Source organism: Phocoena phocoena, chromosome 16, assembly GCF_963924675.1.
Source record: "Phocoena phocoena chromosome 16, mPhoPho1.1, whole genome shotgun sequence".
In the NCBI taxonomy this organism is placed as follows: Eukaryota; Metazoa; Chordata; class Mammalia; order Artiodactyla; family Phocoenidae; genus Phocoena; species Phocoena phocoena.
In genome coordinates, this window is record NC_089234.1 from 45,574,326 (window position 1) to 45,678,609 (window position 104,284).

The following is a 104,284-nucleotide window of genomic DNA, read 5'->3' on the forward strand; positions in this document are numbered from 1 at the left end:
TTTAGAATGAGCGACTCCATCTTGGGCCTAATCTGGTTACTTCAGCAGGTATAAACAGATTTTTTATATGCTCATAACTCAGCTGGTGGGAGCAGACATGTACATACTGCTGAGAGTAGCTTACTAAATGTGACCATTCTGTATGTTCTGAGCATTAGCTAATATATTTTAGGAAGGGAATGGATAGCATCAATCCACTTCTAAAATTTCCTGTTTCCCTGTAGGGGCCTGGTATTTATAGGTGCTCAGAAAACATTAGATGAGCTATTTCAGTGTCTGCAGGTCATGCTGGCTTTCTTATCCCTATGAAAATAGATGCCTGTCCATTTCTTTGGTTCAGATATGTTATGTGTCTTCTCAAAGAGACGGGATTTATAATGAGGTAAAAATCTCTGAGAAGCGATAGTTAACTTTAAAAACAAATAACTGTTTCCTGATTTACACTTATATCACTTTTAAATTAGGTCTTGGGTTACTATTTTGATGACTGACTGAAACATGTTTTTCTAACTATAGTTTTTGTCACTGGAAAGTGCTATCTAGAGGAAGAAAACTAAAAAGAATAGGTTTCAGGATCACAGAACAAACAGTAAACCTAAGATTTTTACATTCTACCACCTGTGTGCAAATTAATATTAAAATTGAAATCCTCCTATAGGGTGGCAAAATTTTAAAAAAATACAGACGTACCAGGTATTAAATACAGTACTATCTGTAATAGCAAGAGACTAAAGACAACCAAAATGTCTATTAATATGCGACTGGTTGAATAAACTACAGCACATTCACACAGTGGAATATGATATAGCTGCAAAAAGGCATAAAGAATGTCTCTACATACTTGTGGTGAGTGATATCCAGGAAACAGCAGAAGGAGTAAAAAGCAAGGAAAGAAAATTGTATAGTGTGCTGCCATTCATCTAAGCCGGTGTTGGGAGGCAGAAACAAATGTGTACATGTGTGCATTCGTGCACACACACTTGCTTATATATTTCAAATGGAGTGTGGGAGAGAGAGGCATAGACCGGAGGGGACAAGGGTCGAAGCTAGACGTTTTGATTCTGCCTTGTTCTGCAGATTTGGCTCTGGGACCATCTACGTGTTTTCCATAATTATTAACAACAACGACAAAATCAAAAAAAATTCAAAAGCGAATGAAACAAAGCTAAATATTTATTGAACTGCTGGTGTAACCAAGCAAAAAGGAATTATTTCAAATAATGTAAAACACAATTTCACAGTACATCCCTAGAGGAAACTATCCTAAGAATAAAAAGGATGGGAGAAAATGTTTTTGAATTCTTAAATGGTTTTCAGTAATCATATTGTTAGTATAATACTGATAACTAAGTACCATTACTTATTATCAATAAGTCTCAATATTATTATGGACCAAGATTTTCAGCAAATATAAAATCAAATAAGTTGAGTAGAATCCTCTATTTCTAAATTTAAGTTTGAAAAATCAGTATGAAACTCATGAAGTACTTTCTCTGAAAGCCTAGAAGCAACAACTGACCTGTGGTATCCAAACTGCGGTCTCTAAATACAACTTCCCATTAAAAGGAACCACAGCTCATTGAAGAAAGGGCTTATTCCAGAGCTACAGCTTGAAATATACAAGCTGAGCATGGACATCTTGTCACACCAGGAAGCAAGAAGCTATCAAAGCCATTCATATCAAAAGGACCCAGGAGCCAACCTGAAGGTGCTCTCACTGGCCAAAGAAGGGACAACTTGATCATCCATAAGAAAACAACTTGAGGGACTTCCCTGGTGGTGCAGTGGTTGAGAATCTGCCTGCCAATGCAGGGGACACGGGTTTGAGCCCTGGTCCAGGAAGATCCCACATGCCGCGGAGCAACTAAGCCCATGCACCACAACTACTGAGCCTGCGCTCTAGAGCCCGTAAGCCACAACTACGGAGCCCGCGTGCCACAACTTCTGAAGCCTGCGCGCCTAGAGCCCAAGCTCTGCAACAAGAGAAGCCACGCAATGAAAAAAATAACCCGCGCACCACAATGAAGAGTAGCCCCCGCTCACCACAATTGGAGAAAGCCCACGCGCAGCAACTAAGACCCAACAACGAAGACCCAATGCAGCCAAAAATAAATAAATACATAAATTTATTTTTTTTAAATTTTTGATTATTAAAAAATAATCAAATGTGTAAAATTCATGTGTTCCTAACAATATTTTTAAAAATAAAGAAAAAAATCATTTGGCCATCTTTGGAGATATTAAGGTCCTTCCAAGAGTTATAAACAAAGGAAAAGAATCAGTCATTTAACCTGTTTTCCCTGTATGGACTGTACCTCCAGGTAACCAAATAGTTGATAAAGAGAAACTTCTCTATGGAAGTAAACTAAAAGCTAATAAATGAAGAGGGAATGATGAAACTAGAACAGCAACATCGTGCAAACCCCAATTAAATAATGCAAATTATAAGTGGCCACTAATATCACAAAGAAAAAACAACAATCAGACATTATGTGCTGTTGGAAACCACTGTCTATGAAACATTCTTGCAAAAAAGAAAAAAAGAACTTAAATCTCTAAAACTAACGGTGGGGTAGGAGGATGAACATGTTAAATGACACCACTGGGATGCATTCAGCAAAGTTCACAGTATGGGCAGTTCTACAAGATAAATGACAAGATTTATTCAGCAGACACATTTCAAGAACAAAGAAAATAAATAAGAAGGGGAAGCTATAGATTAAAAGATAATTTTAAGAAAACACATCAACTGAATGTAATGTATGGATGGACTATGATCAGATCCTGATTCAAACAAGTCAACTGAAAAAAAAATAGTATGAAATAACTTTGGAGTGACAGCAGTTCTACGGTCAATTCTAAGAAAACAGCCCTTACCTTTCAGTGAAAGTACTGAAATATTTAGATAAAATTATATGATAACTAGAATTTGCTTGAAATATGTAGTGGGAGAAGGAATACAAGGAAACAAAAGAGGCTGTGAGTGGATGCCAGCTGGGGGATGGACAAACAGTAGCTCATCATATTATTCCTCTACTTTTGTATATAACTGAAATTTTCCATAGTTAGGTTTTGAAAATTTGATGAATGACTGTATATCTATATGCTTTAAGTTACTGATAAAATGTTCATGGTATGCATAACTTTCCCCTTCTACAATTCTTTCAGCATAAGTGGCAATACTTGTACTCTTTCACTTGTCTCTCCTCTGCGGCACATGCCCCTTACTTCTCTGAACTATAAACTAAAAGCACAGAGCCTGCTATATAGGAGCTGCTCAATAAATGTTAAATGAATAAATTTCAGTTTGCTGTACATCTCCTCTGCTCTAGTAAACCCTCCAATAACTCTAATCTGTTAATTCAAGTTGTGGTAAAGGATGAGAAAATAGAACCAAGTACAAATAAATAAGGTAAAAAAATCCAAAACCCTGCCCTTAACCTTTTAAATGTATATCCCACAAAAGATGCTCACTTTTTTTATTATAGTAAAAAACATGTAACAAAATTTATCAAATTAGCCATTTTTAGATGTACAGTTCAGTAGTGTTAAATATATTCACATTGTTGGGAAAAGATCTCCAGAGCGTTTTCAATTTGCAAAACTGAAACTCTGTATCCATTAAACAAAAAATGCAGTAAATTCACCAAACTTACTGTAGTAAGCATTTCACGATGTATGTAGGTCAATCATTTTGCTGTACACCTTAAACTTACACAGTGCTGTATGTCAATCATATCTCAATAAAACTGGAAGGAAAAAATAAGTCAATAGCAAATAAAAGATGCTTATTCTTAACACTTCCTACCCATTGCCTATTTTATCCTATATGTGTCTCTAGCTACCACAACAGCTTTTAAAGTATAATTCTTTTCACAATAAACTTTATGGATCACCAGCACAATAACAGCAGATTAAAAAAAAAAAGTCCTTAAAGGAAATGAGAGAGGTCAGAAGTACGACTATGAACAGAAGATCCATATGAGCCTCTGTGCAGAGGACAGGGCTGGAATGTGGCTTCACAGTCACTCTGAATGGGAGTGAGGGGCCAGAAGAGGCAGGCCCACAGCTAAAGGAGGTCAAATGAGGCAGCACCAACTATGGAAGCAGTAGTCCTTTTGTGGCTGCAGTCATTAGGGGCTTACCACTCCTCTGGCTGCCCCATAATAATGATGGCAAGACCGCTGGTAAGTACACAGTGCCAATCTAACAGATGCCTTAGATCAGGTAGTTAGGAAAGCACGGTGCCAAGCCTCATTCCACAGACTTTTAGTTAAATATGCCAATTCAGGCCTACAAAATAATAATAATGATTTAGCAATAAATCTAGTAAGAATAACCATAGTATAAGTGTTTAACAAATAAGAGAAAGTATCACTGATACTTTTCTGCCTGTTACTATAGTTTCAATTAACTTTGGTGGTTTTATTTTAGAAAGATGAACCCTGAGTAAATCACTACTTTGAAAATCACTTACATACAACATTATTCTTCCTAAGCATGACTCCCAGCTGAGCCTGCACTGGGACCACTCCAGGAAAGAAAGATAAGAGAGATTTTGCACATGACTGGGGTTACGGGCAGGGTCAGTCCTGCTTAAGGCCAGTTTACAAAAAAGTCTGGGAACTCTCAAAAAGGTGGGAGGACAGGGGGCAGGGCACGATTCATTCTAAAGCAACAGCCTGAGTTTAATCCAAAGAAAGCCATAGAGCATGAGAACACAATGTGGATTGGAGAACACGGTATCTGTCATTCACACTACACTGCATAAAACAAGGGAGTTGTAAATAGAGTTAAAGACACTTCTCAAAAAGACTCTGTAGCACAATGAAAGTTCAAGGATTTGGAAGCACAGGAAGCCAGCTGTTAGTCACAAAACTGAGAGTGGCATGGGTGATAATGACACTGCAGAACTCCTGCAAAAGGCTGAGGAATTGACAACATTGGATAGCTCCAGAAGGACTGAGAAGTGAAGGTAAAGTTAGAACCAGGAGGATAACAGATAATCAAGAAATTACTAGAACCCCTTTCCCCTCACAAGGCCAGGTGAATAAAATGTGCCTGTAATGAGTACTTAAGTACTGGTACTCTGAAAAGTGGATAATGTTATCCAGGACAAAAGTGCACCCTATTTCCTGGCAGAATTCATATTCAAATGGCCTCATGAGGAAACTATCTTCAACTGAGGTCCTGTGGACTCTCACAGATTAAATCTGAAAAAAAAAAAAAAACAAAGCTCAGATCAAAATTTACCATATACACGAAGAAATATATCTCTAAGAGTGACAATCACCAGAAATAACCAATAACAGAAACAATATTTGAAGAGATAAGAGCTGAGAATTTTCAAAAATGGACAAAAAATTTGGATCAAGATTCAAGAAACACAATGTATACCAACTAGTATAAACAAAAAGAACTGAACACCTAGACGCATTGTAGTAAACTGCAAAATAAAGCCAAAGAAGAGATTTCAAAACAGCCAAAGAGAAAAAGAACAGATTACAATTAGATTTGACTAGAGAATTCTCACCAGTAACAACAAAAGCCAGAAGACAGTAGAATATTATCTTCAAAATACAGAGAAAATGTAGCTGTCATCTAGTATTGTATGTCCAGCAAAACTATACTTCAAGAATGAAGATGAAATAAAGAATAAAAAGTAGCAGAAAGAGTTTATTGCCAGCATTCTTTCAATAAAGACACTCTGAGAAACTATGTCACAGAAAAGTAAAAAAAATCTCAAAAATGAGATCCGAGATGACAGAAGAAATGATATACAAGTACTGGTAAACATGGAAGTAAATAAATGTAAACAAACAATTCTCATGCTAAAAATAATATTAGCTTGCAATTCGTGGGTTTAAACGAAAAAAATTGAAATCTGAAAAACCAAAATGCTTAAGCGAGGGAGGAGTGGTCACTAGAGTTAAAACATTTTTAAGTATTTGTATTTCTTGGGGGGCAATTAAGATATTGATAACTTTCAGTTTTGTTAACTTAAAAGTCTATGGTATATGACCCAGCAATCCCATTACTGGGCATAAACCCAGAGAAAACCATAATTCAAAAAGACACATGCACCCCAATATTCACTGCAGCACTATTTACAATAGCAGGTCACGGAAGCAACCTAAATGCCCATCGACAGACGAATGGATAAAGAAGATGTGGTACATATATACAACGGAATATTACTCAGCCATAAAAAGCAACAAAATTGGATCATTTGTAGAGATGTGGATGGACCTAGAGACTGTCATACAGAGTGAAGAAAGTCAGAAAGAGAAAAACAAATATCGTATATTAATTCATATATGTGGAATCTAGAAAAATGGTACAGATGAACCAGTTTGCAAGGCAGAAACAGACACAGATGTAGAGAACAAACGTATGGACACCAAGGGGGGAAAGTCGGGGGTGGGGAGTGGGGTGGGGGGGTGGGATGAATTGGGAGATTGGGATTGACATCTATACACTAATATGTATAAAATAGATAACTAATAAGAACCTGCTGTATAAAAAAAACTCACTAAAATTAAAAAAATAATAATTAAAAAAGAAGTCTATGGTAGTATCTCAAGAATAAACCATGAAAAAACTCCCAAATTAATACAGAGGGAAAGCATCATAAGAAAAAAATAACTGCAAAAACCTTATTTTTTTTTAAAGGAGAACAAACAAGAAAAGAGAAAAAAAGGGGCACAGAAAAGTACAAACAGAAAATACAAAGAAAATGAACAGGCATCACTGCAAATACATCAATAATCATAATATACATAAATTAATTAAAATTGCCAAGTAAAAGACAGATTATAAGATTATTTTATAAAATATAAACAGCTCCAGTTATATACTGCTTAAGACATATGCAATGAATAATAACACAAAAAGTTGAAAATGAAAGGATTAAAAATATTAAGTATTAACCAAAAGAAAACAGGAATAGCTCTAATAATAATAATAATAAATAGGCCCATATCATCTGTTACCCACTGTGAGACAAAGTTGAGAAAACATGGTCTTAATGAATGGAAATCTCAACTGAGAAATGAAAATTATGAAACAGAACTAAACAGAAATCCTAGAACTGAAAAGAATGAAAACTTAATGGATGATCTTAATAGTAGATTGGAGATGATGAAAGAGTTAGAGAACTGGAAAACAGACCAATATAAATTATCCAGGCTGAAAAATAGAGGAAAAAAAAGACTGTAGAAGAATGAACACACTCTCACAAACCTGTGAGATAATACCAAGCAGTGTAACATATATATAATTGGAGATATAGATGGGGAAGAGAGTGAAATTGGAGCAGAAAAAGTATTTGAAGGTACAATAGCCAAAAACCTCCCAAATCTGATGAAAAACACTGACTTATAAAACCAAGAAACTCAGTGAACCGTAAGTAGGATCAATATAAACAGAACTGCACCTGAGCATCATAAACTGCTGAAAACCAAAAATGAAGAGAGAAATCTTGAGAGCACCTAGAAAGAAATAATAACAATGACAACAATAACAGTAACAACAATATGAATGACCACTTTCTGTCAGAAAAAAGGAGCCAAAAAGCAATGAAATGACATCTATAATGCTGAAAGAATTCCATATGCAGCAAAAATATTCTCCAAAAATTAAGCAAAATAAAGATGTCCAGATAAACAAAAACTAAGGAAATTAATTCCCAGCAAATGACACCTGATAAAAACTAGAATCTACAAAAAGAAATGAAGGGTACCAGAGATGGAAAATATGCGGGTAAAAGAAGAACTATCATTTTCTCCTCAATTTCTTTAGAAGGTGCCGACTGTTTAATGCAGGAAGTGTAACATTAGGGTACAATTGCCAGCTGTTTAATGCAGGAAGTGTAACATTAGGGTACAATGAAGGGTTATGTAAAATATATGAAAACAATAGCACAATGAACGTGATGGGAATGGAATTATATTGTTGCAAGGTGCTTCTTTTTTAAAAGAATCGGTAAAATATTAACTCTAAGAGTAGGAAAGACTGGAAATAAGTTAAGGATGCACGCTGCAATTGCAAATGCAACCACTAAAAAAAAGTTATTAAATGGAACATGATAAAAGTCAATAGAGTAATGGAATAAAAGAGTAACAGATAAAGAAAAAAAGAAAGATCTAAACCTAACTACAGCCAGTTCTCAATGTGCACAGTTATGTTCTATAAAGTTGCCACGAGCGTGGAATTAGTGAATAAAGAACCATTGCTCCTAGGGGAAATACAAGGTTAGGTTCCTGGGAGCCTCTGGTCACAACACTTTAGTCAACCATCAATACATAACGTTGTTTTATGTTTGTTTCTGTTTAAAGACACCTTATTTAGCAAATATATTTTGTCCATCCATTAACACTGAACTCATGACCAACAGCACTTTTACTCCTGCCTGAAGGAGGTTTAGCTAATAACATGCCTATTTTCTCTGTAAGGCATATTACAGCCTTCTTTACTTAGAAACACTAGACAGCACCTCAGCACTACACTTAGGGGTAGTTTTAAACAGTGATATAATACACAAAAAAGCACAAAAATGTGAAAAACATGGCACTGAATAGATCACAAAAAGGACACATGTTTACAGTATGAAAAATGAAACGAGAAGGCAGAGTTCGACTTTTCAACCTGTTGGGAGCCTGCATACTAGATGACTCAAAATCTCACTGTTCTGTGCATGTCCGTGAATGACCTTAAGAGCATTGTGAGCACTGACATTAGGATCAGAATTAAGTTTTAGTGAGTAGGCAAATTTGCAGATATATAATCCATGAATAATGAGAATCAACTGTGTATCAGTAAGTATTCAACATATTACATATAAAAGGACTAAATATTCCAATTAAAAAGTAGAGCTTGTCAGAATGGGGAGAAAGAAAAACAAAAAACACAAAAACCAAGACCCAACCATACCCTACAAGAGATACACTTTGAATATAAAGACACAGGTCTAAAGTAAAGAGAATGGAAAAAGAGAAACACAACTTTCCACAACTGACACAAGCTGAAATTTTAAAAACCTGAATAGCCATATATCTATTAAACAAATTGAACTGGTTAGTATACCCTTCTGGGAAAAGAAAACTCAAAGCTCAGATGGTTTCATTGGTGAATTCTATCAAACAATAAGGAAGAGAACAATTCCCAGCTCATTTTAGATGCTCTGCATAAACCTATAAACAAAATCAAAAAAAATTACAAAAAACTACAAATCATGAACATAGTTCATGAACCCAGATGAAAACATCCTTGGCGAACTAACGGAAAAATTGGCAACTTAAAAAAGAGTAATATATCATGACCAAGTGGGGTTTATCCCAGGAATATAAAGTTGGATTAACATCTCAAAGTCAGTGTCATGTAACATAATAACAGATGCAACAAAAGCACTTGCCAAAAATCAACATCCATTCTGAGCCTAAAAAATAAAAACCCTCAGCACACTAGAAACAGAGAAATTTCCTCAATCATATAAATCTACAGCAAATAACATACTTAATAGTGAAATCTTGAGGCCCTCCCCACTTGATTGGCAGCAAGACAAGAATGCCCACTCTTACCACTCGTATTCAACAACTGGACAGAAGGTCCTAGCCAGTGTAATATGGCAAGGAAAAGAAACATAAGGCCTAAAAATTGGAAAGGAAGGTATAAAACTGTTTCTTTTCACAGAGTACATAATTACTAACATAGAAATTTCTAGGAAATCTAAATTAGTCTAGCCAGATTAAGTCAATTTAGCAAGGCTGCAGGATGCAAGGTCATTTCACAAAATCCAAATGTATTTCTACATAATAGCAACAAAATGAAAGTGAAATTTTAAAAATTTATCTTAATGTCAAAGAGAAGATTAATTATGAATAATCTTAATGAAAGACACGCATGTCTCATATACTGAAACCTACAAAACACTGCTGAGAGAAATTAAATATCTAACTGTACAGAGACGTACACCTTGTTTGTAATTTGGAAAATTCACTACTATAAAGATGTTGATTCTGCCCAAATGAGAAGTCCATTCATATTCCTACCAGATGTTTTTGTAGAAATTGGCCATTTGATTCTAAAATGTATAGGAAAATGCGAAGGATCTAAAACAGCCAAAACAATTTTCAAAAAAAATAAGTTGAAGGACTTACTTACACTTCAAGACTTATTATAAAGCCACAGTAATCATCAAAGTATGGTCCTGGCCTAAGGACAGACAAACATATCACAACAGAGAGTCCAGGAATAGACTCACACTTACATGGTCAACCGACCTTCACAAGAGGCACCAAAGCAATTCAATAAGGAATGGAAATCCTTTTCAACAAATAGTGCTGGAACAACTGGATATCCATGTAGAGAAAAAGATAAACTTTAACCCTTAATCTGACATCATGAACAAAAAATAATTTGAGATGGATCATAGATCTTTTTTTAAATTTTCTGATGCATTTATTTTGAAGAACAGTCTTCTGACTTCAAAACAGAAAAAGTTCCATGCTCTGACTTTTATTTTTAATATGTTATTTTTCCAAGCCAGTTTCAAAGCAGCAAATTTTCATGAGACAGTAAACTTCAAAAGTTTAGTTCAGTACACACATCTATTTTTTCCTTCCAGTCTTATTGAGATATAATTGACATACAGCACTGTGTAAGTTTAAGGTGTACAACATAATGATCTGACTTACGTACATCATAAAATGATGACAATAAGTTTAGTGAACATCCACCATCTCACACAGATAACAACATTAAAGAAATAGAAAAATATATTTTTCCCGTGTGATGAGAACTCTTAGGATTTACTCTCTTAACAACTTTCATATATGACACAGAGGAGTGTTAATTGTATTTATCATGTTGTACATCACATCCCTAGTACTTATTTATCTTATACATGAGTGTTTGTACCTTTTGACTATCTTCATCCAATTTTTCCCCCACCCCCGCCTCCAATAGCAACAAATCTCATCTCTTTTTCTATGAGTTTGTTTTCTACGAGTTTTTCTATGAACTTGTTTTTGAAGTATAATTGACCTACAACCCTATGTTGGCTCCTGGTACCCAACACAGTGATTCAGTATTTCTATACATTTCAAAATGATCACCATGGTAAGTGTAGTTGTCATCTGTCACCACGCAAAGATATTATATAATTACTGATTATATTCCCCACACTGTATATTTCATACCTGTGAGTCATTTATTTCGCAATTGAAAGTTTGTACCTCTTAATTTTTTTTCCTTTTTTTTTTTTTTTTTTTTCCGGTATGCGGGCCTCTCACTGTTGTGGCCTCTCCCATTGCGCAGCACAGGCTCCGGACGTGCAGGCTCAGCGGCCATGGCTCACGGGTCCAGCCGCTCTGCCGCATGTGGGATCTTCCCGGACCGGGGCACGAACCCGTGTCCCCTGCATCGGCAGGCGGACTCTCAACCACTGCGCCACCAGGGAAGCCCTGTACCTCTTAATTTTAACCTAAAAGCCCAAACTATAAAACTCCTAGAAATAAACATAGGAGAATACCTTTACACCCTGTGTGTAAGCAAGATGCAAAAGCACATGACAAAATTCAACATAAGGAGGGACACCAGAATGTCTCCCCGTGGTGTTGGATTAACATTAGTAGTATCAATACAAAATCACAGTTTTTAATATATATAAGTAAAAAATGCAGATATATCTGTGCATGTGCATGTGTGTCTTACATACACACACAAACATATCTTAGCTCTGTCCACAGAAAGGGAGTAGAAGTAATGACACGCTAGTTGTACCCAACATGCACCCAGATCTTGTTCCCCACTAACAGGAACAAGGCTCCCTGGAGAAAAGCTGATTTGAGGGCTGAGGCACATAAAATGAGCCCAGAGCACCTTGTTGCATCAGAAAGCAAAAAAATGTTCAAAGAATTATGGTGACATGTAAAAAGGAGACAGAAGCCAGCTTGAAAGGATTCACACTGACTAAGTCTGGGACAATTATCAAAATAATTAGAGTAATGAATCATAGGCCACTAAATAAGAACAGATCTATGAATAATTCAAATAAATAATCAAATAAATAAAGGGTGTGGAGCTCTTCTTTACAGCAGAACACCAACTAATAAATACAGAAGGAAGTATGGAGTTGGAAAATCATCACTGGATACTAAAACGTGTGGGTGAATATTCGATGAGGAACAGGATATTTATATAGTGTTAATAGTTATTAACTTCAAAGGGAAAATCTGTATCTTGGCAGTAGAGAAATCTGGCAAATATCAACTTCTCCAAGGGTCCAAAGTTATCACCAATACTGGAAGAAACTAATGTCAGGTGGCTCTAAACTGTCTTGCACTGAGAACAATAAAAATCACTTTTGTGTTATTCCATCTACAATGTATAACCTGACTCTAACCATGCGGAAACTTCAGACAAATGCAAATTGAGGGATATTCTAGGAAAAAAACCAAAAAAAAACTGGTCCACAGTCTTCAAAAATGTTAATATCAAGAATGACAAAGACAGGTTGAGGAACTATTCCAAATCAAAAGAGACTAAATAAACATGACAACCAAATTCAGCATGATTCTGGATTGGACACTGGACAGAGAAAACACAAGAGCAATAAAGGACATTATAGGGACAACTGTTGAAAATGCTATATGAACTGTGAGTTAGACAACAGTACTGTATTAATTATTAAATTTTACTATGCTCATATAACAGAACGCCCCAGGTCTTAGGCTATACACAACGTAGACTCAAATGAATCAGAAAAAAATGCATTTATATATGCATAGAGAGAGAGTGATAAAGCTAATGGGGTAAATTTATAACAATTGATGAATCTTAGTAAAGGATATATGGTAACTCTTTGTACTCTTACACTCCTTCTCTAAATTTGAAATCATATCAAAATTAAAAGTCACACATAAAGCAAAAGACGTAATCATAAAATTGGAACAGTGTTTCGCCAAACACGACAGAAAAGGTCACTTCCTTCAACATATAAATAAATTTTATAAAGGAATCAGAAGAAAAGGAGTAACACCCCAAAAGATTAATGGGAAAACAACATGTACAGCCAATTCGCAAAAGAGCCTAATGTACTTTTAAAGGAAAAAGAAAAACAGCAACAACAAAAAATAAACTTCATTAATAATTTAAACAGGCAAAGGAAGATAACAATGAGATGTCTTCCACCTGTTAAGTCAGTTATTTTCTTTTTTAAAACACTCAACATTGGCAAGAATGCCCTAAAATGGCCACTCAACACCCTGCTAGTGGGAATGTTAATTAGGAACTTTCAGCAATGCAGTTCAGCAATATAAGCCAAGAGCCTTAAAAATATCCATACCACTTCACCCAGGTTCATGACACTGTCCTAAAGAAATCATCTGGGGCTTCCCTGGTGGCGCAGTGGTTGGGAGTCCGCCTGCCGATGCAGGGGACACGGGTTCGTGCTCCGGTCCGGGAGGATTCCACGTGCCGCGGAGCAGCTGGGCCCGTGAGCCATGGCCGCTGAGCCTGTGCGTCCGGAGGCTGTGCTCCGCAACGGGAGAGGCCACAACAGTGAGAGGCCCGCGTACCGCAAGGAAAAAAAAAAGAAATCATCTGAACTGTGGATTCAAACATATGCCCAAAGTTACTCATCAAAGGATATTTACAGTAGCAAAGTTCTTTAAAATAAGCTATATGTTAAGCAACAGGGAAATGGTTAAATAAATTGGGATATAACCATAAAATGCAACATGCAGTCCTTAAGAGTTGCTAAAAATGGAAAATGTCATGCAATGAATGTTGAGAATAAAACTTATAAAAATGGGCATTCAGGATGACCTTGATTAGATAAAAAACCATCAGTAAAGCCTAGAAAAAAGTACTAATAATGAAAATTGATTGTTTGAAAATGAATAAAACAAGGACTGTGAACACCTGTTCCAGTCTCGAGTTTATCTGTGAGATCTCTCCTTGCCCACCCCTCACCACCTGCCCCCACCCAAGACAGAGCCACCATTCCTTACATGGTGGTATCATTTGCAATTACCTTGTCTCACTCCCTCGGCACTCTGAGCATTTCTTGAGGTCGTGGCACCACCCCCCCAGATGCACTCATTAAACACTTGATGCTTCATATTTACAAATTCCTCCACCTCATTTCATACATGTAAAAAAATTATTGACTCTAGCTACTAAAGTCACCTCAAAATGGAAATCTAAATTGAATAAGGAAGTTCACCAAGATGCAGTTTCTCTTTTCTTTGCTTCTTTCAAATAAAAACATTGAGGGGAAAAGAGCTTTCTTTTGAAACTCCAGACTCCCAAGGCAGGCTTCAGACAACATGAAGACATCACATACCTGATTAGTGTTGTACGCTAGGACCACCGGTGTCATTGTCAGCTCAGTTTCATGTCAAAGAACATTTGTTTTTAAGTCTAATCATTAGCTGCCACCAAAAAACACACCCATCTGCATGTTGCAGTGCTCAGCCACTACCCAGGGCCACACCTGACTCCAGCCCTATTCCCCACTGATTCCACCTTCCACTTGGCAACTTTCCACCTAACTACCTGAGCAGAGCACAATTAGGAGGAAGAGGCTGTGACCAAGGCTGGCAACATGGAGAAACCAGATGGGAGTAGGATGGTCACAACTGTGGCAGGGGGCTGGCTGAGAGGCATTCGTAAGTCAGTGGTTTTCAACCAGGGTGATTTTGCCCCCCAGGAGACTTTTGGCAATGTCTTAGAGGTATTTCTCGTTGCCAGAACTGTCGGGAGGCTACTGGCATCTAGTGTGAAGAGGCCAAGAAAGCTGCTGAACATTCTAAACTGCACCAGACAGCTCCCACGACAAACTACCCACACACAAATGTCAGCAGCGCTGCAGACCAGGACACAGAGTGCGTAAAGGAGACCTGAAGTATTTTAGGAAATAAACACACACACACACACACACACACACACACACACACACAACCTCCTCAACCAGATGCTAAGGCAGGATGAGATAGTTGTTCCTTTGGACCAAAATTCTACCGCAGGAGCTGGGAACAAGAACATTATAATTTAATAAAAGTAATAAGAATACCTTTTTCTCCCCAACGGCTTGCTCTGCCACATATCATATATTTCTTCAAAGACTGCCTCACAGCAGCAACTGTAAGAAGATAATACTATCAAAGTTGCCCAGACTGGTAAACATCTCCAGAGAAGTTGGCAATGCACCCACATAGCTGATGACAAATTTAGCTGCATATCTCAAGGACCTAAGAACCCAAACTCACAGTTCCCAGCTTAGCTTAAAAGAAAAGTGGCACGCATTCAAACACCGTATGCTAACACATATATATGGAATCTAAAAATAAAAATGGTTCTGAAGAACCTAGGGGCAGGACAGGAATAAAGACGCAGACGTAGAGAATGGACTTGAGGACACGGGGAGGGGGAAGGGTAAGCTGGGACGAAGTGAGAGAGAGGCATGGACATATATACACTACCAAACGTAAAATAGATAGCTAGTGGGAAACAGCTGCATAGCACAGGGAGATCAGCTCGGTGCTTTGTGACCACCTAGAGGGGTGGGATAAGGAGGGTGGGAGGCAGACGCAGGAGGAAGAGATGTGGGGATACATGTATATGTATAGCTGATTCACTGTGTCATACAGCAGAAACTAACACAACATTGTAAAGCAATTATACTCCAACAAAGACATTAAAAAAAAATCAAAGGTCATTCAAAAAGAAGAAAGTAATAGTGCTCCTTTCCCCACATGAATCATCAAAAACCACGTAAGAGAAGCAACATTTTCAAAACTGAGAACAAAAAGTACTCAGTCTGCACTTCAACCAAAAACAAACTGCAAATAAAAAGGAATTTATTATATGAATTGTCATTATTATAATTCAGTTAAAGTTAGTGACCTCTGTGTCACATTACAATATGTTTTTTCTTGATTATTTTAACAACTTTATCATGTCATGATTTCTACCCATGGGAGGCCAGAAAGTTAGAGAAGTCATCCAGCACCATCCCTGGCTGAGATTTAAATAACCTCGACCTGACTCTATCATTTGTCAGTCTGACCTTGACTTTTGTCCTTTCAGTGTTAGGAAGCATCCAGCACTTAAGGTGGACCATTTCGATGAGCCACCTTATCCGGTTCCTCATCGAATATTCACCCACACGTTTTAGCATCCAGTGATGATTTTCCAAGAGCGCCACCCTTCCATCCACAGGCATTAGTTTTGCCCTCGATTAGAATTGAGTGAAACAAACTTAATTATTCTCAATATATCAGCACTTAAAAGTTTCTGTAAAATTATCCTGCCCTCCCCACCCGAATCCTTTTTCTTCTCCTGGTTGTAAAATGTGTTCTCCTCATGAACTGTGTTATAACTAGCTCAATTATGATTCAGTGAGACAAAAAATGAATGGAAGAAAAAGAAGGAATCTTAGAGATCAACCAGTTCAAACTCAACCCTACTTTTATAAATGAGTAAAATAAGGCAGAAAGGGATGAAGCAAGGCTGCTTGGCAAAAGTCAAGCAGCTATTCAGGAAAGATGGGGGTGGAACTCAGGTTTCCTAACTCTTAAGTCTAATCTCTTAAGTCTAATCTCAAAGTTGTATTAGATGCTGTTACTAATAGAATTGACATTTTTAAAGTTTTATGATAAAATAGAAAAATATTTTTAGTTTTAATAAGTTAAAAACGACTCACATCATCACCATCACTTTATGAAGTAGTGTAACTGTGATCATCCACACTTTATGGATGAAGAGATCCAGGCCCAAGGTCATCATTAAGCACTGAAGCTGGCTCCAGAGCCATATCCTTAACTGCTATGCAATCTGGGTAAGCACTAGAACATTCCTAACACTATCACAACTGAATTAACAAACTTAAGACTTTCAGTGATTCTTTAAATTTTTAATGCTTTGATATAATCTAATATAAAGATATCTTTCCTGAGAACATATTTAAAGTAATTTTTAACAAATCAAGTTAAATTTAAAGATTTACAGTATGTAGCCTTCCTGGCATAAAATAAAAAGGTAATTTAAAATTAAAAATTAGGTTACAGTATTAAAGTATCATCTTCTACATCAACTACCCTAAAGAAATTCACCAAGAAGCAAACTAATCTTTCTGGGAGCAACACAGAAGGAACTCATTATGGCTTGGAGCTTTTTGAGAAACCTTAGCCAAGCAAAGCTTCATGCTCTCAATTATTTCCAAAGGCTCTTCCACGTGATTGTGTGCCATGAACAATACAAGCACTGAGCAAATAACATATTCAATCTGCCTAACTCATACAAATGAAATAAAATATTAAAAAGTAATAAAGGTGTGGACTGAATACTTAGGTTTAGTTCCTCTTCCACCAAGACTCTATTAAAATGATAATAAAAGGATTTTTTAAAAAGAAGCAGCTTACACTTCTGGGAAGTTAATGTACTTTTCCCTATTTTTCCACTAAGGACAAGTAAAAACTCTGCACATTATAAGTAAAAATAATACAAGACTCTGAAAGGCAGAAAGGAGGAGGCATACCAGCTAGGGACCTCAGGATTCAAGGAAAGACATGGTGTTCAATTTCCTGGGTTTTCTTTTTGCCTCATATAATCCAAACTTGGAGCTGAAGAACTGGTAAATCCAGAAACACCAAGAAGTGTAAACAAACAAACAAAAAAGCCCCAAGAAAAGCCTGCTCTTTCTAATAACCAAAGGAGTAGGAAAGGGTCAGCCTAGAAAGACAAAAAAAAAAAAAAAAAAAGGAGAAAACAATCACCCTACTCCAGCCAAATACCACAGAAAAAAAAACCTGTGGCCACACCCCTACCCATGCCAGCAAAGACCAAGGGTAGACTAGACATCTTCTCTCACCAAGATGTAACAAAGCATCCCAACATCCCCATCAGGACGGTATCAAAGGAGGCTGAGTAGGTAGCTGGGACTTTCATCCCCACCACTGCTGTGTCTTGGTTAAAAAAAAAAAAGTCTCGGGTCTTCCCTGGTGGTGCAGTGGTTGAGAGTCCGCCTGCTGATGCAGGGGACACGGATTCGTGCCCCGGTCTGGGAAGATCCCACATGGCGCGGAGCGGCTGGGCCCGTGAGCCATGGCCGCTGAGCCTGCGCGTCCGGAGCCTGTGCTCCGCAACAGGAGAGGCCACAACAGTGAGAGGCCCGCGTAACGCAAAAAAAAAAAAAAAAAAAAAAAAAAAAGTCTCGGCAAAGGTATAAAGAAGAGCCAAAAGGAAATTTCAGAACTGAAAAATACAATTACCAAAATACAAAAACCAAGAGGGGCTCACCAGAATGGTGGGGACAGAAAAAAACAGTGAACCAGAAGACAGACCAATAGAAACTACCCAATCTGAATGTCAAAGAGAAAAATAAACTGAAAAAGAAAAATAAACAGAACCTCAGGCACCTGTGGGTCTATAACTAAAGATTTAACATTCGTGTCATCAGAGAGAGCTGAGCTGAAAATGTACTTGAAATAATGGCTGAAGATTCCCAAATTTGGCAAAAGATGTATTTACAGACTCAAGATTCTGAGCAAACCTCAAACACGATAAACTCAAAGAAATCCTCAGCAAGATATGGAACAGTCAAACTTTTGAAAACTAAAGAAAAACATATATATCTTGAAAGCAGTGAGAGAGAAATAACACCTTACCTACAGGGGAAACATCATTTAAATGGCAGCAAATATTTCATGAAAAATCAGGGAGGCCAGAAGGAAAGACACAACACCTTTCAAGGACTGAAAGAAAAGAACTGTCAACTCAGAACCTTATATCCGAAAAAAAGAATGCTTCAAAAAGGAAGGGGACATCAAGACATTTGAGACAAAAGTAAACTAAGAGACGGTGTCACCAGTAGATGTACCCCCAAAGGGTGAAACAGCTACAGGAAGTTCTCTAAACAGAAAAAAGAATACTTAAAATATTAGCAAACAGAATTCAGCAAATATAAAAGGAATTATAAACTATGACCAAGTGAGGCTTATTCCAAGGATGTAAGAATTTTTTCAATTTTTGAAAATTAATCAGGGGGAGGGATAAATTGGGAGATTGGGACTGACATATACACACTATAATATATAAAATAAATAACTAATAAGGACCTACTGTATATCACAGGGAACTCTACTCAGTACTCTGTAATGACCTATATGGACAAAGAATCTAAAAAAGAGTGGATATATGTATATGTATAACTGATTCACTTTGCTGTACAGCAGAAAGTAACACAACATTATAAATCAACTATACTCCAATAAAATTTTTTTTAAAAAAGGAAAGTAATCAATGTAATCTACTATGTTGAGACTAATGAATAAAATCATATGATTCCAATGAACAAAGAAAAAGCATATGACAGAATTCAACACCCATTCACAATTTAAGAAAAAAAACTCTCAGAAAAATAGGAATAAAAAAGAACATCCTTAACTTGAAAAACAGCACCTACAAAAAAAAAACCCTACACCTAATATTATACTTAATGATAAGAAAACAAATGCTTTGCCCCTAAGACTGGGAAAAAGGCAACTCTTATTTACAACATAGTGCTGGAAGTTCTAGCCAATGCAGTAAGGCAAGAAAAGAAACAAAAGGCATGCAGCTTAGAAAGAAAGAAAACTGTACCTATTTTCAGATGACACAGAAAGTCCCAAGGAAACTACAAAAAATACTCGCAGAATAAGTGAATTCAGCAAAGTTGTAGTATATAAGATAAACATACAAAAATTAGTCATACTTCTAATACAAACAATGAAAACAAGGACAAGGAAATTAAAAATACAACACCATTTACAATCATGAAAAAATACGGCATACTTAGGTGTAAATGTAACAAAGATCTTTTATGCTGAAAACTATAAAATGCTCATGAAAGAAATTAGAGAATAAACTAATAAATTAAGATGCATATACCTGCGTTCATGGACTGGAAGAGTCAACAAAGTAAAAATGTCTATTATTCCCTAATTAATACACAAGCTTAACGAGATTCTTGTCAAGGGCTTCCCTGGTGGCGCAGTGGTTGAGAGTCCGCCTGCCAATGCAGGGGACACGGGTTTGTGCCCTAGTCCGGGAAGATCCCACATGCCGCGGAGCCGCTAGGCCCGAGAGCCATGGCCGCTGAGCCTGCACGTCCGGAGCCTGTGCTCCGCAACAGGAGAGGCCACAACAGTGAGAGGCCCACGTACCGCAAAAAAAAAAAAAAAAAAGAGTGTTTTAGCTTTTCGCATATGCATTTAAAAATAGTCTTGTCTATGTCTACAAAAGTCTTTAAAAGATTTTGACAAGAACCTTTTTTTTTTTTCGGCATGCGGGCCTCTCACTGCCGTGGCCTCTCCCGTTGCGGAGCACAGGCTCCGGACGCGCAGGCTCAGCGGCCATGGCTCACGGGCCCAGCCGCTCCGTGGCATGTGGGATCTTCCCGGACCGGGGCACGAACCCGCGTCCCCTGCATCGGCAGGCGGACTCTCAACCACTGCGCCACCAGGGAAGCCCCTAAAACACTCAAAAGAGAAGAGAATGGGAAGAATCACTCTACTGATTTCAAGACTTATTATAGAGCTACTATCAAGACTGCATAATACTGGCAGAGAGACAGACATATAATTCAGTGGAAAAGAACAGAGAACCCATGAATAGACCCACACAAATATGCCAAAATGATTTTTAATTAAGCAATTCAGTGAAGGAAAGAGAACTTTTAAACAAATGGTGCCAGAGCAATAAGGGGAAAAGAATGAACCTCAAATGAAGTTTCAACACCTTACACAAAAATTAACTCAAAATAGTTCATGAACTTAAATGTATAACCTAAAAGCTTTCAGGGGAGAAAAAGCATTAAAAAAAAAAAGCTTTAGGATTTAGAGTTAGACAGAGTTCTTAAACTTGACACCAAAGCCTTGATTCCCAATTGGAAAAGTTTATAAATTGAACTTCATAAATATAAAAAACTTTTGTTCTTCAAAGGGTGAAAAGATCAGCCACAGAATGGGAGAAAATATTTGCAAACCACATATCTGACAAAGGACTAGTATCTAAAATATATAAAGAACTCTTAGAAGTCAACAACAACAAAAATCCAATTAGTAAATGGGCAAAAGACATGAAGAGACTTTTGCTGAGAGAATATACAAGTGGCAAATAAACACATGAAAATACGTTCAACCTTACCAGCCATTAGGGAAATGCAAATTAAAATCACAATGAAGTTATCACTACATATCTACTAGAATGACTAAAATTAAAAATGGTGCCAATAGCAAAATGTGGGCAAGGATAAGGAGAAATTGAACCATCCTTTCCATACTGGTAGGAATGTAAAATGGTACTCTGGAAAACACTTGGGCAATTTCCTAAAACATATCATGTGAATATCATACAGCCCAGCAACTCCAGGAGTTTTATAACCAGAGAAATGAAGTAATATGATTACAGGAAAACATGCACACAAATGTTTGTAATAGCTTTATTCAACTAGATGTCCTTTGGCAGGTAAGTGATTAAACAAATTATGGTACATTCATACCATAGAATACTATTCAGCAATATAAAAGGAATAAAAAAAGAACCATTTGGACATGAAACAAAAATGATGAATCTCCAGAGAATTATGCTCAGTGAGAAAAGCCAATCCAAAAAGATCACATAATGTATAATTCCATTTATATAATATCCTTGAAAAGACAAAATTATAGAAATGGGAGAACAGATTAGTGGTTGCCAGGGGTTAAGAAGGCAGTGGGAGCAGGGAGAAGTGGGGTTAGTTATAAAAGAACAACATGAGGGGGACTTCCCTGGTGGCGCAATGGTTAAGAATCCGCCTGCCAAAATGCAGGGGACATGGGTTTGAGCCTTGGCCCAGGAAGATCCCACATGCCGCAGAGCAACTACGGCCGTGCGCCACAACTACCGAGCCTGCGCTCTGGAGCCCACGAGCCACAACTACTGAGCCCGCATGCCACAACTACTGAAGTCTAGAGTCCTTGCTCCACAACAAGAGAAGCCACTGCAATGAGAAGCCCGTGCACAGCAATGAAGAGCAGCTCCCACTCGCCGCAACTAGAGAAAGCCCGCGCGCAGCAACAAAGACCCAACGCAGCCCAAAATTAATTAATTAATTATTTTTAAAAAAGAACATGAGGGATCCTTGTGGTGACAGACATATTCTGCATCTTAACTATAAAGATGTCAATATCCTAGTTGTGATATTGTACTAAAATTTTGCAAGCTGTTAACTTTGGAGAAAACTGTATAAAGGTTAAATGGGATCCCTCTACATTATTTCTTACAACTGCATATGAACCTACAGTTATCTCAAAATGAAAAATTAAATTTAAGAAAAAGGGAAAAAAAAGACATAAATCACAAGGCCACAAGTGAGGAGAGATGGCACCCAAGCAGACAAAAAAGATTTCAACTGTTTTTTAAAGACAGAAAATATGGGAATACTAATTAATTTAGCGAAGTGGAGAAAGCCACAATAAAATGTGAAATAATAAATATACAAAATGAGCTAATTTGCCTATAGGATGCCAAAGAGCTCAGGTCTCAGGTTTTGAGTAGTAGTAAAATACTGGCTAAAAATAGAGAGAAACTTCTACAAATAAAACAACTAGTTCCTTGGCCACCTCTCCAACAGAAACCGCTACCAGAAGTGGGATGCTATCATAACAAAAACCTCAACAAGTTGCATTTTTCTTAGTCACCACTCTGTACGCAATGAGGAATTTCATATCAGAGAAGGGAAAGATGATGATTCACCTTATGCAGTAGAAAAATGGTTACAAAACCTGTTGATGGCTGTAACTCAGAAGGCAAATCACACACATGATGACTTTAAAACTGTATGGGGAAAAACTGGAAAATGAAACTTTACAGTGTAGGCTGGTTATTATTGGCTGTTTCTAGCAAAAATCAAAAATTTATTTGGTTATTGGTACTCTGAATTGACTGAAAGCATATGGATTAAGAGTCTGCTAAGTTTCTGTAGGAAATGTATTGGCAGAAAAACAACAGGCCCAGATTTGGAATGTCTGTTCAAGACTTAAAAACAACCTCTGGGAGTCCAACCTTCTACAAACAGGCAAACTGCATGATACCCAGGACAGCATCAATTCTGGACACAGGGTGTGAGCAAACAAAATAATGGAAAAAGAAGAACCCTAAGGATGTTCCCTGGAGCCATGGAGAAAAAAGGATGTGAGTGTTTCTCCCAGGGAACAAAATCAGAGTCCAATCAAGAAACATCCTTCCCTTCCAGGGAAGGGAACCTTCCTTTATATCTGTCCATAAACATTAAAGAACTGCTACAGAAGAGTAAATACTGTGTGTCTATGCTTCACCTTCCAAATGCTACTGTTTACTAGTCATGTTCTGCCCTTATTATAATACTTTGGTGAGGAGGGTAATAAATAGTGTCTTGTTAATTCATTTGAACAAGAAAGGCTTATCTGGACCTGATAAGATAGCCTGGCACCACTCAGAGATCCCATACAGGCATACCTCATTTTATTGTTCTTCATTTTACTGGAACTTAGCAGATATTGCATTTTTTACGAATTAAAGGTTTGTGGCAACCCTGCATTGAGCAAGTCTATCGGCGCCATTTTTCCAACAGCATTTGCTCACTCTGTGTCCTCTGTGCCTCTGTGTCACACTTTGGTAATTCTTAAAATAGTTCAAACTTTTTCACTATTCTTGTATTTTTACAGTGATCTGTGATCAGTGTAATCTCTGATGTTACTATTTTAATTGTTTTAGATGCCATGAACCATGCCCATGTGAGATGGCAAACTTAATCAATAAAAGTTGTGTATGTTCTGACTGCTCTACAAACCAGCTGTTCCTGTCTCTCTCCCTCTCTTCAAGCCTCCCTATTCCCTGAGATACACAATAGTGAAAGTAGTCCAGTTAATAATCCTCAAGAGAAGGGATGGTTTAAATGAAACAAAGAGTCCTCTCACTTTAAATTAAAAGCTAGAAATGATTAAGCTTAAGAAGGAAGGCATGTTGAAAGCCAAGGCTGGCTGAAAACTAGGCCTCTTGCACCAGTTAGCCAAGTTATGAACGCAAAGGAAAAGTTCTTGAAGAATATTAAAAATGCCGCTCCAGTGAACACATGAATGATAAGAAAGTGAAATATCCTTATTGCTGATATGGAGAAAGTTTTAGTGGTCTAGATAGAAGATCAAACCAGTCACAACATTTTCTTAAGCCAAAGCCTAATCCAGAGGAAGGCCCTAACTCTTTTCAATTTGATAAAGGCTGAGAAAGATCAGGAAGCTGTAGAAGAAAAGTCGGGATCTAGCAGAGGCTGGTTCATGAGGTTTAAGGAAGGAAGCCATCTCCATAACATCAAAGTGCAAGGGGAAGCAGCAAGTGCTGATGTAGAAGCTGCAGCAAGTTACCCAAAAGGTCAAGCTAAAATGATTAATGAGGTTGTTACACTGAACAACAGACTTTCAATGAAGACGAAACTGTGTTATACTGGAAGAAGATACCATCTAGGACTTTCATACCTAGAGAGAAGTCAACGCCTGGTTTCAAAACTTCAAAGGATAGGCTCACTCTCTTATTAGGGACTAATGCAGCTGGTGACTTTAAGTTGAAGCCAATGGTCATTTACGAAATTCCTAGGGTCCCTAAGAATTATGCTAAGTCTACTCTGCCTGCACTCTATAAATGGACCAACAAAGCCTGGGTGACAGCATATCTTTTCACAACATGTCACTAAATATTTTAAGCCCACTGTTGAGACCCAATGCCCAGAAAAAAAGATTCCTTTCAAAATATTACTGCTCACTGAAAATGCACTTGGTTACCCAAGAGCACTGAGTGAGATATACAATGAGATTATTGTATGGGTGTTTTCATGACCATTAACACATCCATTCTGCAGCTCATGGATCAAGGAGTAATTTTGACTTTCAAGTCTTATTATTTAAGAAATACATCTCAGAAGGCTGTAGCTGTATTCCTCTGATACAGCTGGGTAAAACTGAAAACCTTCTGGAAAGGATCTCATCATTCTAGATATCACTAAGAACATTCATGATTCATGGGAAGAGTTCCAAATATCAAAATTAAGTGTAGTTTGGAAGTTGATTCCAACCTTATGGATGAGTTCTTAAGGGGTTCAAGACTTCAGTGGAAGAAGTCACTGCAGATGTGGTGGAAACAGCAAAAGAACAAGAATTAGAAGTAGAGCCTGAATATGTGATTGAATTGCTGCAGTCTCTTGATAAAACTTTAGTGGATGAGTTGCTTTTACGGATGAGCAAAGAAAGTGGTTTCTTGAGATGCAATCTACTCCTGATGAAGATGCTGTTGAAGACTGCTGAAATGACAACAAAGGATTTAATATGTTACATACACTTAGTTGATGAAGCAGTGGCAAGGTTTGAGAGGACTGACTCCAACTTTGAAAGAAGTTCTACTGTGCATGAAATTTATCAAACTGCACTGCATGCTACCAGAGAAATGGCTCATGGAAGGAAGAATCAATCAATATGGCAAATTTCACTGCTGGCTTACTTTAAGAAATTCCAACAGCCACCCCAACCTTCACCCCACCCTGATCAGTTAGCAGCCATCAACATCAAGGCAAGACCCTCCATCAGGAAAAAGATGAGGATTCACTGAGGGCTCAGATGATGATAAGCACATTTTAACGGTAGAGTATTTTAAAATTAAGGTATGTACATTGTCTTTTTTAGACATAGTGTTACTGCACACTTACCAGATTACAGTATAGCATAAACATAACTTTTATGTGCACTGGGAAACCAAAAAAAAATTGTGACTTGCTTTATCTCAATATTTGCTTTATTGCGTTGGTCTAGAACTGAACCCGCAATATCTCCAAGGTATGCCTGTACTTTGAACTGAAGGCAATGGCTGGTTGTACAGGGGGTTAGCATGCCCTACATGTGGGAGGGAGAATGAAACAGTCTGGGGACCAGAATGGCCAACTGAAGCAGAGTCAATGCTACTTATCCACTACACTGGTCCCTGTTCCCGGGCAAATTAGAAGAATACATTTTCCAGCCTCCTTTGCAATTATGTTAGAGGTAAGGTGACTAATTCCTTACCAATATAATATGGTGAGAGTAATGTTAGCCACTTCCAGGCCTGGCCTTTAAAACCATTCACTGAGATCCTCCAGCTCTTCCACTGCCATCTTGGAAGCCAGATGGCATAGCTACAGATGGAGGAGTTACATCCAACTTGTGTTAGACTTTTCATGACAAAAATATTTTGTTGTTGCTATTGTGCTGTTGCCATAGCACAGCACAGTCCGGTGCTTTCAACATTTCTTGTGCGTATAAACCATCTTGTTCCGAGGCACACCTGGGATGTGGCCTGAGATTCTACATCTCTCACAAGCACCAAGATGATACCAACGTGAACAGTCTACGGAATACAACTTGAAAAGCAAGACTAATACACAGGGGGAGAACAGATGATTCTCTGGAGAAACCGAATGGCCCAGAGAAAAGGTCTCCCGTAGGAACTGAGCAGCAAGACTAGAGAATTCAGGCTCGCATTCACAGTGAATTAAAAACTACATGTAAACAATATTGTCAACTATTTTCAATCCAACGAAGTATATGCTTTGTAGAACTGAGAAGATGGCTTCCCCTGCCCTTTCCTGCATCTTCCCACCTGTCTTTAAGCCTGCCTTCCTAACCCCAACTTAACCCCCATGACCTGGATTAAATACCACCCCCTCCATGAAGTTCTGCCATTCAATCTAATGACCAGATGGGCACTAATTCTCCTCTCAATTTCCGTAGCACTTCTATCACTTCAAGACCCTCAACACATTATTCCCTGATTGCATGTGATTTAACTCCTCTATCAGAATAAGCACCTGAAAAACTACAACACTGATCACATCAGCCTGGCTCAAAGGCGGCGCTCAGATTTTTTGTTTCTGTTGACTGTTAAATGAATCCATGAATTAGAAAATTCAGGGATTTCAGAGTGAGTTGAGCAAAGAAACTAAATCAGGCCTAATTTTTTTAAAAAATCCTCAAAAATGAAGAATTAAAAATTACACTCCCTGAAAAAAATTTCAACATTGAAAATCTTCAAAATATAGCAAAGACAAAACTGATAGTTAAAACTAAATGTTTATAGTGCATACACTGGTCATTTCCATACTCACAGGTGGCCAAAGCAAAAGGCCTAAGATCTTCCTGTAGGATTATTTACCATCAGAACAGTCCACTGCTTTAGAAAATGTCTTGAGTCAATCAGATAACTAAAGAATAAGTTTAGTTTGTTAAGTATCTTTTCTAGAAAAAAAAATAGTATATGCCATTTCATGACTCAAATTTGGTACTTTTAGAAATTTTGGCCACTTTTTTTTCTTTCAGTTATTTAAATTGTTTACCACCAAGAGTATAAACCTAAACATTATGTGATTATAGCAAAAAAGAACTGCTACATGGAGCGGGGGCAGGAGGGACCAAAGTGAAACAGAGCTGTTCTTCAAGAACTAGACACTGCTACTGATAACAAACAAAGGGTCTTGACTGGTTTAATGAATTCACTCCCATCTATGCATCTATAATATCTTCCTGGAACTAATTTAAAGAAGACAAAAATGTTGGAGCTAGGGTTGCCAGATTTAGCAAATAAAAATGCAGTCGGCCCAGTTAAATTTCGGATAAACAATGACTTTTTTTTGTTTGTTTTGTTTTGTTTGCAGTACGCAGGCCTCTCGCTGTTGTGGCCTCTCCCGTTGCGGAGCACAGGCTCAGCGGCCATGGCTCATGGGCCCAGCCGCTCCGCCACATGTAGGATCTTCCCGGACCAGGGCACGAACCCGTGTTCCCTGCATCGGCAGGCGGACTCTCAACCACTGCGCCACCAGGGAAGCCCAACAATGACTTTTTAGTAAAGCATGCCCTACGCTTTATACTAAAAACTTATTCACTGTTTACTAAAATTCATATTTAACTGGGTGTCCTGTATTTTATCTGGCAACCCTAAGGGAAGCCAAAATCAATCCAATTTCCTCACTTTGTAGCAGAAACCGTGACCCCAAGAAGGAAGTGACTTACCTAAACCAAAGATCAAGGAAGTCAGTTTGCTTTCAAAAGAGAAAACATATTTCACTAGGTCACCTTGGGTTCCACTCATGGTCCATTCGACCTCTGATTTTCACACACCTCACAGAAGCACCAAGCAGACAAGCTGTCAAAGGATATGGTTTTCCTCTTTTAATATCAAACTGTGAGTTCTAGTAAATTTACCAACTCTAGTCTTCAAAAACAACAAATGAGGAAACTATGTATTTCTCTTAACTTAAAAAAAAAAAATCCTCCTGATAATCTTTTTGCCTACACACCATCACCTCAGATTCTGTTTATGTTCACTCACTACATAAAACAGGACCTCCTTTTCTCCCAAACCTAGTTCTCTCAGGGGTATGGGAGCCGGGGAGGGGGGAGGAAGACAGTATGGCAGATAAAGATTCTGATTTTGACAAATTCGGCTTCCAAACAAGGTTTTAAGAAAAAAGGTTCCGTTGCATTTTTAAAAGCCTGGGGGGAGAAAAAAAAGTAACATAAACCGTTATGACTTTCTCTAAGTTTTCTATTAAAAACTTCACCGTAGTGAACAAGAATCCAAATCGTGTCAGGTGAAAAACTGAAAGTCAAACAGAAACTCAGCAATTAGAAGACAAAATATCTACCTATGCTTTCCCTCTGGCAGCTTCCAATGTATACAGGCCTCTCTCGAGATCACACACGTCGGAAGAGTAAGATCCTCAGAAATCACCTAGTCCATCCTTTCATTTTACAGATGTGGAAACTCAGGCCAAGGGGAGGGCTGACTTGCCCAAGGTCTCACAGCCCGTCGGGGGCAGGACTTCAACTGGGACTCCACGCTGGCAGCCCCAGGCCCTCAGCGCCCGATGGCTCCTGCGGCCCCCGGCTCAGCCCGGCCCAAGGGCAGCCTCGAAAACCGGGGCGGAAGAGCCCACGGCCCGGGGTCGCTGCCGCCTTTCGGCCGGATAGGCGCCTGGGCCCCGGCCCAGGGCGGTGCGAGGCCCGGGCCTCGACGGCCGCCCCCGACCCGCCCACCTGTCGCGGACCGCACAACGGGCAGCCACACCCCCTGCCAGGGCCGGGGGCTCGGCCGGCCTCGACGGCGGCCAGCAGCGGCGGCTCCGCGCGGCGCGGGGTACGCCGGACCCGAGGCCGCAGGAGTTACCTCAGGTGGGCGCTGAGCTCGCGGCGGGGAAACCCCCGCCCGCCTCGGGCATGCCGGAGACGCGGACGCAGCAGGGCTGCAGCTCGGCCACCGCTAAGCCTGTTTACAACCCTCCGCGGGAGGACGCCGACTGGTCTGTCACGTGATGCACACGTCACGTGCTCGACCGGGGTGGGGCAGAGGCGTTGCCCAGCGACGACGGTGATCTGGGGGCGGGCGTCGGCGTCGGCGCGGTCTTTCTGTTCTCCCAGGTCATGGGCTGCAGCCGGCGCGCCCTGATCAACCCGGGCGAGGAAGAGGAAAGACCCACCACCGGCTTCGTCCTTTAGTGACCCCTGAGCCTAACCGCATGTATCATTCTTGTTTTGGAAGGGGGAGGGAATTCGGTCCGGCATTATGATGTTGAACTTGAAAAGAAAAATGGAAAATACTTCTTTACCCAAAGCTAGAAAACAAAGGGAGAGCAGAGGAATAAGCAATAATGGTTTGATTTGCCTTAATGAACACTTTTGTTTACTTTTGCTCCCTAATGTGAATGAAGGTCCACAGCCTACCATCTCCCCCATCATAGAAAGGCTGTGAAGAGGGCTCATGGGACTTCCAGTTTTTATTTTAAATTATATTTTATTATCATTTCCATGATTAGTCTTTGTATATGTAAATACAAACACATCTAAGTAAATATTTGATTTGGCATTAAGCTTTTGTCCACATCAAACTTTCCTGATTATAGCTCTGTCACTTTGTTTGTAGTGACTACTTCTACCAAGTGTAGTTTTCCTAGATCAAACTTTGTAGAAGTAAAGTCTCAGCCACTGACAATTTCTCCCATAATATTCATTATAAGCTGTGTAATAAATAATTTGTATTATTTCTTACTAAATTCATGAGTGAATTGGGAGCAAATACCTGCAGATATGCCAGTTTTTAGGTTGTCCTGGTGTGATCTATTGGGTAATCACACTCCACCATACATTTCCAATCACTTTGCATACTTAGCTATCCATGAGCACATTGACAGGGTCAAAACAGTGGACTCAAAATATCCTCCACGTCAATAGGACAAGGTCAAATATCCTCTTCATTTCTATAACACACCTAGAATGCAGCACTACAAAGAGTACAAAATATAGTGATGGATCTTCGGCAACATTCATCTTTTACTATGGAAAATAGGTTACAAGGCCAGTTGCCACAACCTGGTTAACCTTTTCTGCTGCCTCTGGCAACAGATGTTCCACGAAGGCAGGAACAGTATCCTCCATTGGTGTTCCTTATCTGGGAAGCAAAGAAAGTTGGCTGATCCGTGCATGTGGAATCCGCCATCCTTCAGTAGGAAGTGGCAAAGAACTTTTGTAGATCCAGAAGGATCTGTGGGTTAGGCAGTACTCTGGAGGCAATGCTAGGGTGAGCCAGGACTCACTGGAATTCTGGGGAGACATACAGAGATAAAAATTGATTGGTCAGTGGTCAGTGTATTAAAAGCCACAGGATTGGATGAGCTCACACAGAGCACTAACTCTGATACCTTCTGACCTCAACCCAGAATACAAAATACATTTTCCATACTGACCAAATACATGTATTGATCAATATATAGCTTAAAAGTTTCAAGAAGCAAATTTACCTTCCCTTTCTCTTCCACTTTATTCTGTTCAGTTTTTTAAAACTTCTGCTCCCAACTCAACTGATTTTTTTAACTGAATACTGGTTCTGTCCTACAGTTTGAAAATCACTGGAAGTCGCTGACCTAGGACATTAATTGCACAATTGCTGGGGAATAAAAGAGAGATCCAAAGGCTAGTCATATGGAGATTAGACTTCAGAGATTAGAAGATAAGCAAAGGAAATTTAGGAGCAGCCAGAGGTAAGAGGAGAAACAAAACCGAGGAGTCCTAAAGACGAAAGGAAGAAAATGTTTCAGGGAGAAGAAAATGCATGTGTCATTGGTCCTGAGAAGTTGAGTAAAATGAAAATTGACCTTTGGATTTGGCAGTTTACAGATCATTGAGAGCTTGAGAACAGAGCAATTAAGACAAAGTGGTGGGGATACAAGCTTGATTTTTTTAATTTATTTTTTTCAAGCTTGATTTTAGAGATAGTAAATGGTGACAGCAAGTAGATGTATTTCTTTTTGCTGTAAAGAGGAGCAGGGGAATGGGACAACAGCAGGTAAGAGATGTGGGCGTTAAGGTTCTCTGTTTAAATATTTATACGCTAATAGAAATGGGTGAACAAGGATTGCGAGCAGGCAGATACAGATAGCTTGGTAGACTTGTTTGATGCAGGTGGAATTTCTTTTCCAGTTATTCATAGTTTAATAAAATAAGCTGAGAGTGAGGAGGGGGAGAGATGTTGCTGGTGGTTTGGCGGCGGCGGGGGGTGGGGGTGTGTGTGTGAAAATCATCCAAGAGAGTGCAACATCCCAGCCCAGTTCCAGCCCCAGCCCGGTGATTCCCCACATGGACGACTGCTACACCTTTCTGTTTCCTGACTTCCATCCTGCCACTTAAATCCCATTATAGAAACCCCCAATATTTTCCCAGTTCAGAATAAAGTCCAAAGTTCTTGCCTATAAAGTCCTCCATGACATAGCCCTTTATTTCCTGTCATCTCCCTCACTTGCTTTGCTCCAGCCAGCAGGCTTCTCTGCTATTTCTTCATTACCTCGGGCAAAGAACACTTTCCCCCATTTCTTCACTGCCTTTGTGACTTTACTTAAATGTTAACTTTCTCATAGTGGCTGTATTTGACCGCCCTTTTTAAAACAACACTCATATCTGTCACCCTACTCTGCTTGGTTTTTGTTTTAGCACTTATTACCAGCTGTGGCAGAGACATTTACAGCTCATGAAATATCCATTCCCCACCCCAATAACTCTTGCAATTAGGTAGGGCCATATGCCCAGCTCTGACCAATGGGTTGTGAGCAGAAGGGTGCTTCTACACTTCTAGGCAAGAGCATATTGGAGCCACCATGCAACCCTCCAGCTCTCTCTTCCCCTGATGCAGCAATCTCACAGACCACACGTGGCACTGGCAAACCACACAACAGAAACAGACTGAATCACTGAGTTACCTTATCAGGCAGTTGCCCTGAAGTTGCCTGGCTCACTGAATTTTGCAAGGGTGGAGAATAAACTTCGTGTTAAACCACTGAGCTTTGGGGGTTACCACATTGTAACATAACATCTGTTATAGTCTGAATTATGTCTCTTTAAAATTTATATGTTTTAAGTCCTAAGTCCCAGTACCTCAGAATGTGACTGTATTGAAGATAGGCCCTTTAAAAAGGTAGTTAAGGTAAAATAAGGTCATTCAGGTGGGCCCTAATCCATTATGACCAGTGTCCTCATAAGGAGAGATTAGGACACAGATACCCATAGAGGGAAGATCATGTGAAGACACAGGGAGAAGGCAGCTCTCTGCAAGCCAAGGAGAGAGGCCTCAGAGGAAACCAACCTGCCAACTCTTTGATCTCAGACTTCTAGCTTTCTAGAACTGTTAGAAAATAAACTTGTTTAAGCCACCCAGTCTATGGTACTTTGTTATGGCAGCCCTAGTAAACGAATACATCCTAACACCAATACTCCATCTGGCATATTTATTTTTATTGTTTCCCTTCTCTAGAATATAAGCACATAATGAAAGCAGGGATATTTAGTTCAACACTATGTCCACAGCATTTAGAATAGTGCCTGACACCTAGTAGACGCTCAGTTAATACTTATTGAATGACTGAATACTGTATTTAAATGAAATTTTTTCCAAGAAAATCTCTGGGGCTCTACTCATGTTGCTAACTTTCCATAATATTTTTTAGATTCTTCTGAATTAAACTTCCCTTTTCATTTCTAATTTTACTAATTTACTTTTCTTTCTTAAGGTAATGTTGATATAAATTTGGCTGAAATATTGTGGAATAAGTGCAATTTTATTCAATTTCCAGTATTCACTTTCTTTTCTTTTCCTGATTTCCATTTTCTCTTTTCCTTTGGTTCTCTCAGTTCTTTTCCCAAGTTTTAGATTAGTTATAGTTTTTCTCTTTCTTTGTAACATAGACATTTCTACCTTATTCCTGGAATAAAGAATATAGCACTATTTTCTGGTAAGTTACAGCTTTGACTGTGTTGTGCAAATTTTAATAAGTACTATTTATAAAAGTTGGTGTATAAAATAATACTTTCTAGGATTTTTAAATGTGTGAAGAATTTTTTAGTTTTCCATTATTGTTAAACACTTTAATGACAGCATTTTACAACAGACTACTTCTATGAATGTACTGTTTAAAATGTTTACTTTTTATATTTTACATGGGTTTTCTTGCCCCCAAAGGAATCAAATACTTGAGAAAACATATATTCTCTATTTGTCCCATTTTATTGTCTACAAAAATGTTAAATTCATCTTGTTTTTCACTGTTGACTTGTCCTGTTATTTCCACAATGGATGTTAAGGCACATACTAGCTAGTCTAGTCCACTTCTTTTTGGACATATTTTTTTAAAGTTTTTTAATAAACTATTTTTTAGAATAGTTTGATTTACATAAAATTTTCAAGAGTTCCCATATATCCCACACCCAATTTCCCCTGTTAATACTTTATATTAGTATGGTATATTAAAGTCTATGCTTGATTCAAATTTCCTTAAGTTTTTTTTCTTTTTTTAAATTTTTGGCCACAGTGTGTGGCATGTGGGATCTTAGTTCCCTGACCAGAGATCAAACCCGCGCCCCCCTGCAGTGCAAGCACTGAGTCTTAACCACTGGACAGCCAGGGACGTCCCGAATTAAATATTATTAAGCAATAAGAAGAAATGAGCTAAAAGTTAAAAAGTAAACTAGGGCTTCCCTGGTGGCGCAGTGGTTGAGAGTCCGCCTGCCGATGCAGGGGACATGGGTTCGTGCCCCGGTCCGGGAAGATCCCACGTGCCGTGAAGCGGCTGGGCCCGTGAGCCATGGCCGCTGAGCCTGTGCATCCGGAGCCTGTGCTCTGCAACGGGAGAGGCCACAACAGTGAGAGGCCCGCGTACCGCAAAAAAAAAAAAAAAAAAAGTAGACTAAAATTTGCCTGTATCTTTCTACTTCATTCAGGTATTTCCTCTACAGCAAGGTGTTGGACTTTATTTTTTTATCTTACCTGTAACTTTTTCTTTTTATGACTTATGTCTATTAGCACTCTTTCCATCCTTTATGAACTTTTCTTCCCTTAATGTCTTTGTTTTAAATGTCTACTTTAAGTATTTCTATTGGTAAACATTGGTTTTTGAAAAATAAGACTGAATATGTTTATATATTAAGGATGTGATTAAAACGAAGGAATACTATATAGACTAAAATCTCAACCTTATTCTTTTTTCTTTTTCTTCGTATATAATAAAATGTTTGATTCTCTTCTTGAGCAGATTGGATATAAGCTTGGGGCTGATCTAGTGTCCCTGAATTCTTTTCATTATGATTTTGTCCTTTATGTTTTGCTTCTACCCCCAGCAAACCTTAAATTCTCATCCCTTTTGGAATCTAATCATTCTTTTGTAACAGAAACCGTAGGTAGCTGACCCAGTCTCCATTTCCAGTCTCTTTCTTCCTTGCTTGAAACTGCTATAATGGAAAAGCTAAAACTTTGATCTCCTAGCTGCCCTTATAATAGTCAATTACATATAGGATAAAGTCTCTGATCAGGGCATCACTTCCTGAATAAAGGGGTAAAGCCCAACTAGGAAAAAAGTCTTTATGAGTTTTTTTTTTTCTTTTCTTTTCTCCTAGGTCTCTCCCTCATCATTAACCCCTTTTCCTAGCTAATTATCACTTGTTACTCTTTGAGAGGTTTCAACTTAAAGAGCACTGGACTAGATCAGATGCTTCTGTTGCATATTTGCATATGTCCACATTTTTTCCTTTATAATATTTATAGTATTTATCAAAATTATAATTAAATAATGACATGGTTAGTTGTTTAAAGTCTGTCTGTATTGCAATGTAAACTCCACCTGTCAAGTTCACCTATATTCCAAATAACTAATTATAATTACTTGCACGTGGGAGGCACTCAATAAATATTTGAATGAAGGAGTTTCCAAAAGAGGATTACCTGACAAGCGCAATCACCAAGCACACGTAAATTAAGCAATACTTCCACTTTTATCCTTGGCCCCTACCCACACTAAGCAGTCACATTCTTCATAGCCATGTACAAAATCATCAAGTATTTGAAAAAGATCAGTAACACAAAAGAAAGAGATTAACACTGCGAAATAATCCGAGAAAATGAATTGAAAAACTTCAACTAAAAGTTTCAGTTTCCAGAAATAAAGCTGACTAGGTTATTGGAGCCACTCCTCCGGCTGAAACTGCTGGACAAAAATTTTAAATGTATATATTCTTAAAGAATCAAAGAACTGGCAAGAGTCTTGAGAATCACTGGGCTGAAATCTAAGTGAAAGCATGCATCCAAAGAGGTAGGCAGAGCACTGAAATCCTGTCTATACTAAGTGTATACGCCAAACCATGACTCACAGGGCCAGGGAGACAGAAGTCAAGGCTCAATATCATTCAAGGGAGACGCTCTCCCCTCCAAAGCTGGGGTCATACTCCACCCCTCACCCCTAAAGCTGTAAAGAAAGGTAACTTGGAGCTGGCTGAGACAAGCAGGAACATGTGAGAAGTAAACAAAAACCAATCACTGGAATGACTAGAGATAGTAAGTACTGGTAAGGATGTGAAACAGAGTACTCTCAAACTGCTATGAGTAGAGATAAGCTGGTAAAATCCATTTTGGAAAATTCATTGATATCATCTAATAGGTTGAACGAACACAATAATCATCCATGATCCAGCAATTATGCTCTTAGGTGTAGACTCAAGAGAAATGTGTATACATGTGCTCCAGGAGACATGTGCACAAATGTTCATAGCAGCATTGTATATAATACTCAAGGCTAGAAACAACCCAAATATGCATCAGCGGTAAATGGAAGCATAAACTGTGGCACAGTCATATAGAAGAATACTTTGATAAAAATTAAGTACAACTACATGCGACACAAATAAGTCTCATAATCAACACTGAATGAAAAAAGCCAGATAAAGAATACATGCCATACAATTCCACTAGGTAAAGGTTTTTGTTTTTGTAAAGCAAAACTGCAGGGATACATGCTTAGATGGTAAAACCATTAAAAAATGCAAGAAAATGACTATCACAGTATGGAAGGATGGTGGGAGTGATTGGGAAAGGGTAGGAGGCAGGAATGAGTTCTGGGGTACTGACAATGTTTCTTATTTCTTAACGTGGGCAATAGTTACACAGAGGTTTGCTTCCTTCATGAAGTAAAGATGGAGTTGGCATCTGAATAAAGAGTGGGTGTTAACAAGGGAAAACAGGCTGGGAAAAGTAAAAGTTAGTGTGGGCAAATCCCAGAAAGCATGGATAAACAGTACAATATGAGGCTGGAGAAGTAGATGGGGACCAGACCACAGGAGCCTTATTAGTAAGAAGGGTTAAGGATTTGGGTCTTTATTCTAAGAACACAAGAAGTCACTGATACACTGCGAGCATCGATGTGCTCAATTTTTTGGTTCTGCAAGCACACTACAGTTAAGAGTAGACAGTGGGTTATCAAGGACATAGAACTAATTTAAGCAGCCCAGTTAGGAAGCTATTGCAATAGCTCAAGTGAAAGCTACGGTAACATGGACTAGGGTAACTGCAGAGGAGTGAGTGAATTTGAAATAACTACTGTAACTAAAAATAACATCATTTTGGACTAAATATGTGTCTCCTCCAAATTCATATGTTGAAGCCCTAACCCCCAGCATGGCTGTATTTGGAGTAAGGAAGTAATTAAGGTTAAATGAGATCATTAGAGAGAGGCCCTGATCCCATGGTATTAATGTCTTTGTAAGAAGAGACATCAAAGTTCCGTGTATGCACACTGAGGGAAGACCATGCGAGGACGGAAAGAGAGCAGCTCTCTGAAAGCCAGGAAGAAAGATCTTACCAGAAATCCACCCTGCTGGATCCCCTGAACTGGGACTTCAAGCCTCCAGAACTGTGAGAAAATTAATTTCTGTTGTTTAATTTCTGTTCTCACAGTTTTCTCTGTTTAAGCCACCCAGTCTGTGGTATTTTGTGTTATGGCAGCAATGAGCAGACTAACGCACTAAAAAATTGGGAAGTACAGTCTTGAAGTAATGTGTTATCATGCTAAATTCCTTACCTGTAATAATGGGGCATCAAAAAATAATGTTTATATTGGCTACTGTTATGACGGTAACTACCAGAAAAACTAAAATAGAAATTATTAAAAGAGATTGGGGGAGGTATACGGTGACATTTTTACTTTCATTTTGCATCTTTATATAGTTTTTCTAAAACTATGTAATTTACTTTCATCAATCACTTTGAAAGTTTAACATAATTTTCAAAGAAAAATGAACATCAAACCTTCTTTCCTAAATTTCAGTCATTCGCGTCAACTTTTATGATTTTTGTTGTATGTACCCTTGCTTGGCAATTTTCAATCAGTTTTTTTTAACCTATATCAACTTATTTTATTTTCAACTTAAGTTACTTAGAGTTACATTTTTTTTCTGATACAATATATAATTATTAAAAAATGTTGGGCTTCCCTGGTGGCACAGTGGTTGAGAGTCCACCTGCCGATGCAGGGGACACGGGTTCGTGCCCCGGTCCGAGAAGATCCCACATGCCGCGGAGCGGCTGGGCCTGTGAGCCATGGCTGTTGAGGCTGTGCGTCCGGAGCCTGTGCTCCACAACGGGAGAGACCACAGCAGTGAGAGGCCCGCGTACCGCAAAAAAAAAAAAAAAAAAAAAAAAAAATGTTCATCCATGTATCACTTAAAATCATCTCATGTTCCAGTAGTGGTATAGCGGTCATAATTTGGGAAACACTGCTACATACAGGACTGAATTATCTATCATGATGGCATAAAACCATATGAAACATATATCAGAAAATTAATTCCCTTCTTTTTAAAATTAAATACCTCCACAAGTTAACAACACTGATAAAATTTTAAAACATCTTAGTATTTAAGGTTCCCATATTAGAATGATTAAAGTTCACTAAACTTGAAAATATTTCATGTAGGTAAAAGTTAAAAATTTTCAGACTTTTAGTGTTGCTAAAACCAAATGCTTACTGTTTAAAAAAATCCAGAAACTAGATTTTATTATATAAAGTTAGTTTAGTTATATAAAACAATATAAATGCCTTAATTTTTTGTCATGGTAAGCTGTCCAATAAAATTAATTCATTTAACTAATGTTTAACCAGTGCCTATATGCAAGGCATTCTGCTAATTATTATCAATGCAAGGATAGATCTGAAGTCTCTAAAAATTATGATCATTTCCCCGTAAGAATTTAAGGCATAAAGAAATGCCTCCCAGGGGATATATGTATGTATATAGCTGATTCCCTTTGTTATACAGCAGAAACTAACACACCATTGTAAAGCAATTACATTCCAATAAAGATGTTTAAATATATATATATATATATATATATATATATATAATTTCTTGAATTAAACTGGTTTATTTCTCAGTGACTTAGAAGTTAGAAAAAATGACTCAACTTTGACCAAAATCTTTGGTAAACTTAAAACAAGACTTATTTCTACATGGTCTTGGTTTATAAAGCATAGTGCACTAAGCATATACCAAACATGTCGTAAGCATCCATATTTATCTATAGAATAAATACGTCTTGGCCCATTTTTCAGCAGCCTATCCATGTAATAGAGTAAAAGCTGAACTGCTCAACACAGATGGAAATATTTTTCATTAGCCTATATAGCCCCCCTTAAAAAGTATGCTATCAACCCCTAATTGCATCACTACTCCACTAATTTCTCACCTTTCCCTTTTGTAAATGTATTTCCTTCTTGCTCTGAAGTAATCTTTCTCCACTCAACATTTAACCTCTTATAGGAAGCAGAGGAAGGGTAACGGAACTCTTCATTTCATTCAGCCTTGCATGGAGAAAGAGGCCCTGTGGCCCTGTGGAGCACCTAAATTAGCCTTCTGGTACCAGTGCAGATCCCACTTGGGTTGGACCAGAGCTGCAGAGTCTACTTGGGTTGCCTGCCAGCTATTTACCAGGGTTCAGCATCAGATTCAACTAAGCTTCCATAAAGCAAGTGGCCTCCCAAAAGCTGGTATATTAGCTACATCTGGGGAGCAGGGCCCTTACACCTTAAAAGCGTTCTTTTATACTGACAGTCATTTTTTCCAAGTACAATAAATTACTGATTTATTTAATTAAACTGTTTTATTTTAAAGTATTTATAAAAGAAAAATTATTGTAAATAATCAAAATCATAATGAAATTGAATATTTATTTGAATTTCTCCTGGTAATAGCACTCAACATAAGAAAAACAAACCAAGCTGTGAGATTTTGTTTTCTGTATAGCCATTTTTCAAAAAGTGAAAAGTTGGGTTCTGTATTTAATGGCAACAAGTGGGACATCATCTATTTTAAAACTACCATTCAAAAAGTAGTATTTTAAGAAATATATACTATGATTAACATGATGTGTTTTATAGAATGGATACATATCTGAATGCCAGTCTGAATATGGAAGAAATATATGTGTTAAAACCACACTGGAAAACCAAATGTTCTTTTTTTACAAGAAGCTTGAAATAAAAAGGAACTTGCCAGTAAACTCAATAAACTTTCACGTATGGGATATTTGTTTTAAATCCCCACCCACCCCACCCCCACAAAAAAAATTGTAGATTTGAGTAGAGCCATTACATGAAGGCTTATTTCTGTACAACATGGAAGCTGGTTACATAGTCAATGTTAACTTCCTAAAGTGCATCTTTTGAAGACTTGTCTAGTAAAACTGCAGTATCAAATATAAAATACTTAACACATGACATGCAATAACAAAGCTAAATCATTATAGTTTAAAGTTTTTAAAACTATTTTTAAAACTTTTGATCCACCAAAGAATGAAGATGTCAAATACAGTAGCATTCTCATTCTCCAACAGTATGCATTATATGCTTTTGTTATTTGGCAAATCTTTTGGAGTCGAACAAAAATAATGCAGTCTAAACAATATTTCTTCTGTCATTGTAATACGATTCCTCGGGCAGAACATTTAGGTGCAGAGCAAGAGTTAGATTTTTGGAAGTTTTGGTGCATTAACCACAGGATTTGCCTCCTGTAAGTATCTCCTCCCTGCACTCTTGTAATCATAGGTGCAGCTGTGAGTTTCTGCATAGCGATGAGATGCACAGAAGTTGTTTCCACATCTAAAGCACAAAAAAAGTTTATGTGAATAGTCACATTTCTACAAGAACCTCATCTCTCTGGGAGATCAAAGCTTGATTTCACGTAGTCCATCACGAGCCCTTTAGTTCTCTTTAGAATTGCAGGGCTGACATTTCCCTTCTACTCATAAACAAGCACAAGCACCCCAAAAAAAGAACCGGTTAATTGTCTATGAATATGAGACTTTATAATAAAGAATCTCTTCTGGAGTGAAACAGGCTGTTGACCTCTAGGAAGTAGTAAAACTGCAAAAAGCAAAAAATATATCTACCACTTCCTCTTATATCTAGTAAACCTGGGAGAACTCTGAATTTCTGAGAAATTCAGTCTCATAAGAAAATTAAATTATGTAAAACCTAACTATGCCATGAAAGGATTTTAAAGTACTTCTAGCAACAAGATAAGCTGTTTCCATTTGAACAGAATACACTCTAAAAAGCAGCAGCTTTGTTTAATGCCTGGCCTCAACCTAAGGGCAGACACCATCCTCGGAGCATATTAGCAATGCTAATGAAAGAAATAGTTATGGGTAGGAAAAAATTATTTTTATAAACATATTATTCATCTGTTTTGAAAAGTGTACCATATAATCATAATTTATAGTACATTAATGTTAAATTTAGTCCTTTTTTGTTTAATTTAAAATAGAATCGAGAATTCCCTGGTGGTCCAGTGGTTAGAACTCCACACTTCCACTGCAGGGGGCAAGGGTTCAATCCCTGGTTGGGGAATTAAGATCCTGCATCCTGCATGCCACTCAGAGTGGCCAAATAAATAAATAAAATAAAATAGAATCTTGAAGGAGGGGTTCTTCCAGGCCACAGTCAAAGAGAAACCAAGTATATCTATCATAAGACAAAGAAAGTACACTTCCATTGGTTTATATATCCTACTTTAAAGGGCAGGGGAGGATCTCATGACTGGAAACACATAAGCTATCTACTTGCTCTTTACTTCAGCCAATAAGGAGTTCAGCTGGGTCTGCTATTTGAACATCATCTTAATGATGTTATGAATAGGCAATTTAAAGAACATTTTGTATTGTATCCCCACACTGGGTCACCACAAAAAAAGCATCCCAGCTTTTCAGCTAGCCAACCTGCCTGCATTCGTAGCTAGTAGCCAGTCCAGTTTTCTTTCCACAAAGAAAACAATGCTTTGTTGTTTTCTTCTTTGTTTGAATAGGGGCTTTCACGGGTGGGAGGTGATGAGTACATTCTCCTGTTAGAGAAAGCACACCTTGATTAATACAGACATAAAATTCTAGATGTGAAATACTATTAAAACATTAAACACATCCCTGCCACAGCAAACCTCTAAGCCATAAGAAATTAATTAGTGCTTTTTTTATATCTAAAATTATTTACAGAATTGCAAGTAAAGATGCACTAGAACTGTTATATTTTTTAAGATGTGGTAGGTTTCTACTGACTAAGACATATTTTTAGGACTTATATTTTTTACATACCAACACCTTTCTAATTATTTCTGAGGACACTCAGTACATTTAAAGTATACTGAACTTTGGCGGAGAATCAAGAAGAATATCTGGTTCAAAATCATATTTATGAGGCCTCTGAGGAACAATATAATATGTATTATAATCACCCTGTCCTTTCACACCAAGAAGGAGCACAAGAATATCATGAAACTGGTCTTTTAGACCTAATTATACCATAGAAACTAAATTCATCAAACCACAAGCAAGTTATTCTTTCAAAACTTCAATTTGTTCATTTTTATGATAACAGGACATGTATTTTTCTCCCTAAGTTTCTAAGTGTTTAAAGTCAACTCAGTTCTCACATACAAAAAGCATTCTGAAAAATTTAAATGTTATATTTATATAAAATATCATATTATCAATAGTGACTCACAGGTACACTGCTCGATTTCACAGTACTACTACCTTTTCAGAAAATATTTACTAAATTCTGGGCTATTGTAACAACTTGATTTTTTACCTTAAAAATAAGAGCACACCTGCTATTATATGAGAAAGAATTAAATCAATTTCTTTAAATACTAAGTGAAATGCTTTTAGAACTGAGTAGAATTCCAACAAACCCCACTCGTAAGCAGAGAGACTCAATGTCACTACCCATACTTGTTACACTAACAGTATAAGTACACAGTGCGTGGTGGCACCCAAAGGCCAAGAAACAAGAGGCAAACAAAGAAAGCAAAAACAAAGGGAAGAAGTGAGAAGAAAAATGGTAGAGTGTCAATACAGATGATACCTATTCTCTACTACTGAAAAAGGTTTGAGAGGTCTGGGCTTAATGTTTATCTGGCAGCTAAAAGTCTCTGAAAATCCTTCAAGGGTTCGAAAAGTTGGAATTACAATTAATTGGCACTATGCCTTTTGCCACAACCCAAACTGGGTGCTGGATATACAAGCCCAATAAAATTAAGTATGCTTTATTACTAGGCTAAAATACAGTCCAAGATCTCGCCCAAAACTGGAAAAAAAAATTGCCTAAAACTGGAAACTAACTTATGACTCCTAATGGTGGCCAGGCACCAACTCAAGTTAATAATAAGCACTTTCTTCTTCAAGTGCACTTAGAGTTATCAAGAACATTTCACAAAGGTGATGGGACACTTTCCTCTTCTTAAATAATAAAAATAAGACAAGCATTTGCACAGGACACAGAGGAAAGGCATATACTACCAGATATCCTCTGAAGCTCATCTAATTGCAATTATCTGTGAAATTCAGGCTTAGGATATTCTTCCTTAAACAACAGTAGAAGAAAAATCTGTTGACGAAAATTTAGTTCAGTGTAGTCATATTTTCATGTTTTTCTTTGCTTGGGGGTGCTTAATTCAATGTTTCCCAAGCTTTTTTTTTTTATTCAAGAACTCTTGTGAATGTGCAGAAACAGAGAACATAGTAGTGACCAAAATAAGGTGGCACAGAAACATAACCACAGTCTTCTCCTATGAGAATGGTTTCCATATATCCTTCTACCAACCAGAGAAATATAAAATTATTAGTCATATACTCCATGCTAGGAACCAGCCCTAATATATAGGTTCCCTACTACCAACAGGAAAAAATTCAACTTCCATGGATTGACATTCAAGGTCACATGTCCAATATGATACCTTTCTAACTTTCCAGAGTCATTTTCTGTCATTTGCCACATCATACCCACCCTGAATGATGCGCCAGACCCATTCACATGTGCAATCTCTTCTTCTAAAATGCTCCAGTAACCTTGTCAATCTAGTAAAACTCTACTCATCCTGTAAGAAGATATCATCAATCATCAACTCCTCTCTGAAGCCTTCTCTCAAATGTGTAATGAACATATGAATAAAGAAAAAGTCAATAAAATAATGCCAATGCGAACAGCTGCTTTTCAGAATGAAAGTAAAGATATTTGGATTAACTCACTTGTTTGGCATTTCCTAAATATTGGTCTAATTGGTCTAATTAGACCAATATTTAGGAAATATGGTCTGATATTTGATCTAACACAATAACTATAAAAATTCACCCAACAGAATAAGGCAGCAAAGTATTAAACGGTGTTCAAGATGCAAGTTTGGTAATCATCTGCCTAAAAATGATAACTAAAGCTATGAAGATGGATAAGATTTCCAAGGGAGACCCTACAGTGAAAAGTAAAGAGGACCAATGGAGGAACTCGATTAAGTCAATTAAACAAAACTTATGCCAAAACTTTCACAGACTCTTCTAGGTAATTCAGAATGATACAGTTATTAATGAAAGAAAACAGCAGCAAGTTACATGGCTGTAGTTTGGAGAATCATCACTGCAGGTAGCAGTTGATGACTTGACCTAAATGAAATCAATCAAAAGAGTATACACCTGGGGACAAGCAGAGGGACTGGTAAAACAAGTTAAAAAGAAAACTGAGGCTTAAAAAAACCAAAAACAAACAAAACCAAAAATCTACAAAAATCTAATAGCCCAGAATAAAAAAAGAAATAAAAAGGGAGAAAGAAAGGAAAAGAAAAAAAAAACTATTTCAAGAAGAAGGCCATAACAATCAAGTAAGATAAGGATACAGAAGTATCCACTGGATTTGAAATTATGTAGATCTTTGGTGACCTCAGCAATGGCAGTTTCAGAGAAGCAGCGAGAAGAGAAGAAAGCACTGCAGGCTGAATTAGAGTTGAGAGAGATGCGACAAGTACAACACAAACTTCCAAGAGGCTGAGCTGTGGGTTAGGACTGGACAGATTTAAATAGGTGTCAAAGAAAAATAATTATAACATTAAAAGTAGATACATTATAATAATCAAAACTGTGGCACTGGCATAAAGACAGACATACTGATCAATGGAATACAATTAAGGACCCAGAAATAAACCCTCACATATATAATCAAATGATTTTGACAAGGGTGCCAAGACCATTTGATGGGGAAAAGGACAGTCTTTTTAACAAATGGTGCCTCGAAAACTGGATATCCACATGGAAAAGAATAACGTTGGGCCCTTACATTACACCATATATAAACATTAATTCAAATGTATGCAAGACCTAATGTAAGACCTAAAACTATAAGACTCCTAAAATAAAATATATGGGAAAAGCTTCATGTCACTGGATATGGCAACAATTTATTGAACACAACACCAGACACAGGCAACAAAGGAAAAAATAGACAAACTGAACTTCATGAAAATTAAAATCTATTGTGCATCAAGACATTATCAACAAAGTAAAAAGGCAACCTACAGAATGGGATAAAATATTTGCAAATCATATATAAGGAATTAACATCCAATATATAGAGTCACCTAAAACTCAACAACAAAAAACAATCAAATTCAAAAATGGGCAAGCGATTTGAACACATATTTCTCCAAAGATATGCAAATGGTTAAGCACATTAAGAGATACTCAACTTCACTAATCATCAGGGAAATGCAAATCAAAACCACAATAAGATACTACCTCACACCTGTTAGGATGCCCACTATCAAACAAAACAAAACAAAACAAAACAGAAAATACCAAGTATTGGTGAGAATGTAGAAAAATTGGAAACCTTGTACACTGCTGGTGGGAATGTGACATGGTACAGCTACTACGGAAAACAGTATGGCAGTTCCTCAAAAAATTAAAAATAGAATTACCATATGAACCAGCAATTCCACTTCTGGGTATATACCCAAAAGAATTGTAATCAGAGTCTCAAAGAGATATTTGTATACTCGTGTCTGTAATAACATTATTCACAAAAGGTAAAATGTGGAAGCAACACAAGTCTCCATCCATAGATGCAGAGGTATGCAGAGTGTTGTATATACATACAATGGAATATTATTCAGCTTTAAAAAGTATGGGAATTTTGACACATGCTAAAACATAGATGAACCTTGAGAACACTATGCTAAGTAAGCCAGGCATGAAAAGACAAACACTGAATGATTTCACTTATATGAGGTACTTAGAGTAGTTAAAATTATAGAGACAGAAAATAGAACAGTGGTTGCCAAGGCCTGGGGAGAGGGAGGCATGCGGAGTTAATGTTTAATGGGTACAGAGTTTCTGTTTTTCAAGATGAAAAGAGTTCTGGACATGTATGGTGGTGTTGGTTGGCCAAAAATGTTAATTACTTAATGTCATTCAATTGTACACTTAAAAATGGTTACGATATTAAATTTTGTTATGTGGGTTTTATCACAATAAAAAAATTTAAAAGTGGATATATTAAGACTTTAGAACCTTGGGCCTTATACAGTAGTGGAAACAAACCCTAGGTATCTCTTTAAAGTAACATGGCAACCACAATATATAATGTATTCTTTAGAACTTCGGGCCTACAAAGGTGGTACATCTTCGGTAGAGTTTCCATCTCTAGTCTGGGTATTAAAACACAAAAAATGATGATAGTAATGGCTTCTTAGGAAATTATGGCTGGCCAGTGCACCTTTAAGGTGTTATTGATATAAGTGAGTGCTAAGAATATAGTCATTTCTGCGACTATGCCTTGGAAAGGGCTAGTCAAAGAGACTGTCCCTTTCTTTCATCCAGAAAAAAACAGTTCATCAAATGGAGCTCTTACTACTGTCCTTGATATTGGACGATGACTTCAAGAAACATCTTTCTAGGGTACTTCCTCAAAACCCGTCCAGCACCCAGCATGGCTCTAGAGTGGCCAGGGACTGGGAGGGCTGCGAGCTACATGTCAATTGTTCATGCAGCTTACCTTTTCGCATAGACCGTATCTTCTCCCAGACAACAGAGACCTCAATTTCAATTTTTGTTTGATTCTTCAAATATGTCCTACAGTCAGTTCTCATAATCATTTTCTTAAGCGGAACAAAGTTGAGGGAAAATTTACTCTGTACATGCCACAGAGAATGTTCTAATTTCTCTTTGAAAATTCAAATTCATAGTATGCATAATACTATGATCATTAGCCTTATATTGTTTTCAAAATTATCTGTTGCTTACCTACTCTTTTCCCTGCTGCTGTATTATTTCCATTCATTCCAATACCACGGGCAGACTACAATTAAAACACAAAACATCTATAGAGGTGAGTTAATGGAAAATAGAAGGAAAGATCACCAAACATGAAATAATTATATTTTATTATAAAAATGCTGCTGAGCTTTCATTTAAAATTATTTAATCTGTTTTTAATTAAATTAACTTGGAACCTGATTGTCCCATCCATCAATATTGTACTTACTCTTTATCTATAAGAAAGTAAAATTCGATGGCTCAAATAAAAGTTCTTATTGAGGAAAAACATTAATAAAAATATTTAGTATTTAAAAATACATGATAAACTGTTTACACAAAGCTACTTTCAAATTATAGTTCTCAATTTAGGACCAAAACATTATTAAAAATTCAACTGTCAAAAAAATTTTCTACAAACTAGATAAACATTTTAGGAGAAAGTTATGAAAAGAATTCAACCTTAGGCCTCTTTATTTAATGTGTAAACAGAAAACAAACTATATGTTGAATCACTACATGGATAACTAGTAGAACATATTGAAAGGCAAATACTTACTAAAAAAAATTCTGTAGGTTCTAACTGGGGAGAACTTTTCCTAAGGCTTTCTTCCTGAAAATGCTGGAGGTTTGTAAACAGCCCAATTCCAGAGGTTCGAAGCCTGCCTGCCCCACGTGTGCTCTGCAAGCTGTCTCTGCTTGCGCTCCGGGCCAGCGAAGCAAGAAAACCTATATTATTTACACAACCAACAGGCTCTTTGGATGCCTTGTTAGCCATTTCTGTGATATCCCGAGCCTCAACTTTAGAAATAATATCAGATCTTTTCCCAGGTGAATCGACTTTAACAGCTCGAAAGCAAGTAGTCCTAGGGAAAGAAGAATCAGTTATATTTCGAATGTCCAGCGACCGAAGCACATTTTGTGAAGCAGAAGACTGGAGGTTCCCAGACTCAAAACATTTGGACTGTCTCTGTGGTTTCACCAGAGAGTTATGTAGTGACATTGGTGCAGAACAGTGAAGAGGTGATAAGAGTCTATTCTTGTGAGGACTTAATTCACGGTGGTCGAGAACTGCAGTTTCTACTGATTCACCACTCAACACTCTTGCAACATGTTTAAGATGCTGCTCTGTAGCTTTCAACCCTTTATCACCATTAGTGAGTGAGAATTCTGGATTTATCTTCTGTGTGCCTTCTAAGCCACTGCTCTGTTCATCAGCATTTCCTTCGGTAAAGGAAGCAAACGAACCCACTTCAGGTAGAAGCGATTCTTCAGTTACACACTCTTCTGAAGTTGGAAATAAAACAGTGTCATCCTCATTATTAGATGACAAATTTCCTGAAAAGTTTTTTGTCTGCCTAGGTAGGGATGATCCAAGATGGAGAACAGAATCAGCAAGCTCTTTGTCATTTTCAAACTCCATAGGGGGTATCTGAGGTGGTAGTTTGAAGCCACTATGGGAATGAGACTGTGTGTTACTCTCCCAGTTATTGTCTTCCTTAATAAAATCACTAGCGATAGATGATATGGATATATCAGCAGGGGGCAGAGCTGGCAAACTTGAAATGGCATTGCTGGCCGAGTCAGGCAGATATGTGTTCCCAGAAGAAGGTAAACAAGACTGCCCAATGTGGGGGAGAACCCTTAACAATCTGTGGCAAGCAGCTGGCGTGGAACTACTGGAAGGTCGAGGAACTACAGGTGGACGAGGTTTTACCTTGACAGGCTTCTTAGGCTAAAAGAAAAGAGAGAATATATAATTCTTTACACGGTCATTTTCTCTGCCCATTAACAAAAATTAATAAAGGAAGAAAAGGTTACTTCTGTTAACATACTGGCATTTGGATTACCTCAATCTAAAATGTTTAAAAAGGTTAAAATCTGGGGCTTCCCTGGTGGCGCAGTGGTTGAGAGTCCGCCTGCCGATGCAGGGGACACGGGTTCGTGCCCCGGTCCGGGAAAATCCCACATGCCGCGGAGCGGTTAGGCCCACGAGCCGTGGCCACTGAGCCTGCGTGTCCGGAGCTTGTGCTCCGCAGCGGGAGAGGCCACAACAGTGAGAGGCCCGCGTACCGCAAAAAAAAAAAAAAAAAGAAGCAGCAGCACGGGTAAACTTCAGTAAAAAGACTGATAGTAAGCATGTAATATATTTAATTAAAGACCTAAAACTAAGAGTGGGGACAAGATTAGAAAAATGATTTGTAAATGTTATACTATCTTAAAAAACAGAAATAATGCAAATATTAAAAATGGAAGAAGAAAGATGAGAGAAAGTAAAATAAGTTCATTGATTATAACTTAATAAGTAGGAGTCAAAAGATATCTTTTAAAAATAAAAGAGAAGACAATTAAGTATGGAAAAGGCAGAATAAGGACATGATAAAAGATATTACTATAAAGTTAAACAGTAGAACAAAAAATAAAAGCCTTCTGAAGTACCAAAAAACACATACTCACATACCCATACACACACAAAACAGGCCATAAAAAAACTGTAAATATAACAAAATAATAAGACATTAAGGACCAAATATGGGGATGTCCCCGGTGGCTGTTGTTAAGAATCTGCCTGCCAATGCAGGGGACACGGGTTCGAGTCCTGGCCCGGAAAGATCCCACATGCCTCAGAGCAGCTAAGACCGTGAGCCATAACTACTGAGCCTGTGCTCTAGAGCCCACGTGCCACAACTACTGAGCCCACGTGCCACAGCTACTGAAGCCCACACACCTAGAGCCCGTGCTCCACAACGAGAGAAGCCACCGCGATGAGAAGCCCGCGCACCACAATGAGAAGCCCGTGCACCGCAACGAAGAGTAGCACCCACTTGCCACAACTAGAGAAAGCCCACACGCAGCAACGAAGACCCGACACAGCCGTAAGTAAATAAATATATATTTTTTAAAAAGACCAAATATAAAAGTCATACCAATAAATGTGAATGTGATTAAGTGGTATATTTTTTTAATTTCAAATTGGTTCACAAAGCAAAAAACAACTCTATGCTATATATAAAACATCTTCCTAAAACAAAGTAAATCAAAAGTTAATAAAAAAAAGACATGAGAAAGAGTACACAAAGCAAATTAAAACAATAAGATATCAAGGGTTATGGGCCTGATATCAGGCAAGGAAAATTCAAGCTGAAGGTCAGAGATGAAACATTTTATAACGTCTAGAATTAGCAGTATAATGAAAATACAACAGTTATTAATATTTATGCACTAAATCACACAACCACCTTCTTAAAGCAAAAACTATGGGAGATGAAAAGAAAAATACACAGAAACCCACTAATAATTACAGATTTTCACGTATCACTATTCTCATTCTAAGAGAGAGCAGGCTGACAAAAAATAAGGAAATAGAGGACGATTTAATAATGTCAAATCTTTCAGACAGCTATCAAACTTTTACCCTGATAACAGAGAATGAGCCATTTTCTTAAGTATACACAGGACAGTCATAAAGAGTGACATTAAATCACAAATAATCAAATTCTATTAAGCAGATGTGGAAATAACGTTCTCTGATTTCTATGCAATAAAAAGAGAAATTTTAAAAAATTAAAAAGCCTCTCTCACCAGGAGTTTTTCAAACTCAAACTAGTCTTGGATAAACTATCAACTAAAAATGCAAAATTTCTTTTAAAAATTAATGAAAATACTACAAATTGACATTAAGTTCTCCCTGATGAGCTGAACTGAAAAGAATATGTCGTCTACATAATATCCTGCCAAAAATGTTTGACCTGCATCTAATCATGATGAAGCAATAAGACAAACTCAAACTGAGGATATTCTACAAAATTGGCCTACACTTCAAAAATATCTGACATGAATGTCCAAAAAAGGCTAAGAAATAGTTCTGTATAAAAGCAGACCAAGAAAACATTACAACTAAATACAACAATGCATGATTCTTGATTGGATCCCAGATTGAAGACAGAAAGAAAAATCAAAATAAAACAAAATGCTATCGAATACATTATTGAGACATGGAGAAATGTGAATATGGATGAAGTAATGTGTATCAGTGATAAATTATGTGTGTGATAACTACATTGTGGTTATGTAGGAGAAGGCTCTGTTCTTAGGAGTTATATACTGAATTAAATATTTAGGGGTAAATGTTACTATATCTGCAACTAACTCCCAAATAGATCAGGTAAAAGAAATAGGGAAAGAAAACAAATGTGGGAAAATGTTAACTGGTGAATCTAGGTAAAATTTTCATGGTTGTTCACAGGTATAACATTTCTGAAGGACTGAACATTTTTCAAAGTAAAAAAGGTAAAATAAGTGTTCAGACAAAATCTAAGAGACTTAATTGCCAGGAGACCTAAATTAAAAGAAACACTAAAAGATTCAGATGGGAGGTAAAAAATCTTTAAAGGAAGCAAGTAATTGCAGGAAAGAATAAAGAGCAACAGAAAAGGTAAATATATGGGTAAATATAAATAATATTAGCAATATAAAACAATTTGAGGGGCTCAAAATATATGTGAAATTAAAATGCATGACAATGACTCAAAAGGTGTTTGGATGTATAAATGGAGTTAGTGTTCTAAGATTCTGGCATTAAAAGCAAAGTGGTAAAAATCATTTTTATTAGACTATAAGTAGTCAAGAATGTACAAATAATCTCTAGAGTAACCACTTGTAAATTGCTAACAAAGTAGTAGAGGATAAAAACTGAATAACAGGGCTTCCCTGATGGCGCAGCGGTTGAGAGTCCACCTGCCGATGCAGGGGACACGGGTTCGTGCCCCAGTCTGGGAAGATCCCACATGCCGCAGAGCGGCTGGGCCCGTGAGCCATGGCTGCTGAGCCTGTGCATCCAGAGCCTGTGCTCCGCAACGGGAGAGGCCACAACAGTGAGAGGCCCACGTACCGAAAAAAAAAAAAAAAAACAACTGAATAACAAAAAATAGACTAATCTAAAAAAGGAGAGAAAAAGAAACATAAAACAGGTGGTTAAATAGAAAATAGTAAGATGATAAAAATCCACATGTATTGGTAATTATACTAAATGTAATAGATGAAAATCTTAAGCTTGTCAGTTTAAATTAAAAAATAATAAAAGTAACCATGAAAAAAAAGAAAAAAGAAAAAACTAACCATGTACTGAATACAAGAGACAATTCTTAAATATAGGAACATAGAGTGAAAGTAACAGAGTGGAAATATAATAGAAACATAAACCAAAATAAAGCTAGCTCAGCTATACCAATAACAAAGTAGCTTATACTAATAAGACAAGTGCATTACAAGACATAAATAAAAACGTTTTTATAATGATAATAAATAATAATTTTTATAATAATATAAACTACAAGAAAGATATCACAATTCCTTGGATATCATAAAATCTGTACTAGATCATTTGATCTAGTTTGACAGAGTTTCAAAATACATAAAGCAAAAATAAACTTCTTAAAAGGAGAAACACACAAATCCACTACCAGAAAGGGAGATTTTTAATACACTTCTCTGAATAACTGATGGAAAACAGACACACACAAAAATTAGAAAACCAGAACACCACAAATAACTTATCTAATTGATATATACAGAACACTATATATATGGACAGATTACACAGTCTTTCCAAGTGTGTAAGTGGCATTTATTAATATGCTTAGTCACAAGTCAAACCTCAACTAATTTCAAAGGCTTGAAATCATTTAGAGTATGTTCCCTGACCACAGTGATATTAAACTACAAATCAGTAATAAAAAGGTACATAATAGGACTTCCTTGGTGGCGCAGTGGTTAAGAATCTGCCTGCCAATGCCGGGGACACAGGTTCAAGCCCTGGTCTGGGAAGATCCCACATGCCACGGAACAACTAAGCCCATGCGCCCCAACTACTGAGCCTGTGCTCTAGAGCCCGAGAGCCATAACTACCGAGCCCACGTGCCACAACTACTGAAGCCCTCAAGTCTAGAGCCTGTGCTCTACAACAAGAGAAGCCACCGCAATAAGAAGACTGCGTGGCGCAGCGAAGAGTAACCCCCGCTCGCCACAACTAGAGAAAGCCTGCAGGCAGCAATGAAGACCGAATGCAGCCAAAAATAAATAAATAAACAAATTTATATCTTAAAAAAAGGTACCTAATATTCCACGTTTGTAAACTAGAGGTTTGCTTCTAAGTAAGCCATGAGTCACACTGATATAAAGATTTAATGTAATCCCTGTGAAAATCCCAATAGCATTTTTGAAGAAATAGAATAATCCATCCTAAAGTTCGTAAGTGATCTCAAGGGACCCCAAATACTCAAAATAATATTGACACATAAGAACAAAGTTTCAGGTCTCACACTTCCTGATTTCAAAACTTACTGCAAAGCTAAAACTTATTGTAAAGCTTATTACAAAGCTGTTGGTGTGGTACTGTCTTTATGTCAGTACCACACTAATCAAAATAGTGTGGTACTGACATAAAGACAAACATATTGATCAATGGACTACAACAGAGAACCCAGAAATAAACCCTCACATATATAGTCAAATGACTTTCAACAAGATGCCAAGACTACTCAATGGGGAAAGAACAATTTCTTCAACAAATGGAGTTGGGAAAATTGGATATCTTCATACAAAAGAACGAAGTTGGACACTTACCTTGCACCATATACAAAAATTAACTTAAAAATGTATCAAAGACCTAAAACTATAAAATTCTCAGAAGAAAACAGGAGGAAAAGCTTCATGACATTGGATTTGGCAATGGTTTCTTGGATATGACATCAAAAGCAGGGGCAACATAAGAGAAAACAGATAAACTGGACTACATCAAAATTTAAAGCTTCTGTGTATCAAAGGATACTACCATCAGAGTAAAAAGGCAACATACAGAATAAGAGAAAATATTTGATAATCATATATATCATAAAGGGCTAATATCCAGAATATATAAAGAATTCTTAAACCTCAACAACAAAAACAATAACCTGATTCAAAAATGGGCAAAGCACTTGAATGGATATTTCTCCAAATAAGATATACAAATGGCCAACTAGAACATGAAAAGATGCTCAACATCATTAATTATTAGGAAACTGTAAATCAAAAGTACAACTACGACCTCATGTCCATTAGGATGACTACTATTAAAAAAAAAAAAACAGGGGCTTCCCTGGTGGTGCAGTGGTTGAGAGTCCGCCTGCCAATGCAGGGAACACGGGTTCGTGCTCCGGTCCGGGAGGATTCCACGTGCCGCGGAGCAGCTGGGCCCGTGAGCCATGGCCGCTGAGCCTGCGCGTCCGGAGCCCGTGCTCCGCAACGGGAGAGGCCACAATGGTGAGAGGCCCGCGTACCGCAAAAAAACAACAAAAAAACCCAAGTATTGGTGAGGATATGAAGAAATTGGAAGCTATGGAAAACAGTATGGCAGTTCCCCCCAAAATTAAAAATAGAATTACCATATGATCTTAAAATTCTGGGTAAATTTCAGAAAGAATTTAAAGTGGGGTCTCAAAGAGATATTTGCATACCCTTGTTCATAACAGCATTATTCACAATAGCTAAAAGGTGTAAGCAACACATGTCTCCATTGACAGATGCACGGTTAAGTAAAATGTTGTATATACATATTTACTCAACCTTAAAAAGTATTGAAATTGTGACATAAGCTACAACATGGATGAACCTTGAGGACATCGCTAAGTGAAATAAGTCACAAAAAGACAAATACTGTAGGATTTCACTCATATGAGGTTCAAGAAAGTCAAATTCATAGAAAACAGAGAGTAGAATTGTGGTTGCCAGGGGCTGGGGGAGTAGAGAAGTAGGGAATTGTTTAATGAGTATAGAGTTTCCATTTGCAAGATGAAAAAGTCTGGAGATTGGTTGCTCAACAGTGTGAATGTACTTAACACTACTGAACTGTATGTACACTTAAAAATTATTAAGATGGTAAATTTTGTTATATTTATTTTACTATAATTAAAAATTTAGTAATGTTAATTATAGAATCTAGGTGGTGGATAAACAGGTGTTCACTGTAAAATTCTTTCAACCTTGCTGTATGTTGGAAAAGAAAGGAAAATTAAAGACCAATTTCTCTGATGAACAAAAATCCTAAATAAAATATTAGGAAATTTAATCTAAAGACATAAAAAGTAAAATTCACCACAACCAAGAATGGTTCATTCTAAGACTGATTTCATATTTAAAAAAAATAAATTCACCACATTATCAGAATAATTTTATTCAGTGTAAAATACTTTTTAACTTCCCTTTGGATTTCTTCTTCGACCCATCAGTTACTTAGAAGTGTGTTATTTCCAAAATAGTAGATTTTCCAGATATCTTTGTTGACTCCTAATTTTATCCATAGTAATAAGAGAGCATTTTTTTCCACACACACACACACACACACACACACACACACTGTATTTTATTTTTACAAGAGATAAATAAACTGACACCAAGCACTGTAAATGGATGACCACAACAAAAGCAACAATGATTGCAATTACCAAACACGAAACACACTCATACTATGAAGAGAGCATTTTTTGTATGATTTGAGTCTTTTAAAACTTATTGGGACTTGTTTGATAGCATACAATACACTTTATCTTAGTAAATGCTCTGGGTGCACTTAAAAAGAATGTATATTCTGCTGTTGTTAGGTGGAGCTTTCTTTAAACGTCAATAGGGACAAATAGGTTTACAGTTGATCGAGTCTTCTTATATCCTTTCTGATTTTCTGTCTATCTTTCCTATCAATTTTTGACAATGCGAGTTATATTAGAAATCTAATATAACTATGAATTTAACTATTTCTCTTTGTAGCTTTTGCTTCATGAATTTTGATGTTCTGTTATTAGGTATATAAACATTTAAGATTGTGGGGAAAGGATTTTATTTTTAATAGAGTTAGGTCAACTGTACTCCATCTGGAAAAAACTTGTCTTCATCCTACTTTACATTATATATGTTTTTTAAAGTTGTGAGGTTTTTCTTTTTTTCAGATGGATTGTAAATCTAAATGAGAAAGAAAAATCATACAGCTTTTGGATAAAAAACACAGGCATGTGTCTTCAAAACCGTGTGGTAGGAAAAAACTTCATTAAAAGTTTATAAAAACTAGTAATCATAAAAGGAATACTATTAAGTTAAAATACATTAAAATAAAGAATATTTATTCATTAAAAAAATAAGAAAGTGAAATAGCAGCTGCTAGAATATCTATAAATCATGTATCTGTCAAAGAACTTGTATCCATAGTATATAAAAATTCCTTCAAATCAGTAAGCAAAAGGCAGACAACCCAATTTTAAAAATGAGCAAAATATTTGAACAAGCACTAGACAAAAGTCAGTATCTTAAAAAAGAAAACGGATGTATTTAGACAGTGAGATTCACATGATATAAAGACTGTTGGTACAAAAGTCAATATCTTAATGGTGAATAAGCATATGAAAAGCTTAACATTATTCTCCATCAGAGAAATGTAAATTAAAACCACTACACATCCACCAGAATGGATAAAATAAAAAAGACTCACAATGTCAAGTGTTGGTGAGGATGTGACACAAACGGGAACTCTCCTGTTTCTGATGCGAGTGTAAACTGGTTCAGACACTTCACAAAACTGTTTAGCAAAACAATTAAAGCTACACATATACCTACCCTATGACTCTACAAGTCTATTCCTAGCTATATGCCCCAAAGAAAAGAGTGCATGGGTCCACCAAAGTCATGTATAAGAATGTTCAAAGCAGCTTTGTTGATGAAAGCCAAAAACTAGAAACAACCTAAAGGTCAAAAGAAGAAGGAAGAAAGGAAGTACAGGCATACCTCGTTTTATTGCACTTTGCAGATAACCGCATTTTTTACAAATTGAAAGTTTGTTGCAACCCTGTGTTGAGCAAGTCTATATTGATGCCATTTTTCCAACAGCATTTGCTCACTTTGGGTCTCTGGGTCACATGTTGGTAATTCTTGCAATACTTCAGACTTTTTCATTATTATTTTATTTGTATGGTGATCCGTGATCAGTGATCTTTGATGTTACTACTACAACTCACGGAAGGCTCAGATTATGGTTAACGTTTTTTAGCAATAAAGCATTTTTAATTAAGGTATGCACATTGTTTTTTAGACATAATGCTATTGCACACTTAATGGACTACAGTATAGTGTAAACATAAATTTTATATGCACTGGGAAACCAAAAAAATTCGTGTGACTCACTTTATTGTGATATTCGCTTTACTGTGGTGGTCTGGAACTGAATCTGCAATATCTCCGAGGTATGCCTGTATAGTCATACAATGGATTAGTACACAGCAGTAAAAGAGAATGAAATGATACATGCAACAACATGGATGAACTGCAAAAGTATTTTGCTGAGCAAAAGAAACCAGACCAAAAAAAAGGTATATTATATATGATATAATTTATACAAAGCTCAAGAACAGTAAAAACTAATTCATGGTGACACATGTAAGAATAGTAGTTATTTCTGGGAGTAGGAAAAGGCAGGTATTGATGGGAAAGGTTACAAGGAAATCTGGAGAGAAATTTTAATTTTGAGTTATACCTATTTTAATTTGAGTTATACCTAACATGACTGTATAGAAATGTAAAAATTCATCAAGCTCTATTAAAGACTTGTGAATTTTATTTTATATACATATTACATTTCAATAAATAAAAAGTTATTAATGGAGTGAAAAGCAAAATAATAGAGTGGTGGTACATATATATGACAAAAAACATATCCAGAATATTAAAGATCTCCAAAAAAGTCAATAAGCAAAACACATACAGCCCAATTTTTAAAATGGGCCAAAGATCTGAACAGGCATTTTACAAAAAAGGATATCCAAATACCCAATAAATACATGAAAGGTGCTCAACTTCATTGATCAGAGAAATGCAAATTAAAGCCATAATGTAGGGCTTCCCTGGTGGCGCAGTGGTTAAGAATCTGCCTGCCAATGCAGGGGACACGGGTTGGAGCCCTGGTCCAGGAAGATCCCACATGCCGCAGAGCAACTAAGCCCGTGCGCCATAACTACTGAGCCTGTGCTCTAGAGCCCACGAGCCACAACTACTGAGCCTGCATGTCACAACTACTGAAGCCTGCACGCCTAGAGCCTGTGCTCCGCAGCAAGAGAAGCCATGCAACAAGAAGCCCACACACCTCAATGACGAGTAGCCCCCGCTCGCCACAACTAGAGAAAGCCCGCGTGCAACAACGAAGACCCAACGCAGCCAAAAATAAATAAATTTATTTATTTATTTATTAAGAAAAAAAACCATAATGTAATGCCACTACACACCAACCAGAAGGACAAAAATAAAAAAGAAGGACCATATCAAATACTGGTAAGAATGCATGAAAACTGCAACTCTCATTCACTATTGGACAGAATTCATTCAATTACTTTGGAAAACTGACTACCTAGTAAAGCTAAACATTCCTTATCAACATCCAGGTAGTAGAGATATCCATAATAAGTAAATATTAACAGCATTTTAAAAAGTAACTATTGCAAAATTAAGGTTAGGCTATCTTTTATTATCTTTCTTAGCTCTAGAACTATGACATTTTTTTAAATCATGAATTATTCTGAGTGCAGTATTATCACATTAAATACATTGCTGGCCTAAAAAAATCAATTCACTACATTTAATATCTCAATAAATAACTGAGGCCAGAAACTTGAAATGAATAATAGTTTATAAATCTTCTTTTTTCCACAATTACCAACAGACTCAATGCTGTGAGCCCTGCAAGGATATACTAGAGAAAGACCTGGCCAAGCTTCACCTTTTTGCTGAGATTCATGTTCTCCATCTTAGCCTTCAGCAGTTTCATCTTATTCATAGTTATTGAATTTTCAATTATCTGTTGCCCAGAAGGAGAAGGCTCAATTTCCTCATCTTCATCAGTATGCAAATTATACACAGAACCACCACTGCAAAGAAAATAATAATTACTATTGAAATGTACCTTATACCTGCCCAATGACTAAAAATATTTTAAATGCAATATAAACTATAGATGTTGCTAATGATAAAACGATAAATCCATCTTGTCAATGTAAATTCAAGGCAAATGTATTTCAAAAATATATTTTTTATGAGGAAAAAAAGTAAATGGGATAAATATTATGATCTAGCATTACTGAAAATCTAGTACAGCTGAGCTTTTCTGAAGTCAGTATACCATAAGTGAAGATCTTTTATGTTTGGAAATGTAACCAGACAGAATAGCACAGATTTTAAAATGACACCTTGGTCAAGTCATGACACAAATTATTAAACATGTAAAACATTCCAATTACTGATCAATCACAATAACATTTATTCATAACGTAACATTTATTATTTGGAGCCCCTTCTCTTTGACTACATAATGCCACAATATAATGCCATAATATAATGGCACTATCATATTATCCTCATATCTATTCTTATATGTCTATCTTTCCCCCTTATTCCCCCATATGTAAGCAAGTTGAAAGCAGATATTAATATTAGGCCTGGGACTTCCCTGATGGCTCAGTGGTTAAGAATCCGCCTGCCAATGCAGGGGACACAGGTTCGATCCCTGATCTGGGAAGATCCCACATGCTGCGGAGCAACTAAACCTGTGCACCACAACTACTGAGGCTGCATGCCACAACTACTGAAGCCCATGCTCCTAGAGCCCATGCTCCACAACAAGATAAGCCACTGCAATGAGAAGCCTGCGCACTGCAGTGAAGAGTAGCCCCTGCTCACCACAACTAGAGAAAGCCCGCAGGCAGCAGTGAAGACCTAACACAGCCAAAAATAAATTTAAAAAATATGTATTAGGCTGTGTTCATCTTCCTAGTCTTAGCACCTGGCACAATGCTTGGCACACATTTAACAAACGTTTGCTGAACTGAACACAAACATAACTAAAATTTCATTCAGCTTTTTCAGTAATGGGAAAATTAAAATGGTACACAACCTCAGCATATTTGAAGAATGACTGAAATTTTCAATTGAGCATAAGAAACATGTGCACTGGTCACCGTGCCCAATTTACTGTATCTATGCTAAAGTAGTATGAGAATTAATAAGATTTCCTGTTCTATATGGTTGTAAGAAATGGAAACAATTTAAGATAACTTTAATAGGGCATATTCCATAACACTTCTGAAGGACATACTACCACCACACAAAGGTAAAGTAGAGAGTGGATAGCCCCATTCCTAAACTTTACATGGTGAAACTGGTGACATTCTGAAATCATGCGTTAATTACATCGCACAGCAGCCACAGGTATCAGGAGGAAGAATGGCGGAAATCGGTCTCCATAGCCAATTCAGTCCCTAGTGTTTGACTCGTGACTATCATTTCGATCTATTATAGATGCCTAGTATAATATGAAAATTGACACAATGGACACAACACTAAACTGACACTGCTACCATTTACTGAATGCCTACTCTGCCAGGCACTTTCCGCATATTATTTCTAATCCTCACAAAAACTACATAAGATGATATTATATCCCATTTTATAAATGAAGAACCTGCAGTTGAGAGAGGTTAAATGATTTTGTTCAAGACCAGAGAGCTAGTAAATGGTGCATCTAAGATTCAAATCCTCTGTCTGGTTCCAAAGTCTATTCTTTATACTACTTCCTGTTGCTTCCCTAGGCACCAAACAATAGACCTTACTGCGTCATACTTATGTATCCAAATTAATTAACAGAATTTATAGTATGTGAAGGCTCTCATCTTGAACTTAACTATACCTGAAAAGGAAGGTTGAGGTGAACATTTTTGCCAGTTCACCCTTGGAGTTGGAAGGAATGACTCAAGTATATTCTATTCTTGGTCACCTTATAATACTTTAACTTCAACTACTTCTCTGTTATGTCCCGTGGAATTTTAAATTTATCCATATTGAATACTAAAAGAGGTTTCTGACTCAACCTTCCTGTCATAAAAAACTGGTCCTTTACTATTTTCCCATAGATACCAGTGTGTGTGTGTGTGTGTGTGTGTGTGTGTGTGTGTGTGTGTGTGTGTGTGTGTGTATTTGTACGTTAAAAAGTACAATCATGATAAATATTTCATGGGCTGCATTTTAGAGGATAAAAAAACATTTTTAAATTCACCTAATTTGGGGACTTCCCTGGTGGCACAGTGGTTAAGACTCTGTGCTCCCAATGCAGGGGGCCCAGGTTCAATCCCTGGTCAGGGAACTAAATCCCACATGCATGCCACAACTAAGAGTTCCCATGCCACAACTAAGACTCAGTGCAACCAAATAAATAAACATTAAAAATATATATGTTTAAAAAAAATTCACCTAATTTTTTCAAAATACCACATTATTCTGTTTCCTCTCACAAAGCATAGATTCATGGGATCAGTTAGAAGCCAATCCCAATTTTTTTCTAAATGGAAAAATGTAACTAGACCAGGATAACACAGTAATTTATAAACTTAATCCAAGAATACCTTTATTTTTAAATATTCTAAATATTTTCTTGAATGCTATATTTAACTTTTCCTAAATCTTTTAACCTAATAATAGGATTAAAGAATAAGAGGTGGGGGGCTTCCCTGGTGGCACAGTGGTTGAGAGTCCACCTGCCAATGCAGGGGACACGGGTTCGTGCCCCGGTCTGGGAAGATCCCACATACCGCGAAGTGGCTAGGCCCGTGAGCCGTGGCCACTGAGCCTGCGTGTCCAGAGCCTGTGCTCCACAACGGGAGAGGCCACACAGTGAGAGGCCCGCGTACCACAAAAAAAAAAAAAAAAAGAATAAGAGATGGGTAAATGTAATATTTATTCCAACAAGAATATTATTCACCCTGAAGCCAACTCCTTATGTAACTTTCACAGATAAGTTACCATTTAATTAAGTGTTGCAATGCCTCTTTTTATTTCTTCCCACTTAAAAAAGCAGTAAGGTAGCACAATTAACTAAAAAGATTTGAGACTAAAAATGATGACTGATACTAGATTTTGTATCAGAATGAATCAAATAATTCTGTTTCTTCTTAGAGCAAGAGTCAGCAAATTATGACCAAGGTCAAATTCAGTCCATCACTATTTTTTCTTAATAAATTTATTTATTTTATTTATTTATTTTTGACTGCATAGGGTTTTTGTTGCTGTGCACAGCCTTTCTCTAGTTGTAGCGAGCGGGGGCTACTCTTCGTTGTGGTGCGCGGGCTTCTCATTGTGGTGGCTTCTCTTGTTGCAGAGCACGGGCTCTGGGCGTGCACACTTCAGTAGTTGTGGCTCGCAGGCTCAGTAGTTGTGGCTCGTGGGCTCTAGAGCGCAGGCTCAGGAGTTGTGGCGCACGGGCTTAGTTGCTCCACAGCATGTGGAATCTTCCCGGACCAGGGCTCGAACCCGTGTCCCCTGCATTGGCAGGCGGGTTCTTAACCACTGTGCCACCAGGGAAGCCCCCACCACTTATTTTTGATTGGCCACAAGCTAAGAATTGTTTTTACACTTTCAGATAGTTGAAAAAATCAAAATAATAATATTTCATAATGTGAAAATTATGTGAAATTCACATTTGTGTCCAATAAAGTTTTGCTGGAACACAGCCACACTCACTTGATCACATATTGCATGCACTGCATACTGCTCTTACACTACAATGGCAGAGTTGAATAGATGCAAAAGAAATTGTATGTGGCTCTCTCATTGCTTTGTACTGTGGTTTAGCACACTATAAATCACAGTGGCACAGTCATAATCAACAACACTTCGATTACCATGTGTATCACTGTACAACGACATTTTATTACCAGTATGTACCCAACATGTCAAAATGAAGAGAAGAGTGGACTTCAAATGCTGCAGTATTAAAACACAGTACAGACTGGATCATTTTGCTATCAACTAAATAGCAAAATATGGTGTTTATTATACAATGACACTATAGCTATGCTAAAGAAAAACAACATATTTGGACATTATCAGACTAAGGACTCATCACAACATTCCCAACTTGCAGGAAAGCAATGGTCAGAAAAAGCAGAAAATTTTAAATGGAATATCTCATCGCAGTATAATTTCTTCACAAAAATAAATGAAAATGAGAGTGCAACCAAAAGAAGTTTCCGAGTGGCTTATTTACTAGCCAAACAAGGAAATGTTTACCAATTGTGAATTAATTAAGCCATTTTTGATCACAGCAGATGAAAAAATGTATCCAAAGAAAATAAACTTGTTTAAAGACTACTTCTTTGGCAAGAACAATTTCCAGAAAAGTTGAAAACACTGAAAGCAACATCAAGAGTTAATTTAAAAATCAGGCAAATGATTTGGAGTCATTTTCCTTGGCTTTTGACAAGTCAAGACAAGCTAGATACTATTCAGTTGTTTTTGCTTATTCAGGGTATCAAAACCAAATTTGAAGTGACTGAAGAACTAGCCCCCATGTATTGTCTGCATGAAACAACTACATTTAAGAATATTTTCAAAGAAATTGCTAAAACACTAACAGTACAACTTGAAGTAAAATCTACAAGTGGGGGGCTTCCCTGGTGGCGCAGTGGTTGAGAGTCTGCCTGCCGATGAAGGGGACACGGGTTCGTGCCCTGGTCCGGGAAGATCCCACGTGCCGCGGAGTGGCTGGGCCCGTGAGCCATGGGCGCTGAACCTGCGCGTCCGGAGCCTGTGCTCCGCAACGGGAGAGGCCACAACAGTGAGAGGCCCGCGTACCGCAAAAAAAAAAAAAAAACTACAAGTGATGAAGCAAAAATATGTGTGGAACAGAAAAAACAAGCTTTTTAGGACAAATTTACAAAGCTAATGAAATGTAAGGTGTTTAAAACCTATGGTTACTCATTGTGCTATTCATCAGCAGGTAATCCTGCAGTAAATGTTTCAATCTATCATGTATTACTGAACTAACAGTGTCAATGGTAGACTTCATTTGTCTCATGGACTTAACCATTAGTTCAATGGCTTGGCAGTAGCAGCTTTATTGTGATTTTTTTCAGCTCAGGGCTGACACTGAATTTTTCTGAATGAGAAGAACCACTCGCAACTGCAAACATCTAATGCAGAATGCCTTTGGAAATTAGTTTGTGCTGTGTACTTGATAATGTTTCTTAGTGAATTCCACCTAAAATTACAAGGCAAAACAGTACTTACATGAGAAACTTACACTGCAGTAATGTCATACTGACAACTAGCATTACTTGGAATCACATGTAATATCATGCTTTCAAAAGTTAAAAACAAAGCGAGATCTCCATTCCCACACAAATTTGCAGCAGTCATACTTTCCAAATTCAAATTACACTCCCAGCAGCGTTTTCATACCTCACTGCAAGTTAAATGAAATCTGCGTATTTCAAAATCTATTTAAATGTGCAATTGAGAAGCTCCACCTATGTTCAATTGGAAGTGACTGATCTGCCACATAATGAAATGCTAAAGGCAAACAGCAAGGGAAGACTCTAACAGAATTCTATAAATGCCTTCCAAGTGATGAATATGCTCAATTAAAATCATATGCTCATGAACTGCTCTCATTATTTGGCAAGTACTTATCTGTGTGAAATGAAATTTTCAAAGATAACGTACATAAAATCTCATTCCAGATCAATATTAACAAGTGAACTTTTACAACTGATTCTGCAAATTTGATAGGCAACACTAGCTTTCAACACCTTAACTAAACTATTACTCCCACACAAAAGAATTCCATTCTTCTCGTCAGTAGACCTGAATTACATACACACGCATACGCACACACACACACACACACACACACTATTCTTCTTATATTTTGAATTTTGTCTGTAAAAATTTTGTGAAAATTTGTTTTCTCTTGTTATATAAGTACTTACATGGTATCCTTAGTTGTATCTCTTGGCCTGGAAACCCTGAAATAGTTACTATCTGGCCCTTTACAGAAAAAGTTTGCTGCCCTCTATTGTGGAGTAAGAAAGCCTCTCCTAGAATAGGCAAGATAAGGAATGACCAGAAAAGGTTTTCTTCTCTGCTTCCTCATCCACCCTATCCCTTCTCCAATTCTGGTAAGAGAATAGAAAGGAAAAGAAAAATAAAAAATATCTTAAGAGGAACAATAATAATACAATTTTAACTGAAATCCATAACAACATTTGCATTATGTCTTAAACACAAATAGAAGTTGACTGGGGAAAAACTGGGGTAAAAGGAGTAAATGATGTTTTAAGCAAAGGAAAAAAGATGTAAAAACACATGGCATAATTAAAGAGACCTGTAAAAATGATGATAACAGGTTTTGAAGGGCCTTCCATGCTAAGCTACGGAGCTTAGATTTTCTCCTTTAGGAAAGGAGAGCTAAAAGAGGATTTCCTAAGGAAGAAAACCAAAACAACAGCTAACTGGCACATGGAGAGACTGGTATAAAGAAATTCTACTCATGGTCTAAGTGAGAGACCCTGGATTAAAGCTGCAGCCCTCACTGGTCCCTCTTCTCTACTTCTAGCCCATATGTTTAAGGCATGTTAGCAATGCTAACCAGAGCCTGACACGTAGAGTCAACAGTCAACGCCCATTTGTCACATCTGCTCTCTGGCCCCAAAGAATGAGTATAATCTCTCTTCCACATAACACTCTGAGGTGAGGCAGAATCCTAAAGGAATCCCCAGGATTCCCAATTCCTGGTGCTCACTCCCTGTATACTCTCCTAGCCTTGAATTTGGGCATGACCTATGACTTGCTTCTATCCAACAGAATATGGCAAAAGTAAAGGGATTTTCAGATGTAAATTAGGCCCCAAATCAGTTGATTTTGAGTTAATCAAAAGAGAACTGAGGGAAGCTTCTACCCAATAGCCAGTAAAAGAACCAGGGCCCTCAGTCATATGACTGTCAGGAAATGAATTATGCCAGCAAAGTGAATGAGCTTAAAAGTAGTTTCTCTTCCCCAATCAAGCCTCCAGGTAAGAGTACAACTTTGCCAACACCTTGACTGCAGCTCTGTGGGAACCTGAGCAGAGCACCTGGCTAAACTGTGCCTAGACTCCCAATGCATAGAAACTGATTTCCAGACTACAAGTTACTTTTTGTATGAACAGTATTGCAACTAGGTTTTTATGCTGTGGAATTAAATTTAGTTACCTGTAATACCTTTCCTTCCTTTGTCTGCCTGTCCTACTCCTCTTTTAAGGTCACTTTTTCTCAGAGGTTGTCCCTAACTCCCCGCCTTTCATGCAAAATGAAGGCCTTCTTATCTGCTTTTCCAGAGATGTTGATGTCTTTTTATAACAACTGCCAAAATTATATTATAGATACTATTTATAGCAGATTGCATGCTCCATGAAGGGAGGGAATATAATCTTTATAACCTAGTGCCTAGTATAAAGACTGACTATAAAAGTTCAGTAAATTTTTAGTAAATGTTTTAAAGTGAAAGGAGGTAAAGAATCATAGTAAGGCAGAGTGCACAGAAACTTGAAGGTTACCTTGTCCAATTTACTAAGTGTTCTATTGCCTAGCTAAGTACCTTTAAGTTGTTTCCTTCTGATTTTAGAATATAACAACTCCTCTTCCTCTTTTCTTTTAAGGATTATATGTCTTGTTATTTTTTAGTTATTTATTTGGGGGGGGGCCTCACTGTGCAGCTTGTGGGATCTTAGTTTCTCGACCAGGGACTGAATCCAGGCCCTTGGCAGTGAGAGCGCGGAGTCCTAACCACTGGACAGCCAGGGAATTTCCCCTCCTCCTTTTATACAGTAGGAAAACAAGACTAGAGAAGTAAAGAGATTTATCCATCTTTAAGCAGCAGAGTTAAATTTTGGAAAAAAAGAGCAACTTTAGGCTTAACCCTTTCTATTATGCCACAGTTGTATAATAACACACTATTGTAACAAGACTCTATAATCTAGTAGGCATCTTAGACTTTCATAAAGTGACAGAAATAAATATTTTTGACAAAAAATCCTACTCCATAGAGAAATTTCAGTTTTAGAAATTACTCATATCAATCATACGAAGGACAATTTCAGAATTATATAATTGAGGTGGGGTGGTGGAAAAGGGGAGAATGAATAAAATTTAGTTAGTCTTGTGAATATCATAAGATTATTTTGACAACACAAGGTAAACATAAGGTTTATGGGTGTATCATACAATGTTCTCCTTTTCTTAGTGAGACATGCAAATGAAAACCTATTTACCTTAAAGATTCAGATAATGGTGTTAAAGTGCCATCTCCCCTGTCTACTACACGAAAGAAGTTCAACTGATCTCCTTCTCGGTATACCAGAAATGTAACTTGTTTGTTGCAGGAGGTCTTCTCCCAGACCTCATCTCGACTGGAATCCATGTACTCAGCCATCTCCCTAAGTGGATCTTCCATAGGAACTACAAATGGAAAAATTGATAAACAAGCTTTCAATTTATATCAAGTTTAATGCATCTTGGTACACTGTCAGGATATAAGGTGCTGAATTTGAACAACAACCCTATGCATACAATACATATACATTACATTCTTCAAATAAGTTTCTGGTCTTTTTATAGTTAATACAGCATTTTCTATGTTGTATTAATATGAAAGAAATGAAATGATTATGTTGTTATGTACAAAAACAGGGTTTAACCAAATACATGAGGTTTTTCCTGTGTCACTGGAGAGAATATTTGTTGACTGTATGACATAATTATCTATAACTATTTTCACTTTACACCTTCCACTCCCTCTATTTTCCAATATTGGTTCCAACAATCAATAATTAAAAAGCAATGTAAATTCCACTTACTTTAGATTAAAAAAACAAACACACACACAATTGGGGAACATATATTAGAAATTAGAAGTGAATCCCTTTTTTTTTTCTGGTTTTATATAAAGGCTGATTCTTCTTAGAATTGTTTCTTGACATGAAGATAGGCAATTAAAAGTACACGGTAGGGCTTCCCTGGTGGCGCAGTGGTTGAGAGTCCGCCTGCTGATGCAGGGGACATGGGTTCGTGCCCCGGTCTGGGAAGCTCCCACATGCCGCGGAGCGGCTGGGCCCATGAGCCATGGCCGCTGAGCCTGCACGTCCGGAGCCTGTGCTCCGCAACAGGAGAGGCCACAGCAGTGAGAGGCCCGCATACCGCAAAAAAAAAAAAAAGTACACGGTAACCCAGGACACAAGGGGGTCCCTTAGTGTGCTAAAACTGCTAGGTGTGTAATGATCAGTATGTTGTTTCTTGAAAGCATCCTCCCAGGACCCCACTTGTCCTGGTATGTATCTATGTGTCTAGTCAGAGCACGTGGCTCTCTAGCGGCCTGGCGCTGTCGTCAGGTTTGAATGACACTGCACAGCCATCACCTCAACCCACTCTCATCCATAGCAGCCACAGACAGATTCTGCTCCTGTGGTGGGGACAAGCCTCAAGAGACTGTTAGCTCACAGCCTGAATGTTCTAAACGCCCCTGAACCTCAGATCAGGGAGTCTAAGCAATGGCTAAGGGAAAAAATGTTCGCTCCCAAAGACGTTTTCATGTCAAGCTGCAGAAACATTTGTTCTTTCTTAAAAGAGGCAACAATTTCTCAGACTCTATAACTTTCATTCAAGTAGCTCATTTATTAACAGAATAACAGTGCTGAACTGTTATCTGAACCTGTCAAAAAGTTACAGCAATAATAAATATTAAACTCTGAAAGTAATGAGGTAAAAACACTGAAGATGTTCCCATATCCTAAATTCAATTCCATCTCTACTAAAACACAAAAACTTCAGAAACATAATAAGATTTACCTTGTTTTACAAAAATAGTTGGATGTTTTGATAGGCTCTTTCATAGGCACAAGATGTGTAAATATTAAAGGACATTTTAAAAACAGGTCCTTGCCATTTTAAGTTTATGCTACATTTTCCAAATTACATTAATAAGAAGCAAAAACTATGCTACCAGCATTACTAAAACCACATGAAAGTCTTGTTTAAACCAAGAGAGTGTGCCTTAATTAGGGAGGCACTGGCATTGAATATGTGTATGCACCTATGTGTATGTATGCAACACCCCTTTTCATAATAGAACAATCATTCAGATTTCATCAGGTATAAAGCATTATGTATATAGTTTAGGATAAAATTTAATTTTAGAAAGGAAAGCTTTTTTTTTTCTTTTTGGTCACGCCACACAGCTTGCGGGATCTTAGTTCCCTGGCCAGGGATGGAACTTGTGCCTGATGCAGTCGAAGTGCAGAGTCCTAAACACTGGACCACCAGGGAATTCCCAGGAAAGTATTTTCCATGTTGTTCTGATAATGATTAATTCAAAAACAATTTTAAAAGCTAAATATTACTGGAGTTCACACAATAAAGATATTTTCTAAACCATAATTTTCAAGTAAGACTAAATATTGGGTTGGCCAAAAAGTTCATTCGTATTTTTCTGTGAAACGAACTTTTTGGCCAACCCGATAGCTAAAAAATAAGGTTTCTGAAATACATTATGGAGAATTTCTAGATCTGGGTACAGTTTTTCTTTTTCACAAAGTTTTCATTGATGTAAGGTAGACAACAGCTACATTTTCATTTTAAAAGTTGATTCAATAAAGGCATAATTATTAAGAACTTAGTCTAAAATATTAAAAAAAGACAAGTTTTAGGTACTGATTCTTCAATTTACAAACGAGGCACAGGAAGTTGTAGGGAAAAAAGTATTACAAAGCTTCAACTACCGAAGGGTAATGATGCCTTCCACTTTCATTTTGTTTTAAGTTAAAAAAATACATGTATTTTTAACTCAGAATCTGTGTACTTATCCTCATAAACATATTTTTAGTCCTAGTAAAAGAAGTAGGTGCCTGATAAAACATTCTGTTTAAAGACAATACTATACACAAATAACAAACTTTGAAAACTATAATACAATGGAATTCACATGTCATTAAATTAGCATCTTATAACGGCTCAGTAAACACATTAGGGTTCTTCTACTACCCTCAGAATGGCTACTATAAACATCATTTAATATTACATGGGACAATTTCATAGGTCCAACTAATAGAAAGTCCCTGATATTACGAATCTAGTTAATCAGCTCTAACATTATTATCTTTGTTTTTTTCTAACTTATCCAAAACAGTTCAACAGCCAAAGTAACATATCTCACAAAATCCTCTTGAAATAGCTAGGAAATAGATGGTGATAACCCTATTTTCTAATCAAAATTATGAAGCACGGAGATGAAATCTGACTTGTGGAAGAAGTATAAGCCATGAGTGGAATCAGTACTCAACATTCAATTTTCTGGTTAGTGAAGGATCAAACAAATACAAAGGCCTTCCCCCAGACGAGGCCCACAGAGCAGGACTACTCTGAGAAATCTAAGCATGCCACTACTCTGTGGGGATCCATCTGATATACCTGAATCAGGGACAAACGTGAACACTCCCAGTTCTTCCCATGCTTAGAACTTTCTTGTTAATCAAGTCTCTGTTCACATCATCATCTCCAAGGGCTCTTCCACAATTGTCCTCCTACTACCCTACTTCTACGGACTCTGTCATGCTACCCTATTCCCTCCAGCACTTACAGCTGCTTGAAGTAACATCAATTCTTCACATGTTTATTGTGGACACTGTGATGAAGCAGGAACTTCTTCTCCCATGAAATACTGCATTGAACATCTAGTAGATGTTCAAAATGTGTTTGCTGAATGTCTCTTTCAGAGACCACCCACATTCTGAAAAAAAGGCTTCAACAGGACTATGATAATACCTATAAAACCCAAATGCATCACAAACCAGGCTAAGAGGTATCTTTGGAATTTCCTACAGCAATGATTACCCCAGGAGTTGAAGACTCAGTGGATTAAAAAAGCAACAAGACCAGTAAAATGAACCTAAACACAATGATAACAACGTAATACTTGTACTATGCCATCCCACTGCCCTTCCCTATACTGGTGAGGTTTATATTTAAATCTCTTTGGACTGAATCAGGAATCATGAGATATTCTGGAATATGAGCTCCTGCCCCTCATTTAGGCTTTAAAAAACAATGCTAGGGCTTCCCTGGTGGCGCAGTGGTTGAGAGTCCGCCTGCCGATGAGATGAAGGGGACAAGGGTTCGTGCCCTGGTACGGGAAGATCCCACATGCCGCGGAGCGGCTGGGCCCGTGAGCCATGGCCGCTGAGCCTGTGCGTCCGGAGCCTGTGCTCTGCAACGGGAGAGGCCACGACACTGACAGGCCCGCGTACCGCAAAAACAAAACAAAACAACAAAAAAAAAAATGCTGAAGGACCTACTATATAGCACAGGGAGCTATACTCAATATTTTATAATAACCTATAAGGGAAAAGAATCTGAAATAAATATATATATTCATATATATGTATAACTGAATCACTTTACTGTAAACCTGAAACTAACACAACATTGTAAATCAACTATACTTCAATAAAAATAAAATAAAATTTTTAAAAATAAAATAAAAAAAGAACAATGCTGAGAGAAACAACAAGGTTCTTCTAAGACCTAATAGCAGAAAGAGAACCTGGATAAAACCTGAGGCTATAAAAACACCACCTGGCTTGAAGATTATTATTGTCAAATTTCTTTAATATACATAATTTTAACACATGCCTACCTCTTCTAGTATTTATAGGTCCACCACGCATAGCCAAAACCAGCTTCAAGGTACAACCTTCTGAAATGCTGTGGATAATTAACACAAAAATAAACCACAATCATCAAAATACATTCAGTGTTAAATATACACATAATTATGTGCTGGTTTATCACAGTGCCTACTCTCTAAAAGATAAAAAAAAAAGATATAGCAATGTGCATAAATATAAAATGTTAACTTATTTACTTGCATAAATAATGAAAACATGAAGAAGTTCTCATAAGCCTTAAATATGACATGAATAAAAGTATGAAAAGGACCTCTGTGGTTTAGCCTCTTCATTTCACATGTCAGGCCCTAAGAAGAAAAGAAGCTTGTTCAAGACCCAAAGTGTTAGAAATATCAGATCTATTTAATAAAATAAAACAATAGAAGAATAACAAATCTACAAGATCTCCCAACTCCCAGTGTGCTCCCAGCTATTCCACATGGCCTCTGACCCTTTATTTTAAGGAAAGAATGAAGAACTATGTGAGAGAAGGGAGAAAGACAAAAGGTCTGATGGTGTATCTACAATCGCTGATGCACACAGTGTCACTTAGTATCGCATTAGGAGGGCCTAAGAAAAATGAAAGTCTTGGTGAAGAGCAATACTCTCTGACCCAGTACTCTTGTGAAAATGGAAAGAAAAGGAAGGTAGCCAGATGGGAATGAGTCAATATTCAAAGAAAGGAGCAAAGAAGGCAAGATAAGAAGAGGAAGTCTAAAAAGGCAGGGGTAAGTAGCTTGGCGTGAATAATGAAAAGGTAAAACAAAGAATCAGAGGACAAAGATCAGGTAGCATGGGTACTGAGCCAACACATCTTAAAGTTCAGGATTTACACTAAAATCTAGGGATAAAAATTATTCAGAAGAAGAAGAGACATGATTCAAGGATTCAGGAGAAAAACACTGGTATATGGATCATAATTCTGAGCGTCTGTAAGATATCTGATACGCAGTTACACTCACTTGTAATCATTCAAGCAATAATCATCTTCAAGTTCCATGTTATTCCAAATTAAGTGCTGCTGACAGATGGGAATACCTTAGGGGAAGGTTATAAAAAAATTGGTTAAAAATTCAATAGTATCTTGGAAAGAGTATGATACAAACCAATTTTATCAAAGAAATAATAATAAATTAAACACAATTCTAAATTGAATGCTAGATGCTTAACTAAACTATACAGAATCATAGGTAAAAGGCGTAGCTAAAAGTAGATATGATCCAATCCACTCACTAGAAAAGAACAGTATGTTTCAGTAACTCTCTGGCTTTGAAACAAAGTATAAAATTAGGCAGCCCTTTAAAAAGATACCTTGAAATGAGCCCTGAAGAGTTTAAGATCTAACACCTAGAAGACAGTTCTCAATACTGCAAAGTACAGCCTTCATTCAGTTATATTCAGCATTAAAAGTGTATTATGAGTGGAGGGTGAGCAAAATGGGTGAAAGGGATTAAAAATGTACAAACTCCCAGCTATAAAATAAGCAAGTCATGGGGATATAATGTACAACATGGAGACTATGGTTAATAATATTGTGTTGTAAAAAAAATAATAATAATAATAATATTGTGTTGTATATCTGAAAGTTGCTAAAAGAGATCTTAAAAGTTTTCATCATAAGAAAACAAAATTTTGTAACTATGTATGGTGATGGATGTTGACTATTAACTAGACTTACTGCATTGATCATTTTGCAATACAGTAGTCCCTTGGTATCCGAGGGGTATTGGTTCCAGGTCCCCTGCAAATACCAAAATCCACGGATGCTCAAGTACCTTATACAAAATGACATAGCATTTATTTGCACATAACCTATACTCACCCTCCTGTATACTTTAAATCATCTCTAGATTACTTGTAATACTTAATACAAAGTAAACACTATGTAAATATTTGCCAGCGTGATGTAAATTCAAGTTTTGCTTTTTGGAACTTTCTGGATTTTTTTTTCCCCAATAATTTCGATCTACAGTTGGTTAAATCCTCAGATGCAGAACCAGAGGATACATAGGGCCAACTTTATATACAAATATCAAATCATTATGTTGTACCCCAGAATTAATATGTCAATTAAATCTAAATTTAAAAATATATGGAACATTTAATTTAGCTTATTTGCCCCTAAAATTTTGTATTCTAAAAGTCTGTTCCCAGAATAACATGTCCACAAGGAATAATGACTGTTTACATGTGAGTTTATCCAGTGATTCAGATAGCATCTTTCATATTCTTCCAAATGGAAAAGTCAATAATCCTGAAACAGGGCACAGAATATAATTTCCCATAAAACATTAATATATTAGAAAATTCCTCCCACCCTAATGTTTGAATGTGATTATAGTCCATAACTGCATATTGACATACTTTTTTGCAGAGTCTGAACACAAAAGAATAATTCAATCTTTAATAAAAAGTATATTATGGGCAATTTTCAATACTGAAAATTATGGTCTACAAGACAGTTTCTTTGCATTTCTGTGATGTTAAAGGAATGTTAAGGCAGATTCCATACTGCAGCATAAACTTTTTTTTTTTTTTTTTTTTGCAAACTGCACATTTGAATGCCCAAAGACTACTAGCCAGAGAGTGAGCATTATCTACTCAATAGAACATTTAATGGCTACAGATACTGATGTTGATGAATATCTTTTTCAGGTATCTCACATACTGCCTTCTCAAATTACTTTTGCTTGTGATACTATAAAATAAGTTAACTAGAATAATAGCAGTAAGTGCTGTATGTGTTAGCGTTTATTATTATAAGCCAGGCACTGTTATAAATGCTTGACATGTATTACCATAATTTAACTGCAACAATAGTAATCTTGTGAAGCAGGCGTCACCATCATGCTTATTTCACAGATAAAACTGAAGCACTGAGAGATTAAGTGACATCCAGAGAGTATGTGGATTAGAAATGTAAAGCCCCAGCAGGCTAACTCCAGAGACTGCACTCAACCTTTATGCTAATCAGTCTCTAGAAAATTAGTCTCCATAAAGCAAAAGTAGCTGTCTAGGTGTATGTTTAAGTAGTGTTGCCTGTTAGTAGACCTGAATGTCTACTAAACGTTCACCAAATATTCCAAAAGATCATCATGGAAGACAGCCCACATGGGCTGAGGAGGTGGATATACATATATCTCCCAAATAGGAACAGTTCACTTTTTTTTCTTCCAGTTAAAAAAGAATGCCAGTAAGGAAAGGCTTTTAACCTAGAAATTATTTCACACTAAAAGTATTTTAATATTAAAAAAATTTTAATACGCTCTGGTCATATTTTCAATCAAAATTACAGGATTTCACCAGGATAACTAAATAAAGCAATTTGGGTAGGTAATACCATTATTTACATTCAACCAATATTGTACAGTCTTATTGCATTAAAAAAAACCTTTAGAACTGGATTAAAGACAACATAACAACACTGCTGAGATTAACTCCTGTAATCACTTTTAATAGACTTAGCTATCAGTTAGCAGGCTAAAACAATAGAAGGTTGACAGGCAAAACAGGGTGGCAAGAATCATCCAAGGATGAGCTGTGGTCCTGATGCCCACCTGAGTTGCTGGATGACCTTAAGGAAGTCATCACCTCTGTGAGCCTTAGCATCCTCACTTGCACAATAGAAAAGACTAGGGTTCTTTCTACCAAGAATACTTTTGGAATCTCAAATATACAAAGCAAATCAACTTTCCTTTAAGATAGGGTTGCCAGATTTAGCAAATAGAAATCTGGCAACCCTATTTAAGAATGGTCCTTTGCCTTTAAACCTCAATGCTTATTTCTTACAACTACATCCAGAAAAATTAATTCCTATTAAACAAACATGTCTTCCCAAAGGATATATTACATATATACAGATTTTTCTATTAAATGTTTTAAAAACTTTTTAAAAATTCAAATATTATAAAAATAGCAACTTATGAAAAAAGACAACACAGAAATATACAAAAGAAAATTAAAACTACATGTAATCCTAAGTCCAGTAAAATCTATTTTCAATATTTGGGGTACACTTCCTTTAAAAACTTATTTTTTTAATAAAATGGGAACATACTTTAAGCTGTTTTATAAACTATTTCACTTAATATATTGTATACATCTTTCACATCAATAAATGAAAATATACATTGTATGCAATGACTGGATGGTGCTCCAATATATGTTTCTGTCATAATTTATTTACCCAGTCCCCTACTAAGATATATTTTCAGCTATCCAATTTTTTACTACTACAAACAAAGCCGTGATAAGTGATATATGAGTGTACATGTATTTGCAAATATACGTGTGTGTGTGTGTGTGTGTGTGTGTGTGTGTGTGTGTGTGTCTGTGTATCTTAGTCTGCCTGGGCTGCCATAACAAAAACACCACAGACTGGGTGGCTTAAACAACAGAAATTTATTTTTTCACAGTTCTGGAGGCTGGGAAATCCAAGATCAAAGCACCAGTTTCATTCTGAGACCTCTTCTCTTAGCTTATAGATGACCAACATTTTCCTGTGTGCTCACATGATTTTTTCTTTATGAGTGTGCAGAGAAAAGAGAAGAATTCCCAGGTGTCTCTTCTTCAAAGGGCACTTACAACCTCATCTAATCCTAATAATGACTCAAACATGTTTCCTGTGTCTTTTTTTAGAATTTTCACACAGATACATGTATGTTTGAGACCATGTTCATATCTACATTTAGAAAATAAAACAGAATCAACAGGACTGATGGATAATTAAAGACAATGGTGGGCCATAGCTCCCATCTCCCAATATTTCCTCCCAAAACAATACAGAACAGTAAGAAGGGAAATGAATCTACACAGAAACTATGTCCTTAGCCCTCATAACTTGAAGACAGAGAATGTCTAAACTTCAAAAGAACTGGAAATAAAAAGGGGCAATTGCTCTATCCTAGCGTGGGAAATCTCATGCTCCTGTCCCTGCAGGGCTGATCAAGAAAAACTTTGGAGAAGTTTGGAGAGGGAAGGTAGTGCAGTATACAAGTTCAATATAAAACCATCACAAGGAAGAAGGCAATTCTAAGTCTCAAAAGTCTACAAAAAGGACTCAGACCAGAATACTGACTGCAAGTAATGGACTTTAAAGCCAAGCAATTTGAAGGAACTTCTGTAGGAGGCAAAAAGCAAAAGAGGAAGAGCATCCGTAGTAATTCAGTGTTCAGGGGGAAAAGGAACAAGGGGTAAAAAGTTAAGAGTCCTGCAAGACAAAAGATAACAACAAAATTGGAGGAATCACGACTGCCCCACCCCCACCATCACCACAAAACAGACATAAAACATATGTGAAAATATCTGGACATTACTAAACTGGCATAGCAGCATTAAACAGAATCCATAAAACACCCGAACACCACAAAAATCAACAGGAGGAAAAAAAATAACAAACCCATAGAGAGTTAATAGCAAAAATTTAAAAACAAAATTCCACACCTATCAACCAAGGCAAATTTTACCCAGAAAAATAACCATGAAGCAAAAGAAAACTATAAGGTCACACCCTAAACAGAGTTAAACATACTTAAAGCATTTGAAGTATTCAACAGTCTGACTCAGAAATTTAAAAATTAAGAACAAAAAAAGTCCAAAAAGGTGGGGGGGGGGGATGAAAAAGACTGCTGACTGAACTCAGAAAAGAAATGGAGGAAAAAGACAAAATTACCACAAAAATAAAGAATAAACTGCAAGATACCAAGAGATAATATACTCAACCACATACTCAGTAAAGGACAAGCCAGGAAAATAAGCAAGAGTATGAAAATGACATAAAGAAAGAAGTAAGAAGGGTTAGAGTGAAAGTAGTGGAAATGGAAGACAGGCCAAGAATAATATTCATATTATCAAAGCCCCTAAAAAATGGAACAGAACTAATTCTTAGAAATATAATCCTGGAAAACTTCCAGAAATCGAAGACCTGAATCTATACATTGAAAGGACCTGCTAGGTACCTGGGAAAATTAACCCAGAACTATTGTGCCCAAGACATATCTGAGTAATAAATTTATTTCAATGACAAAGATAAAATCCCCAACAGTTACCTGAAAAAATAAATCAAATAACTTATAAGGCAAAATAATTAGACCAGACTCAACAACAAGAAAACAATCTGATTTTTAAATGTCTTTTGAATAGACATTTCCCCAAAGAAGACATACAGATGACCAATAAGAATATGAAAAGATGGTCAACATCACTAATCATCAGCGAAATGCAAATCAAAACCACCATAAGATACCACACCCAAGAGGTTGTCCACTATCAAACTCAGAAAATAACAAGTGTTGGTGAGGATGTAGAGCAACTGGAACGCTGTGCCCTATTGGTGGGAATATAAAACTGTGCAGCCAAAATGGAAAACAGCATGAAGTCTCCTCAAAACATTAAAAATAGTATTACCATATGATCCAGTAATTCTACTTCTGGGTGTTTATTCAAAAGAAATCAGGATCTGGAAGAGATATCTGCATGTTCATGTTCATTACAGCTTTATTCATAATAGCCAAGAAATGGAAGTAACCTAAAATATTTATTGACAGATGAATGGTTAAAGAAAATGTGTCATAAACATGTAATGGAGTATTATTCAACATTAAAAAAGAAGGAAATCCTGCCACATGCTACAACATGAATGAACCTTGAAGACACTATGCTAAGTGAAATAAACCAGAAAAGGAGAGAGTGTGGCGATCCTGATTACCAAAGTATAATTCACAACCCAAAGCATCAAATGTGACAATGAGGGATATTTTTTAATGTTAAAGTTCATAATGAAGATGTAACAGTTATGGATATTCTTATGTATCAAATAACACAAGTAACCACCTTTATAAAACAAAAACTATAGAAGATGCAGAGGGACATAAAGAAAAACACAATAATAAGAGACGTTAATATACCTTTTAGTACAAGACAGATCAAGCATGAAAAAATACATAAAGATAAGCCAACTGAACAAAATAATCAGTGAGACATGTTTATTGTTCCTAGATGATAATAATACACATACTCAAAGGTCCACGGCACATACACAAAAACTGATCATATATTAGGTCAAAAAGAAAACAATGCTTTCCATAAAATGGAAATATTACAAACAACACTCTTTGCAATGCAATAAAACTAAAGACTACTAAAAAAACCAAAAAAAAAGGCAATTAATAAATCAAAATCCTAGTTTTTAAAAAATGTTGACAAAGTAGACAAACTACAAGCTAAACGTATTAAAAGGAAAAAAAGGGAAGGGAATCACAAATATACAAAAATAAGAAATAGCAAGGGGATAACTTCCTAAGGAACAACAGATTAACAAAATTGATGCCATGAAAGTTAGAAAGCTTGAACAGATCAATTTCCATAGAAGAACTAGAGAATGCTGTTCAGGAATCCCCCACCACACACACACACAATAAAAAGCACCAAGCCAAATGGATTTACAGGAATTTATGAAACCTTTAAAGGCAAAATAAACCCTATGATCCACATATTTTTCCAGAGCACTGAAAGGAATAAAAACATCCTAATTTCTTAAAATAAATGAAAATATGCTAATTTCTTTTAGGAAGTAAGGATAGGACTTCCCTGGTGGCGCAGTGGTTAAGAATCTGCCTGCCAACGTAGGGGACACAGGTTCGAGCCCTGGTCCGGGAAGATCCCACATGCCACAGAGCAACTAAGCCCGTGCACCACAACTACTGAGCCTGCACTCTAGAGCCCGCGTGCCACAACTACTGAAGCCCGCACACCTACAGCCCGTGCTCCGCAACAAGAGAAGCCACCGCAATGAGAAGCCCATGCACCGCAACGAGAGAAATCCTGCGCACAGCAAACGAAGACCCAATGCAGCCAAAAATAAGTAAATAATTTTTTTTTAAAAAGAAGGATAGCATCAACTCCTAAACCTAATAAAGACATTACAAAAAACGAAAACTACAGACCAATATCATTCACTCAAACTGATATAAAAATCTAAATACAGGCAAACAGAATCCTCTAGTACACCAAGAAAAGAATTTGCTGTAACCAAGAGGAATGTGTTCCAGGATTGTAGATTGGTTCAATACTAAGGAATCTATTATTAGTAGTATTTAGTAGTATTATTATCCAACACATTAACAGCTCTAAGGAAAAAAAAATCTCCATAGGTGCTAAGAAAATCTTTGACAAAATTCAACATCCATTCATGATATTTTAAAAGTCTCAAGAAAATAGGAATTGAGAGATATTCTCTTAATATGTTAAAATACTACTAGTCTTAAAACACTATCTTATTTAATGAGGAAATACTAGAAACATTATCCAGTAAGATCAGGAACAAGGCAAGATGTCCACCAACTCTGCCACTATCTGACATAGTAAGCGAGGTATTAGTCAATTTAATTAGACAAGAGAAATCAATTAAAGGCCAAAGAATGGTTAAAGAAGTAGTGAAACTATCTCTGTTGCAGATGATATGACAAATATACCTGAAAAACCCTGGAGAATTTATGAGAAGACCAAAAGAAAGACAATTGAGTAAATTAGCAGTATATAAAATTAACATACAAATATCCATAGCCTTCAAATAAGCAAGCAATAAACCATTATAGGATATACCAGTAGAGAAAACTTCATTTATAATAACAATAAATATTTAAATATTATTAACTACTGTACTTAGAAATATACTTAACAAGAAAGGTGTAAACCTCTACAAAGAAAATTTTAAAACACTCCTAAAAGCTGTAAAAGTGGATAAACAAAACCAAAAAACAACTCTGTTTTTGGATAGAATGATTCAACCTTATAAGATGTTTGTTCTACTTATGTTAATTTATAAATTCGATGCAATCACTCTAAAAATACTAATCTTTTTAAAAGAGTGAGACAAGGCAATAAAGTTAAATCAAATATGCAAAAATAGCTAGAAAAACACCAAAAAAGAGAATTGATGAGTACTAGCCCTACCAGACATGAAAAACATACTATTAAAGCCTCTATAATTAAAAGTGTGATACTGACATATAAAAAGTCCAGAAATAGACAGATGATAAAGGTGGGATCTCAAACTACTGAGCCAAAAATGGACTTTAAAAATAAACAGTGCAGGAATAAATGGGTAGTCACTTGGGAAAAGATAAAATTAGATTCATACCTAGTGCCATACATAAGAATAAACTCCAAATGGATTAAAGATCTAAATGTGAAAAAATGAAACTAAGTACTAAAAGAAAACATGGATGAATTCATCTTTAACTCTGGTGCAAAAAATGGCTTATTCTAACTATGACTCAAAATGCAGAGACAGTAAAATTGATAAATTTCCTTTTTTAAAAAAATTTTTTTACATGAGAAAAAAATTTTAATTGCATAAGAAAGAAACCCCTATGGACAAAGTCAAAAGACAACCTGGAGAAAATACGTGTAACATATACCAGAGACAAAAGACTAATGTCCCTAATGTATAATGACCTATTAAAAATTGAGACAAAGACCAAAAACCCAATAGAAAAATAAGCAAAAGACATGAACAAGCATTCCAAAAGAAAGATGGAAAAATAGCCCTTAAACAAATGAATAAAATGTTCCAATTCACTCATAATAAAACAGCAAATTAAAACAACACATTAGGACTTCCCTGGTGGCACAGTGGTTAAGAATCCGCCTGCCAATGCAGGGGACATGGGTTCAATCCCTGGTCCGGGACGATCCCACATGCTGCAGAGCAACTAAGCCTGTGCACTACAACTACTGAGCCTGTGCTCCAGAGCCTGCAAGCCACAACTACTGAGCCACTTGCCACAACTACTGAAGTCCTCACGCCTAGAGCCTGTGCTCCACAACAAGAGAAGTCACTGCAATGAGAAGCCCTCGCACCAAATGGAAGAGTAGCCCCTGCTCGCCGCAGCTAGAGAAAGCCCGTGCACAGCAACGAAGACCCAATGCACCCAAATAAATAAATACATTAAAAAAACATATTATATTGGCAAAAATTTTAAAGTATTACAACACTTTTGTTGGGAGGTCATGGGTGTACATATGTTGCAGTGGGAATACGAACTAGTTCAACCACCTGAAGTGAAATTTGATGGTACCTAACAAAACTACATATGCACTTAAACCTTTTCGACCAGCAATCACAATTTTAGTACTCCACCTTGAAGATATGTCTACAACATACAAAAATATATATGCACAAGGTTATCCACTGTTGCACCATGTAAATATGCAAAATACTGGAAACAACCTAAGTGCCATATACAAAAAAGTGGTTGAATAAATTGATATATTTTTTTCACACAATGGAATACTATAAAACTGAAAAGAAAAAAATATGAAAACTGCATGAGAAAGTTCTCTATGAACTGATTTAGAGTGACATCCAGGATATATTATTAAGTATAAAAAGCACAGGGGCTTGGGCACCAGGGATGGGTTTCATGGAAGACAATTCTTCCACGGACCGGGGGCGGTGCGGGGGGAGATGGTTCAGGTGGTAATGCGAGCTATTGGAAGCAGCAGATGAAGCTTTTTTTTTTTTACATCTTTATTGGGGTATAATTGCTTTACAATGGTGTGTTAGTTTCTGCTTTATATCAAAGTGGATCAGTTATACATATACATATGTTCCCATATCTCTTCCCTCTTGTGTCTCCCTCCCTCCCTTCCTCCCACCCCTCCAGGTGGTCCACAAAGATGAAGCTTTGTTTGCTCACTCACCTGCTGCTCACCTCTTGCTGTGCGGCCTGGTTCCTAACAGGCTGCGGACTGGTATCAGTCTGTAGCCCATGGGATGGGGACCCCTGATTTAAAGGACTAACATAATCTTTCACAAACTCTTACAAAAAGTAAAAGAGGACAGAAAACTTACCAACTCCTTCTGTCAGGGCAGTATTACTGGGTTACTAGTAAACACCAAAGATATTACAAGAAAATAAAACTATAGACTAATATCCCTTGTGAATATAGTTGCAAATATCCTCAACAAAATACTAGCAAACAGAATCTAGCTGCACATCAGAAGGATTATGTACCACGACCAGGTGGGATTCATCCCAGGAGTGCACAAAAACCACATGACCATCTCAATAGATACAGAAAGTGCATGTGACAAAATCCAATTATTTCATGAGAAAACATTGAACAAATAGGAATTGAAGGAAATTTCCTCAAGCTGGTATACAGTCTCTATAAAACAACAATCAGTAACCACCATATCTAACCGTAAAAGGATGAAAGCCGTCCCCCTAAGATCAGAAATAAGACACGGATGTTCACTTTCACCATTTCTATTTAACATTTTACTGACGGTTCTAGTCAGGACAATTAGGCAAGAAACAAAAATAAAAAGTATTGAGATTGGAAAGGAAGAAGTAAAACTATATTCACAGATGACATGATCTAAGAACATGGAAAACCCTATAGAATGCACCAAAAAAACCCAATCTCAGGGCTTCCCTGGTGGTACAGTGGTTGAGAGTCTGCCTGCCAATGCAGGGGACATGGGTTCGTGCCCCGGTCCGGGAAGATCCCACATGCCGCGGAGCAGCTGGGCCCGTGAGCCATGGCCGCTGAGCCTGAGCGTCCGGAGCCTGTGCTCCTCAACGGGAGAGGCCACAACAGTCAGAGGCCCGCGTACCACAAAAAGAAAAACAACCAAAACTGTACATGAAAGTTAAAATGGGTTATTCAAAATCACCAAAAACTGAAGTGTCCTCAACTTGGGAATGAGTAAGTGTAGTATATCCATACAATGGAAAACTACTCAACCATAAACAGAATGAACTATTGATATATGGAACAATATGAATAAATCTCAAATGCATGTGTATTACATATAAGCAAAAGGAAGCTCAATAAAGCTGGGGAAAAAAGAAGTAAAGGGATGGAGAAAGATATGCCTTTGACAGGCTCACTCATCAGCAGACTGGGTAAGGCAAGGAAAGAATCAGTGAACTGAAAGAAATGTCAACAGGAACTTCTCAAATCAAAATGTAAAGAGAAAAAAGAATTTTTTAAAAAAGGAACATCAAAGAACTATTGAAATTTTTCAAAACGTGTAACTGGAATACTAGAAGAAAGAGAAAATTGAAACAGAAGAAATAGTTTAAGTAATAATGACCCAGAATTTTCCAAAATTAATGAGATACACCAAAGCACAGATTATGAAGCTCAAAGAACACCAAATAGGATAGCTGCACATCAGAAGGATTGTGATGGATAAATAGGATAAAAATTTTTAAATCTACACCTAGGCATGTTATATCAAACTGCAGAAAAGCAAAGACAAAGTCTTCAAAGAAGACAGAGGAAAAACCATATGGATAATAATTACAGGAACCTTCTTATCCAAAATCCTATAATCAAGAAGAGAGTGGAGTAAAATATTTAAAATGTTGAAAGAAAAAGACCACCAACCTAGAATTCTGTACCCTATGAAATTATCCTTCAAAAGTGAAGGAGAAATAGAGTTTCTCAGATAAACAAAATTTGAGATAATTTGTTGCTAGTACAACTGCCTTGCAGGAAATGAAGTTCTTCAGAGAAAAGGAAAATGATATAGATCTACATAAAGAAAGAAAGAGCATTAAAGAAGGAACAAAGAATAAGGGCAATGAGTAGAAAACAGAAACAGATATGGTAGTTATTAATTCAACTATATCAGTAACCATTTTAAACATCAATTGCCTCAATAAACCAATTAAAAGACAGATTGTCAGAGGGGATCAAAAAACAAGACCCAACTATATGTTGTCTATAAGAAATCCACTTTAAATATAAAGATATATATAGATTAAAAGTAGAGGGATGTATATATGTCCATGCCACTCTCTCACTTTGTCCCAGCTTACCCTTCCCCCTCCCCATGTCCTCAAGTCTATTCTCTAGTAGGTCTGCGTCTTTATTCCTGTCCTGTCGCTAGGTTCTTCATGACCATTTTTTTTTTTTTGGATTCCATATATATGTGTTAGCATACGGTATTTGCTTTTCTCTTTCTGACTTACTTCACTCTGTATGACAGACTCTAGGTCCATCCACCTCACTACAAATAACTCAATTTCATTTCTTTTTATGGCTGAGTAATATTCCATTGTATATATGTGCCACATCGGATATATATATAATACCAAATGTAAAACCAATAGCTAGTGGGAAGCAGCCGCATAGCACAGGGAGATCAGCTCGGTGCTTTGTGACCACCTAGAGGGGTGGGATAGGGAGGGTGGGAGGGAGGGAGATGCAAGAGGGACGAGATATGGGGATATATGTATATGTATAGCTGATTCACTTTGTTATAGAGCAGAAACTAACACACCATTGTGAAGCAATTATACTGCAATAAAGATGTTAAAAAATAAAATAAAATAAATAAATAGTAATATAGCTGGATATAAAAAAAAGTACAGGGATGGATACAATTTTATTTGTCAATTATACCTCAATAAAACTGAGGGAAAAAGAAGTAAAGGGATGGAAAACGATATATTATGGTAATGCTAATCAAAAAAAAAAACGCTAGAGTAGCTATATTAATTGCAGACAGAACAGGCTACAGGGCAAGGAAAAATATCCAGATAAAGAGGGGCATTACCTAGTGATAAAGGGGTCTGTTCTCCGAGACGACATAATCCTTAATATGTATGGATACAATCAGCTATCAAAACTTATAAATTGTATTACAATAAGTAAGACAGTATAATTTTGGCACGGGGGGACACATCAGGTGATTAAGAGTTGTGTGCATATAAAAATGTAAAACATGACAGGTATGAAATTACTTTAGTGAGAAAAGACTAGACTAATTCAATAAGTGGTATTTATATAGCCAATTATTTATAAAGTGAAAAAAATGGATCCCTAGTTGATACTGTATCAGGCAAAATAAAGTAGGTTATATTGAACTTACCCCAAACCATCCCCAAAACATCAATGGCTTAAGACAAAGATTTATTTTTTGCTCAAGTTACATGTCTAATGCATGTCAGGAGGGCTCTGCTCACTATAGTCACTCAGGGACCCAGGCTGATGGATACTTCCATTCATAGCTCACTGGCCAGAACTATTAACATGGTCCCACCAACTCATAAAGTTGGCCAGGGAAACAATCCTATCCCATGTACGGAAGAGAAGTCTTTATTAGGGAGCAGTAATGCCAATGATTTGATGGTAAGTCCAGGGAATCCGCTGCCCACGGCAATAAAAAACCAGCTGACAATAATCCCTTACATTTCTTGGCACATTTTTTCTTTCCAAATCCCTATCCTCTGAGTACCATGTACTCTTCTTTGCAGAACACTACTTTAGGTAATGATAAGATCCAAAGAATTTTCCTTCTCTGGAAACTCAAGAGAACTAAATTACATCTCCTCCCAAGGGCATAGCTCTTATATCCTTTGGTACATATTGCACTGTCTCCACAGACTAACCATTTTCCCCTCATAAAGAGCACAGATGCTCTGCTAAATGCTTTTCATTGAATTCATTTAATCCTGAGGACAACTCGGAACTAGGTACTATTATTAGTCCCATTTTAAATTAGCACAACTGAGGTAAAGAGAGGTTAAGTAATTTACTCAGTTCGTAATCTGAAACCAGGCAGTCTGGCTTCAGTTGCTCCTGTCCCTTCAAGACCCATTTAAAGTCCCCTTGTAGGTACTACAGCCTCATCATTCCTAATCCAGCACACTCCTTCAACCCTTTCTCTGCAGTCCCCTCCATCTACCCTCCTATCTCCCACTATGCTCTAGTTCCCAGCTTCCCAAAAGTTGCCCAAAAGGAAAAGCAGTCTGGCGGGGCGACCATTTCCCTGAAGGATTAAACTGAACAGTGTCACCTCTGCCTTCCTATGCTACCTACTCCATATCCTTTTATCTTGGAGAGTCTTACCCACCATGTTATCCTCAAATGTCATCCTGGGTAGGAATAGAAATATCACCTAGAAAAGGATTAAAATTAATTTTACATGAAGGATGCCCTCTTAAAGCCTCCTGAAGAGCAGAGTGACTATCCCTGCCCACGGGCTGCAAGAAGTTACAAAAGTTTAGAGAATAGGAGGGAAAGAAGGGGTGAGGGCTAGAAGGATGGGGATTGGGAACAGGAATTAAGATCTATTGACCACTAGTGGTAAGTGCTATGGACTGAACTGTATCCCCCCAAAGTTTATATCTTGAAGTCCTAACCCTCAAAGTGATGGTATTCGGAGATGGGGCCTTTGGGAGATAATTAGGTTTAGGTGAGGTCATGAGGGTAAGGCCCTTATGGTTGGATCCAAGCCCTTATAAGAAGAGATGCCCATGTGAGGACACAGTGAAAACAAACCTGTCTACAAGTCAGGAAGAAAGCCTCACCAGAATCTGATCATGCTGGTAGCCTGATCTCAGAGTTTCAGGCTCTGGAACTGTGAGAAAATAAATTTCTGTTGTTTAAGCCTCCCAGTCTATGCTATTTTATTGTGACAGCCCAAGCAGACAAAGACTGTAGAGATTCTACATATTACCTCATTTAATCTCCCAATAAGTATATTCATTTTATAAATGTCTAAACTAGGTTTCAACTGTCTAATAACTACAAAGTCATTGCTCTTACCCTATGTCTCCTCCTACAGGGGACAAGTAGCCTAGATCTTGGCTCTGGTCCAACTCTGTCAGTAAATATTTCCCTGGGATTAGCCCCTAATCTTTCCTAAGCCCAAATCTACTCTTCTGCCATTAAGAGAACTAAACAGGATGCCCTCTAGAGTGCTTCTGCTGCACGGAGATTATTCAAAATGCCTGAAAGCAGGAAAAAATGCAGAGATTACTTAGAACACAAGAGGGTTTTTTTTTTAAATCTTACCACTCCTAAAAAGATATCATTACACCATCATATAAATAAAAGAGCAGGAAAAGTCAAAATAAACTATTCTGACTCTGTATTTCACCAAATCATTTGGGGACAGAAAAGCTTCATGTGCCATTAATGGGTGTACTGATGTGGTCATTGGACTCAGCTGGTCACTAACTTCAATAGAACTTAGTTACTAGAGGAATACCAAATTTCAGAAACTCAGATACCAGGATCCTTGACTTTACAAAGATAAAAAATTCCAATCCTTCTCATCCTTCTATAATTCTGAACTTAAACTGAGCTAGAGGGCATGCTAGTTTCTACCTTTATTACAAGCAAGTTCCAGCTGGCTCAAAAAGCAAAGATCCATTTAGTGTTATATGGAAAATTTTCTAGTCTTTACTGGATTTTAACAACTATAAATGGCAAATACCACTTATTTCAGAAATCTGCCAAGTACAAAGAAAAAGACTAATTTTAACACAAAGTAATTTATAACACTTTTCACAAATACGCTAACCACAAAAGAGACATTATACAATATTCAGTATCCCTGCTATACTGAGGAAACTTCAAATCTATGTAAATGTAAACCAAAAACTCTTCCCAGAAAATCTCCACATTGAAAAAGGAAAAGTAGGGCTTCCCTGGTGGCGCAGTGGTTGGGAGTCCGCCTGTCGTTGCAGGGGACACTAGTTCGTGCCCCAGTCCGGGAAGATCCCGCATGCCACGGAGTGGCTGGGCCCGTGAGTCGTAGCCGCTGAGCCTGCGCGTCCAGAGCCTGTGCTCCACAACGGGAGAGGCCATAACAGTGAGAGGCCCGCTTACCGCAAAAAAAAAAAAGAATTCACAAAGCACTCTAAAAAAGTAAACAGGGTCAATAAAAGGGAATTCAATTATCACTGTAAGGTAGTTATTGCAGAATCTTCACATCATCATAACCTGTTGAAAAACTATTTTAAAATATTATTTCACACCATTAACATAATGCCAGGGATTTGCTTTGATTCAAAAGAATCTGGTAGAAAGGGAACAGAGTGGGGGAAATGCAGGAATGGAAAAAAGACAGTTCATGAATTGATAACTGTTGAAGCTGAGTAGGGCGTATATAAGGATTCATTCTCCATTTCTTTCTAATTCCATGTATGTTTGACATTTCTCCATAACAAAAGCTAAAAAGTTATTATACACTCTTGAACAAATTTAATCCTCATATCCTACAAAACAAGGAAGACTAGTACCTTCCAATCTTCGAATTTTTGCTTTCACAGAAATAACAGCTTCAAAGCGTGAAACTCTCAGCTCAAAACATGTTCCAGTCAGTGTTTCAATGAAGAGCTCCATGGTATCATAGAAAGGAAGTCTGTAGTAAAATGGTCCCACGTTATCTTCATTGAAGAAAGGAGGATCTTTTCTGTTATCCATTACTTTGACTTTTCTAATTCCTCTGGAATATGTTGTAGGCAACTGTATTCCAGTTCTAACCAAATCAGCTTTGAACATTGGTAACGTATATCGTTGTTCATGTTTTGAGTTTTGTACCTGAAAAACAAGAATAATGTTTTTTTAACAAGCCTATGTGAAAGTCTCATTCCTCCACAAAGATTTTCTCAACTCTGGCCCATATCAGCCTTCCAGAGAGCCCGGAATTCATTTTAGTGCTTACTAGGCCTAATCCTGAGCTTTACACAATTGTCTTTGAACTCACTCTCCCAATTAGAGTGTAAGGTTATTAAGAACAGGTATATTTGCTACACTTTATCTTACTAGAGCTCAGCAGTTACTTACACTACATGCTCAACAAATATGTTTTGTCGTTAATGATATTTAAACCAATGAACTCCACATGTAGGTATATATTTGCAAGACTTTGAATAAGTTATGCACATCCTTTCCTAAAACACATAAGTTACATTTTATAACCCATACAAAGTATAATGTTATAGCCATTGTACATCTGAATCACACTGAATAAAAGGAATAGTAACCATCTTAAAAGTAGGATTTACTAAATAATCAATAAGCATTTGGGTTTCCAGAGGTTATCCACCAGTATAGCACTGAGATGAGGTTAATACTGGTAACAGACATTAGACATAATCTCTACACACAAACATACAATGGCTAATGAATATGAGAGGCAAACACAACCAACAGAATACTAAAATAAATTATAAGTGTATAATTAGGAGAATAGGAATAATCAAATTGATAAATTGCTATTAATCAGTGAAAACTTTGAAAAGGTGGAGGGGGCTTGAACTTAAACTAAAAGGACAAATGATACATATTCTTTCTGGAGAAGTAGGTAAATCTTTTCAGTACCTTTATGGCGATATAATTTATATACCATAAAATTCACCCATTTAAAGCCTAAAGTTTACTGGGCTTTAGTATGGTTACAAAATTGTACAACCATCACCATAATCATTTTTAGAACATTCTCATCAACCCTAAAAGGAACCTCTTATTCTTTAGACACACTCCTAAATTCTGTCTCTCTCAGCCCTAGGCAATCACTAATCTACTTTGTTTTTAAAATTTTGCCTATTCTGGACATTTCACATAAATAGAATCATACAATATGTAAACTTTTGTGACTGGCTTCTTTCACTTAGCATAATGTTTTCAAAGTTCATCCATGTTCTAAGATGTATCAGTATTTCATTCTTTTTTATTTCTGAATAATAGTCCATTATAAGGATGTACCACATGTTACTTATCCAGCCATCAGTTGATGGGCATTCTGGGTTGTTTCCAATTTTTGCCTATTATGAATAATGCTATGAGAACACTCAATTACAAGTCTGTGATAGACATGTTTTTTCCTTTCTCTTCCATATATATCTAGAAGTGGAACTGATGGGTTGTGTGGTAACCCTGTGTTTAGCAATTTGTAGGACTACCAAACTGTTTTCAAAAGTGGTCTAAACCATTTTACATTCCCACCAACAATGAACAAGGGTTTGGATTTCTTCACATCCTTGCCAATACATTTTATTGTCTTTTGATTAAAGCCATCCTAGTGTGTATGAAGTAGTGTCTCACTGTGGTTGTGATTTGCCTTAATGACTAATGATGTTAAGAATCTTTTTACGTGCTTAGTACCCATTTGCACATATTCTTTACAGAAATGTCTATTCAGAAAGTCCATTCAGATCCTGTCCATTGAGTTATTTATGTCTAACACTTTCCAGATACAAGCTGTTTAACGGATATATGATTCACAAATATTTTCTCCAATTTCATGGGTTGTCTTTTAACTTTCTTGATAGTTTCCTTTGAAGCACAAAAGTTTTTAATTTTAATGAAGCCCAATTTGACTATGTTTCTTCTGTTGCTTATACTTTGGGTGTCATATTTTAAAAGCTTTGCCTAATGCAAGGTAATAACAATTGACCAGTACATATTTTTCTAAGAATTGTATAGTGTAGCCCTTACATTTAGGTCTATAGTCCATTTTGAATTTATTTTTGTGGTTGTTGTACAATAGGGGTACAGATCTATTCTTTTGCAGACAAATAACCAGTTGTCTCACCATTTGTTAGAAAGACTATTCTAAATTCATTGAATTGTCTTGGCACCCTTGTTGAAAACCAGCTGACCATAACCTCAATTCTGTTCCATTGATCTATATGTCTATCCTTATGCCAGTAGCATACTGTCTTTGTAGCTTTGTAGTAAGTTTTGAGATCAGGAAGTGTGAGTCTTCTAACTTGTTCTTCTCTTTCAAGATTGTTGGCTATTCTGGGTCATCTGAATTTCCATAGGAATTATAGGATCAGCTTGTGTATTTTGCAGAAACACCAGTTGGGATTTTGATAAGGAGTGTGTTCAGTCTACAGATTAATTTGGATAGTATTACCATCTTGACAATATTAAGTCTTATAATCCATCAACATGCAATATCTTTCAGTTTATTTATAACTTCTTTAATTGTTTTCAACAATGTTTTATAGTTTTCAGATTATACGTTTTGTATTTTAAAAACGTGTTTCTAAGAATTTTGTTCTTTTTGATGTCACTATCAATGAAATTGTTCTTAGTTCCATTGTCAGACTGCTCATTGCTAGTGTATAAAAATACAATTGATTTTAATATATTGGTCTTGTTCACTGCAACCTTGCTGAACTCAGTAGTTCTAGTATTTTTCTAAGTGGATTCCTTAGGATTTTCTACATACAAGATAATGTCAACTACAAACAGAAATTTTAACTTCTTCCTTTCCCATCTAGATGATCTTTATTTCCTTTTCTTACCTAATTGCCCTGCCTGGAATCTCCAATACAGGTTGAATAGAAGTGGTAAGAGCAAACATTCTTGTCTTTTTCCTGTTGTAGGGAAAATCATTCAGCCTCTCACCACGAGTTATGATTTTAGCTGTGGGGTTTTCATAGGTAATCTTTATCAGATGGAGAACGTTCCCTTCCATTCCTACTTTGTTTAGGTGTCAGTTGTCTTTTTTAAATCACAGTGTTAGATTTTGTCAAATACTTTTCTGTAGTGTCTCAGATGATCATGTGGTTTTTGTCTCATAGTCTATTAATATGGTGTATTACATTGACTGCTTTTTGATATATTGAACCAACCTTGAATCACTGGGATAAATCCATTTGTATATGGTCTGTAATCATTTATATATGTTACTAGATTTAGTTTGTTAGTATTTTTTGAAGATTTTTGTGTCTATATCCATACAAGTTATTGATCTAGTTTTATTTCTATGTCTTTGTCTGGTTTGATATCAAGGTAATACTGCCCTCATAAAATAAGTTGAGAAGTATTCCCTAAAGGTAGGTAGACTCTTGAATGTATTTCAGAATGGGTAAAGCCTCAGAGTGGGGTAAGAATATCTGTAAGACTAGGTGAACAGAATGTGAACACTAGGGCAGTGCAGGAATGAAGAAGAAAAATGGGTGATAAATTTTTTACTTTTTTTTGCCAAAGGATATATCACTGAAGTCACTGCAATTTTCATAACAATGTGATTAAGGAGAAGTTTTTTTTTTTAAACTTGTGGTTTGATTAATAACCTACATCTCCATTCTATAGACATGATTTTCACAGGTATCTAAAATCTGGATACTAGGGACTTCCCTGGTGGTCCAGTGGTTAAGAATCCACCTTCCAGGGGACTTCCCTGGTGGCATAGTGGTTAAGAATCCACCTGCCAATAGAGGGGACACGGGTTCAAGCCCTGGTCCAGGAAGATCCTACATGCCGCAGAGCAACTAAGCCCGTGCGCCACAACTACTGAGCCTGCGCTCTAGAGCCCATGAGCCACAACTACTGAGCCCGCATGCCACAACTACTGAAGTCCACACGCCTAGAGCCCGTGCTCCACAGCAAGAGAAGCCACCAGAGTGAGAAGCCGGTGCACCGCAACAATGAGTAGCCCCCACTCGCCACAACTAGAGAAAGCCTGTGCACAGCAACGAAGACCCAACGCAGCCAAAAATAAATAAATAAATTTATTTATTTAAAAAAAAAAGAATCCGCCTTCCAATGCAGGGGACACCGGTTTAATCCCTGGTCAGGGAACTAAGATCCCACATACCACGGGGCAACTAAGCCCACATGCTCTAGAGCCCGCGTGCCACAACTAGAAAGCCCATGTGCCGCAACTACTGAGCCCGCACACTCGGGAACCCACACGCCACAACTAGAGAAAAGCCTATAAGCCACAACAAAGAGCTCACGTGCCACAACCAAGACCTGATGCAGCCACATAAATAAATAAATAAACATTAAAAAAAAATAAAAATAGGTACTTGCCTGGTGGTCCAGTGGTAAAGAATCTGCCTTACAAAGCATGGGACGTGGGTTTGATCCCTGGTCAGGGAACTAAGATCCCACATGCCATGGGGCAACTAAGCCCGCACACCACAACTACTGAGCTCACGCACCTCAACTACAGCCCACGTGCTGCAAACTACAGAGCCTATGTACCCTGGAGCCTGCACGCCACAACTGGAGAGGAGAAAACCCGCATGCCACAACTAGGGAGAAGCCCGTGCACCACAACAAAAGATCCCACATGCCTCAACGAAGATCCCAAGCGCCACAACTAAGACCTGATGCAGCCAGAAATAAAATAAATAAATAATAAATATTTAAAATAAATAAAAATCAAGTAAAATCTGGATACAAGACAGACACCTGAAATCCAACACCTCCAAAACTAATCATCTTTCCTACAAACCTCCTTCTTGTCCTACAGTCTCCATCTTGGTAAAGGGTACCACCATTAACCTAATCACTTAAGCCAGAAAGCTAGGAATCATTTTAGATTTTTCTGCTAGCCTCAAGGTATCTAATCCTAACAGTACAACTTAACATTTCTATAATCTGTGACCTTCTCCAGACACACTGATTAGGACTTAGTTCAGGTCTTCATTAGCTCTTAACTGAGCAACTTTGATAGCCTAGCTATAATCCTTGACACCTGCCCTTCACTCTTCTGATCCATTCTCTAGGATGTCAACAGTTATCTTTTTTAAAAAAAGAAAGTTTAATAAAAACTGGATTAGGGTACCACATCACATAGTTCAGAAATTACTTTACTCTTAATTATCTATATATAATGGGGGAAAGGTCACTCAAAGTTCTAAAATTTTTTAATATTTGACTTTAGAATGCACTGTGGTGAAACCATCAATTCAGACTAAATGAGGGAAATGAATCTAAGTTAGCCTAAAGCCTGTATTTTTTTTCCTTTTGAATAAACTATTGTTTAGAGCAGTTTTAGGTTCGCTGCAATATTAGGCAGAAGTACAGACAGTTCCCACACACTCCCTGCCCCCACACATGCACAGCCTCTCCCACCATCAACAACCTACACCAGAGTGGTATATTTGTTACAACAGATGAACCTACATTGACACATCATTATCACTCAAAGGCCACAGTTCACATTAGGGTTCATTCTTGGTGTTGCAAATTCTATTGATTTCCACAAATGTATAGTAATGTACCCATCATTATAGTATCACACAGAATAGTTTATGAGTAAAGCCACTATAAACATCCATGTGCACATTTTTGTGTAGACGTTTGAGTTTTCAACTTACCGGGGTAAACACCAATGAGTACAACTGCTAGATCTTACAGTAAGGGTATGTTTAGTTTTGTAAGAAACTGCCAAACTGTCTTCAAAAGTGGCTGTTCTATATTGTGTTCCCACCAGCAAGGAATAAGAGCTCCTACTGCTCCACATCCTCACCAGCATTTGATGTTGTCAGTGTTCTGGATTTTGACCATTCTAATAAGACATATAATAGTATCTCATTGTTTTAATTTGCATTTCCCTAATGACATATGATGTGAAGCACAGTTATCTTTTTAAAATGTAGAACTGATCATGTTATTTCTTAGCTCAAGGCCCCACGATGGCTTCCCACTGTCTGCAGAATTCAGACTCCTTAGAAAGGCTCCTAAGATCATGCATCTCACCTTCCAGCCCTATTTTATTTATACACATACCTCATCCCATCCTGCAATATATCTGGTACTTCTATCCTCTAATCATTTGTAACTGCGGCTTCAGAAAACACTGGTCTCTATATCGTTGCTCCTGCTTTCCTCTACTTACCACCATTCCCACACTTGGCTACCTGACAAGCACCTGTGATCTTTCAAGACTCAAGTCGAATAGAAACTATTCCATAAAGCCGTTTACAGTTCCTCCCCTTCACACCCTGACCTCCATCATATATGGCACCCATTACAATCAATTTCATTTTTTACATGACTTTCTTATTCTACTAAATTGTAAGCTCCTTAAGGGAAGGGCATATGATTTACCACCCCATCACCTAGCACAGTGTTTTGTACATATTGGTACTCATTAAAGGTTTGTTCAATGAAAGAGTAAATAAATATTCATCCTCTCAACTGAGTTTTAGAGCAAACCTGTAATATAGGTAAGGTATTATCCCTGCTTTAGACATGAAGAAGTGTTTGGTTATGCTATAAAAGTTTGTTTGGAGAAATGTTGGTTTCCCATAGGAATCATTACTCACTCCAAACTAACTCCACCAATGTTTACGCATTTCTGCTACAGAAATGTAGATTTCTGCTACAGTGAATTTTTATAACTCAATATAGTTAATTATATTAATTATATTAATTATACTGAGTTATAAAAATTCACCATAGCTCAATATATAAAAGTAATATATAAAATTCATCAATTAACTAGGGAGTATATTTAATATAATTAAGCATAATGAATATAATTAATTAAATAAGGAACCTGAATTGCATTGTGCAGACTGCTAATGTTCCTGAAGATATGGCACCACAGGAAGAAAAGCTATTGCTGGCAGCACAGCTGCTCTGAGTGCTGTTATACTTTTTATCAAAATAATGAGTAATAAATACAATAACACAAAGTAATATGCCAATAATACTGCTGGTGAATTTGAACAAAAAATTTTACAGTTCGTATAGAAACACAAAAGACCCTGAATAGCCGAAGCAATCTTGAGAAAGGAAAATGAGGTTGGAGGAAACAGGCTCCCTGACTTCAAACTATACTACAAAGCTACAGTAATCAAGACAGTATGGTACTGGCACAAAAACAGAAATACAGATCAATGGAACAGGATAGAATGCCAAGAGAGAAACACACTCACATATGGTCACCAAATTCACAACAAAGGAGGTAAGAACACACAATGGAGAAAAGACAGCCTCTTTAATAAGTGGTGCTGGGAAAACTGGACAGCTACATGTAAAAGAATGAAATTAGAACACCACCTAACACTATACACAAAAATAAACTCCAAATGGATTAGAGACCTAAATGTAAGACCAGAAACTATAAAACTCTTACAGGAAAACATAGGAAAAATACTCTTTGACAAAAACCACAGCAAGATCTTTTTTGACCCACCTTCTAGAGTAACGGAAATAAAAACAAACAAATGGGACTTAATTAAACTTAAAAGCTTTTGCACAGCAAAGGAAACCATAAACAAGACAAAAAGACAACCCTCAGAATGAGAGAAAATATTTGCAAATGAAACAACAGACAAAGGATTAATCTCCAAAATATACAAACAACTCATGGAGCTCAATATCAAAATAACAAACAATCCAATTAAAAGATGGGCAGAAGACCTAAACAGACATTTCACCAAGGAAGACATACAGATGGCCAAGAGGCACATGAAAAGATTCTCAATGTCACTAATTATTAGAGAAATGCAAATCAAAACTACAATGACCTCATGCTGGTCAGAATAGCCATCATCAAAAAATCTAGAAACAATAAATGCTGGAAAGGGTGTGGTGAAAAGGGAACCCTCCCGCACTGTTGGTGTGTACCCCGCATAGTGGTTGTATACAACCACTATGGAAAACAATATGGAACTTCCTTAAAAAACTAAAAATAGAACTACCATATGACCCAGCAATCCCACTACTGGGCATATACTCTGAGAAAACCATAATTCAGAAAGAGACATGGGGCTTCCCTGGTGGCGCAGTGGTTGAGAGTCCGCCTGCTGATGCAGGGGACACGGGTTCGTGCCCTGGTCTGGGAAGATCCCACGTGCCGTGGAGCAGCTAGGCCCGTGAGCCATGGCCACTGAGCCTGCACGTCCAGAGCCTGTGCTCCACAATGGGAGAGGCCACAACAGTGAGAGGCCTGCGTACCGCAAAAAAAAGAGACATGCACCACAATGTTCACTGCAGCACTATTTACAATAGCCAGGACATGGAACCAACCTAAATGTCCATCAACAGATGAATGGATAAAGAAGATGTGGCACATATATACAATGGAATATTATTCAGCCATAAAAAAGTGAAACTGAGTTATTTGTTGTGAGGTGGATGGACTTAGAGTCTGTCATAGAGTGAAGTAAATCAGAGAGAGAAAAACAAATACCATATGCTAATGCATATATATGGAATCTAAAAAAAGAAAAAAATTGGTACTGATGAACCTAGCTGCAGGGCAGAAATAAAGATGTAGAAATAGAGAACGGACTTAAGGACATGGGGTGGGAGGGGGAAGCTGGGGCGAAGTGAGAGTAGCATCGACATATATACACTACCGAATGTAAAATAGTTAGCTAGTGGGAAGCAGCAGCATAGCACAGGGATATCAGCTCGTTGCTTTGCAATGACCAGGGAGGGTGGGAGGGAGGCTCAAGAGGGAGGGGATGTGGGGACATATGTATGCATATGGCTGATTCACTTTGGTGTACAGCAGAAACTAACATAGTATTGTGAAGCAATTACACTCCGATAAAGATCTATTAAATAATAATAATGCTGGTGACAGTGGTAAAAGACCACTACTTTCAAGTAAAAGCCAAATAAGTGGCTGTATTGCTCAGGCTGTGTCTCTTATATCCTTAATACACTGACATGTCTGTAGGAATAATGACGGAACCTAACCCCTTTTCCTACCTCACTGAAATGACTGTTTTTATAATATAATTTTGGATAATATGTGGATTCTTAAGAACATACTTATCATCCTATATCAAATAAGAATGTACTACAGAATTATCAGTGTCCGTTCCCCCAAAGCCAAGAGCACTCCTATCTACATAGTAAAAGATCTAGCAACAGAGGTCAGGGGTCAGGAATGCCGAACTGAATATTACAGAAATAAAGACATGGGTGACCAGTGCCTGTCCAAGGAATTTAGAGACATAAGATATCAAGATCATTTTTTTCACCACAGTAGTCTTCCCAGCAATACCCCAAATATAATAAACAAATGGTGGGAGAAGGTAACATAAAGACAGATTTGGAAGTCCTTCATCTGCAACAAGAATGTACAGAGTAATTATGGGCTAAAAGAAAACTTGCAACCTAGAACAGCACTAATTGCACTGGAACACCACCACAAATTTGGGCCCTAATCAATGGAGTAATTTCCAAAATCCAAAAAGAAGCAAGATTGGTAACCAAATTCAAAACTGAAATGTGTGCCTCTAGGAAATAATTATACTTCTCCTCAGCAGTAGAAATCACTGTAACAGAGAGCAAAGTAAGTCTAGGAAATCTAGTTAAGCCAGACTGGAGGACTAGATGATAGCAGAGGGGCAAACAGAAGCTCCAGTAGGCCAAAGACCTAGCCAGTACTAAGAGCGGGGTCCATGGCAAGTCTGAATCAGCCCTGGGCTTTTTTTTTTTAATAAATTATTTTATTTTATTTTATTTATTTTTGGCTGTGCTTGGTCTTCGTTGCTGCGTGCGGGTTTTTCTCTAGTTGCGGAAAGCTGGGGCTACTCTTCGTTGTGGTGCGCGGGCTTCTCATTGCGGTGGCTTCTCTTGTTGCAGAGCACGGGCTCTAGGTGCACAGGCTTCAGTAATTGTGGCTCATGGGCTCTAGAGTGCAGGCTCAGTAGCTGTCGCGCACAGGCTTAGTTGCCCCACAGCATGTGGGATCTTCCTGGACCAGGGCTCGACCCATGTCCCCTGCATTGGCAGGCAGATTCTTAACCACTGAGCCACCAAGGAAGCCCCATGGACACCTTCTGAAAGTTGTGTTAGAGCATGCTTGACTGAGCAGATTATGGAACCCTATGATGTTGGTAAATGAGGGGCAATGGAGACTCAAAAACAGGATGAAAAATGATACAAGGACAGCTAAAAAATAGAAGAGGAAGAGGAAAGAAGAAGGCAGAGAAAAAAGTACGTCAAAATTTTTACCAATAATTTAAAAAACATGCTTAGCTATTAAGAGTAATGGAGTCAAAAGAATGAAAAGAATTGAGAACAGTCTCAGAGACCTCTGGGACAACATTAAATGCAACAACATTCAAATTATAGGGGTTTCAGAAGAAGAAGAGAAAAAGAAAGGGACTGAGAAAATATTTGAAGAGATTATAGTTGAAAACTTCCCTAATACGGGAAAGGAATAGTCAATCAAGTCCAGGAAGCACAGAGAGTCCCATACAGGATAAATCCAAGGAGAAACACACTAAGACACATATTAATCAAACTATCAAAAATTAAATACAAAAAAAATATTAAAAGCAGCAAGGGAAAAACAACAAATAATATACAAGGGAATCCCCATAAGGTTAACAGCTGATCTTTCAGCAGAAACTGCAAGCCAGAAGGGAGTGGCAGGACATATTTAAAGTGATGAAAGGGAAAAACCTACAACCAAGATTACTCTACCCAGCAAGAATCTCATTCAGATTTGACAGAGAAATTAAAACCTTTACAGACAAGCAAAAGCTAAGAGAATTCAGCACCACCAAACCAGCTTTACAACAAATGCTAAAGGAACTTCTCTAGGCAGGAAACACAAGAGAAGGAAAAGACCCACAAAAACAAACCATAAACAATTAAGAAAATGGTAATAGAAACATACATATCGATAACTACCTTAAATGTAAATGGATTAAATGCTCCCACCAAAAGACACAGACTGGCTGAATGGATACAAAAACAAGACCTGTATATATGCTGTCTACAAGTGACCCACTTCAGACCTAGGGACACATACAGACTGAAAGTGAGGGGATGGAAAAAGATATTCCATGAAAATGGAAATCAAAAGAAAGCTGGAGTAGCAATTCTCATATCAGACAAAATAGACTTTAAAATAAAGACTATTACAAGAGACAAAGAAGGACACTGCATAATGATCAAGGGATCAATCCAAGAAGAAGATATAACAATTGTAAATATTTATGCACCCAACATAGATGAGGAGCACCCCAACACATAAGGCAAATGTTAACTGCCATAAAAGGGGAAATCAACAGTAACACAATCATAGTAGGGGACTTTAACACCCCACTTCCACCACTGGACAGATCAACCAAAATGAAAATAAATAAGGAAACACAAGCTTTAAATGATACATTATACAAGATGGACTTAATTGATACTTATAGGACATTCCGTCCAAAAACAACAGAATACACTTTCTTCTCAAGTGCTCACGGAACATCCTCCAGGATAGATCATATCTTGGGTCACAAATCAAGCCTTGGTAAATTTAAGAAAATTGAAATCGTATCAAGTATCTTTTCTGACCACAATGCTGTAAGACTAGATATCTACTGCAGGAAAAAAACTGAAAAATACAAACACATGGAGGCTAAACAATACACTGTTAAATAACCAAGAGATCACTGAAGAACACCATACACAAAAATAAACTCAAAATGGATTAAAGACCTAAATGTAAGACTAGACACTATAAAACTCTTAGAGGAAAACATAGGCAGAACACTCTATGACATAAATCACAGCAAGATCCTTTTTGACCCACCTCCTAGAGGAATGGAAATAAAAACAAAAATAAACATATGGGACCTAATGAAACTTAAAAGCTTTTGCACAGCAAAGGAAACCATAAATAAGACGAAAAGGCAACCCTCAGAATGGAAGAAGATATTTGCAAATGAAGCAACAAAGGATTAATCTCCAAAATTTACAAGCAGCTCATGCAGCTCAATATCAAAATAAAAACAACCCAATCCAAAACTGGTCAGAAGACCTAAGTAGACATTTCTCCAAAGAAGATATACAGATAGCCAACAAACACATGAAAGGATGCTCAACATCACTAATCATTAGAGAAATGCAAATCAAAACTACAATGAGGGGCTTCCCTGGTGGCGCAGTGGTTGAGAGTCCGCCTGCCGATGCAGGGGACACAGGTTCGTGTCCTGGTGGGGGAAGATCCCACATGCCGCGGAGCGGCTGGGCCCGTGAGCCATGGCCGCTGAGCCTGCGCGTCTGGAGCCTGTGCTCCGCAACGGGAGAGGCCACAACCGTGAGAGGCCCGCGTACCGCAAAAAAAAGAAAAAAAAAAAGAAACTACAATGAGGTATCACCTCACACCAGTCAGAGTGGCCACCATCAAAAAATCTACAAACAATAAATGTTGGAGAGGGTGTGGAGAAAAGGGAATCCTCTTGCACTGTTGGTGGGAATGTAAATTGATACAGCCACTATGGAGAACAGTACGGAGGTTACTTAAAAAACTAAAAACAGAGCTACCATACAACCCAGCAATCTCACTACTGGGCATATACCCTGAGAAAATCATAATTCAAAAAGTCATGTACCACAATGTTCACTGCAGCTCTATTTACAATAGCCAGGACATGGAAGCAACCTATGTGTCCATCAACAGATGAATGGATAAAGAAGATGTGGCACATATATACAATGGAATATTACTCAGCCATAAAAAGAAACAATATTGAGTTATTTGTAGTGAGGTGGATGGACCTAGAGACTGTCATACAGAGTGAAGTAAGTCAGAAAGAAAAACAAATACCGTATGCTAAACATATATATGGAATTTTTTTTAAAAAGGTTCTGAAGGTCCTAGGGGCAGGACAGGAATAAAGACACAGACGTAGAGAATGGACTTGAGGACACGGAGAGGGGGTAGGGGAAGCTGAGACGAAGTGAGAGAGTGGCATGGATATATACGCTACCAAATGTAAAACAGATAGCTAGTGGGAAGCAGCTGCATAGCACAGGGAGATCAGCTCGGTGCTTTGTGACCACCTAGAGGGGTGGGACAGGGAGGGTGGGAGGGAGTCGCAAGAGGGAGGGGATATGGGGATATATGTATATGTATAGCTGATTCACTTTGTTATAAAGCAGAAACTAACACACCATTTGTAAAGCAATTATACTCCAATAAAGATGTTAAAAAAATCATGGGAAAAAAAGTAATGGCATCAAAAGACGTTTCTAAATCAATTTCCAAAACATTTCTCTCCTCCCTTCTGAAAAAGTTCTTAAAACACAAACATCAAAGATGAAAGGGAAGTTAAAGACAGGTAATGCGATAACAGTGCTGAATAACTAATTTCAGTAACTCGGAATCAGCTTTATCGATAAACTCTGTTGTAAAGAACAGCCATATAAGAGCATTTCTTTTAAACTCTTCCTCCGACATAAAGGGAGCCAGCATGTTATGCAGTCCTTAAAAACACCGACTCTTAATGAACCGTTTTTACTAAAGCCTGGAAATATACCTAAGTTTTAAATACAAGCTTCAGAATTATATCCACCACATCATGTACCCTAAACTCTGAAATCAATTTCCTAGCGGGACTGTGAAATCCTTCGAAGCCAACACCTCCTCGAGCCTTCCGTGTTAGGCACTTGAAAAGAACGGAGTCACCTGCGCAGCCCGTGCTCCTCCAGGATAAACTCCGGCTACCCAGACGCACGGGCCAGATCAGGAGGGCAGCGGTTAGGCTCCGCGTCAGAATCCGCGACTCGGAGGGCAGCACCTGTCGGACGGGGCGGGGCACCCCGCGTCGCGCTCGCGGAAGGACGGAAAGTGGAGGCTGTCTCCTCCGCGAAGGCGGCCCGCCGCGCCGGTATCGGGGCAGCGGCGGCGACGGAGGGGGCGAGGCCAGGAGGCCAGCGACGGCAGCGCGGCCCGGCTCAGCGGCCCGCGGCCCTGGGCGCCCTCCCCATCCGGCCCGCTGCCCTCACCAGCTCTCGTCCACTCCCTCGCCCACCCGCAGGCCCGTAAGGAGGTGCGGCCCCGCGAGCGACGCCGCGGCAGGCACCGAAGAGCAACGCTCAGTGGTCGCCGCGCCCCCGCCCCTTTGTGACACCGCGTACCAATCGCTCGCCGTTGCTCGCGTCGCCCTCCAATCAGCGGGGGCAGGGGCGGGACCTGACCGCCGGACGCCTGCGGGTGCTCGGGCGCCGGGGCTTCTTTTGCGTTCGGTGGTGGTTGTTGGTTAGGAGAGGCCCGGATGTTAATCCTCTATTACTAACAGTGGCCTGCTGACTACGGCCGAAGCGGGCGGGCTGGAGACCAGTCGCACAGGCTTCTGGGAACGGTGGGGTTGGCCTGTGGCCTAAGGAGAGTATGGACAGCACCCTCCCTGAGACCAACCTAAGGCGCTCTTAGAGGTGCCCGACGTGTTGCGGGGATAGTCCCCGTCGATGGCCTTCCCAGAGCCTGTGCACTTCCAGTGCGGTACAGGCCGGCCTGCCTTAAACAAATCACCCTTCCTGCGCTTTACTGACCCCTAACGTTTCTGGTCTCACGTACCTCATCTGAAACATGGGGACATTGCCATGCCTGGTTGAAAGCAAGGGCGAAAGCAAACAAGCTCTGTAGATCTTATCCATTTATTCCTCACCCAATTTACTGAGAATTGTAGAGTTGAAATTGAGTGGGTACCTTGGGTTGTCAAATCGCAGCGTCGGCTATGCCCAGCCACCCTTTTTCCCTCCAGTTCTAATTCCCAAGCTGTTGAGCTCAGGTGCACAACATAACAGACAACACAAACCTTCCAGCCTGACATGGGGCCCCCACTGCTTCTTTTTATCTTCATTTCCTGTAGGTATTCTAAATCCAAGGTTTACAGATTTTCCAGCCCTCCTGGCCTACTATTTTACTCACTGCAGCTTCACTTATCCTCTTGTGACTCGGAAGAACCAGTCTAAAATGAACCCCAATGCCTAATCTCCATTGCCTGTCCCTTCTTACTCTCCTCTGAGACCCCACCCACCAAATTATCTCCATTATTCAACAAACCATTGAGTATACATTGAGGTATATGATAAGGGACTGTGCTTTCACTCATCTTCAGGCTCTCTTGCCACTGGTTCCTTCTTAAACTCTAATACTGCGTTGACTGGAGCCCCATGAGGACAGAGATATGATTATTATCTTTGTATGCTAAATTCTTAAATGAGTGCCTTTGATGAAATGAATCTTACTGAAGCAAAACCTTAGTTTCTAAAACCTGCCACCCCTCTCAGTCAGGGAGAACTGAGAGAAGGAGCTTTGGAGTCAGGTGGCTGAGCTTAAAGCCTTGGGTTCCAACACTGGAAGCTCTTGGCCAGTTCATTCATTCTCACCATCATCATCTACCATGTTTCAAGTGCCAGATA

At 37.6% G+C, this 104,284-nt stretch overlaps 1 protein-coding gene across 1 annotated transcript; it reads right to left on the reverse strand.

Moving 5' to 3' along the window:
- Positions 1 to 40,225: 40,225 nt before the first annotated feature.
- Positions 40,226 to 102,999, reverse strand: ZFAND4 (zinc finger AN1-type containing 4). The gene is made up of 10 exons (XM_065894469.1): positions 102,866 to 102,999; positions 88,654 to 88,954; positions 72,565 to 72,640; positions 71,572 to 71,639; positions 67,157 to 67,343; positions 58,802 to 58,949; positions 47,570 to 48,745; positions 46,999 to 47,053; positions 41,660 to 41,777; positions 40,226 to 40,537 (listed from the first exon to the last, which is right to left on the reverse strand). Exons 2-10 carry the CDS (start codon positions 88,913 to 88,915, stop codon positions 40,402 to 40,404), a joined length of 2,226 nt encoding a protein of 741 aa, XP_065750541.1. The 5' UTR covers positions 88,916 to 88,954; positions 102,866 to 102,999; the 3' UTR covers positions 40,226 to 40,401.
- Positions 103,000 to 104,284: the final 1,285 nt, after the last annotated feature.

Excerpts from the sequence above, each read along its gene's own strand:
- ZFAND4 (XM_065894469.1), bottom strand. The coding sequence starts at position 88,915 with ATGTTCAAAGCTGATTTGGTTAGAACTGGAATACAGTTGCCTACAACA. Across the intron at positions 58,950-67,156 it reads CCATTATCTGAATCTTTAAG|TGGTGGTTCTGTGTATAATT; the intron begins GTAAATAGGTTT and ends TTTTCTTTGCAG. Across the intron at positions 40,538-41,659 it reads GCTACTAGCTACGAATGCAG|ATGTGGAAACAACTTCTGTG; the intron begins GCAGGTTGGCTA and ends TTTGTGCTTTAG.